Here is a 129903-nt window from a genome sequence, read left to right on the forward strand (position 1 = left end):
GAGCAGGCAAACCATCGACAGCAGCAATTTGCTGAACATAGGCAGATCATCGACGCCAACAACACGCAGACGAAGTCGCGGGCAGAGGCTAGTGAGCCATAATATAAAATCTGATGGGACTGTACAGAGATAGAAAAACATAGCCATTATTTTCCTGAAGCACAACCACAACTGTCAATAGACTGTGTCTTCTGGTCTGTGTTAAAGTCAACAATTTAGGTGAGAACTTAAATTGTCCTCCTAGTTGTCTGAGGGTTCTTCTAATTTATAAAATTGCTTGAACTGGGCAATGGAGACATGAACAACCTCACATACACAAAGGTGTGAAGATAGCAAGTCCCAGCTCCTTTATCATATATCACAAGAAGAGAGAACTTTTATGGACGGGAGCAATGACAGGATGCCATGCGGGTGTTGTTTACCAATCAGGTCAACGTACATAGGGAGTATTCAGTTACCCTAAATAAGGACTCCATTCTTGGGACAATAAAATGGTGGGCTTGTGGGTTGCAGACATTAGAAACTTAGCTGAGGAAGTACTGTAGATAAAAAAGGCTATTTCCATTTGTTAAAGCTTGACCAGCTGGTAACTCCAAGAATCTTCTAGAAGAAATCTACTAGCTATAATGTGAAATAGAAACACATTATAGGGTTAAAATTTAGTGTTAACCATTTATTTTCTCATCTGGTGTTGCCCAGGGCTGTCTTCTGAAAAAACACCACCTGTCAGTGGTGTAACTCCAATGAAGATAGCAGCTGCTATTGGTCAGGGACCGCAGTGGGTCGGCAGCATCCTTATGTCCAACATCTGTATAGCAGGGGTGTAACTTGAGGGGGTGCAGAAGGTGCAGTCCGGGGCCCAGGAGCCTTAGGGGGCCCATAAGTACTGGCATCAGTAATGAGATTGCAGCTTCCATCTGGCCCATAGGCCAAGGAGACTCACAGATTACCCTAACCATACTAAGGAAGATTAAACTCCTTAGCACTCGTAACCATCCCTATCAAGAATTCACTGTAGGGATGAGGTTAGGGGGCCCGGACAAAAGATTGCACTGGGGCTCACAAAAGTTTAGTTATGCCACTGCCGTATAGCATACTTGTCATCATTTGGCTGGCTTCTTCAATGGTCTCTACAGCGATAATATTTAGGTGAAGTCATGTCCCTTTAGGCTGTGACCACATCTCCTTTGCTATAACATGGGCGCTAAATGTTCTGGCCATTCCCCCTTTTCAGACATAGCCTCTACAAAAAGTGTCCAAGTCACCTACAAAACTGACTGCTACTACGGTAGTGCGGGAGATATCTACGTTCGTCTTGGCGGTCACCAATTTTTTTGGGAGCCTTCAGGATAGTGAAAATATCAAAGAAGATCTATTATTAAAATATGGATAACATTTACAAAGACATGCGGTATACCTGTCAATATGATTCTCCTCTTGGCAGCTAAAGGGTTTTGCTCAAGCGAAACCGACAGAAATCTGTGATCATCCAAAATCATCAAGGCTCAGCAGAGAGGTGACCCACCTCTTCTCGGCACCTCTTTCCGAAAGAAAACTTGGTTGCCACGGAAACTCCTGTTCCTGCTTGTTATTGTCATAGAAATCGTCAGCAAATTATTAGAAACACCGAAATCAGATTAATGAGATGTCAGCGCTGGGAACAACGTGATGGGGTGCAAGAGGGAAAGGGGGCTTTAGTTACCTTTATAGTAAAGTTTGGAGGTTTGGCAACAAAGAGAATTCAGGAGTAAAGTTCACTCACTTACGAAACAATGGAAATTCATCACATAGCATAGCGATCAATTTTTCATTTATTTTATGTATAGTTTGTCAAAGAACGATATCCAGGAGACCTCAGTGCAGCCTGTACAAGAACATTGCCTGAGACTACAAGTCTACAAGTATGTCTGTAATCTGCAACACGTGAACAGATCTAAAATGCCACAGACGAAAGTAAAATGAGGAGATATAGGCAGATGTTATATGGTGTAGTAGGAGCTGATATAGGGAGATGGTATATAGAGGAATAGGAGGAGATATAGGGAGAGGGTATATGGAGTAATAGGAGGAGATATAGGGAGAGGTTATATAGAGGAATAGGAGGAGATATAGGGAGATGTTACATGGAGTAATAGGAGGAGATATAGAGAAAGGTTATATGGAGTAATAGGAGCAGATATAGGGAGATGTTATATAGAGGAATAGGAGGAGATATAGGGAGAGGTTATATGGAGTAATAGGGGGAGATATAGGGAGGTTATATGGAGTAATAGGAGGAGATATAGGGAGAGGGTATATGGAGTAATAGGAGGAGATATAGGGAAAGGTTATATGGAGTAATAGGAGGAGATATAGGGAGAGGGTATATGGAGTAATAGGAGGAGATATAGGGAGAGGTTATGTGGAGTAATAGGAGGAGATATAGGGAGAGGTTATGTGGAGTAATAGGAGGAGATATAGGGAGAGGTTATATGGAATAATAGGAGGAGATATAGGGAGAGGTTATATGGAGTAATAGGAGGAGATATAGGGAGAGGTTATATGGAGTAATAGGAGGAGATATAGGGAGAGGGTATATGGAGTAATAGGGGGAGATATAGGGAGGTTATATGGAGTAATAGGAGGAGATATAGGGAAAGGTTATATGGAGTAATAGGAGGAGATATAGGGAGAGGGTATATGGAGTAATAGGAGGAGATATAGGGAAAGGTTATATGGAGTAATAGGAGGAGATATAGGGAGAGGGTATATGGAGTAATAGGAGGAGATATAGGGAGAGGTTATGTGGAGTAATAGGAGGAGATATAGGGAGAGGTTATGTGGAGTAATAGGAGGAGATATAGGGAGAGGTTATATGGAATAATAGGAGGAGATATAGGGAGAGGTTATATGGAGTAATAGGAGGAGATATAGGGAGAGGTTATATGGAGTAATAGGAGGAGATATAGGGAGAGGGTATATGGAGTAATAGGAGGAGATATAGGGAGAGGTTATATGGAGTAATAGGAGGAGATATAGGGAGAGGTTATATGGAGTAATAGGAGGAGATATAGGGAGAGGTTATATGGAGTAATAGGAGGAGATATAGGGAGAGGTTATATGGAGTAATAGGAGGAGATATAGGGAGAGGTTATATGGAATAATAGGAGGCGATATAGGGAGAAGTTATATGGAGTAATAGGAGGAGATATAGGGAGAGGATATATGGAGTAATAGGAGTAGATATAGGGAGAGGTTATGTGGAGTAATAGGAGGAGATATAGGGAGAGGTTATATGGAGTAATAGGGGGAGATATAGGGAGAGATTATATGGAATAATAGGAGGCGATATAGGGAGAAGTTATATGGAGTAATAGGAGGAGATATAGGGAGAGGATATATGGAGTAATAGGAGTAGATATAGGGAGAGGTTATATGGAGTAATAGGAAGAGATATAAGGAGAGGATATATGGAGTAATAGGAGGAGATATAGGGAGGGGTTATATGGAGTAATAGGAGGAGATATAGGGAGAGGTTATATGGAGTAATAGGAGGAGATATAGGGAGAGGTTATATGGAGTAATAGGGGGAGATATAGGGAGAGGTTATATGGAGTAATAGGAGGAGATATAGGGAGGGGTTATATGGAGTAATAGGAGGAGATATAGGGAGAGGTTATATGGATTAATAGGAGGAGATATAGGGAGAGGTTATGTGGAGTAATAGGAGGAGATATAGGGAGAGGTTATATGGAATAATAGGAGGAGATATAGGGAGAGGTTATATGGATTAATAGGAGGAGATATAGGGAGAGGTTATATGGATTAATAGGAGGAGATATAGGGAGAGGTTATGTGGAGTAATAGGAGGAGATATAGGGAGAGGTTATATGGAATAATAGGAGGAGATATAGGGAGAGGTTATATGGAGTAATAGGAGGAGATATAGGGAGAGGTTATATGGAGTAATAGGAGGAGATATAGGGAGAGGTTATATGGAGTAATAGGAGGAGATATAGGGAGAGGTTATATGGAGTAATAGGAGGAGATATAGGGAGAGGTTATATGGAATAATAGGAGGCGATATAGGGAGAAGTTATATGGAGTAATAGGAGGAGATATAGGGAGAGGATATATGGAGTAATAGGAGTAGATATAGGGAGAGGTTATATGGAGTAATAGGAAGAGATATAGGGAGAGGATATATGGAGTAATAGGAGGAGATATAGGGAGAGGTTATATGGAGTAATAGGGGGGTATATAGGGAGAGGTTATATGGAGTAATAGGAGGAGATATAGGGAGAGGTTACAGTCCTATGAAAAAGTTTGGGCACCCCTATTAATCTTAATCATTTTTAGTTCTAAATATTTTAGTGTTTGCAACAGCCATTTCAGTTTGATATATCTAATAACTGATGGACACAGTAATATTTCAGGATTGAAATGAGGTTTATTGTACTAACAGAAAATGTGCAATATGCATTAAACCAAAATTTGACTGGTGCAAAAGTATGGGCACCTCAACAGAAAAGTGACATTAATATTTAGTAGATCCTCCTTTTGCAAAGATAACAGCCTCAAGTCGCCTCCTGTAGCTTTTAATCAGTTCCTGGATGAAGGTATTTTGGACCATTCCTCTTTACAAAACAATTCAAGTTCAGTTCAGTTTGATGGTCGCCGAGCATGGACAGCCCGCTTCAGATCATCCCACAGATGTTCAATGATATTCAGGTCTGGGGACTGGGATGGCCATTCCAGAACATTGTAATTGTTCCTCTGCATGAATGCCTGAGGATTTGGAGCGGTGTTTTGGATCATTGTCTTGCTGAAATATCCATCCCCGGCGTAACTTCAACTTCGTCACTGATTCTTGAACATTATTCTGAAGAATCTGCTGATACTGAGTGGAATCCATGCGACCCTCAACTTTAACAAGATTCCCGATGCCGGCATTGGCCACACAGCCCCAAAGCATGATGGAACCTCCACCAAATTTTACAGTGGGTAGCATGTGTTTTTCTTGTAATGCTGTTTTTTTTGGATGCCATGCATAACGCCTTTTTGTATGACCAAACAACTCAATCTTTGTTTCATCAGTCCACAGGACCTTCTTCCAAAATGAAGCTGGCTTGTCCAAATGTGCTTCTGCATACCTCAGGCGACTCTGTTTGTGGTGTGCTTGCAGAAACGGCTTCTTTCTCATCACTCTCCCATACAGCTTCTATTTGTGCAAAGTGCGCTGTATAGTTGACCGATGCACAGTGACACCATCTGCAGCAAGATGATGCTGCAGCTCTTTGGAGGTGGTCTGTGGATTGTCCTTGACTGTTCCCACCATTCTTCTTCTCTGCCTTTCTGATATTTTTCTTGGCCTGCCACTTCTGGGTTTAACAAGAACTGTCCCTGTGGTCTTCCATTTCCTTACTATGTTCCTCACAGTGGAAACTGACAAGTTAAATCTCTGAGACAACTTTTTGTATCCTTCCCCTGAACAACTATGTTGGACAATCTTTGTTTTCAGATCATTTGAGAGTTGTTTTGAGTAGCCCATGATGCCACTCTTCAGAGGAGATTCAAATAGGAGAACAACTTGCAATTGGCCACCTTAAATACCTTTTCTCATGATTGGATACACCTGGCTATGAAATTCAAAGCTCAGTGAGGTTACAAAACCAATTTTGTGCTTCAGTAAGTCAGTAAAAAGTAGTTAGGAGTATTCAAATCAATAAAATGATAAGGGTGCCCATATTTTTGCACCAGTCAAATTTTGGTTTAATGCATATTGCACATTTTCTGTTAGTACAATAAACCTCATTTCAATCCTGAAATATTACTGTGTCCATCAGTTATTAGATATATCAAACTGAAATGGCTGTTGCAAACACCAAAATATTTAGAACTAAAAATGATTAAGATTAATAGGGGTGCCCAAACTTTTTCATAGGACTGTATATGGAGAAATAGGAGGAGATATAGGGAGAGGTTATATGGAGTAATAGGGGGTATATAGGGAGAGGTTATATGGAGTAATAGGGGGAGATATATGGAGTAACAGGATGAGATATAGGGAGAGGTTATATGGAGTAATAGGAGGAGATATAGGGAGAGGTTATATGGAATAATAGGAGGAGATATAGGGAGAGGTTATATGGAGTAATAGGAGGAGATATAGGGGAGGTTATATGGAGTAATAGGATGAAATATAGGGGAGGTTATATGGAGTAATAGGAGGAGATATAGGGAGAGGGTATATGGAGTAATAGGAGGAGATATAGGGAGAGGTTATATGGAGTAATAGGAGGAGATATAGGGAGAGGTTATATGGAGTAATAGGAGGAGATATAGGGAGAGGTTATATGGAGTAATAGGAGGAGATATAGGGGAGGTTATATGGAGTAATAGGATGAAATATAGGGGAGGTTATATGGAGTAATAGGAGAGCTATAGGGAGAGGTTATATAGAGTAATAGGAGGAGATATAGGGAGAGGTTATATGGAGTAATAGGAGGAGATATAGGGAGAGATTATATGGAGTAATAGGATGAGATATAGGGAGAGGTTATATGGAATAATAGGAGGAGATATAGGGAGAGGTTATATGGAGTAATAGGAGGAGATATAGGGGAGGTTATATGGAGTAATAGGATGAAATATAGGGGAGGTTATATGGAGTAATAGGAGAGCTATAGGGAGAGGTTATATAGAGTAATAGGAGGAGATATAGGGAGAGGTTATATGGAGTAATAGGAGGAGATATAGGGAGAGATTATATGGAGTAATAGGATGAGATATAGGGAGAGGTTATATGGAATAAAAGGAGATATAGGAAGAGATTATATGGAGTAATAGGATGAGATATAGGGAGGTTATATGGAGTAATAGGAGGAGGTATAGGGAGAGGTTATATGGAGTAATAAAAGGAGATATGGGAAGAGGTTATATTATGTAATACAAGGAGATATAGGAAACAGTTATCTGGAGTAATAGGAGGAGATATAGGAATAGGATATATAAATTAACAGGAGGAAATATAGGGGCCAATTATATTGAGTAATAGGAGGCAGGGTCATAACTAGGAATACTAAATAGGCTTATGCTAGGTGCACTCTTATGCTTTCCATTCTTCAGGTCCACTTGGGAACCTGACACACTTAAAAGGTAGGTTATCCATGGAAATCCATAGACCCTATAGACTATAATGGGGTCTGTCCATTTCCCACTCAAAAAATGCAAAGAGAAAAGTCCTGCTTGTAGGACTTCTCTCTGTGAACTTTTTAAGTGGGTTCCGGAACAATAACCCCGAATGTATAGCAAGCACTAGTGTGAGCCTAGCGTAGCTGTATGGAGATCTGTAACGGTGCCCTCACTGTTTGGGGGCCTGTAACAGAAGCCATTACTGTATGGGGGCCTGAAACATGGGCCCTTACTGTCCCTGTTTCAGGCCCCCATGCAATAAGGGCCATGGTAACAGGCCCCCACATCATGCAATGCCCCCATAGACCATTACTTCAACAGGTAACAGGCAATTTTCACTTACCTTTCCCCAGTATCACATTAGACTACCTGCAGCTTTTGTCTATAACATTAGACAACCTACAGCTTTTGAGAAAATCTAAAATGCCATAGATAAAAGTAAAATGAGGAGTAATAGGTATAGGTTAACATGAAATAATAGGGTGTGATATAGGAAGTTATATGGAGTAATAGGAGGAGATATGGGGAGAGGGTATATAGAGTAATAGAAGTAGATACAAGGAGAGGTTATATGGAGTAATAGGAGGAGATATAGGGAGAGGTTATATGGAGTAATAGGAGGAGATATAGGGAGAGGTTATATGGAGTAATAGGAGACATAAATGGAGAGGTTATATGGAGTAATATGAAAAGGTATAGGGAGAGGTTCTATAGAATAATAATAAGGGATAATGAGTATGCACCTAAACCACCACTGCTTCCCCTTGCCAAGGACGAACATCCTTACTTTATAAGCATCATGTCATGTACACTTCCATCATTACCGTTTGAGGTGCTCATTGTAGTTACTGGTAGGGTTGAGCGATCGTGTTCGGAAAAAATCGGATTCTGATCGGCGATTGAGAAAAATTCACGATCGTGATCGGAATCCCGAACACGATCTTTTTAGGTGGGATCAAGATCGGTGATCATTTCCCACAATGCTTTGCTAGCTAGTCTCCCATTCATTCTAATGGGAGACTAGCTAACATCTCTAGTAGCTACTTACCTGAAGAGATGGTTTGTCCGGTGCTCGGCCTTCTCGTTCTTCTTCGCCTCGCTGTCCCCTGCCTCCCAGGTTAGGAGAGTATGGGCGGCCTAGGAGAGTGTGGGTGTGTACTGGGAGGGGAGGCGTCACAACTCCCCGCCCTGTTCCTGCCCACACTCTCCTAAACTACAAGCCCTGCCTTCCTAGCTCTTTAAACACTAACCTGGGAGGCGGGGGCAGCGAGGCAAAGAAGACCGAGAATTAGGATTGCTTTTAAAATCCGATCTCCGATTAGTAAAAAAAATCCCATTGACTTGCATTGGGATCAGAATTGGGATCGAGATCGGGTTCGAATGAAAAATGATCGGAAATTGGATTTCAAAATCGATCCTGAAAAGTCAAGATCGGCTCAACCCTAGTTACTGGTGCTCTGGAGAGCGGCTGGTAAGCTATGTGCAGTACTCACCACTATGTTCCCCATTTTTCTCTAATCTGGGTAACAGGTGCTGACATCACAGCAATCCCTGAGCAGAGAGAAAGCATGGAGCACAGTGGTAAGTAATAAATACTGCTTAGGGGGCATTCACACTAGCATCTGCTGTCCTCCCAGTGGTTTTCTCTCCTAATCCCTGGAGAAACTGGATAGAGGATAGCTTGCTGGCGGTCAATTTAAAACCCATTCATTTGAATGGGTTTTTAAAGCAAACTGCCGGTGTCCATATGCAGCCTCTATGCAGGGAAAACATTTTTGTGGATGGACACAAAGTCCTGCATGTCCAACTTTGTGTCCGTGCAAAAAAACCTAGTTTCCCCGTGGAAAGGCTGCATACGGACACTGGCGGTTTGCTTTAAAAACCCATTCAAATGAATGGGTTTTAAAACTGACCGCCGGCAAGTCGTTCCCTGTCCAGTTTCTCCAGGGATTAGGACAAAAACCCCTGGGCAGATAGCAGACGCTAATGTGAAGAATGCCCTCTTACTACTTACTCCTTAATCACTGAGTGTGGGGGGCCATTCATTATCTTACTTGTGAGAGAACTGTGGGGTCCATCATTTTACATGTGGGGGCGCTATGGTGTGCCCTTATACAGTATTACATGTAAAATAAGGGCACTCCACAGTACTCCCACATGTAAAATAATGATGCCCCAAAGTGCTTCCACATGTGGGGGGGTGCTGTGCGCCATCATTGTATTACATGTGAGGGCACCGTTCTTCTGAGTGTGAGCTTCATTGTACTACATGGGGGGCACTTAAGGGGGCCTTTAAGGCTGGGTTCACACAGGGTTTTTTGGACCAGAATTTGATGCGGAGGCCACCTCAGATTCCGGTCCAAAAAACTGCTATCTGCAACTGGATGCCGGTGCAGTCCCGGCATTTCACTCCGGATTAGGCCTAGTCGGATGGGAGGTGTCGTGAGGCGGATGTCGCAAGGCGAATCCAACGGAAGAAAGAGCATGTTCCCACAAGCGAGTGGGAACAAACCGCTCGCAGAAAAAGAAAATGACCGGCTCCCATTGATTTCAACAGGAGGCGGATTTTCGGTCTGGAATCTGAGGCGGCCTCAGCGTCAAATTCTGGACCAAAAGACCCCATCTGAACCTGGCCTTAGTGTGGGAGCACTTACATTACATAGAGGAGCACAGAGGGGACAATTATGCTACATGTAGGGGCACTGAGGGGGCCTTTGCACAACTGTTGACAGGTTTCAAATGAAGCCTTATTTAGTTAACATTTATAAGTGGTCGACACTGGGGGTACCGTACTTTGTTAGAACATTTTGTGACTATGGGATACTTCACTTGAGAAGATTTAGAAACACTGATGTACAGTAACAGGAGTAGAATATAAGAAACACAAAGTTTTTACAAAATAATTGGTGGGCCCTGATGTTGCTGTAATACTCTCTTATTCACTTTGTGAACAAACCTATCAACCATATCTAATGGGAAATGTTGTACAAAAGTTACAAGACCTAGCGTAATGAGACATGGATGAAGTGTATAGAAAGTGGTTATACTACAGTATTAGAAAGTTGTAGGAAACAAGATTGCATAGAGATGGTGCTGCTCGTGCCATACATGTCAGCTTACTTTAATGCTATTCATCTATTTTTGTTTTGCCAGCAAAACTCTGCAAAGTTTCCTTCTTCCAAGTTCTCCTGGCAGGGCGCGCCTGTGATCCTGCAGCTGCTCACTCCACATATGACCTATATTTCACTAGGTCACCAGCGGCCTAAGATGTGACTGAGCTGAACTCCTTAATTAGGGAGTCTCATGAAACATTAACGAGCCCCTGCACCATAGGACCTCAGCTGGTGTGTGGGGACCCCGCTCTCCTCAGCAAACACAAACTGCAGGGTTAAGATGCCGTTAGATTCAATCAGCCTCTTCTGAAACAGCAGAACCCAGTCTCAGCTAGAGGCAGAATTAGACACTACTGCACAGCCTTGAAAATCCTACTTGACGATAATAGGCTGCAAAATAATATGCCAACTAAACAATATCCATTGCCCTAAACAATGCTTCTCCGTTAAGCTGCAGGTTAACCCTTTCAACCATGTGTCTAGAAACTGTGTCAAACTCTGGTAAATGTACAGTCATCAAAAAAACCTACAAATATCTCGACACACTATACTCAAAGAACACCTCCCTGGAGAATAGAAATACTAAACAAAAACAAAGACACTCAGGAGCAGTACCGCACCTCTAATGAGGCGAGGTGAGGCAGCGGCCTCAAGCGCCACTCGGAGGGGGCGGCAGCCGTGGCAATCAGATTTTTATTTTACTTTTTTCCCCCCTAAAGTAGCACTGGAGAGGGACGCTCTGAAAACAACCCGAGCGGCCCCTCTCCAGTGCTGGTTTAGACCTCCACGTCTGAGCACAGAGGCGTCATCACTCCGCCTACACTGAGACGCAGACGTCTCATTGCTGGGTGAAGAGGAGGCGGTGGCAGCGGGAGCAGCGGCGAGGTCGGTAAGTTAAATACTGTTTTTTTGTTTTATACCCAGCAGGTACTGGCCAATTTACCTACCTGCCCTGGTCCTGTTCACCCCGGCCGCGATCCCACTACCACTATTATTATACTCGGGGGTCCGAGTATAATAATTGGAGCCCCAGGGGAGGTGAGGGTACATAATAAACAGTGTTACTCACCTCTGCGGGATCCGATGTTAATCCTAACAGGCTTCGGGTCTGTATGGTAATTTTCCCAGACGTCACATGGTCTGGGATATTACCATACAGGCCCAAAGCTTGCGCTAGCAGTACCATATAGGCCCGAAACCTCTGCTAGTAGTAACAGCCTGTTACTGTTAGCAGAGGCTTTGGGCCTGTATGGTAACAGCCTGTCACTACTAGCACAGGCTTCGGCTTGTATGGTACTGCTAACGTAGGCCTGAATCCTGCTAGGATTATCATTGGATCTCGGAGAGGTGAGTAAAACTGTTTATTATGTTTCCTCTCCTCCCCTGGGGCTCTGATTATTATACTAGGGGTCTGAAAAGACCCATGACTATAATAATAGTTAATGGGTGTGCAACTGTGGGGCCTAATAGTTACCTCTGTAAGCTCTATTATGCCCCACAGTCTATTGTGCCACTCTGGGGCGTAATATAGGCTGCCGGGGCCACTCTGGAGAAGTGAGGAGTCAAACATGTCTGTGTTGCAAACTGTGAAGTCACAATTGGAAGAAGTGGTTATGGCAGTCCAAAGGGAAGAGACGGGAAATGTGGGAAGACGTCTCCTGTGAGTGTTACTGCACAAAATATCACTGCACTGTATTCACTGTAATGTTACCACTAGCACCCCACCCCCACCCCCCAACTACTTGAGGTGGACGGTCAACAGATGAACATCGCTGCCCCCCCTTTCCCACCGGTATTCAGTCTGAGAGGGGTGGGGGCATCTTTTGATCATCTGCCTCAGGCAGCAGAGAAGTGTATTGATCATTCATATACGTGACGATATAGAATAAACACAAAACAAAACATTGAAAAGGAGTATAAAATACAATCAACCAAAACTACGAGAAAGAAACACGAGACAGGGAAAACCGCAACAAAAACTGGACGAAAATTAGATGCAGACAATATTAGTTATAACATACCTGCATATAGCTAAAATCATGGCATATAAATAAAAAAAAATCGCCATGTACATAACAAAGAATCACTATATATATATATATATATATATATATATATATATATATATATATATATATGCATCTTACTTAGAAATAAATATTAATCAATAATGAATAAATTATGATCCATAAATATGCTATCAATTAATACATAACAATAATAATAATGTAATGCATAAATAAGTACTACAGAAATGAATAAAAGAATCAAAATCCGACAAATTGAAGTGTATAGATTAATATAATACATATAAATAATAATCCAAAAATTAATAATGCAGAAAAATAGATTGTGAACCAGAAGTCCCCCCAAATATATGAGAGCAACCCTACCTACAGACATGGTACCAGTTACACGGTACAAGTTAAGGTAACCCCCTACAATTTGTGTTTTGCCATCTCCAGGCTTCGTCACAAACTTTAATAACCTCTAATGGAATATTATATGAATAATATAAGTATTTTATCATAATTATGAAATTCTCTATAAAATAATATAGCATACAATAATAATAATTTAATCATTCTCTACACCATTTTGGTTTCACTAATTATAATTTCTAATTTACATAATCCGATCTGTCCTATAGTCAGTAGGACTCATAATCTAAATTTTATTCCCCAGGCACAACAGGGCCAATATCATAGTTAGCCAATTTCCTTTTTATTTATTTATAGTGCCAACATATTATACTGTGCGGTACAGAGATGATCATCATTAATATGGGTGTCTGTCCACAGTGGGGCTCATAGAAACACATACACTAGGGCCATTTTCATAAAAATATAGTTTTTGGGGTTTTTTTAAACTCGTTTTATTGAAGAGTGCATAACAGAACAAATAATACAATTGAAGAGAATAGAGTGGAAGCACAAATAAAACATAGAGAAAAATTACAAACGAACAAGAAGAAGCCACATCATCATTTCCTCCCGTCCTTAAACCCCCCCCCCCACACACACACACACACACTACCTGTACAGTTCAGAGCAGAACATTACATATTATTCTGACAAAAGGAAGCATTATCATTACAGAGGGAGCCGTGAACCTAACCGGCACGAGCCACCCCTCACGGAGTGAAGGCATCAATAGCCGAACGCATTGAAGAGGCAGAATATTGGGTCATGGGGGAGTCACAACAAGCTCCCCAAACTTTATAAAACTTCTGGGTACAACCTCTCCCTTTATATATAATCTGATTAAACGGGAGAACCGTGTTAACCAGTTTTCGCCATTGGGGAACAGATGGGGATCTAGGGGCCATCCAACGTAAGGCGATGGCTTTCCTAGCATAAAACAAGCATTCCCGAAGGAAAATGCGGGTGTGATGCTGCCACAACTCCTGCTCCAACACACCAAACAGGCATACTTCGGGAGAAAATTGGACAGGACGGTTCAGGATATCTGTCAGGAGGTCTACCACTCCCCTCCGAAAGGCCTGGATAAACCGGGCAGCCCCACAGCAGGTGCCAAAAGTCCAGCCGGGAGCTTGAACACCGAAGACAATTAGGGCCGGGTAGCCGACCCATCCGGTGTAACCGGACTGGGGTCAAATAACATTGGTGTAAAATGAAAATCTGAATCAATTTGTTATTAGCCGAGGGTGAGACGTAGAGAGGAGATTCTAAAACCTCCTGAAACGTATCCTCAATCAGTTGTGGGATTTTAGTACGCCATCGCATCAATGTCGGGGCTTTGGCTAGAGATACCTTCACATGAATCAAATGATCATAAAGAACTGAAATAAGGCCCCCTGGGATCGTAGCACACCAATAAGCAGATATTCTGATATGGCACAGGGTTGGTGAGGAAATAATGAGGAAAGGGCATGCCGTATCTGAAGGAATCTGAGGAATTGGTGCCTTGGAATCTCATGAGAAGAGGCCAGGGACTCAGACGTGACAAACACCCCTTGTCAGTGTAAGTCCGCCAGGGAAGACACCCCGTATCTGGACCAAGACCTGGCATCGGGTAGCTCAAACAAATCAGATAGCCCAGGATTGTCCCATAAAGGGGTCTCCGGGGGGGGTGTCTGAATATGAAGACACCTTCTGGGCTTGCTTCCAGACCTGTGCCGCCAAGGTGTGGATGGGCAGCAGCCGACTTCTAAACAGCCGAGACTGGTCCAGAAGCAGCCACAATACGCATAAGTCCAAGTGGTGAGCCAGGTGTGCCTCAGGTTCCGAGAGCCGGGTCGGGGAGAGCCAAGGTTTTATAAATCAGAGCTGTCCTGCTAAATAATTGAGAAGCAGGTCGGGGAGTGTCGCACCCTCAAGCTGTTTCGGCCTCTGGAGAGCGGATAATCGTAATTTGGGTCTAGAATGCCCCCATATAAAAGAGGTCCACAAGGAGTCCATCTGTCTAAAAAATCGGGGAGGGACAGGCACAGCCAAGTTACTAAGGGAATATAGGCACTTGGGCAGAATGATCATTTTTATCAGGTTAAGTCTACCGGCTACAGACAATGGCAATGCAGTCCAGGTCTGGAATTTAGAGCGAAAGTGCGAGAGGAGAGGGAAAATATTGAGGTCCAGGTAACTCCTGTAGTCTCTAGGGATAATAATTCCAAGATACTGTATTTAAAAGCTGAGACCACTGGCAATCCACACACTAGTCCTCCCTCCGCTGCTGTCAGAGTATGACCTATGGGCATATAAGAGGACTTGGACCAGTTGGTACGCAGGCCTTAATAATTACCAAAAGTATTTATCATTTCCATGTCTCTGGGCAGGGAGGTAGAGGGGTCAGTCATGAACAGGAGGAGGTCGTCAGCATAAAGCACGGTCCTCTCCTCCCGGGGGCCTATAGATACACCCCCATAGACAGGATCTTGCCGAAGAAGTAAGGCCAAGGGTTCTATAGCTAAAGCAAACAGCAGTGGAGAGAGAGGACAGCCCTGCCGTGTGCCCCTACCTAATGTGAAATATGGAGACAGCGAACCATTAATGGATAGCGCTGCCCTGGGGGAACTATACAAAATGGAAATCCAAGTAATAAAACAATCCCCAAACCCATACCTACGCAGGGACTGCAAAAGGAAAGGCCATTCGTCCGAGTCGAATGCCTTGGCCGCATCTAATGAGGCTACTGCCCAATCCTCCGAGGAGACCAAGCCAATCTGGGTCACCACCTGGACGCGCCTGAGGTTGTCAGATGTGGACTTGCATGGCATGAAACCGGTTTGGTCCAGATGGATCAGATCTAGAACCACAGTATTAAGTCTTCTTGCTAACATTTTAGTCAGTAGTTTGTAATCAGTATTTAACACAGATATAGGCCTATAAGAGCCACAGTCCAGCGGATCCTTATCCGGTTTGAGAAGTACAACAATAGTAGCTTCATAAAAGGATGCCGGAAGACTGCGGCCCTCAAAGGCAGATTCATAACACTTCAGCAACACAGGCAGGAGCACAGCCCCATATTGAGCATACACCTTCATCGGAATACCGTCGGGACCTGGAGATTTCCCCCTCGCCATGTCCGTCAGCGCCTCCGTCAACTCCTCCAGAGTGAAGGGGGAGTCCAAAAAAGCACGCTGGTCATCGGACAGAGCGGGGAAGGGAATGGAACCTAAGTAAGTAGCCAGGTCCCGGTCACTAACTCCGGGTTTGGGACCATATAGGTCGCTGTAGTACTGGTGGAATCTAACCCGGATGTCATTGCCACTAGTGAGGGTTTCACCTGTCCCCGAGCGTATATGGAGAATAACCGGGGAAGCCGTGTTCTGGTGTACCAGATGGGCCAATAAACTGCTAGATTGATTCCCAAGTTCATAGAATTTCTGTTTATTAAAGAATAGAGAACTGCGGGCCTTTTCATGAAGTGCATGCCCCAAGAGGACCGCAGCGGAGGGCCGTGCAGGAGAGGAGGGCTGACGGAGGCTAATACCCGACAGGAGCTGGGACCCGGGGCTCTAGGTAAGCAGGCTGTAAGGCAGGATTAGGGTCGATTCGGCATGGAGCTCCAACTACATGCGGCCATCCGCTTCGAGCACTAGCCACGCCCCCCCCCCCCCCCTCAGAAATACAGTTTATATGTATCAGTATGATTGTGGACCAAGAAAGTGTGGAAAAAAATCCACAGATAGACAAGAACATACAAACTCCATGCAGATGATGCCCTTCAACAATTGAATCCAACATGTCACTGCTGCAAAGCAACAAACTAAGGGCTAGTTCACACATAATTACACGTGTGCATATTCAAGTGCAGTGCACGGCATCCCGTTGCAGCTCTCTGCTCCGGATTAGGCCCAAACGAATGGGCCTAGTCCGGAGGGTGCTGTCGCGAGGCGGACAACCTGAAGAAAAGGCAGCTCTAGTGGTTTACATAGAACACCATTGTGAGGGGGCGGATTATGACGTGGATTCCGTACCAAAATCCGCCCCCTCTTGTCACGTGTGATTGGGGCCAAATACGTTGTATTTTTTATGGGTTTTTTTTTTTTTTTTTTGGGGGGGGGGGGGGTCAGAAGAAACCCACCAAACACATTGAGAACATGCAAACCCTTTGTGGTGTATTTGGATTCTAACCAATGACCTCAGTTTATACAGGAATCTGATTTCTGTGGGAAAGTGTGGTAGCTAAAAGAGATGCCTGATGGACCAAATAGCCACATGATGGACCAGTACTATTATGCAGGAAATTTTGCAGTATGGGGGACCTGGTAAAGATTTTGTTTTGGGACCAAAAATCTTTAAGAATACATAAGAAGCCAGTGTGAACAGGTGGAGGTGGATACCATTCCAATTTTAAGCCCATTAGTAACCTTTTAATGGTATATACCTGGTATATATGGTATATAGTGTCAGATTATGTGGTCCTTGGAGCGAGGGGGCCAATACTGTTGGGTTGCAAAAACTGCATTTTCAGGAAGCAGGTAGCTGATGAGTTTTCCCATGTGTCATGAAAGTGGAGAACAACTCCAGACCATTAAATCCAGGGTGGCAAAGTTAGCACCATAATGGATGGTCCATTTTGATATTTCTTTGTTGATTTCATAATTGACAGCAAACTATATATTTTTTTAAGGCTCTAGATTCTCAGGCAAAGCACTTTTCCCTCATTTGCATACGAATGAATGTAATTTACATGAAAAAGGACCTCCAAAGCCGTATAACAGAGACATAATTGAAAACTGTAGACTCACCTGTTTAAGGTACAGTGGTTAGGATTATAACCAAATTTACTGCTGACAGACTCCCTTTAAGGCATCAAAGCCGACTCTGACTTTCTTTCCATATACAATACATGCATTATTTTAAAATGTATCCAGTAAACTAGCAATGTATTGTCTGAAATCCAGTGACATTACCAAGTCACATAAGCTCTGTATACCCCAGAGACAGCATTATTTCATAGCAATGTCTTAGGATGAACATTCAGCCCTGCATTTATCTGTCTTTGTCTCCTATAGGTGACTCTATAAATAAGTGACTGGTGTAAGGATCATTACAACTAATATAGAGAATGAATTTTTCTTTGCGATACATTTCTGTGTATATCTATAGGGAATTCTCATGGGCATAACTTTTTACTTTTCACCATAATTTTTACTTATCTGTATAGTCGCATGATGCCTGCATTTACATACATAACAGAAATAGAGCACATGTGAAAACTGAATTGCTGTATATTCACAATATATTCAGGACATAAAATATATTCTTAAAGCCGACTGCCGTGGTGTAGTTCAGATTGTGCAGTATGATAGTGCAAGGGAGGAGGTTAAGACTGTAAACTTCTCCTCCGACTATAGATTATGTTGCCACTCAGGGGCGGATCCAGGGCCGGGCGAGCCGGGCAACCACGGCCCAGCCCTGACAAAATGGTCCCGGTCAGCTCGGCAGTCGGGCAAGTGCCGGGGCCCTCAGAGCCTCTGGGGGCCCCCTTGCACTTGCCTGTCACGATTTCAGCTCATCGGCGTCCGTCCGCCGATGAGCTGGAATACATACGCGATCAGTGGCGTAACTACCGCCATAGCAGCAGAGTTAGCTGCCACAGGGCCCGGGACATTAGGGGCCCAGCGACAGCTACCTCTGCTACCCCCGCTCTTATCACAGACAAACTGTTTTAACTGTGCTAAGAGTGGGGGAAAGCTGAAAGGACCTTGTGTGACGTCATCCGTCACATGACTGGGTGGGCGTGTCTATAGCCCGTACAGTCCTGGAAAGAGAAGGAGAGGTGTGCTGCGAGGTAATGAAGGGGAGGGGGAAGGGAGATGCAGGATGGAGAGTGTCTGTCTGTGTGTAAGTGTGTGTGAGTGTGTATGTGTGTGAGTGTGTATGTATGTGTGGTGAGGAGCAACAGTAACCTAGGGGCAGAGATGGAGGAGAGGACATGAAAATGTGGGTAGAGATGAGGGGTGCATGAAACTGGGGGCAGATGGAGGGAGGGTATGAAATGTCATGTGACATCAGTGTGTTATTAAAGATGGCCAACACCACCAAAGACTGCAGCGGAGCCGGAGACAGGTAAGTAACTTTTTTTTTTATGTCTGTATCTCCCCCCAGTCTCCGATTATTATACTCTGGGGTCTGAAAATACCCCAGAGTATAATAATTGTTCGTGGGTGTTCATTATCGGGCATAATCCCGTGTGCAGGGGCCACAATGGGGTGTAATATTGTGTGCAGGGGCCACAATGGGGTATAATACTGTGTGCAGGAGCCACTATGGGACATAATTGAGCGTGCAGGAATGCGGCGTGTGTGTGGGGGGGGGGTAGTCGGTCGAGATCTTCGGTGTCAGTCAGGAAGGGGGGGGGGCCCATGTCAAAAGTTCGCCACGGGGCCCCGCCATTCCTAGTTAAGCCACTGTACGCGATTAAAGCAGGAGCTGTGACCTCAGCTCCTGCTTTAAAGCTCCGGCCCGGCTTGCGTGTATAGGCGCGATGACGTCATCACATCGCACCTACACACGCAAGCTGGGCCGTAGCTAAGCAGGAGCTGAGGTCACAGCTCCTGCTTTAATCGCGTATATGACTGGAGTGGGAGAGAGGAGCATCGGGGGAACGATGGAAGGTGAGTGATAGAAGGTGAGTGTAAGTGTTTGTTTTGTATTAAATATTAAGGTGGAACATAATGAAGGGGGCCCATGAAACTGGGGGGCAAATGAAGGGGAGGGGAGAACGGCATGACACTGGGGAAGATGAAGGGGGTGGGGAGAGAAAGGCATGAAACTGGGGACAAAGATGGAGGGGACCCAATGAAACTGGGGGGCAAATGAAGGGGAGGGGGGAACAGCATGACACTGGGGCAGAGACGGGGGACATTAAACTGTGGGCAGATGAAGGGGGAGAACGTGATGAAACTGGGGACAGAGATGGAGGGGGGGGACATGAAACTGGGGACAGAGGAAGGGTGTATATGAAACTGGGGGAGAGATGGAGGGGGGGCATATAATTTACGGGTGACTGTAGGAGGATTATACTGTGTGGGAGCACATGATAAATGAATGAGAATGGGTGGAATCAACATAAAAGTGGGTGGAGCCAAATTTGCCGTGGCACGCAGAGCACGCCGCACATTTTACCCCTCTTTCTACTCGTTAAAAATTAGGAGGTATGGCGTTGGTGACGCCACACTCCTGCATGACGTCACTCGCTTCATCTGCGACGCACAGTGTCTCGACTCCCCCGCCTCCTTTACAAGGGGGCCCACTGAGGCTCTGTCGCCCAAGGGCCCATAAAAACCTGGAGCCGGCCCTGGGTCAGCATGTCCCGATTTCCGTAGGACGCCGATGAGCTGAATACATAGGCGTTTAAAGCAGGAGGTGTCACAGCTCAGCTCCTGTTTTAACGCTGAGCTCCGGCATTTGTAGTCGCAATGTGATGATGTCACATCGCGCCTACAATATGTGTATGAGGGAGAGAGCTGCGGGGGAACGAGGGAAGGTGAGTGTGTGTGAGAACAGTATGACGCTGGGGCAGATGAATGGAGGGAGAACGGCATGACACTGGGGCAGATAGAGGGGGGGAGAACAGCATGACACTGGGGCAGATGAAGGGGGGAGAACGGCATGACACTGGGGCAGAGACGGGGGGGGACATGAAACTGTGGGCAGATAAAGGGGGAGAATGGCATGAAACTGGGGACAGAGATAGAGGGGGGGGGGACATGAAACTAGGGGTAGATGAAGGGTGTATATGAAAATGGGGAGAGATGGAGGGGGGGACATATAATTTACGGGTGACTGTAGGAGGATTATACTGTGTGGAATCACATGAAAAATGAATGAGAATGGGCGGAGTCAACATAAAAGTGGGCGGTGCCTAATTTGCTGCGGCGCCAAAGTCAATTGCCCAGGGCCCCGCAAACCCTGGATCAGCCACTGTTGCCACTTTTCTACTTTGTACCAAGTTAAGGTCAAACCACACTAAGAACATAAAAATTCAACCTAAGAGCAACCAGTATTCACTCAACCAGTCTATCCCCTTCACTGCCTTTTGTTTAACCCTTAAGTACTATCATGGTGTCTATCATAATGATATGTGTATGATAGTGGTGTATAATAGATACCATGATAGTACTTAAGGGTTAATCCTAAAGATACAAAGCCACTAAACTCAAGCTCCAAGTCATTTACATGCCGTATGTGTCCTAAATTTGCACATTTTAGCTCCAAATGGTACAAGGTAGAGCTGACTAATCCCTCATTAAACCCCGCATGAGGACCCCCCCGAACGGAATACCAAACACAAGTACAAAGCGCTGTGCTGTAAAAGCGCACGGACCCCATAGACTATAATGGGGTCCGTGTGCTTAGAGACAGATGTCCGCAGGGATCATGTGGACAGTAAAGTAGTTCCTAATCTACTTTCTTGTCTGCATGATTTGTGCAGGCAGTGCGCGGCAAGCACACGGACCCCATTATAGTCTATGTGGTCCATGTGCTTTTACAGCATAGCGCTTGCAATTTTGTTTGTATTCCGTTTGGGGGGGTCCCCATGTGGACTCCCTTGGACAAAATACAAAAGCAGATGTGAACCAACCCTAAGCAGATCAGGGCCAATCCATTGGTTGATCAGTGGTTTTATTTTACACAATGGTTAGTGGTTAGAGACCGACTTTTCTGATAGTATACTGCATGTGCCCTGCTTATCTCTCATAGTTAAATTGAAATGCTTCTTACAAGGATACGTTCAGCCTAATAAATCGTGCATCACGTATGAAGGACGTATGTCCTTCAAGATGGCAAAAATTTTAATACCAATGTACTCATAATTTACGTTAATATATTAAACTCATTAGAAATAACATAACAAACTGAAAGAAAAGTTTTGGTAAGGAGACTAAGTACTCCTGCTGATGTGCACCTCCTCATTTCAACCTTTAGGCTAAGGCCCCATGGGACATCCCGCAGCATAAAAGCACTGTGGTAAAGACTGTGGCAAGAACGCATCGCGGTTCTTCCCGCAGCACTTTAGACAGAAAGTTTCCTCTGCAGACTTTCTGTTTCAATTATACCTATGGGGAAACTGCTGTTGTTTCTGAATATATAATTGATAGGCGGCGATTCCAAAACAGCACCGGTTTTGAAATTGTGGTGTGTCTGCACTGGAGCTTTTACCGCAAAGTGGGCACGGGATTCTCTAGCATTCCATCCACTTTGCCCTGACAGTAAAACGCCACAATTTTTCCTGCGGCCTTTCCACTGCTGCCAAATTGCGACGTTTACATTCTGTGGGGCCCCATCCTTAGATTGTTGTGCAAACGTATCGTTTTTTGTTGCAAAATTTTCTGCGTTTTTTTGAGCCAAAGCCAAGAGTGGATTAAGCAGAGGGTAGAAGTATAAGAGCTTGCTATATATTCCCCATATCTTTTGTAGCCAATCTTGGCTTTGGCTTAAAAAAAAAAATCTGCATAAACGCAACATGGGGCTTTAGCCTTTCAGTTTCGTCTTCTTCAACGCGTGTAAATCCAGAGTTGCCACTCAGGAGGTGCATCCTCTGCTGCACATAGTAATCTGGTAGTATCACACATCTGAAAAATGACAATGAAAATCTTTGATTGTTACCAGGTTTCCATTTCTTTTTATTAAATTGTTAACTATTGAACTTTAATTGTTTTATCTATATATTATCACTGATTTTTACTATGCTTAGATTGGGGTGCACTGGAGTTAGCAGGTAAGAGCAGTCATGGTGTGGACAGACAGCTCAGCTCCTCCATCCTAATGCATCAGTGGACAGGACAGTCATGCTTTATACACTATGGCTTATAGATAGTGATGGGAGGGGCACTGTATGACCAGCAGGTATCAGAAAACTAATTAGATACCTAATTCAGAGTGGGGTCCTCAGGATGGCAACATGGCGTAACCACCCGTGACACTGGGGTGATGGATATTTTGATACAGGCTGTATGAAAATCTGCTGAATAAGTAGGAACTAGTTTACCTTCAATGTTTGCTAGAAAGGTAATGTTAATCCGAATTTTTTCATATATACTGCATTAACCATTCTAATAGCTTCCTTCTCTTATGTAGGAGACAAAAAGATATCAACAAGGCAAAGACTTCTTTAATAACGCTTCTACGATGCTTTTAACAATGCAGACATTGCATTGCATAGCAACAGAGAATGTATGTATATAAATTATCTGCGCCAAACTACTACCAGCCATGACGGGTGTCCAGGATCAGAAAAGGTTTATTTTATTCAGAAATAGCTCCACTCTCATACATTGGCTGTGACTGGTATTGCAGTCTCAACTCTTTAGACATCAGAGGGAGTCCTCTGGTTGGATCCTGGTTGGATCCTATTTGGTTGGATCCTATTTGCTTGACCAGATTGGAATAAAAAAGAGTGTCTGGATCTGGAGGACCAGTCTTGTTCTGCTTTACAAAGACAGCCCATTGATTTGAATAGATACTGTGCAATGCTTAAAAGGGTTATCCAGTTACGATAGGATAGGCCATCCTTATTAGATCTGTAAAGGTCTGACCTCCGTAAACTTCAACTGGACAGTGCTGCAGTACCTACAGCAGCAGTTACAAATTGTACGGTGAGCGAACAGTGTGACTTGTAAACATCACCAAGAGCTGTACTGTCTTGGAACAGCTGATCTGCGGAGGTCCTTGGTGTTGGACTCCCGCAGACCTGCTTTGTTAGCAAGGAAGGGGTTTACAAAATTGTGCTAAAGGAAAGAGCATGGGAGGTGAAATCAGGTCGTCTTGGAGGAAATATTCCAGATATTCTTATGGGATAATTTATCTGTCTATCTATCTCTGAATAAAGTCAATAAAGTTCTTCTGCATGTTATAGCATAATAGGCACAGATCCTTTTAGTGAGATAAAACCATTGGAGTTGGGGGAGGGGGTCTGATAAAAGAAAATTCACTGCTGTGAGAAAGGATTTGTTAGACCACTGCTGCACGTATAGATGGATGGGATTAGTTCTGCCACTACACACATCACTCCTGCTTTTCCATATAGGAAAAAGAACAAGTCTATGCCGTTTTAAAGAGAATAATTCTTTATGTGTCAGATGTGAAAAAGGCTTTATCTTCCAGCCAAATCCTTTCCATCTTGCGGCGGCTGTTCTGTTGAGATTTTAGCATTCGCATCGTTATAAGACAGAGGATCTTGGGTGAGTTTTTCAGCCCTAAATCCCAAAACATCTGTTGAGGTTTTTGGCAGTAGTTGTGGATACTCCACTAACTTGCCTAGCAGATATTTACTGGGAATTACATGCTGTGTATAAGAAAGATGCGCCATTCACCCATATGAACAAACACGACTATAGGCATAGATATGTAGAGCAGGTATAGCAGGTGAAGGCTTATATGGAATTGATCATTTTCCCTGCAACACTATCTTACGCCTTGTCAATACGTTTTTTTTTTTTTATTAATTCTTATTATTTGAATACTTATATTAATTGGTTAACTAAATAAGAGCATACATTGTTGGAATTTATAATTGACACGATCTACCCCAGGTATCTCTAATAAAAAGTATTCCTATTGTGGTGCAAGGCATTAAAATCAGTCTCTGTCTGTATTTTTAATGACTGTCTAGATATAGAAGACTTATTACATTGAAAACTTTATGGGACTGATGGATAACCCCTAACCCTTTCTTTATATCCTCAGCCATAATATATTCTTTACATGTCCCGGATGCATTTCATCCTAAAATGTCTATATAGGCGCTGAATTTCCAATAAAGGGAGGGGGAAAAAATCCTGAAATAAGCCTGTCAAGGCTAAATTGGACAAATTCTTCTTTTTAGCTTTTCCTCCCGACAAATCAATGTAAAACATAGAATCGACTTCTGTATGAAATGTGTGTTTGATGCAGATAAAACAAAAAATGTGCCCATTAAATTGCCCAATTTGTGCCTGGATAAACTGTCATAGAGACAAGGGGAGACATATCTGTAGTATCAGACAGGAGGCTAATTATCTGTCGGCAGTCATGTACTATCCTCTGGACTAATTATTAATTGGGGTTTCTGGGTAATAATCTCGGTGTTACAGTAGTTTTATCGCTGTTTGCAAAAATCGCAAGAGCATGTAATTATTTATGAACCATTTGTCTCCAACCCAACCTTTACCGACCATCATTAACCCCTTACAAGTGCCACACAATTACCTTTAAGGTTCAAAGTGGAAATGAGCACAGTCCGTAAAAATAGTACGTTTTATTTTTCATCTTAGTCAAAATGCAAAAAAAGACATTTACTGCAATAGAATTAACATTGACAAAAAAGAAGCATTCCCCATCATGCTTGGTATTCAATAAATATAGTGCAATACACTTTGAAGAAATAGGACTGCAGCCTTGGAAACATGCTTGAAAATGCGTCCACAAAATGAGTAGGAGTACGGAGCGGGATATCGGCATTTCTGAGGTAAGGAATGATATTTTAGGCTGCAGATCATGCAAATTATTAACCCCCCAGAAACAGAGAAGTATACTGGCTGTCTGTAACCCATCAGGTATAAAAATACAAGACAGTTTATTACTCAAGGAGGGCTGCTGCAGTGCAGGGTAAGATTACTGCTGGTAGGGACAGGTAACCATTAGAAAAAGGGTAGCAGCTTTGTCATTTCTTCAATTCACATTCAGTCACGGTTGGGTTCCCATTTGGCACACCCCATGCAGACCCCCAAATTCCATGCAATACTGTCCATCTCAACAGCTTCCATTGGGTCTATGGCATGGATCCCTATAATGTTGAAGGTTTAAGAGTGACCTTCCCAATCAGTAGAGACCCAGAATTACTGCTCCCACGTCTTTTGACGGCCTCCTGTCCTTTACTAAGAAGTTTATCATACTTTCAGACTTGATGAGCAAGTTGCAGCCAAGAAAGAAGATGCCAAATATGACAGTGAGCGATAGGACACACAGAACAGCTATCTGGACCACCCGGGTGATGAACAAGCTTCTCTCATCTGGAGTTAAGACAAGAGACCCCCCATCACTTGTGATGACAGCTCTGGTTCCATTGCAACATCCAATCCAAGATCCCAACCCCTGGGATGAGTTGTTGTAAGCTCCTTGGTCCAGGACAGTCTGGTTGAAGAAAGTCTCATTCATCTTTAGAGTTGTAGACCTTCCTGGAGCTCAGAAAAGTGGAGACACACTACTTCGACACTCTCCTTAGGAAAATGTCCAAGATGTCATCTTCAGTGGGTAAAGTTGTGGTAGACCGGAGAAGATACAGCTATTGCAACCACCTCAGATATTGAATGCATCCATTGCAATGAAGCAGTGCTGAAGTCTCTTATCCACACCAACTCTTCTATTCTGACTAGCTATGCTCTGAGGTGAGATGGAGCTCACTGATCTTATATATTGCTGGAAGAAACCATTAGCCTGGCAGGCAAAGGGGGGTAGTGATGGACTGAAGTTGACACTTCAGTCTTAAAGCAAGCACTTTATGCTTCACAGTCCAGCAGGCTGGATCTGTCCTGTCTCCCTGTGCAGCAGTGTAGGCAATCCGTATGATTACTTTAACTCTTGGAATGCTGGAAAGATGTTAATGTTCCAGAATCTAAGCTCTAGAGAAGTCTCGAGTTTTGTAAATGACAACCTTCTGCGTAGCTACATGTGAAAAAGAAAGAATACAGACAGAGAACTCATCTTTATTGTAACATACAGAATTTAACCAAGATGTGTATTTGTCTTATAGTAAGATGCAGCTACTTTAGCCACTGGACTTGTCCCAATCCAGACATGGGATGATACTAGAAACAGAGGAAATGCGATAGAAGTATAAAGGGTGATTTTTGTTTGTTAGAGGTCAGATCAGGAGGACAAATGGAGACCATGCGTAATATAGACAGCTTGCGGATTTCAGTAGGCACTGTGCAATTCTTTGGTGGCGCTCCTGGGAAATTATACAGTTGCTGCCAGGTTTGTGAATGGCTGACTGCTTGGCATCCATCATTGGGACTCTCTGCAATCAGCTTATCATCGGGAAGACTTTAGAAAGTGGACAATCCCTTTAAATATACATGTTATTTAACAGTTAAAGGGGTTTTATGGGATTTATATATTAATGTCCTATCCTTAGGGTAAGTCATCAATATGTCAATGGTTAGGGTCTGACACCTGAGCAGCTTGGGTTAGCTGTTTGAAGGGGCTGCAGCGCTGACAGGTTCTGCAACTTCTTCCCTTTTTCTGAGCAAGTCCTGTCATTAGTCACATGGTACAGTGACTCATCTCAGCACCATTCAAGTGAATGGGGCTGAGCTTTAATACCAAGCACAGCCCCTACCTTATGTATGGAACTGTATCTGATATTCAGTTAAAAGGCTGCAGCACTCACCCAAATGCTATGGCCTCTTGAACCAGCTGATCTGTGGGGATCCAAAAATAGCTCATCAATATGAAAGTCCCATAAAACCCTTTTAAAACAACAGAATGACTTTCCTGCTTCTGTTGTATAAATTGATTTTTACTACGTCTATGTGATGTGTCGGTATACTGTATTTCGAGGAATCTGACTCACTTGTTGAAAAGATTGAGTGACTCTGTGAGACTCAGTTAGGGATAAACTGACAAAAGAAAACAGTATTCCTGTAGAAATGAATAGGAAAACAGAGCATGCCCGCAGGCCACAAGAAAATGGCCACTTACAAAGTATTGTAAGCGGCAATTTTCTTGTGGCCGGCAGGCATGCACATAATATGTGTGAAGGGGCCACAATACAGAGTGCAGGGGCCACTATGGGGCATAATACTGTGTGTAAGGACCACTATGAGACATAATACTGTGTTCAGGGGCCACTATGGGTCATAACAGTGTGTGCAGGAATGCGGTTTGCGTGCGTGTGTACACGGGGGGGCTCCAAGTCAATTTTGGCCTTGGTGCCCAGCCATTCCTAGTTGCACCACTGATATCCGCGTCGTGTCTGTGGCAAAAATGGACAGCACATTGACAGAAAATGGAATTCCCTTATAGTGAATGAGACCATTCAATCATCTTGTTTTCTCTAACATGGAGAAAAAAGCCATTGCAAGCACTATTTTATTCTTCTTGTCTTGGTCATGCAAGTTTATGGGGCTGTTATAAAATAAAGGACTGCAGAGACGTCATACAGTTCTGTCCATGCTTCATCCATTTTTCACAGATTCATTATTAGGTGATGCTGCACACAAACACACTTGGATGGCACATAGATCAAACATGAACTGGACACAGATCAAAACATGTAAATACAAAATAATGTACAACATCCATTTCTTTATAGCCTACAGAACAGATTGCTCATGTGAAAACAGCTTTAGTCCAGGTCCACTGCAAAGTGGATGTAATTCTGGCTAATCCCATCTACACATTGCAGAAACAAAAAATCCACAGTAAATCGCAGCATGTCAATTATTCCTACAGAAAATCTGTCATTTTCCGAATAAGTATAATAGAAGTAGAAAGTCCGCTTTGGATAACTCTTCTGACTTTCTGTGCAAAGCACTGCGGAAAAAAACACTGAGGCTTTTAGCCTCCTACTAAGGCACAATTACCATGTTGTGAAAATGCAGCGTTGCTGTAAAATATGTAACAGGCCTTATTGCTGTCTGATTTTGTGGCCATGCTTCTGCGGTTCCTATTCATTGAACGAATGGCGCCACGGAACCACAGCCAACCAGTGCATGGGGGGCAAACAGATGATATCTATGAGCCATCTGTGCGCTGGCCATACCGTTCATTCACGGCTGACACTAAGTACATGATCGTGTGCAACCAGGCTATATCCATTAGGGTTTCCATCATTTTAACAGCAAGTACACAGATGTAAATGTAGTCTAAGGCTAGCTTCACACTGTGTTGTTTTAGTCTGTTGTTCTGATTCATTACATCTTTGACTGTATCTTCGACTGTAATGTAAAAAAAGATGGAAGCTTTTGTCCATCCTGTTTATATTTTCAATCAATCCCTGCGTCATCTACATGTCAGATCATTGACCATTCATTGGCTGACAACAATTTTATGTATTTGGCCACATGTAGCTGAATATGCCAAAGGTCTGCAGATCAATATCTTACATCTATGGCTAAATTGAGTGTTTTTAGTCAGCCATTAGTCCACAAGAGATAGGTGTGAATACCTTTGCAAGCTGTCAGGTGAATGCTGGGAGTTGTAGTTATGCAGTTGGGAAGCTGCTGATTTCAGATTAATGATTATTATGCTGTGCAAGAAATTTAGCAAACTCAAACAAGGAAGGTTACTGTGACATACTTTGACCACTAGATGGAGCAGCCTAACTAGTCATTTTCAGACTAGGAGGCTATTGCATGTAACTGTAGATATTAGGATTTTCTAGCTGTGTGTAAATACAGTTTAGTCACTGCTTTGAAAAAAAAAAAATAGTTGCAACTATATAGTATTGCCTTCCTCTGGATCAACACTGTAGGGTTCTAGGTTGGACTTGATGGACTGATGTCTTCATCTAACCTCATCTACTATGTAGGAGGAGGTCTACTATGTAGCTGGTGTCACAAGCTCTGATTGCTGTCAGTGAATAGGAACATAGCTGTTTCAATCAAGACAATCCAGTCAGGGCTGGTTCAAGGTATTTTGGGAAGAGGATTTAAATTTTACTATCATGCCCTATGATCACTTATGTACACAGAATTTACCAAAGGGGGGTTCTAGGGGTTTCTGGATGGCAGTGGGGCATATTGCGTGGGGGCTGAGAAGCATACTCACACCCCCTTGACTGCCCTCACACATGATAGTAACGTCACTACTGATAACTATGCCAACATTCACCTGAATGAGAGGCCAGAGTCACCAAGGGGGTAGTTTTAACCCTTGTGTAAGCCCTGTCTATGATATCTGTGTGCGCTCCTGTTTCTTAATATTGTGTGTTGCTGCATTCAGACCTTGGCTGAATCACAATTGATAATGATATAGTATAGAACGTTTTGTTCTGTTTTAACCAGATATGACTTTCACAAGACTAGTTCTGTATAATGCGTGTGTTTTTTCTTGGCTATGATAGCTTGCCTTCCCCTTTTGTGGTTTGGAGTGTTTTTGATAGATATCCAGTGGCATGGCTCTCATGCTTCTGCACATGGTGATCTTTTCCTTTTATCTTCTGGGAACAAAGCCTAATATGGCCGATAAGTATAGAAGGGCCAATTATATCCACAAGGGAAAAAGAAAGGGGAAAAGTGTATATGAAAACTGTATGACATGGTATAACATGGCTTCTTATGCGGAGTCCACGCTACCATTGTAAATTTCCATTGGTGTTTTCCATTATAGGATGACTACAACGGACATTAAACTATCGCAAAGAACGGTCACAGACTGATTCTGTGTCTCTTCTTATTGACACTAATTTAACAACATGATGGAAGTTTGTTTACCTTGGCAATGGGAGATAGTGCATGCTGGACTTTATCTTCCATTACAGAAGTAAACAAACATGAGAGAAGATGGCTTCCGCCATTTTATTTACATTAGTGTCAGTGGGAACGGACACAGAATCAGTTTATTGTCCGTTGCTGTCATCCTATGATGGAAGACAGCGACAGCCATTTACAACGGTAGTGTGAACTCCCTGTTAGAGCAGTATTCCGGTGTATACAGATGAGAGGACCATTGATAGCTTAGTACCCATTACTTATTGGGTGACAATGGCACCTTTCAAAGGTTGAGGTATATGATGCAATTGACAACTGAGTTCTCGAAGTGAATGTATTGGAAGTAGAAAAATTAGTAAGCATAAAAATCGAAGAGATTTTGAGAAGAGTCTTATTGCCATGGCTACTATAAGCCCAGCCATACACACTAGAGTTCAGATGGCCGATATGCAGCATTACATTTGATGATGGGGTTGTTTGTATAAATGATCCCACCATCAATATTAACCACCAAATTGCTGGATTGAGGGGAAATGTAGTTGTTAAAAAAAGAATTGTAGTGAGTTTGAGTTATTGGCGAGAAGCAATCGATCAAGCCAAACACTAAGATTTTCGGCTGACTAAAGTATGCCGTCGGTCAGCACAAACAACCATATGTGACATCTACATGTCAGATAAGTGGCTTTTTGTAGGACAATCTAATGTATATGGTGCGCTTTATGTTGACACATACTACCTATCTAAACATTGTTGTATAAACCTTTAAGGCGTTCTTTTTCAGGGCACACTGTGCCACACTGCAAAAAAATGTTCAGTACTGGTTTGAGAAACGTGACAAAAAAAATCAAGGTGTTGACATCGGTTGTACCTATATAATCTATTGTGTGAAAACTTAGCCAAAAGACAGAAATACCACACAAAACAACACAGTCAAACAAAGGAGAAGAGTTGGAGAAGGAGACGTACCAGGCGTGGTAAATGTGGTGAGACAATTCTTCTACTTTTTTTGAGTATATTGTTGGCAAAGGTAATTTATTGATATTACCTTCCTGATTCATCACTGGTTCTAAGGGTTTGGTATTATATTCTTCAGCTTATGTTACCTTATATAATAATGGATATTACTATATGGTCTCTTTCATACCTCCCTTTTCACCATGTGGTGTAATATATGTAGCAGCCTTCTTTTCCTGCCGCCATTTTCATTATTGTAACTCCCTCACCTCATGTATATTTCAAATGGATATATTTGTTTGTCCCCCCCATTTACATGTATGTCATTTTTATGAGTATTTTTTTAAATAAATATATTATAATTTTTATTACAGTTTTTTTGCATGGTGTTTGCACCTTTTGGCTAAGCTTTTGCAGTTGTAGTGTTTTCCACATATTTTTCATTATTATTATTCCCCATTCTCTTGTTATATTCTTTTATAATCGATTGTGGACAACCAGTATAAAGCACACTATGAACTAAAGCTGGCCTGGTTCACATCTGTGTTCGGTATTATGTTCAGGGAGACCACTTTGGGACCCCCTGAATGGAATACTGAATGCATTAAAATGCGGTTAGCTAAGAAACCACTCAAACCACGTAGACTATAATGAGGTCCGTGTATTTTCCACTGGGGTCTGCACGAATCATGCAGAAAGAAAAGTGCTGCTTGCAGGACATTTCTCTCGTATGGACACCGCATGGAAAACACACGGACCCCATTATAGTCTATAGGGTCCATTTTCGTCAAAGGGTCCACATATAAGTCTGACAGTGTGGATGGCACTTTCTTCTCCAATGCCAGCCACGAAGCCGAGCTATTGTATCTGATATTGGTGCCATCATACTAAACCTGATGCTGAAACAGACTATCCATAACACATTTAGTGTCTGTATTACTCAAGCACCATCTCTTCAAACTCCAGCCTGGGCATAACACAATGTATCAGCTTTGCCTACTGTGATCCAATTATGGTTTTGCCCACTTAAACAAACAGACTCAGTTGCCTCCAGCTATGTACAAAAATACACTATTATTGCTTCCTCTAGTCTAAAACTCCAAAAATCTGGTTAACTATTAAAAGAAAGCATGAGTCAAAGAACCACTATGTCAAGGTGAAAGGATCATTGTCACCTCTATTACTCAACAGAAACTCTAAACAAAGCCTTATTTTCTTTAGCTGTCAGGTTGCAAGGATTAAATTCCTAAAGCACCCCTCACCCACCTGCATACAAACAGGTAGGAGTACCATAAAACTACACAATGCAGCCTTTTACATCTTCCCTGTACCCAACAATGCACTTATGTGTATTTTTATGATTCCTCATTCTAATTGACTCAATCTAAAGTTTAATGTCACCAGGTCATAGCCTTTGAGCTTGGATGAAAGGACTCTATGGTATTCCACTAATAAACAATCCAATAGGGTAATGTCCTGAGACAAGGGTCACAAAAATGCTTAGACTCTGTGGGCATCGCAAACAATCCTATTAATATTATAAATGTGAAAGTTTGTGAGTTTGGATGTTTGTGGGTTTGTGTGTTCGGATGTTTGTTAGTCAATCACGCAAAACCCGCTCGACCGATTTGGCTGAAATTTTCCACAAACATAGTTAATACACCCGATTGCGCAATAGGCTACTTTTCGTCACAATAGCGCACATACGTTTTACCCAGGACCCCCACAAACCCCAAACTCACATCACCATCTCTGCAATCTCACACACTTTGGACCATAGCAAGCCACAAAATTCATATTGCCCTCTGCAGCCTCGCCCCTAACCCCACATAATCACATATACATATACTTTACCACTTTGCCCCTCACCTTAACGATACTCCAGGAGGCTCTCTTTAACGCTCTGGAGCAGCCATGTTTGCCAACCCCCACCGCTCTGACAATCCGCGACACCGCCCACCCATGTCAATACCCTTAGGCGGTCTAATAAATGCAAAAACAAAAGTTTAAAAAAAGTAAAAAAAATATTACAAACAAAAAAAAGGATTAAAAATTCAAATCACCCCCCTTTCCCTAGAACACATATAAAAGTAGTTAAAAACTCTGAAACACATACATGTTAGGTATCCCCGCATTCAAAATCGCCCGCTCTACAAAGCTATACAAATATTTTTCCTGTTCGGTAAACGCCGTAGCGGTAAAAATGGTCAAAAGTGCCAAACCGCCGTTTTTTCACTGTTTTGATTCTGATAAAAATTTGAATAAAAAGTGATCAAAGCAATAACATTTCCTGAAGATGGTAGAACTACAAAGTACACCCAGTCCCGCAAAAAAAGACGCCATATACATCCCCGTACATGCACGTATAAAAAAGTTACGGCTGTCGGAATATGGCGACTTTTCCAAAAAAAATTTTTTAACAGTTTTGGATTTGTTTTTAAGGGGTCAAAATGTAACTAAAACCATATAAATTTGGTATCCCCGGAATCGTAACGAAACACAGAATACAGGGGACATATCATTTTGGTTGCACAATGAACGCTGTAAAACCAAAGCCCGTAAGAAAGTTGCAGAAATGCATTTTTTCTTGAAATCCACCCCATTCTGAATTTTTTCCCTGCTTCCCAGTACATTATATAGAATAATTAATGGTGGCATCATGAAGAAAAATTTGTCCCGCTAAAATTAAGACCTCATATGGCTCTGGGAGCGGAGAAATAAAAAAGTTATGGGGTTTAGAAGGAGGGGAGTCAAAAATGAAAATCAAAAAATGCCATCGGCGGGAAAGGGTTAACTTCAAATACCTCTGTCCCAAAGTCACTATGTAAAGTTTCTCACAACACCGTATAGCAGCTCAAATACAAATTAACTTCAACACAAAAGTCTCACGTATTCTCAGAATTACAGCAAAAACAAGATACAAACTTACATTTCATATCCCATACCTTATACACAGTACGAAAACCTTACCCGCGCCTGTATATACCCACTGCTACAATCACCGCAGACGAAGTCGCGGGTACCAGCTAGTATTTCTATATTTTAAACACTCAAGCATTGACAGACGTCTAATAAATGGGTATCTCCATGCCATATACATAGGTACAAGGGAGGACAATATCCTATTAATATTATAAATGTGAAAGTTTGTGAGTTTGGATGTTTGCGGGTTTGTGTGTTTGGATGTTTGTTAGTCAATCACGCAAAACCCGTTCGACCGATTTGGCTGAAAGTTTCCACAAACATAGTTAATACACCCGATTGCGCAATAGGCTACTTTTCGTCACAATAGCGCACATACGTTTGTGCCAGGACCCCCACAAAACCCAAACTCACACCACCATCTCTGCAATCTCACACACTTTGGACCATAGCAAGCCACAAAATTCATATTGCCCTCTACAGCCTAGCCCCTAACCCCACACAATCACATATACATATACTTTACCACTTTGCCCCTCACCTTAACGATACTCCAGGAGGCTCTCTTTAACGCTCCGAAGCAGCCATGTTTGCCGACCCCCACCGCTCTGACAATCCGCGACACCGCCCACCCATGTCAATACCCCTAGGAGGTCTAATAAATGCAAAAAAAAAAAGTTTAAAAAAAAGTAAAAAAAAATATAAAACAAATAAAAAGGATTACAAATTCAAATCCCCCCCCTTTCCCTAGAACACATATAAAAGTAGTTAAAAACTGTGAAACATATACATGTTAGGTATCCCTGCGCCTGAAATCGCCTGCTCTACAAAGCTATACAAATATTTTTCCTGTTCAGTAAACGCCGTAGCGGGAAAAATGGTCAAAAGTGCCAAACCGCCGTTTTTTCACTGTTTTGATTCTGATAAAAATTTGAATAAAAAGTGATCAAAGCAATAACATTTCCCGAAAATGGTAGAACTAAAAAGTACACCCGATCCCGCAAAAAAAGACGCCCTATACATCCCCGTACACGGACGTATAAAAAAGTTACGGCTGTCGGAATATGACGACTTTTCAAAAAAAACACAGTTTTGGATTTTTTTAAGGCGTCAAAATGTAAATAAAACCATATAACTTTGGTATCCCCGGAATCGTAACGAAACACAGAATACAGGGGACATGTCATTTTGGTTGCACAGTGAACGCTGTAAAACCAAAGCCCGTAAGAATGTCGCAGAAATGCATTTTTTCGGCAAATCCACCCCATTCACAATTTTTTCCCTGCTTCCCAGTACATTATATAGAATAAATAATGGTGGCATCATGAAGAAAAATTTGTCCCAGGAAAAATTAAGACCTCATATGACTCTGGGAGCAGAGAAATAAAAAAATTATGGGGTTTAGAAGGAGGGGAGTCAAAAACGAAAAACGAAAATCAAAAAATGCCATCGGCGGGAAAGGGTTAACTTCAAATACTTCTGTCCCAAAGTCACTATGTAAAGTTTCTCACAACACCGTATAGCAGCTCTAATACAAATTAACTTCAACACAAAAGTCTCACGTATTCTCTGAATTACAGAAAAAACAAGATACAAACTTACATTTCATATCCCATACCTTATACACACTACGAAAACCTTACCCACGCCTGTATATACCCACTGCTACAATCACCGCAGACGAAGTCGCGGGTACCAGCTAGTACTGTTATATATTCCACACAATGAATCCCATAGAAAACAATAATAATTTCACATTGCCTCCTCCCAAAAAAAGTAATAAAATATGATCAAAAAGCTCCATCAACTGATGTCAAAATATGGTGCCACAAAGCAATATTTTCCAAGGGGGTTTGCCTTGTAAAGTTATAAAATATAAAAATACTAAATCTGATATTAATGTAATGGTAATGTACAGAAACAAAGTGACAATGTCTTGAATTTTCTGGGGGGTTTTCATTATACTTCTCCCGAAATATTTTTTTAAGTCGTTTATAAAAAGAAAAAAATTTCAGTACCCCAAAATGGTGTCATCTAGAAAAATAACTCCTCATGTAGAAAACAAGCTCTCATATACCTATGTCAATGAAGAAAGTTATGAATGAGGAGATGGGAAATGAAAAAATTGAGGCACCCTGAAGTTCAAAATGGGCAACGCACTTAAAAGATCATGAAAATATCAATTTATTACCAATACTTGTATTTATTTGTGTTTTAGCTCATAGTGTGGAGAGTCAGAATGAGGGTGTTGTCCATTAATAGTCTGAGTATTAAAAACTTTTTTGCTTTTGTGCCAGCCTTCTAGATTGAGCCACACTGCCATGTTATGTCTCATGGGGATGAATCATGGAACAGAGAGGGAAAAGTTCACACAAAGCAACACAATATATAATTTCCTCCAGACAAGAGACTCATTCCTTCCACCTCAGACAACACGTCTGGGTTGACTACTAATTCCTTCTTCTCTGGGACTGAACTCTGTCTACCTGACCTCCCTACACTACTAAGCCTTATCATTAGTGTAATCCCACTTCCTCTCACCATGATGTAGTAGACGGAGCGAATTTGCTTATCCCATTGGTAAGACATGGCAGTTTACACTTGTGGTATTACAACATGAACTAAATGGGCAGTCAGCCGAAGTTTCAGCATTTCTATTTGCCCATTAGTACATATGGCAAGCTTCCAATTGTAGTGGCATTACATCTGGCATGAGGAGGAGTAACTGTAGTTAGCAAACTGGTGTACAAGGCATAATAAATCTTGGCCATAGACCCAACTGACTACTGACATGGGAGGCTATGGTGAATACACCATGGAGGGAATTTGTCAAACCCCACACACCAGAATTCTGGTTGCAGAATATTACTTTTTTTTTTTTTTTTTTTGCAATAAATTTTTGGCGGGTGGGAAAGTGCTCATGAATTAATCTATTGAGCTGATGTACTCCAGATCTATCAAGTATTTTTCTTCATTCCTGTAGGGGTGAGGTGTAGAAAATACAGTGGGTGAGGTTTGAAGTAAAGTAGGTGGGGCTTCATATGCAATACCATGCCCCAAAAAGGTGACATATACATTTGCAATTTTTCTTTTTCAGTAACTAAACCAACTAATAAGTGGTGTAAAGCTAGAATAGACAATCTAACGTATCCCTTCCAACTTTCAAAGAATAGAAAGAGGAACAGTATGTGCGACCTGCTAGGCGAGCCACAGCAAGTTTAGCTCCACCCACTTCTACATTGACTCTGCCCTTGTTCATCCATTTTTCCCATCTAACTACTTACACATTATAATGTCCCCCTCGAGTTGCCCCACAGTATGAAGTCCCTATCCTTGTGTCCCAGTTTAAAATAGGGGAAACTAGAGGTGAACATTAAACTGGGCCAACTGGAGTGGGTCATTAAACCTTGGGGGTAGTTGGATGGGGACATTAAACTGTGGTAACTAGAGGGGGACATTAAACCGTGTGGGTAGCTGGATGGCGACATTAAACGGGGAGCAACTAGAGGCAGGAATGCCCCCCTCCAGTTAATTCCACGATTTAATGTCCCCTTCCAAATTTCCCCGAGTGTAATGTTCCCGTCCAGCGACCCCCACTGTTTAATGTCCCCCTCCAGCTGCCCCCAGTTTAATGTCACCCTCCATCTTCCCCCAGCTTAATGTTCCTCTTCACCTCTCCCTAGTTTAAAGCCCCCTTCATCTGTCCCCAGTTTAATGCCCCCTTCATCTACCCCTAATTCAATGCTCCCTCCATCTGCCCCCAGTTTAATGTCCACCTTCATCTGCCACCAGTTTAATGTCCCCTCTTCATTTCTCCCAGTTTAATGCCACCTTCCATCTGCTCCCAGTTAATGCCTCCTTCATCTGTCCCCATTTTAATGTCTTTTCGTCTTCCCTCAGTTTAATGTTCCTCCTTCATCTGCCACCAGTTTAATGTTCCTCCTCCATTTGCTCCCACAGTTTAACATAAAGAAACACTGATACTCACCTCTCCTCGCTCCCCTGCAGCTCTGTAGAAGTCTGTTCTCTCAGACTATTCAGGGAGCTGGTGCTATGTTAGCAGGGGTGAACCATTTGTTTCTGCCGCCTGAAGCAGACGTCAGAAAGCGCCCCCCCCCCAGTAGGGGGCGGGGCCGAGCAGAAGGGGGTGGGGCGGGCCTAGCGGAGGGGGGCGGGGCCTAGCGGAGCGAGCGTCTTAACAGGCAGAGAGCAGGCATGGAGAAGACCTGCTCTCTGCCTGAGCGTGAGGGGCAGCCGCTGGTGCAGCGCTGCTCCAGTGGCCTCCCCAGTCCACCGCTCAGTGATGGTGACCCTAAGCCAGTCCAGACAGCTTGTCCTGGACTGGCTTAGGTCAGCAAAAATGCCGCCCTCCCTGGGGCCCTGGCACAGCGCCGCCCGAAGCGGTCGCTTCAGTTCGCCTCATGGGAGGTGCGGCTCTGTATGTGAGTGATGTCATTACATCTCACCTACAGCTCCTGGAACTGGAGCCCATAGGGATTTGCTTCAAACACAATGGTAAAGCAGGAGATGTCTGTGGATGGCTCCTGCTTCACCATTGTATTTAACTCATCTGTGTTCGGACAAGATACAAATGAGTTGATACTGGGACATAGATCCCGCCGACCGAAACACCGGGACAGGACCCTGAATCCGGGACTTAGGTGCACACTAGTGTTCAGGTATCCATCCTTTGGTTCCATTCGGGAACCCAGGAAATGGAAACCCTATCTGCTTAAGTCCTTGCAGGACTTTTCTTTTTGCTGTTTTTAAGTGGAATTGGTGATGGAGTTTCATATTGAGACTCCAACTCTAGTGTGAACTTAAAATTAAAGAGGATCAGACAGCATTATTGACGTATCTGTCACTTGTATTCTCCATAAAATAACAATTTTGGAGCACATTTTCGTAAAACTCTGCATTGTGTCATCCCGCTGTCACTCCTCCTGAAGATATGTATCAGCATTCCCCAACAACAGAATGAATCCCTACTCATACCGGCACTGTCAGCACTTATTGGACGATGGTTATGTGTTAACACTGTCCATTGACAAGGAAAATGTTAATGCCAAGTAGGTGATTTATATCATACATTTCCAGGAGGAATAACAGAGTTATGAAACAACACAGCGTTCTAAAAAATGGCCCTGTGGTAGAAGTGATTTATAAATGGTTTAACTGGCTCCAAAAGTGCATATCTATTTTAGTTTCTATAGTTTGTTATTTTTTTTAGAGTTTTGGTATGTTTCTAATTCAGAATAGTTAGCTCTTTATGAGATACTTCTAGACTGAAAGATTCTGAGAAGCGCATGGGGAGTATAAAAAAGCATAAATAAGTTATTATTTTATATGTTAATATGTAAAGGAACTGTTCACATTTAGCTTTGCAAGACACAACAAAAAAACAAAGAAAATGACTAGGGCACAAAAAATAATTATCAAAATGCAAAAACTTTATTAGACAAATCGTAACAAACAATATACAAGGGAGGATAGCATACCATCAGACTGAAGGACTGACTCAGGTAAGTACAACAAGTATACACAAAGGTAAGTCTAAAAGGTAAAATTGGGTATAACAACAATAATGTGCAGCTAGAAAGAATATCAAGTATATAAAGCAGTAAGATACAGCCAGGGATAACCAAGAGTGTATGCTATAGGTATCACAGAGGTGAGCAAACTATGTTGCACCGCAAAATATAAATTAGCATGCTATGTTACACCACAAAATACACTAAATAGATGTAAAAGAGGATGTCACTGCAATAATGACAGATATTCATCAATATATCAATAAATCATGTATATGTAAAAATGGTGTATATATAATACCAGTCAATATACATCTAGTAGATAGGCAAAGTGCAAAGAGATATAAAGAGACCAAAATGCATGATTGCAAATATACATGAATATAAATCAAGGAGTAGGGAACAGAAAGTTGCCCACTCACTCATTTAGAACAAAACCATGGTGGCATAATAACCAAGTAAAAGTATTACCAGAGAGAGACAGAACTCCAGGAATCCCTTACGCACGTTTCGGCGCTAGCCTTCTTCCAAATACCATATAGAGTACAGTATTCGGCCAATCAACGCTGGTTCTGCTGGAGGCTTGTCTGTGAGGAGGTGGAGTCTAAGATTGGACCAGAATGGAGACTGCTGTGGACCGATCTTAGACTCTGCCTCCTCCGTCAGAACCAGCGTTGATTGGCCGAATGCTGTACTCTGTATGGCATTCGGCCAATCAACGCTGGTCAATGCTTTCCTATGCCAAGATGTAGCAGTGCTGGCCGTGTGCTCAGCTCGACTACTCCAGAGATGCAGTCGAGCTGAGCGCACAGCCAGCACTGCTACATCGGAGATGATGCAGAGCTGGCTGTGCGCTCGGCTCAGCTACTCAGGAGATACAGCCAAGCGGAGCACACGACCAGCACTGCTACACTGGAGAACCGCTGCTACACCGGAGAACCACTGAACCCTGCAGCACACTCAGCTTTGCTGCATCAGAGATGCGCTGAACCCTGCTGCACACTCAGCTCTGCTGCATCAGAGATGCGCTGAACCCTGCTGCTCACTCAGCACTGGTGCATCAGAGATGTAGCAGAGCTGAGTGTGCGCTGAACCCTGCTGCGCACTCAGCTCTGCTGCATCTCAGCAGAGCTGAGTGTGCAGCATGGTTCAGCATACACTCACCTCTGCTACATCTCTGGTGCAGCAGAGCTGAGTGTGCAGCATGGTTCAGCGGTTCTCTGGTGTAGCAGTGCTGGCCGTGCGCTAAGCTTGGCTGAATCTCTGGAGTAGTCGAGCTGAGCTCACAGCCAGCTCTGCTTCATCTCTGGTGTAGCAGTGCTGGCCGTGTGCTCAGCTCGGCTCATCTCCGGAGTAGCCAAGCTGAGTGCACGGCCAGCACTGCTTCATCTCCGGTGTAGCAGTGCTGCTGTCCACTCAGCTCATCTCCGGAGTAGCTGAGCTGAGCACACGGCCAGCACTGCTACATCTCCAGTGTAACAGTGCTGGCCGTGTGCTCATCTCGGCTCATCTCCGGAGTAGGCGAGCTGAGCGCACAGCTAGCACTGCTACATCTTGGCATATGGGAAGAATATGCAAATCTGTCTCCCAAGATGTAAACAGGGAGACAGTGCCTCTGTTATGCTGCCCTCTATAGCAAGCAACCCTGTCTCCCTGTTTACATCTTGGGAGACAGATTTGCATATTCTTCCCATGTTCCTTTGCAGTGGAGCAACTATGGCTATAAGTCTCCACACACCTGAGAAGGTGGTCTCTTCCTAAGGATAGACGTTATACACACAATCTGGTCTTTCAGCCTCTCACTTAAACCAAATCAGTTCTCTCTAGGCTGCGCTGATGACGTCCAAAGAGACAGAAATGGTGCCGTCCGTAGCTGAGAAACTGATTTGGTTATAACCTCACATCATGCAGCAAAGGCTTCTGGGAAGTCGGGCATGTTGTTCAGGGTTGCTTGCTATAGAGGGCAGCATAACAGAGGCACTGTCTCCCTGTTTACATCTTGGGAGACAGATTTGCATATTCTTCCCATGTTCCTTTGCAGTGGAGCAGCTATGGCTATAAGTCTCCACACACCTGAGAAGGTGGTCTCTCCCTAAGGATAGACGTTATCCCAACATCTTGGCATAGGAATGCATTGACCAGCGTTGATTGGCCAAATGCCATACAGAGTACAGCATTCGGCCAATCAACGCTGGTTCTGCCGGAGGATTCAGAGTCTAAGATCGGTCCACACCAGTCTCCATTCTGGTCCAATATTAGACTCCGCCTCCTCACAGACGAGCCTCCGAATGCTGTACTCTGTATGGCATTCGGGCAATCAACGCTGGTCAATGCATTCCTATGGGAATAAGTCAGCTCGCGCATATCGCAAGCTGACATGGATCCCGACGTAATACAGTGACTTGTGCATGTTAGATGCCCCCAGACATGCTTCCCCCGCTGTCCCAGTTGCATTCCAGGGTGTTGGCATCATTTCCTGGGGTGTCATAGTGGACTTGGTGACCCTCCTGAGTCGAATAGTGGTTTCCGCCTAAACGAGTATTTATTCCCCATAGACTATAATGGGTTTCGATGTTCGATCAAACAGTCGAGTATTGAGCGACTACTCGAATCGAACTTCGAACATTTCACTGTTCGCTCATCTCTAATTATTATATCAATTTCATGGTGCTGGACATTATTATATTAATTCCATGGTTCTGTACATTTGAGGGTTTACATACAATACATAAAATATACAAAATAAATTAAATGCTAACAGTGACCAACTGGCACAGTGGGGTAGAGGGCCCTGCCCACATGATGGAAGAAGAATAAACACAGTGGGTGTGGGTACAGGCTGTTCAGATGGTGGGGTGGTAACAGTAGTGTTATTGGAGGTTGTAGGCCTTCCTGAATAGGTCTTCTTGAAGCTTGGGATTGTGGGGTCAGTCTTATGTGTTGTGGTGGTCAGTGCCAGAGTATGGGAAAAGTCTTGGAGTAGGTCTTGAGAGAATCAAAGATTACATGTGGGATGGTGGCGGGAGATTGGATCAGAAATGTATGGAGGAGGCAGGTTGTGGATGGCTTTGTATGTCAGTGCTAACATTTTGCAGTGTATTTGCTGGGCAATGTCCTGAGTGGAACTGCCGATGAAGAATGGGGAGACAGGTGGATTTAGCAAGCAGCACAATTTAAGGTGGAGTGGAGGGGGCGAGAGCATTTGTTTGGCAGCCATGAAGAAGGTTGTTACAGCAGTCATAGCAGGAGAGAGTGGAACCGGCATTTTTGTAGTTTGAGGGGTTAGAAAGGAGCAGATTCAATGGATGTTCTTTGAGTTGGAGGCATTGTTGGTTTGGATGTGTGGTGTGAAGGATAGGTCAAAGTCAAAGGTTATCCCAAGGCAACGGGCCTATGGAACTAGGCTAAGTGTGGTCCCTTTAACTTTGATAGATGGGTCAGGTAGGGGGTTCATCCAAAGTGGGGCAAAGATGATATTGAGTTTGAGAAAGTGGGTGGATAATCTACAGCTGCTAAACACTGGAACTCTGGACAACACAGTGGTAATGTCTGGTCCAGAGAGATGTATTTGAATGTTGTCCCGTAGCAAACTTATTGAAAACCATGCGATTTTATGAGCTTTCCAAGACTGAGGATATAGATGGAGAACAGGAAGGGCCTTGAGGAACACCCACACAAAAAAAAAATAAAAAACATGTGAGGAGGCGGTGTGGGAGTTGGAGACACTGACTGTGTGGTTGGTGAGGTATTAGGAGATCCAGGAAAGATCTGTGATGTCAAGGGATGAGAGAGTTTGTAACAAGAGGGAGTGATCGACTGTCGAAGGCAGAGGAAAGGTCAAGGAGGAGGAGAACAGACTAGTGACGCTTGGCTTTGGCCGTTTGTGACACTTTGGTTATTGCAGTTTCTGGATGATGATAATGAAAAAGATACACTAATAGCAACTCCAGCTAAACTCTGCTATACAGTGAGTGAGGGATCTCTTCTGATCTACCACTGCACAGAATGAGGTAATAAATCAATTTGCAGCCTCTGCCTCCCCCTCCCCTCTCCATAAAGTTCTGGATATGATACAGATATGGTCTCTATAATAACAAACTGAGTGAAGATAAGGTGGAATAGAGCAGGTTAATAAGTGGAGATGGAAAGATAATTCCTTAATAAGATATATTACAAAGTTTCTTATATTCACAAGTACTATTTATTTATGAAAAGTCGCCTTTATAATTGGAGGTACACTGTATATATTTGGACAACCTTTTTAAACTATGGTTTCCACTTCCAGGACACATCCTGCGTGCATAAACATGATATCCCATATTCCAATGTAATTTGTAAATTAATCTTCCCTCCTTTTTGTTGAATCACATGAAAGGGAATCTGTCACCAGAAAATTCAATATCAAACTAGTCACAGTGCATTGTAGGGACATTATGCTGAGAACCATCAAACCTTAGGGTCCATTCACATGGAGTAAAAGCATTTTGGCAAAATACACGTGTAAAGAATGCACGTGTAAAAATAAGACTCCCATTGACTTCAATGACATTTTTTTACACGTGTAGAAAACACGTCAGAAAAAGCTAACGGCGGCGCGGAGAAGACAACGAAAGGTAGGAGAAGAATAGCCTTTCTTAAGGATATTCTGAAGTGTTACTCAGAAAAAAAAAGTGTTTGTATGATAGGATCCCTTTAAGCTTTTTGTATGCTATCAGTCCTTCTCAAAACTTCCTCCACACCATGTTCATGTCACATTGTGGCCACTGCAAGAAGTGTTTTTTTGACTACCGCCATACTGATTACTTGATAATCTCTCAATGCAGAATATATTTTGGTACTTCCGTTTTTTGGTTCCTAATAAAAGAGCAAAGTTTTATCTGAGACTTACATACTGTATACCTTATGCAATTGTTCAATGGGGAAGATTTTTTTTTAAAATTAATAAAAATTGATGCAGTTCTCTGCGTACATAGAAGGGCCCTCAGCCCATAGAAAGTAAGTACTGAATTGGCCCACATAGTGGTGTTGGGTTTGTATCCCAAACCTTCCCATGATCTTTAGACTGAAGACACAAGTTGGAGGATTTTGATAATGTGCACAGGTCTATACTGAGAGCACTGTTGGCAGTTGTACAAGAATTATACAGTTTCTTAATATTTCTGTTGCACCATAGACGGTCCCAGGCACCAGAAATGGAACGACTAGAGTAAATTCCATGTGTAACTCACACTACCCTAATCCCCACCTTATTCCACCAATTTATGAGGTATAAGGGGTGACACAAGTGTTTGAAGTGCTTATACATCGGACCGGCCATTTATATTATTAAATATTTTTTATTTTTTTTTAAACGTCCCTTAGTGCTATTACGCAAATACCTTTAACAGTGTTTTGAGTGATTTCTGGGTTCCTCTCACTCTTCACCCCTCCCTGTCTCCCTAGCTATCCCTTCCACTACTATCTCTTTCCAACGAATAGCCTGCCCTTCTACCCGATTATACTTACCTGTCTTCTTCCTGTCTAGGCTTCATTCTGCAAGGAACGGCTCCTCCTCTTTTGTGACTCTGCCAACGTGCAGCAAACCCGGCACTGTACTGTAGCCCTCACTCTATCTCTATTGCGCAGGCGTTGGCAGCAACTTCAGGCTCCCACGTTTGCACAATAGAGATGGAGTATTGGCTTTACTGCAAAGTCGGGACTCAGGCTCTTTTGCACACAGGCGGACAGACGTCATTGAAGGAGATGGAGCCATTCCCTGTATAAGGAAGCCTGGACAGGAAGAAGATAGGTAAGTATGATGGTGACGATGGGGCGGGGGTAGTAGAGACAAATTTGTTTCCAGAATCAGGGAAACAGATCATCACCGGATAATCAGAAAATGTCCCTGTGACCGCCCCAGGGGTTTGGGTAAATATTAGAGATGAGTGAGTACTATTCAAAACTCCTGTTTCGAATAGCACGCACCCATAGGAATGAATGGAAGCGGCCGGCACGTAGACTTTACCGGCGGCCGGCCGCTTAACCCTCTGCGTGCTGGCTTCTTCCATTCATTCCTATGGGTGCGTGCTATTCGAAACAGGAGTTTTGAATAGTACTCACTCATCTCTAATATTTACCCATACCCCTGGGGCAGCCATTTCAAATAGTACTCGCTCATCTCTAGTAAATATATATATTTGCTTAATTATATCATTAGGAGGAGGGAGGGTGTTTAATTTTATCCTGAATAACTCTTTTAAAGGGATTCTATCATTTAGAAACCCTTTCTACAATAATTACATGTAGGAATAACCTTAAGAAAGGCTATTCTTCTCTTACCTTTATTATTTTGATCCGTGCTGCCATTCCTGAGGAATTTCTTCTTTCTTCCTTATGCAAATGAGTTATCTTGCAGCACTGGGGGTGTTCCCAGTGCTGCTTGAAAACTCTACAGGGACAACCTTTGTCTTCCTCACCGCCTTCTCTCGCACTCCTTCTCTGGGTCCAAAAGCGCTGACTGTGCATGTCTGTCGGCCATTCTCCTGTGGGTCGAACGAGAGAGGCCACAGCAAAACGGGGCCCGTGTAGGACCTTAGCCAAACAGACTCAATGTATTTTGTTGCGGTCTTTTGCTACAATGTTTTTTTTAGCTGTGTTTCAATAAATGGGGCTTTACCTTAAGAATAGAACACTTGATTTTAGAAATTTCATTAAAAATATGTACAAGAGCAATAACTGAATGTAATGCCACAATGCAGTGCATACTGGCATATTCAATATTAAATCACAGTATGAGTAGTTAATGCAACCCATGTACACCATTCACACTAGATGGTATGAATTAACTAATGGTGGTGTGCTGTAGAATTGAACATGCCAGTATACACTGCATTGCAGCATTACATTCTACACAAGCTATTTTATTGAAAGGTCCTCCACCTCAGTCACTGACTTGTTTCATCACCTGCTGAACTTCCTTTTCTTTCTTCCATGGTATTTACTCGCTTAGTACAATATATATGAAAGAGGTCCTGACTCCTCACATCAATCAGTAAAAAGCTATTTTGCAGAAAAACACATAAAGTTGTATTCATGATATCTGTTAATTTATAAGACTTCTTTTTCATATGTAATAAAGGAGTAAATGAACTTATTATATGCACTTAATGGGTTAGCCAGAGGGAGGCGGCATTGAGCAAATGAAGTCTTTAAGGGGTCTATTAAGAATGAGTAAAAGAGTTGCAGGGTGTGAACATGGGATGGGGAGGAGTTGCGATGACTATACTTGGTACTTACACTCCAGAGCACAGCTGATTGTCAGTATACCAGCTAGTGGGGGTAAATGAGACAAGACACAGCTGTCTCTCCCCCTAAATTCTGAGTGGCAATGATGTCCCTTATATACAGAGGTTTGGTTCTTGTGTTATGGATCTCTTCTGTAAGCTGCGGTAAGTGGAAAGAGAATTTCTATGAGATCTATAGATTAATTTGCATTTATATTCATAATGATGTATGAATACCCACGTGTTAATGCATATATGTAGACTGTAAGTTCTTAAGGTTAGTAGTATGTGTGTTTATTGTGTTACCTGTCTATTAATGATGTGAAGTCTGCGGTTCTCCAGATTTTGAGATACTACAGTTCTGGCATATTAGAAACCACTGGGAGTTGTAGTTCCACAATCTTTTATGGTGTTGGAGTATACTGTGATGTGTGGATCCACATTAGATATCACACAACTTGTTGCATCAAAACAGCTGGCTATGGAAAGGAATGCTGAGAGCAGTAGTTCTACTATCACTAAAGATTAGTAAGAGCAACATGGAATGTCTGTATATGCAGTTTAATTTTAGAGATGAGTTGAGGAAAAGACATGATACATGGCCCCGTTAAAGATTTTGGGGTCAGGAGCTTTATGTTCTTGTAATTTGTTTGGATGGTTAGATAGATAGATAGATAGATAGATAGATAGATGATAGATAGATAGATAGATAGATAGATAGATAGATAGATAGATAGATAGATAGGAGATAGATTTAGATGGATAGATAGATAGATAGATAGATAGATAGATAGATAGATAGATAGATAGATAGATAGATGATAGATAGATAGATAGATAGATAGGAGATAGATTTAGATGGATAGATAGATAGATAGATAGATAGATAGATAGATAGATAGATAGATAGATTTTTAAGGAAATGGACTGCTACTGTAGATATGAGATTTTTCTGGGTTCTATGTTGGAGACCTGTATAGAGTTAAGGATATATATATATATATATATATATATATATATATATATATATATATATATATATATATATATATATAGGCAGGAACAGCCTTTTCTCATGTCCTCAGGCACGTTTCTATACTGTGTATGTCATTGTTTGGCCAGGCTCCATGTCTGCATGGGAATTTACAGAAGTGATGTCAAGCCTAAAGAACATATACACCCTGTTCTACAATATATTCCACATGTTCTGCATTAAAGTTAGTGAGATGTATGGGTTGAACCCCTAAAAAATGGTCAGATGTTATGACAAGATAAGAAAAAAAAATCCACAAAATTCATGCCCGCCCCGAACTCAGCCCTGCTCCACCCACAGCCACATGTGGCCAGGATGTGGCGCACAACTGGCACAAGAAATGAACTAGAGCCAAATGTGTGCCACATTATCACCTATATACTCCAGAAAACTGGCAGAGCTGGGTTAATAAATTTACCCAATCAATCTAGTGTCTAGTGTCATTTGTTAATTATTTAGAGCATGTGTCACATTAGACATCAGAATTTATCATAGCAGATACTGATTTATTGTATGAGATAAGATCACCAACATTCCTGGTGCGCTTACATAAAAGTTGTATCTCAGAAATGTTGTAATTCAGCCTTTGAAAGTGAGACATATACCAAATACTATACATTTGCTTTATTATACATAGACGAAACGGACTACATTATACATATAATATACTCACATACCATGAAAAAAACATACTATACACATGTATATTATTATACGTAAACTACATTACACATATATTATACACATATATCTTAATTATACTATATTACAAATATACAGTTTTATGGCTATACATACATACTATGCGCTATACACACACTTGATACATTTTTAACTGTATACACATACTATGCTACACTTATACTATACACTATAAACAATACTACACACATAATACATAAATTCTATACTAAGGCTATGTGCACTGGGTGTCCTTTTGCCACAGATCCGTTAGACATTTGCCAAATGGAAATGTTCTGCAAACCTGACTTTTTCATTCAGCAAATTCATTTTAAAAAAATGGACACCTGATATACACCCGCCAGACACTATTACAGTTAGTGGGGTCCTTTAGGATCTGTTTGTGTCTGTCTTCATTTCTGACATCAGAAGGGCCATTTTTCCATTCTTCTCTGACGAACCAGAAGAATGGACTTACTGGTGCAGACATGAATTTAGCGTAAAGGTATTCTAAACTGGATTATGACACTTTATATTGTGTTATTGGGTAACAACAGAATTTATTTGGCAAAGTCAGTAAAAGTCAAAGGCAAAACGTCAGTAAAAGTTGTCAGTAATCTTTAGAGGGATGTATTCCCCCCCCCCCCCCCCCACTTTGGGAGACACTTTCAGATAAGACAAGATAATCCTTTAATAGTTCCACAGTGGGGAAATTTCAGCACTTTGTGCATATGACAGACAGCTGAGACAGATAAGTAGTTGGTACCAGAATGCACACTTCACAGTAGAAGAACCACATTGTCAGGGTATTAATTTCACTTAGATATGGCATATTAAAACCGCCTGACTCCACAACCAGCCTGTCCCTATAAGCCAGGACGATTTCCTTCACTCGCTGTACGCCTTCAGGGGCTGATTATAGCTCCCTCCATATATACATTGTGTAATGTCTGAAGGCTTATTATAATTACTTGTCGCGTTAGAGAAAATTCCCACATATATAATGGCAATGACCTCGCCCATATCTAACCCACTGTGTCATTTTAATGAAAGTTTGGGGATTTTTGTGGCAGAAATTTTCTGTAGTTTTTGTGCTAATGTTGGTAAAGCACTGCTGAACATCCCTTACAGGAACAATGCTAGCAAACCCAATCTTATTTCTTAACCCTAGTGCAAAACCTGAGGGGGTGGAACATGACACAGACATTCCATTTTCAGTGTTCAATGTTGAGAAGTCAAGTAGATGATCTCAAAGGTGACTGACAGACTCCCCTCTATGAAGTGCACACAGAGATAGCTGTCAATCATTGGTAGGACCGCCTTCTTGAAGTCTCAAAGTAGAAAGAGCAGAGATTTCAGTAGATGAATAACAATGTATATTGAATCTTTACCCATACATTATATATCAATCTGCTCAGCTCATCCTGCTCTATAAAATGTTCCCTATAGATTGCATTGCATTTTCCATGTGACAAGTTCCTTTAAGCTCTGACTTGGCTGACTTGGACATAACAGAGTTCTTCCTGAGCAATATTAAAGGGATTCTAGGCTATTCTTCTCCTACCTTTATTATTCTGATCTGCACCGCCATTCCTGAGAAATTTCTTATTTCTTCCTTATGCAAATGAGTCTTCAGAAAGCACAGGGGGTGTCCCCTGTGCTCCTCAAAGACTCTCCAGCGACACCTGTCTTGTTCCATCATCACACGTATCATCAGCTGGCAGAGCCATTTTCCTGTGGCCGAACGGTTGCTTGTATAAGAAGCCACAAGAAAATGGCTAAATGGACATGCACATTCGGCACTGCCAGCTGATGACGCGTGTGATGACGTGGAGGAGAGGCGTTGGCGGATCAAGATAGAGGCGTTGCTGGAGAGTCTTTGGGGAGCACAGGAAAAGCCCCCTGTGCTTTCTGAAGACTCATTTGCATAAGGAAGAAATAAGAAATTTCTCAGGACTGGCGGTGCGGATCAGAATAACAAAGGTAGGAGAAGAATAGCCTTTCTAAAGGCTATTCTGACGTGGTCTTTGTAATAAAAAAAATAAAAAAAATAATCCCTTTAAACACTTTGATACCTGTCAAGATACTGACTGTCTGATACAAGACACCTCATTGTAACTAATGCCTTGTGCTCAGACAGATACATGCATTCATAACTGAAATTGTCCGGGTAACAACATTTGATTGGGTCAGATGAATTGGCTGAAAATAAAGATTTTTCTTTGACCAGGTGTTTGATAAAAATATAGTATTTAAAATAGGCGTAACAGTAAGAAAAGAGAGGTCCTTGGAGAACAGGGGGACAAGGAGAGGGGCTACAGGAAGAGGTGGCCATATGAAATGTGGCTTAGCAAACTAGAAGAGCTTGTTATGTGGCTTTCACCGCTAATAACTTTTGTTTGCTTTGAGCGGTGGTTGTGCAAGGTCTTGTGTGCAGCATTTCTGGAATATTGGCTGAATGTTTACTCCTAAACTACATTTCAAGAAAATAAGGATTAAAAGGATGATTTCCATCAGAACAACACAGATACATGTAGTGCTAAAGTGTAACTAAACTTATGGACAACTCTTGTGTCATTAATCATTTTGTGATATACTTTATCAATAAATGTTGGCCGCTTTCTGTGAAATCCTGCCATTAATCTGGGAATGCCCTGCTTTGGATCTTCCTTCTATGAGTTGAAGTCTACCATTTATGAATGTCTGTCATTCTGCAATATATTTTATGCTGAAAATCACTCGATACCTAGGACTTTTCCTAGCAAAATCAGCTGTTTGCTGGGGCCTCAGAAGCCTGGCTCATGGTGATCAGCGGTTCCCATAGGAAAGAAATAGGATGTGACTAGAGATGAGCAAGTACTGTTCGGATCAGCCGATCCGAACAGCACGCTCGCATAGAAATGAATGGACGTAGCCGGCACGCGGGGGGTTAAGCGGCCGGCCGCCATCAAAGCGGAAGTACCAGGTGCATCGATTCATTTCTATGGAGCGTGCTGTTCGGATCGGCTGATCCGAACAGTACTCGCTCATCTCTAGATGTGACAACTCCTTTTATAATATATGGGAATTTAATGGCTTTATGTCTTAGATTAATCTAACACCATGTTATAAGTTATTGTTTAACTAATGATTACCTAATATAGGTATATTTTCAGACTTGCTTGCTTTAGTCACAGAGTATTCTACTATTGCAGGACTGGAGGGAATGTCAGATTGTCCGCTATTTGTTATCAGGCTGCTGTTTATGGAAGTCTGTCAAATGACATTCTGTAATAAAACAGTCAGATTCTAACACCAACGTTGTAGCATCTGCAGCTTTCCATAACATTTTTAAATAGTTCCCTCTACTCCATGCAAGATCGCCATGTCTTTACTACATCTATATACATGTTTGTTATAAGTAACATGTAACATATGTATATTTCAGCCTCTATCTGCTCTTCACGAGGTGTGAGTTCCTGCCAGCAGTGCATAGCTGTCAGTCCAGTATGTGCTTGGTGTTCACAAGAGGTAAGGTTCTGTAGATTTGTAGCTTATTGGGCACAAATATGTATGTAAAGTGTTAATTTGCAGAAGGTAGGAATGTGTACCTCTTCATCGACCTTACTATGATTCAGTTGATGCACTATAGAATATTGCACTATTGTCGTAGCATTATGTGTAGTTTTTGGCTTCTTGTAGCTGTCTGTTTGGTTGAATATGCACAGCTCTCCCTCCCTTATTCCGTCAGTGGTCTGCAGATCCTTCCCGCTTTCCTTCAGCCTCCTAATAAGGCAATGTTTCCCTGGTCTCATACTACACGTGGGGCTGCGTCTCCCAGACAGATGTAACAGTGAAAAGTCTGACATTGTGCCAGATCCCCACCCTCAGCTCCTCCAGAACATCTCACATCTGGGAATCCTTGTACTTGTAGCTAAGCTTCTACTGAACAAGCTTTGGTTTATATGTTTAAGTCATTCTTTAGATATTCGGCGACCTCTTGGGGATAGCAGAACCAGCTGGACAGAATGGATTTCCTACGTCTCCTATTTCACCTTCCAAAAACTTCAACCAAACATCCTTAATTCATACACTTTGCTAACAGTGGGGGGACACCAAGTCAGTAACCCTCTTTTGTTAATGTTAGGCGTAGGTACCATGTCCAGTCCATGACAGGTGGGCCAAGCATATTTCAATGGGTATTGTATATTGTAGGGTTGCTCAATCCGCACCTCCCCTTCTGTCATAAAACTACAATTCCATGCATGCTGGGATAACTACTACAAGCAAATGCTACAATGATGTAATATATATATTTTTCTAAACAACATAATTCCTTCATTTTGACATGGTGATACTCATGCTGTAGATATCCCAAAACAGCAAGAAATGGCAAAGCCCTCTTATAGCTCACCAAATAGTGGGGGATGACTGGGGGGGTGACAATCAAGGGAGTACTTTGTGATCAACTTGTCATCAAGAGACACTTTATCAAGTAGGCATTATCTAAAATGGAGAATCCTTTCATGGTAATTCCAAGAATAATGGACCTACTGCTGTATCCATTTTGTCTAACATGTATAAGAGTCCATCATACCCCAATGTGCCTTGTGATTTGCACCTCAATACATAGTCAGTTGTGTATTATATTGTGTATTAATTGCTACAATTATTCAAAAATGTAAAACCACAAACCACAAGTTCCAATACTGTTGTATATTTTTAGCACAGACTTCCCTCTATATTTCTCATTCAGTTGGATGCACACGGAATGTTTGTGTCACATCATTTTGTAATAAGATTTTCACATGAATCACTTGATGTGTGGTCATAACAACCAAGCAAGGACTTTAATTTAGGATTTGATGGCCCACAAAGCTTAATGCAGACAAGTCATGTACAGACCCTAGGTGAATCAGTTGTTTGTCTTGAGGATCAGTTACAGCTGGGATCACATATGGACATGCCTGCATAGAAAATTCCTTTATTTATTTTAAAGAGACAGGAAATTAAAAACTGCCTATAATTGTTTCATAATGATAACCACTAGAAGCAATGAGTGAAAACAATAATAAGCAAAGAAATAGTCAAATAAATACTAGGAATAGATCATACCATACTTGCGCAGGCTCTCCAAAGTACACAGTGTGCTACCCCTGTGTGTGAGCTGGAATTCATGAGATGACTCTGCTTATCTTGGCCTAGTCTGCACAGCAAAGTTGATAAGTGATCTAACAAAATAAGAAGTTTCAGCCTATTAGGATTGCTTTAATGACAAATATTTAAAGATTTATAGTCACATAAAAATCTTAAAAAGATTTAAAAATGTTTATAATAAAATTTAAAGTGAACCTGTCAAGTGGGAGCAGCTTTAACCTATTCACACTGTTCACTTGATAATCAGGCTGTCTGGTTGTGATAGACATCTCTCTTATAGTCCCCTCATTCCGGTCGCAAGAGAGGTATCAAACGCCCTGAAGAGGTGTGATTAGCAAAGGGTTAACCTGCAGCTGCTCCGCCCACAGTGACTACTTAGGGTTATTTGTATATGACCTTTTATTCTGTCAAACATCACTTTGCTGCAACAGAACGATTACAGAGGGGCAGCTATGGAAAAGGAGTTACTTGATCCTGTACATGATGGGGCCGGGTTCCCTTTAAAACAGTGTATTCCTATTATTTTTATGATATAATCCTTTTTAATCTAAGGGGTTTTCTGTCACTATATAATATAACAAAGCAGATGTTTGAGATGTGCGAATGCAAAAAAAGAGAGAGGTCCTATCAAAACATAATAAAACTTTTATTAAGATCTAAGTAATGTTAAATACTATACATAGACTCTTAAAGCCAAAAAGTTGTACATAAACTTCCAAATAGGTATCTAAAAGTGGAAATTTAGATGTGCAAATGCGTGTCCATCACATGACCATGCAACATGTATCATATGACAATGGACTGGGTTTTTATACACTGGAAGTAAGCAGAATAAACAAAAGCAAGCAGAGATCTAGAAAACCATGAGGGATTGATACAGAAAGTATATTGGAATATTGTACAACTTTTTATTATTTAGACAATAACATTTGTCTCTGAATATTGGTTTTAAAGTGGACAATCCCTTTAAAGAATCTACCGAGCTACATGGTCTATAATGTCAAATGTTTATTCTATGGACCCAGGTTCATTTATACATTTCTATCCAATGGGAACCTGTCCAAAGTGAGCAAATGGATATATATATATATATATATATATATATATATATCTTGCTAAATATAAACTTGTCCCAATAGGTGATCTGGGGCATATAGTTATCATTATTATTATTAGTAATAATAATAATAATAATAATACATTTTATTTATATAGCACTAACATATTCATGTACACTTTAAAAATTGTAGGGTTCAAGTAAATCTATATACAGATATACACTGCCCCTGAAGAGTTTAAATTCACTAAATTGTAGGTACGCTCTGAAAAGAACATATTCCACATGAGTACCACCAAAAATAAGTCCAAGGCATAAGCTGACGAAAATAAAGGAAAAAAATCCCTGGGTCTGAGTGCTATCCGTGAAAAGCACATGTTGCTCTGCGTTTCAGCTGTAACCTAATGGGCGTCAAATTGAAAATATCTAGTTTACTGACATAATGAAAATGTGCTACTCATCTGATATGCATAGAAAATGTGCTACTTATTACTACAATTAAAAAAGCATGCATTTAATAAATAAAAAAGCTCCATGTGAACCCACTGGGGCCCAGGAGCTTCAAGTTACCCCTATGGGTCATTGTATGGTTAAATACAAGAATAGTTCTACCATATACTATACTTGTACTAATAATTTGCCCATTGTCTATGGTAAGAAAATTATCAGGTTGTCAAAATTGGGTGTATTATTGGGAAACAAATAGAGATATTGTTCATTTGTCGGATAAGTATAAAACGTGGTTATGGGCTTATTACCAGCAGAGGAGATGAGAACACATATACACTACATACAGTATGGTACATATGAACAATAAATGAAGCATATATTTAGCTGCTCCTTTAGTGACAAAAGTCCTTAAAGTAACAAATATCAGATTGCTGGTTGGATAGTTACTTCATTTAACAATCAAAGAGAAATTCCAATGTTGTCTATAGGCCTCTCCCAACATCTTGACTCCTTCCTGCCGTCTCACCTATATACTTGTAGCCGCAGGTTATCTAGTTTACAAGCCTGTAACTGCACACACATGGCTGATAGTGCGTGGGTTCCAGCTGGCTGCAGAGGATATGTGTCAATCAGGTAAAACATTCACATATAGTTACTTGTGTGTGAAGAGTAACAAAGTTGAATGTAGATGTTAGAATGAGGCATCACGACAAGGAGTAATAGACTAGTAGGACATTAGCTCAGAGGGTGAATGACGCTATGTATTACTTGGCCTGTAAAGGAGGAACTTCCTGTCTCATAATACAGACAAGTACTGTATAAATACACGCACTGATTCACAGACGTACAGGCATGAGTACTCCATAATGTATGAAATGTATACAGGCACACAGATCACCCACCGCGCAGAAGACTGTCCAAAAACAGAAGGCCTGGAACTTGCCTGTGTGTTTGATGGGGTCATATTTTATGTTACTCTTTGTGTCACCTTATTCAGTTTACGCTTATATGTCCTGACTAGGACTCTAGAAATATAGGCACTATGATATACATGACACAAATGACAAAAAAAATAGGATGTCCACTTTGGATACACTGTTTTTGTTACAAGGGTTGCCAAATACTAGGATGATCAAAGGGTGTCCCACTGCTGAGAACCTCAGCTTTCATCTTTAATATGTGTGAGAACATGGCAGCAAGTGTTCAGATCTCCTGCAGTGCTAACACAGAGGAAGTGAACAGATGAACAGATGTTCTGGGTAACCCAGAGAGAGGTACTCTGTCTCATATGTGAGGGAGATCCTCTCCATGTTACTCATCCCTTAGCCAGACTAGAGAGTGTAGGATCGTCTCTTAATCTGAAGGACCTGACCTGTATTACACAGACAAGACATTGATTCCCCCTGCAGGTCCTATTAGACACCTTGATAATCAGACCAAATATTGGGAACATATTCCAAGGAACACTCATTCCCAATAACTGCCCTATCCAATCGGTTGTTTATTGGCTGACTGCATCTCCTATGCAGCAAAGGGTGCTGCCACACAATGTAGCCCCGGCTGCGAGCACCCAGTGAAACTTTTATTGCCTGTTCCATGTTACTAGCTGCCTGGCTTTGTGGGTTATCATGTTGCCAGTAACAAAGAGCAGGCAATAACCAATAAATGTTACATGTGTTTATCAAGTGTTTTTATATACCAATTCCTGGACCCCTTACTGATCAGCTGATCTAGCCATGTCTGGTGCCAGTAGCTACTGCATAGGAAGGGGTTGAAAACAGCTCTGCACCTATTCAAGTACTTTAATAGGAGAAAAACAGCTTCGGACACATCAAGAATACAACTGGATCAGCTGAATGACCTATCCTGTATACAAAAAAACACCTAGGCTTGTGGGGTAAACCCTTTTAGATGGGGCTCCACGTTGCAATTCATGCTAATCCCATTCACACTTTGCAAGTAAAAATCTTGCAACGGAAATGCTGCAATTTCAAAAACCCAGGTAATTTTGCAAATATCAGCATATTAATTTTACCTATGGAAATGCTGGTGTTTTCCATATAGGTATAATAGAAGTAGAAAGTACACAGAGGAAAACTCAGACTTTATGTGAAAAATGCAGCAGAAAAAACACATGGGCCCTTAGCCTTAAAGATGTAACGTTATTGTCAGCGCATTGCTATGTTTAAACTGATAATCCATCCAGTTGAATTGGAAAGAAACAATTGTGGCAACATGCGGAGAAACACTTAATAATATTGGATAGATGTTTTTTTAATCAGCTTGGTCTTTTATTCAAAGGGGTAATCACAAAATTTTCCATATATGTTGGATAAATACAGGTCTCACCACTGAGCCCTGCACCTATGACGTGAGAGGGGGGTCCACTAAACACATCACACCTGGTGAGGCAGCTACTGCATCCAGATGGAGAATAAGTAGAGACTAGAGATGAGCGAACACTGTTCGGATCAGCCGATCCAAACAGCACGCACCCATAGAAATGAATGGAAGCACCTGGCACGTACACTTTGCCGGCGGCCGGTCGCCGTGCCAGGTGCTTCCATTCATTTCTATGGGTGCGTGCTGTTCGGATCGGCTGATCCGAACAGTGTTCGCTCATCTCTAGTAGAGACATGACTAATTCTAGAATATGCAAAGAAACAACTGAGCACTCTTGCTACTTCTTCCTACTATAATTGACATGTCTTATATATCTACTGCTGTTTTTCAGGATTTTGGAATAGGAGCTTCCCGCTGTGATACAAAGTCAGCCCTGGAAAGTAATGGTTGTCTTCGAGAGTACATTGAATACCCGGTCAGTGAAATCGACTATTCAGTTAACCAGCCACTGAGTGACAAGGGTTCAGGTGGGGAGACAGAAAAAATCACCCAGATGTCACCACAGAAGATAGAACTGCATCTAAGACCAGGTAAAGTAACATTAAGACATCTGTTATCATTTTGTGACCCATCAAGTTGATTTTGAAAATTCAGTTCCAATTTGTAAATTAAAATTCACTTTTTCTTACCAGAGTTGAGAATGGTCACAAATAATGTCTATCACTCTGGACGACCTGAAATATTCATGCATTACATTGACAGTTTCTTGAATTTAATAAGAACTATGTGACATTTGCTATTTGGTGGTGGTGGTCCACAAATGTCAGCTGAATATTAGACAGCCTCTTCATTGCTTTATGATATTCCTCCATGATATTGCAGGAATGGCATGCTAAAGTAGGAAACACTGCTTATTTGGGGAACATTACATGCCCTTCTATTACTATATCCTATATTGTAAACAATAGAAGTTTCCAATCTTTAAAAAAAATAAAAATAATAATAATAATGATAGACAGCAATAGCTTTTGTGATAATATACATTGTTTTGCAGATGATTCTAAGGTCTTCACAGTACAAGTTCGGCAGGTGGAGGACTACCCTGTTGACATCTACTACCTTATGGACTTGTCTTATTCTATGAAGGATGATTTGGCAAATATTCAGACACTTGGCACTAAACTAGCTGAAAGAATGCATAAAGTGACCAGCAATCTACGAATTGGTTTTGGAGCTTTTGTTGATAAGCCCATGTCACCTTACATGTATGTCTCTCCTCCAGAGGTTATCGCCAACCCATGCAAAGAGTGAGTGCTAAGAACTTCTTCACCTATTTTAGATTCAAAGCAAATGTAGTGTGATAATATGATATGTTAAAGGGGTTGTCTGGGATAAATTAAAACTTTACCACTAAGCTAAACCCCTCCCCCTGCCTAACTTCTAATTTACTTCCTTTAAAAAAAAAAAAAGTATATTTAGCCATATTCCTAGGTAACTACTCACCAACGCTCACTTCCTCTTCTTCTGCGCAATAGATTGCCGGCAGATGTAAAAAGAAGCAGTGTTCTATTGCTCATGTGTAGCTTCTGCCGGCATTCTGTTGCGCAGGCACCAGTTCAGGTTCCCAGGTGCGGGCAGGGGAGGGGACAGCGGCACCTCAATGTCTTCTCCAAGACGAGAAGACAGGTAAGTATGATGGGGGGGGGGGGGGGAGGAGGTTGGGGGATTGAGTTAGATAGCTAGCTAGGTAGGTAAGGCTAGTAGTCTGCGGGCTAGCTAGGGAAACAGCGAGGGGGGTGGGGTTGTGAGGGGGGAGATCTGAGTGAACTGCAATGCATTATGGTAGTTGTAGGCTAAGACAGCAGGAAGCTACCCATGCAAAAAAATGCAAAGGACACCAGGAGTTCCCAGAGAAAGCCAGAAATCACTCTAAACTCTGCTAAAGGTATTTGGGTGCACTTATTAACCCATTGATAGCACTAACAAATGTTTTGTTAAAAAATTTTTTTGCCTGGAAAACCCTTTTAAAGGAAAACGTTCCATATAAGAATCAGCAGTCTCCAATTATTATTACAGTATGGTTTCTATACTTTAAGGGAGCGTTCACACTACCGTCGGTGTCCGACATGTAGTGTCTGCTCCTAGTGTCCGCTCAAAATCTGTCACGGACACTAGGAGCGGACACTAGATGTGTCCGTGACACCTGTCATTCACTTGAATGGGCATCGGGTGCGTTCTTTTGCACTCCGTGCCCGTCCTTCCCTGTCCGCAAGAGAAGATGTCCGACTTCTCAAACGGACAGAGGAACCCTGCATGCAATATTGACAATATTGGTGACAATATTAGTTATAACTTACAGTGCTCACGCTGGGCTTAGGAGTCCATTGGGTTGTCCTACTCAATGATTGACAGCAGTGGTGTAACTAGGAATGGTGGGACCCAAAGGCGAACATTTGACATGGTGCCCCCCAGCCCCCTGACTTTTCCCCGGCACAAACTGCATTCCTGCACACATTATTATGCCCATTGTGGCCCCTGCACACATTATTATGCCCCATAGTGGCCACTGCACATATTATTATTCCCCACAGTGGCCCCTGCATACACTATTATGCCCCATAGTGTACCCTTCACACAATATTATGCCCCATTGTGAACCACCCATGAACAATTTATTATATTATTATTGGTATAATGATCAGAGACCCAGGGGAGGTTCCAAAAAAAAAAAAAAATGTTACTTACCTCTCCCTGGCTCCGGCACACTCCCCCTACTTTCGGCCATCCTCAAACAGGTGTCACCAAACAGGCCCGAAGCCTTCTGGAGCACAGGAGAGATAAGTAACACTGTTTGTTATGTTCCCTCACCTTCCCTGGGCCTCCGTTCGTTATACTCTGGGGTCTGAAAAGACCCCAAGTTAAATGATAGCAGTGTTTGTGGGGGTTCACGGGCCCATGGCCTCACTTACCAGTCCTCACTCCTGAACAGGCGACCGTGAGCAAGAGCGAGGATCAGTAAGTAAAAAGGCCCGATACCTGCTGGGGTTACTCCAGCAGGTAACGGCCTATTAAAAAAAGTCAAAAACAAAAAACATCAGGGGCCCACCAGACCCCCTAATGTTCCAGGCCCTGTGGCAGCCGCTACCACTGCTATCCTGATAGTTATGCCCCTATCTCTGTAAACCTCTTGCACAGGAGAGGCAGTAAGTCATGAATAGGAATCACATTTGACAACCAAGCTCAGAATGAGATGTATATGAATAAATCAGAAGTTTTACTGAATATTTTGCACTGGATTTTAATGGTGGAAGGTTTATTTCAAGAGAATGTGGTTATTGATATGGATTATGATTTAGTAAATTGGTAGTGCATACAGGGGCATATACAAGGGGGAGGGGTTACATAGTTAGTACTGTCCCCCTGCCCCTTCAATGCAAGATGACCACTACTGTAGCTTTCCTGCTCTGCTACGAACATGATGATTCATCAATATTATTAAAGTCCTGGTGGTCAGCAGCTTCACACCTGGAGAGGGATGGTGGAGATCAGGGAGTTGTGCAGTCCAGTGCTTCCAACTTCCAGTGAACCAGGAAAGGGTTACTGCCATGCCTGGTAGTTCGAATAAGGGGGTGAGAAATAGTAGTAGTAACCCACTTCTGAGTCTCCAGCACTACATTAGCATTCATTGCCTGGATGGAACATCACCAAATGGTTGCAGTGGAGGATGAGTGCACACTAAGGCTCCGTTCCCACGGAGTAACATACCGCGCATTCATATATGCGTATACACGTGTCAGAGTGAGCGCTCAAAACAGATCCCATTCACTTCAATTGAAATCAATGGGTTAAAAAGCCTCCCATTGATTTCAATGGGGATCGGGTGTATGCCAGCACCCATTCAAGTCAATGGGATCTGTTTTTTAAGCCGCTCACTCTGAACGAGTTTACGTTCAGAATAAGCGGAGCGTAAATTCCGTGTGAAGGCTCCCTAAGCGTGTAGTACATTGCAAGGGGGACAATATTGCAATCGAACCTTCCCCTCATAAGAAAATCCTACATACGCCACTGATTACACAAGACAGGACTTCTTGTCTTGAACACACTGGAGCACTGATAGATCAGACATAAACCCAGGAACTTTAATATACAGTATTTGTGCCAGTGATGTCCAAGTTCCAACATGTTGTTTCTCAGAAAACTTGCAGCAAGCACTGACAGTCAAGGAAAGTTGTAGTTTTGTGACAGTCAGAGACATGAAATGACCCGGTGACAGATATCTTTTTACATAAAAGACCCCACTATATACTCCTTTTTGACCTTGAAATTGGAACCTAATAGAGCGATCAGCGGAAAGCTTGTAAGAAGGGAACAGGATTTACAAGGGAAACCTCTCTAAAATACTGTATTTATAAACATTCCAGAGATCCGGAACTCCATCACTTATAAGTAGTCCAATAAGTAGCATTATTGCCTGCCAAGACATTTATTGCTTGCCCTACATAGTAGAGCCCTTACCCTCCCCCTCATTCTTCCTAATTTCTCCTGTTTATTTGTGTTAACACATTCCCAAGCAAATCTCCTCTGAATATTTTCAGATTCTAAAAAGTAGGGAGGTATTGTAAATATTTTAAGACGTGGCCCGCTGCCCATAAATCCCCTAAGACATGCAGGCTGAGAACATAGTGACTGCACAGAGTGGATAACATAGAAGATAATTATACAGACTTGTTAAGACTTCCATGTATAGGTGAGACCATGCATAGTATGTGCCCACGATGTGGGCATGCATCCCCGTTCTTGTGATCAGCGGGAGCTACAGCATTAAGACCCCAGCAATCAGATGCCCAATCCTGTGGATAATACTGTTATTGGATTACTTTGTATGGAGCTGTTATTTGATAATAACTGTATATTGGCATTATCAGCACCATATAGCAGTTTTTACTTTGCCATTATGTGGCACTGCTACTTAGGCACAGTACGGTATGTCAATGGCAGCACTGTATAAATAATGATTAACACAATTGTTTGGAAATATTATTTAGCTTTATGATTTGGGCACCGTACAATCTGACACATAGGCATACCTCCCAACTTTTGAACAACAGAAAGAGGGACAAAATGTGCGGCAAGCATGGCGCGCCACAGCAAATCTAGCTCTGCCCACTTTTATGTTGACTCCTTCCATTCTCATTCATTTTTCATGTCCCCCAACACAGTATAATCCTCCCTCAGTCACCCACACATTATATGTCTCCACATTGTAATGTCTCCCTTCCAACTGCCCAACAGTATTAAGTCCCTCTCCTGGTGCCCCAGTTTAAACATGAAACTGGATCAGCTGGAGCGGGACATTAGCAATGGGGGTAGGTGGAGTGGGCAATAAATAAATGGCAGATGAAGTGGGACATTAAACGGTGGGCAACAGAAGCAGACATTAAACCGTAGGGGTAGCTGGAGGATGACATTAAACTGGGGGAAACTAGAGGCAGACAGGTCTCCCTCCCCCTCCTCGGTTTAATGACCTCTCCAGTTGTCCCCCAGTTTAAGTGCCCCCTTTATCTGCTCCATTTCATGTCCCCTCCTCCATCTCTGCCCCCGGTTTTATCTCCCCCCTCCATTTCTCCCTCAGTTTCATATCCCTTTTCATCTGCCCCCAGTTTCATGTCCCCCCTCCATCTCTGCCCCCAGTATAATGACAAACACACACAGACAGACAGACACACTCTCTCTCTCTCTCTCTCTCTCTCTCCATCCTGCATCTCAGATCCCCCTCCCTTCTCAGTACCTTACACGGATCTCTTCTCTCTTCACTACACGGGACACTGACACGCCCACCTAGTCACATGACCGTGTGATGTCACACAAGGTCCTTGAACCATAGTAAAGCATTCCTCCGATCACCACAGCCTCTTATCTGTTATAAGAGCAGGCGGTGATCGGAGGAAAGATTGATCAGTAAATCATTAAAGGAACTTAGCGGGACATGTAGGGAGCTGCGCGGGACAGCGGGACAGGGGCAGGAAAGCGTGAGTGTCCCGCGGAAATCGGGACGGTTGGGCGGTATGAACATAGGTACTAGAGACCTAGTGCCTCTGCAACCACATTGCCCCTATAAAGATTTCAGTGCTTAAAGGTTTTTGTACTATAAAATCATGGGTTTTCTAGCTGTATATTCCAGAAACTCTGCCTTTTTTTTAGGTTTGGATAAATTTTGCCAAATAGGAATAAAGTTGTATAGATTGTGACAACTAATCCAGGCCTCTGCAGCATGACTCATGTTTCCAAGTTTATATAGATTTCTTCTGAACATATGTGCGTTTACAGCAGAACACGTCTCATTTTACACACTTGAAAAACCTTTCGGAAAGTACAGAAAATAGTGCTAAATTCTGAAATTAGTCCAGTCACATGTAGAAGACCATACAAAGAACTTACTCATCATGGAGTCCTATATTTCCCTGACTGTATTCATGTCGCCTAGTGCAGTATCAAAGGGAAAAAGTAAACTTTAATTAAAATGACACATCCCCAGGGTGGTACATTGTCATCCATGGAAACATATGCTTGCAGTTTGCATGATGAAACAGATTGTTACATGACATAAACTCCTGCTAGTGTGTACCATGTTGGGGCTTTTGGATGCCATGGAGTCACCTACACATAGGTCCATATTAACCATTGTGGTGGATTTGGTAGATCTGTGGATTGTATTGTATGGTTGCCCGTTCTTTGTAATGCTGATTGCTAGGTGTCTTACTAGGGCTGGCTGATCGGCCAGATGTTTTTTTTTTCAGAAGGGGACATCTTGTTGAGACAACTTATTTAATTCTGTTTTAGTTATTTTTTAATTATGTGGTCCTAAATCTACCATCCCAGTGAAAAGAGACGTAATTTAAGGCCCCAGGATATAATCTGTAACAAGGCCTCTCCCTGTACAACACCTTTCTAGAATACTCAGGTCTTGCTATGTGGCTTTCAAACCACCAGGGCCTAGACCTGCTCTCTTTGTAGCCTCTATAGCAGGGGTCCTCAAACTTTTTAAACAGTGGGCCAGTTCACTGTCCCTCGGACCATTGGAGGGCCGAAATATAGTTTAAAGGGATTCTACCATTAAAATCACATTTTTTCTCGATAACACGTAGGAATAGCCTTAAGAAAGGCTATTCTTCTCCTACTTTTAGATGTCTTTCTTAAAGGGGTATTCCCATCTACATAATTATTTTTTAATTTGTAGATGGTTAAAAGTTAAACATTTTTGCAAATTTAAGTAATTAAAAATTCTGCAGAGTTTTAAAGATTTTCTCTAACTTTCTTAGTGGTGACAGTCTGTTCTCTTGATCGGTTGCCATGGATACGACCACCAATGCAGAAACTTTCTAAGGTCAGAAAATCAGCCATGATTTCTTTATTGTGGCCGGGATATCTTCTGATACATGTAGTGTCCCTGCCTGATAACCCAGCTACAATAAGAAAATCATAGCTCAGTCCTGACAAGTCCTAGACCATAGAAAGTTTCTGCATTAGTGGTCGTATCCATGGCAACCGATCAAGATAAACAGACTGTCACCACTAAGAAAGTTAGAGAAAATATTTAAAACTTTGCAGAATTTTTAATTACTTATATTTACAAAAATGTTTAACTTTTAATTCTCTACAAATATAGATATGATTATGTTCATGGGAATACCCCTTTAAGGCTATTCCTATGTGTTATTGAGAAAAAATGGAGATGAATGCAACCGTGGGGTGGAGGGGGACACTCAATTTTCAACCTCAGGAGGCATTCACACTCGTGCTCGGTGTCTGGTGTCTGCATTCTGTTGGGTTTCCATCTTCAGTCCCAGCGAAACTGGACAGGGGATGGAAACCCGGCAGTCACCTTTAAAACCCATTGAATTGAATGGGTTTGTAAAGGTGACCACAAGTGTCCGCCTGTGGCCTCTCCACGGGGAAACCGTTTTTATTAGCCGGACACAAAGCCAGACATGCAGGACTTTGTGTCTGGCTAAAAAATAAAACGGTTTCCCCACAGACAGGCCACAGGCGGACACTGGTGGTCACGTTTTCAAACCTATTCAATTAAATGGGGTTTAAAGGTGACTGCCGTGTTTCCGCCCCCTGTCCAGTTTCGCTGGGACTGAAGATGGAAACCCGACGGAATGCAGACACCAGACACCGAGCACAAGTGTGAACGCCCCCTGAGGTGTTATTTATCCTACAGTAAGATATTATACTGCTTACTTCAGGGGGCACAGGTAGGGTCCGTCCAGGAAGGCAGCAGGCACTAAACCTGACCAGTGTGACCACTGCTGAGCAGCACAGCAAACTGTAGTACAGTAGTGGCTTTGCTTACTGTAATTTGGGCTGTGTCAGGTCAGGTCACGTTGCTAGGGTGACCTGACTGACGAAGTGACGGAGGAGCACAGTCGACTATATTAGGCCAGGCCATGGAGACAGCGCGCTTCACTTTACCTATTGAAGGGCACCGCTCCTGATGTCTGTGCGACCTGCGCTGCCTCCGGTGTCCGCCTGTGTCCTCCTGCCATATCACTTTTATGCAATGTAAGGAGGATACAGGAGGCACTGCTCCTTATGTCTGCGTGGCCTGATCTGCCTCCGGTATCCTCCTTACATTGCATACAAGCGATATGGCAGGGGGACACAGGCGGGCACCGGAGGCAGAGCAGGTCGCACAGACATCAGGAGCGGTGCCCTCCAATAGGTAAAGTGAAGTGCGCTCCATAGCCTGGCCCGAGCTCCCCAGCAGCTTCATTATATATGCACACCTGCCGGCGTTGTCGGCGGGCCGGACAGAAGTGCTGGGCCGCAGTTTTAGGACCCCTGCTCTATAGTAAAGCATCTTGGTTGAAAATTACATTTATAGGTAAGTGAATATGGGGTTTTGCATTCTGACTGACCAGAACTTTCTTATTATCGTACAGCATTTTCACTACCTGTCTGCCCACCTTTGGCTATAAACACGTCTTAGCTCTCACAGATGAGGTGGAACGATTTAACCAAGAGGTTGGAAAACAGCTTGTATCCCGGAACCGTGATGCTCCTGAGGGTGGATTTGACGCTGTTATGCAAGCTGCAGTGTGTGACGTGAGTATGGTTATCTGACAGGGAACAGGGGAGTGGGGGGTTGTTACAGAAAGGTCAGAACTTAAGTTTTATCCTTTTTATAATTGACAGGAAAGAATTGGCTGGAGAAATGAGTCTTCCCACCTACTGGTTTTTACCACAGATGCCAGGACACACATAGCTTTAGATGGAAGACTTGCTGGCATTGTGCAACCAAATGATGGACACTGTCATTTAGGTGAAGACAACCATTACACACTGTCTACCACTCTGGTAAGGAGGAACAGACGGATGAATGCAAATTTCATTCCAATATTCCTAAAGATAACTCTATCCAATTTTTGACAAACAATTTGGTCATATATTTCATTCTCTCACCTAGGATTACCCATCTATTGGTCTCATGACAGAAAAACTCTCACAGAAAAACATTAATCTTGTTTTTGCAGTCACAAGCAATGTCCTAGACCTCTACAGGGTAAGTGAATCCATTCTTCCAAAAACAAGGACACACTTGCCCTTCAGTTGTGTGAACTACCGCACTCCAGCTCAGTTTACTGCAATGGAATCGCAGTATCAAATACAACCTATGGTCAGGTGTGGCGCTATTTCTAGAAGAAAGCAACCATGTTTGCCCACTTCTTGTATAACCTTTTGTTGCTTAGTTGTGACAAAGCATTATAAAAACCTGTTTGTATTAGGGTGGTTGGATTCCAATCACCAGCTCTGGAGGCGCATAAATAAATAAAACTTCCAGAATGCACCCTTCAATCCCAAATATTCAGCAAAATAGCTGATGGGGGGGCCAATCATCCACCTAACAGCTGTCGGACCCCATCTATCCAGTACCATTCTGACATCATCTAACCAACAATTGAAATTCATAAATTGTGACCTCGCTTATCTAGTGCTCAAGCCAACTATCATCTCCTCATGCCAGCCCTTTAAGCAACTTTTTTCAACATTGCATGCATCATACTAAAGTGATATCTTTGTCCTACGTGCACTCCCTTTGAAGCATATCTTCCTTCATGTCTCATAGAAATACAGTGAACTGATTCCAGGGGCCACAGTAGGGACACTGTCTGGAGATTCCAGCAATGTTATCCAGCTCATTGTGGATTCCTATGAGGTAAGACAAACCTTCCAAGTTTCCAGAACATTTACATTAGTGGTCTCCAATTAAGTTGTACAAGTCACAGGTTGGGGGCTACTTATTCTCTTGACAATAGATGAATATTAATGGTGAGAATGCTAACAGTAAAATTTATTTGATCCCCATTACATCATGAGTACAGAAGATTCGCTCCAAAGTAGAACTAGAAGTCCGTGATCTTCCTGAGGAGCTGTCCCTCTCATTCAATGCCACCTGTACCAACAATGAAGTCACACCCGGCCTAAAGTCCTGTTCAGGTCTGAAGATTGGGGACACTGTGAGTATATTCATTTATTTTACTATATTTTCCACAGTGCTTTACAGAAATTGTCAACCTCTGTCTTAAGTAAGGCACGCAATTAAATTCACCATCAGTATGTCTTTAGCGTTTGGAAGGAAGCCCATACAAACGCAGAAAATACACCTCCATGCAGATGTTGTCCTTGGCTGTATTCTAATCCAGGACTCCAGCACTGCAAGACAAGTTATGGTTTATCCAACAATCATACCATGTCTTTGCCAGTTTAAGGCTAGGTTCACACCTCTGCTGGGTCTCCTGTGCTTTTTCTCTCCGCATTTTCTGCCCTTTTCAGGCAGAAACCTGGCAGACCCCATTATAGTCTATAGGGTCCATGGGTTTCTGAAGGTAACTGCTTTTTTTTAAGTAAATAGGGTTTCCATTCGGGGGGTCTCCAAGTGGACCCCCGAACAGAAACCGAACAAAGGTGTAAACCTAGCGTTAGACTCAGCTAATTCAAACTTTTAATTTAACCTTGTTATTTCTATGTATTACCAGACCACAAAGGGGCTAGAGGTGCCAGTTCAGCCTAGGCCTCAGGGAGCCCAAAGGTCCTTCTGGTATATAATAGATATTGGTATTAATAATATATGGTAATTGGGTAATCCTGATGCAGATTTTGCAGTAGAGCACGGGAGCTTCAACTTATGACTGTTGCGTGCCACTACGAGGAGAATGTAGTATTTTATGGCAGCCATACAGATAATTAGATAAATGTTGTTCCATATATTATGTGGAGGACCAAACTAAGCTTGCAAGTAGCTCTCTACTGTAGCTGATACTTGATGGCTACATCCTCTAATACATCTAATACAACTAAGCTGCTAGCTCTATACGTCACTCATATACCTTGTATATTGACATCAAAGTTCAGTTTTTCATGTTTATTTTCAATACCAGATTTCTGTGTGATTCTGCATTCCTACATATGCCTCTTATTGTGCTGTGTAGTAGTTTCCACATGACTGCAGTAAACACTTGTGTACACATGTTTCTTGTTAACTACATCCTCCCGATGAGAGGCCAACCACATCTCCGTATAGAAACAAGAGCGCGGTGTCAGATTTGATTCATCTCTAGAGATAACAAGAATCAAATGTTCTGCCCGAAGCCGTAGAATTCTGCATATTCACTCTGCTCTGTTAGGACGAGGTCACACACTGGAGACTGGCACCCAATTATTATATGTCACTTCAATGAATCCAGCTTCAGAATAATTGCACATTTTTGTGCAATTGCAAAAACATGACTGCAAGAAACCACATATACTGGAAGCAAGGTATTTTTATACCCCATTTACTTATAGTTACATAGTGTAAATTTAGCCCCTGCTGGACTACTTTAATGGACTAGTAAAACTTAAGATGTCTTATATGGTGACTACAACACTTTTCTGATTCTCTTTAGATATTTGTATGGTTTTTTTGGGGGAGAGCAACACTGAATTGCCCATGTTTGGAGTTTTCACAACATAGTCAACTTTGTATAATGTGAATTGTGTCTGGCAACAAGTAGTGCTGGTTCTTTCTATAAGTTATTTCGCTTTAGACTGGCAGTCTGAAAATGGCGGTCTAGTGTGAGTTTATACTGCCTATTAGTTGGCTTACTTTGGACCGAAAGTTTAAGAAATATAAGTACTTCCTATGTATTTCCCATTCCTTTTGTAGCCATTCTTGGCTTTAGCTCAGAAACTGCAGCAAAATCTGCAACAAAAAAAGCTGCATTTCACCAACATGGGCCCTTGGTCTAAATGTTTTGGTGCAATCTGGTACATTTTGTTGCGTTGAAGCCACACCCCTACTACCACAAAACCATGTCCATTTTTTAAGCAAGTTATCAAACTTTAACTGAAATTAGATCTGGCAAGTTGCGCTAAAATGTGGTAAATTTTAGGCCAGAGTTGAGTTTTAACCACAATAGTAAGTCTGATCCTATGTATGCTACTATAAGTAATGACTGAGAGGACTACTAAGAGGCTGGCTTTGTGGCCTGTACTATGTGGGTCACACTTTGCACTATTCTTAGTAGTGTCTATATTAAGAATATATCCAGGAATAGTTTACATATTATCATCGGGATATTGTTTCGACAGCTTTTGTTTTTCTATGGTAATTTAAAATGAGGTTGAAAGAAAGAATAAAAGAACAGACGTGAATAATAATATATAGTAATATAGTCCTGATGCATTATTAATATAGCTTTGTGATTGGGCACATGTTTTATCCTGCATTCCTGGTAACCCTGGAATGCCGGGTCGTGTGTTTTTAATATGATGATGTCTATTGTAGTTATAGTTCTGCATTTTCTTACTATTACATAGTGCTGCCTTATCCCGCAGCATAATCCTTATAGACTTGGTTACACATTGAGATTACTATCTAGATTTTATGCCACAGACACACCATGGGGCCAGTTTCTTTATGTCTACAACTGACCTATGTTTCCTTTTATTGTGGGGGAGGAAATTATCTGCCCACATGCACAGTGCACAGTCATAGCACAATGCTCGCCATAATGGTTCCATTATCTCATCTATTCTTAAGCAAGCGGGGAGGTTTAATTAGACCATGCAAATTAATCGCCAGCCATGTACCTGGACAGACTGGGTCTGTCAGAGCGGAGACTTCTCTTATTAGGAAGCTCTCCACCGTGACTTATATGGAAGGGACTGTAAGCAGTGGTGACACCTACTTGATGACTCAAATGCCTATGTGTATCTATGTTAGCAAATATACATTGGAAATTCCAGTCAATTGGATATTGTAGTGTTGTAGTTCATAGACATCCCTGTGTGATTATAGTGATTGGCCTCAATTGTACTTGTCTTGAAGGGGATCTGAGTTTTTCTCAGAAGCTGAAATATCTGTAGGGTCTTGCTGGATAAGCTGTATAAGCTTTCATACATGGTGTCCTATTATTCTATCTGTTGCTAATAGACCGATTATGGCAGCCACACATTTTGTATTTCTCTCTAAGGCAGGGAGCCATGTACAAAACAGTGGAGGCTGCCCCCAACCCATTACAACTACTATTGGTTTTATTACTGGTAATTCTGCCAGGAGTAAGTGTACAATAGCAAACAAATAGCTGAGGGAAGCCCACTTGCACATATAATATATGAGATCTAGGGACAATGGAGATTATGATGCAGCTAAAAGATCCCTGACAGAGAAAAAAGATTGATCAGAGCACGATAAAGAAAACTGCTTGCTGTCTATGACTAACATCCTTTCACTAATAACACAAGTAGCTAGTCAGAAGTAGAAAGACCTTCCTTACTATGAGCTGTGAGAAGCTGCAGACTCCTCTCTGAGCAGCCTATAGGCAGGGAGTGCAGAGCAGAAAATCTGTGTACAAACATGCTGAGCCTCTGAAAAGAGTCCCTTCCCTCTGTACTTTCTGTGTCCTGTCTTTAGATTGTTGGTTTCTAAAGACGCACATTCCCTTGTAACAGGGAGTGAACAAATTAGGAAGGAGGGAGTTACTTGGTGGCAGGAACTGTAGAAAAGTTTTTAATTCAGCATCATTATTTTTAAAATAAAGTACATTACATTTTGGTCCAGAATCACATTCTCTATTAAACTAGACTAAATTGTCTGAAAAGTTAGTGACCATTTAAATGTCTGTTTCATAGGTGAGTTTCTCCATCGAAGCCAAAGTACGAGGCTGTCCTGCGGAGAAGGTGAAGACATTCACTATCAAACCTGTTGGGTTTAAGGACACTCTTACTGTGACTGTACACTTTCATTGTGACTGCAAATGTCAAGAGAATGATGAACCTGATAGCCTTTCCTGTAACAATGGCAATGGCACCCTAAGTTGTGGAGTCTGCCAGTGTCATGCTGGATGGCTGGGACCCCATTGTGAGTGCTCAGAAGAAGAATATGATCCTACCCAACAGGACCGCTGTATCCAAAGTGAAAAGGGTAGCATATGCTCCCGGAGAGGGGAATGTGTTTGTGGCCAGTGTGTGTGTTACAACAACGACTTTGGAAAAGTATGGGGGAAATACTGTGAATGTGATGACTTTTCCTGCCTACGGTTCAAGGGCGAGATGTGCTCAGGTAAGAAATGCAGATTTACTCAACTATGTTTCACAACTGAATATGAGTAACCAAAAGATATGTTATGTAGGAGGAAAGAGGCAAGAAGAACTGTCTACAATGACTGAAGCAACTTTGAACTGTCAAGTACATTAAGTGATTTGTTCAAGGCTTGATCCTTGATATTGATATTAGGGTCATTAGTATCAGTTCAGAGTGACCCGACTAGATTACGGTAAGTAAGAAGAAAGAAAGGAATAGCAGGGGTTTTGGCCAACACTGTATGCTGCTCTAGAGAGGGTTAGTGGCATAGTGTCAAAGTGTGGTCTTGTTGCCGAGAAACTATTTTAGGTTAAGACCCCAAGTAGCGGGCCGCAGTCAAAAAGTGCTGCTGGATAAACCATACAGAAATGCATTGCAGTTTTTCCAGCATTGCTTTTCATAGAAAGTCCAGAGTTTTGCTCTGTGGACTGTCTGCTTCAGTTATTCCTATAGGAATAGATATATGTGACATGCTGTGATTTCCAAAAACGGTTTTGAATATTGCAGCAAGTCCACTGAGGATATTTTTCTGCAATGCATGGATGGGATTAGCCAAAATCCCATCCATTTTGCAGGTGATGTAAAATCGCGATGTCTATCCTATGTGGGTTCCTAGCCTAAAAGTGGTTTTGGTGGCGGACTCCCGTTAAGAACTATGTGAATGAAAGTCCCTTCTTATACACTTTGTTTTATCAATGAATGAGAAGACCCTTGTTATATTCAGTGCTAGTAAACTTGTATAGCCTAGTCCTGCTAGCAGCTAAGAAGTGGATACAGTTGTATTGACTTTAGGCAATACTCTGAACAAAATGCAGCAGCTGGTAGGTTACAGTGTAGCAGTCTGGAAATCAGTCTGGTTAGTCTCAGTTTGTCGAATGAGCTGTAAAGGGAGTAGTAACCTCTTGCTTCTTATCAACGTAATTCGGAAGTGGTGACGTAGTCATATTGTGTAACTCTGTTATGACTCTGTAAATATTAGTAAACATCATACTCATATTGTCTAGGACGTAGGATTTGTTCTAATCTTTATCACATAACACAGTGAGTCTACTCCTGATTCACCACCTCTACCTTTACTATTACCACCCACATTTCCGTAATCGCGGTGTTGTTATAGGTATTTACTGCTGCAGGGATTGAATTCCTGCCACTTGGTTCACTGCTCACCTTCCCGCAACTGCTGATCTATTGTCAGTAGATGACAGATTAACAGCTGACCATGGCTAATCCTCACCTACTAATTTCAGTACATGAGTGATATAGTCAGGAAGTGGATGAGTCGTCTGTGTGTCTATGATTAACTCTGGATGATGAGAAGACTTATTAAGGAGGAAGTACCTGCCTAAAAGTCAAGAAGTCACATTCAAAAAGGTTTCTGTACATATAATCACATAGATGAGGGCCGCTCAGTAAGATTACTTACATGGCTTGTGTGTGTGACAACCTGGGGGTTAAACAGCTTACAGGATCACCAGCTGTGGCTAAGGCCCCATGTGGTGAGCTGCAGTGAAAAAGCGCTGTGGAAAAACCATGGCGGAAACGCATTGCATTTTTTCCCATAGAGCTGTTCACAGTGCACTTTCTGTTTCAATTATACCTTTATGGAAACCTTCTGATGGTTTTGAAAATCGCATTTCTGCTATGGGTATTGTTCTGCAGTGTCACACACAAGCCATGTAAATAATCTTATGTAGCGGCCCTCATCTATGTGATTATATGTACCTTTTTGAATGTGACTTCTTGACTTTTAGGCAGGTACTTCCTCCCTGATAACTCTTCTCATCATCCAGAGTTAATCATAGACACACAGACTACTCCTCCACTTCCTATATATATCATTCATATACTGAAATTAGTAGGTGATCTGTTAGAATCCCATTAACTTTGCAGGGACTATAAAACCATGCTTTTTGCCGCAGCATTTACGCCATGTGGGGCCCCAGCCTTAAGATGTTTAGCACATCCAAGAACTTTAGCTCCACACAAGCAGTTCAGGTGCATTTATCCAAAAATTCACCATGTGAGAAACAAAATTTCAGTGGGTAAAAATGCAAGTCCTGAAAGGTAAAAGCTATAGTCAGAATTTTTACATGTGGTACAGAATTGTAGTCCTTCAGAGATATTCCTAGGACTACTGATTCCAGCTAAAAACATCTTTATTTCTATGAACTTTTGCTGTGTTTTTTGCAGCTAGCTTTCATATGGGGTTGCACGTAATACTGCCTGTTGCCAGAATTATAAACCAATCTGTGATAATATCAGAGATTCTGAAGTGAATACTCATTTCAGCTAGGTGTGTCCGCAGCCCATCTATAACATATATCCCCTGGCTATTTCAAGAATTTGAGGCTTGCACGGACTTGTGTGCATACTGATAGTGATACACAATGTCACAGAATTTCTACGTTAACCTTTCATCCTATAATTCTGCAACATTTAACAAAAGAAATAAAAGGTTTATTTTATAGCCAGTTCATCTATCTGTTTCCCTCACAAGCACTCACAAAAGCATTACAAAGATAGGGGCTTAGCCACACTACACAACATTTGCATTTAGGAGTGTTTTATTAAGTGAGTTAGCAATCCAACATCATCAAATGTAACATTTTCGTCAAAAATATGGACCTTTATTGGACACAGATTGCACCAACTGGTCCACTCCATGTCTGGTAAAGATCTATATTTTGGACCAAAACGTTACATTAGGTGATTTTGATTTGTAATTCTGAATAGTAAATTCCCCCTATGACTGCTATAAAAGTCAAATTGATATGTGCTGCAGAATTTTACAGATTCCATTCATTTCAATGCAGAGCCGCAGATAAGAACCTGATTCATAGTCAGTCTCTATTTAGAAATATAGTATTGAAATGGTTAACTCACCATGCGGCTTTGGAATACTTCGGAGTGTGAGACCCTGGCTTTGGGACTTTGCAAAGCTCAATGAATCATGAAGAAAGAGAAAAGTAGGTATCTTCTACATCCGATTTTCCATAAGACTTAACTTTTATTCCATTTGTCGATTAAAAATTATAAGTTACAGTGTAGAAAAGACAGAAAATACATCGTGGGATAGTCAATAAAAACCGCAGCTCAAAACTGACGCGTTTCGGGTTGCATATGAACCCTTAATCATAGCATGGCTACAAGAAAATATGCTTTTTTTCTTGTAGCCATGCTATGTTTAAGGGTTCATATGCAACCCGAAACGCGTCAGTTTTGAGCTGCGGTTTTTATTGACTATCCCACGATGTATTTTCTGTCTTTTCTACACTGTAACTTATAATTTTTAATCGACAAATGGAATAAAAGTTAAGTCTTATGGAAAATCGGATGTAGAAGATACCTACTTTTCTCTTTCTTCATGATCTATTTAGAAATGCTGAGGACTGATATCATGTGTAACATTGTTGGCACCTCTTCTAATGTGGCTTATGGTGTTTGTGAAATAACGGAAAAGGCTATTTTCTAGTGGAATTTCCTTAGTAAGTGATTATAGGAAAGTGTACAAGGCAAACAAAGCAAGAGGTGGTGTTTTACAGGAATGACCAGACTGAACCCTTTCTAGCAATTCACCAAGTCATGGAAAGCGGCCCTCACTCTTCTCTGTCATCACTGAAGAAAATAAGTCATTCCATGATGCAATATAAAATTTCCTGTTACCCATTGCTTACAATAACTGGTTAACAAATACTTTACTTAGGCCTGGTTCACACCTGTGTTCGGGTTTCCATTCGGGGAGTCAACTTGGAGACCCCCTGAACAGAAACCTATACGCATAAAAAAGCGGTTACCTTAGGAAACCTGTGGACCCTATAGACTATAATGGGGTCCGTGTGGGTTCCTCATGAAAAATGCAGAGAGAAAAGTGCTGCTTGCTGCGCTTTTCAATTCAGATTTTTCATGTGGAGAGGGGAATGGAATCCCCAAACGCAGATGAGAACCGAGCATCACACGACAAAATTACAGGCGCAAAATTACGCGCGGTATATGATCGTAACCCCCATTGAAATCAATGGGATCTTTTTTGAGCGCACAAACTTTGACACACGTATATGTGCCAGATTGCGTGCCAGTTTACGCCGTGTGAATTCAGCCTAATGGTGGTGCCATGTTCCTTACGATGTACTCTGTGGATATTGTTTACTATTTTTCACTGGCCTTCTTTGTGAAAGTAGTATATTATTATATTCAATGACTAATATTAATTGTAGGCCGGAAATAACTAACTTTTACCCTAATTGTGATGTCCTGGGAATTACTGAGAAAGGATATATCATACCAGGAACTGGACAGCTTGAGACAAAAGTCTAGCTTCTATCTAGAACATGAAATCAGACGCTAGTATATGTCATATATACATAAAGCATAGTAAATAGTAATAAAATGAGTTACCAATCAGAAGTGGAATGTATTCACCCCTTTATACTCATCTGTCTGATGCTAAGCACAAGGTAATATCAGAAAGGGGCAGTAAATCCCCAGAAAAATCTGTATGCAAACTTAATACATGTGAAGGTGTGTTAAACATTAGCAAACATAAACCCATGTTTCTTAATAAGACAGAAGGTGCTTTACGTTGTTGTCATAGATTCACATGTAAATAAATAACTGCCTGCCACTTCCAGCCAATACATTAGCACAGCCTCAGTATAACCAGCCACTTGCCATAAAAATGTGCCAAATGCTATACAGTATAAGGAATGTTTATAGATGGTGGAGCAGAGCAAACCTCCTGATAACACGGAGGGTAAAGTTCAGTTTTATCTTCATTATTTCATGTTTTAGCAGAACTGTTATTAAATAGTGGAGTCGTGCCAGCTGTTTCTGAACAGGTCTACACTGTATCCTGTGAGCGTACGTAGTGAAATAGTGGCAGGGAGTGACACTAAATGGAATACTAAGTATAGTTATAGGGAGAGGTTATATGGAGGAATAGGAGGAGATATAGAGGTTATATGGAGTAATAGGAGGAGATATAGGGAGAGGGTATATGGAGTAATAGGAGGAGATATAGAGGTTATATGGAGTAATAGGAGGAGATATAGGGAGAGGGTATATGGAGTAATAGGAGGAGATATAGGGAGAGGTTATATGGAGTAATAGGAGGAGATATAGAGGTTATATGGAATAATAGGAAGAGATATAGGGAGAGGTTATATGGAGGAAAAGGAGGCGATATAGGGAGAGGTTATATGGAGTAATAGGAGGAGATGTAGGGAGAGGTTATATGGAGTAATAGGAGGAGATATAGAGAGAGGTTATATGGAGTAATAGGAGGAGATATAGGGAGAGGTTATATGGAGGAAAAGGAGGAGATATAGGGAGAGGTTATATGGAGTAATAGGAGGAGATATAGGGAGAGGTTATATGGAGTAATAGGAGATATAGGTAGAGGTTATATGGAGTAATAGGAGGAGATATAGGGAGAGGGTATATGGAGTAATAGGAGGAGATATAGGGAGAGGTTATATGGAGTAATAGGAGGAGATATAGGGAGAGGTCATATGGAGTAATAGGAGGAGGTATAGGGAGATGTTATATGGAGTAATAGGAGGAGATATAGGGAGAGGATATATGGAGTAATAGGAGGAGATATAGGGAGAGGTTATATGGAGTAATAGGGGGAGGTACAGGGAGAGGTTATATGGAGTAATAGGAGGAGGTATAGGGAGAGGTTATGTGGAGTAATAGGAGGAGATATAGTAAGAGGGTATATGGAGTAATAGGAGGTTATATAGGGAGAGGTTATATGGAGTAATAGGAGATATAGGGAGAGGTTATATGGAGTAATAGGAGATATAGGGGAGGTTATATGGAGTAATAGGAAGAGATATAGGGAGAGGTTATATGGTGTAATAGGAGGAGATATAGGGAAAGGTTATATGGAGTAATAGGAGGAGATATAGGGAGAGGTTATATGGAGTAATAGGGGGAGATATAGGGAGAGGTTATATGGAGTAATAGGAGGAGATATAGGGAAAGGTTATATGGAGTAATAGGAGGAGATATAGGGAGAGGGTATATAGAGTAATAGGAGGAGATATAGGGAGAGGTTATATGGAGTAATAGGAGGAGATATAGGGAGATGTTATATGGTGTAACGGGGAGATATAGGGAGAGGTTATATGGAGTAATAGGGGGAGATATAGGGAGAGGTTATATGGAGTAATAGGATGAGATATAGGGAGAGATTATATGGAGTAATAGGAGGAGATATAGAGAGAAGTTACATGGAGTAATAGGGGGGAGATAAAGGGAGAGGTTATATGGAGTAATAGGAGGAGATATAGGGAGAGGTTATATGGAGTAATAGGAGGAGATATAGGGAGAGGTTATATGGAGTAATAGGAGATATAGGGAGAGGTTATATGGAGTAATAGGAGGAGATATACGGAGAGGTTATATGGAGTAATAGGAGGAGATATAGGGAAAGGTTATATGGAATAATAGGAAGAGATATAGGGAGAGGTTATATGGAGTAATAGGATGAGATATAGGGAGAGGTTATATGGAGTAATAGGGGGAGATATAGGGAGAGGTTATATGGAATAATAGGAAGAGATATAGGGAGAGGTTATATGGAGTAATAGGATGAGATATAGGGAGAGGTTATATGGAGTAATAGGAGGAGATATAGAGAGATGTTATATGGAGTAATAGGAGGAGATATAGGGAGAGGATATATGGAGTAATAGGAGGAGATATAGGGAGAGGTTATATGGAGTAATAGGGGGAGGTACAGGGAGAGGTTATATGGAGTAATAGGAGGAGGTATAGGGAGAGGTTATGTGGAGTAATAGGAGGAGATATAGTAAGAGGGTATATGGAGTAATAGGAGGTTATATAGGGAGAGGTTATATGGAGTAATAGGAGATATAGGGAGAGGTTATATGGAGTAATAGGAGATATAGGGGAGGTTATATGGAGTAATAGGAAGAGATATAGGGAGAGGTTATATGGTGTAATAGGAGGAGATATAGGGAAAGGTTATATGGAGTAATAGGAGGAGATATAGGGAGAGGTTATATGGAGTAATAGGGGGAGATATAGGGAGAGGTTATATGGAGTAATAGGAGGAGATATAGGGAAAGGTTATATGGAGTAATAGGAGGAGATATAGGGAGAGGGTATATAGAGTAATAGGAGGAGATATAGGGAGAGGTTATATGGAGTAATAGGAGGAGATATAGGGAGATGTTATATGGTGTAACGGGGAGATATAGGGAGAGGTTATATGGAGTAATAGGGGGAGATATAGGGAGAGGTTATATGGAGTAATAGGATGAGATATAGGGAGAGATTATATGGAGTAATAGGAGGAGATATAGAGAGAAGTTACATGGAGTAATAGGGGGAGATAAAGGGAGAGGTTATATGGAGTAATAGGAGGAGATATAGGGAGAGGTTATATGGAGTAATAGGAGGAGATATAGGGAGAGGTTATATGGAGTAATAGGAGATATAGGGAGAGGTTATATGGAGTAATAGGAGGAGATATACGGAGAGGTTATATGGAGTAATAGGAGGAGATATAGGGAAAGGTTATATGGAATAATAGGAAGAGATATAGGGAGAGGTTATATGGAGTAATAGGGGGAGATATAGGGAGAGGTTATATGGAATAATAGGAAGAGATATAGGGAGAGGTTATATGGAGTAATAGGATGAGATATAGGGAGAGGTTATATGGAGTAATAGGAGGAGATATAGAGAGATGTTATATGGAGTAATAGGAGGAGATATAGGGAGAGGATATATGGAGTAATAGGAGGAGATATAGGGAGAGGTTATATGGAGTAATAGGGGGAGGTACAGGGAGAGGTTATATGGAGTAATAGGAGGAGATATAGGGAGAGGTTATATGGAGTAATAGGAGGAGATATAGGGAGAGGTTATATGGAGTAATAGGAGGAGATATAGGGAGAGGTTATATGGAGTAATAGGAGGAGGTATAGGGAGAGGTTATGTGGAGTAATAGGAGGAGATATAGTAAGAGGGTATATGGAGTAATAGGAGGTTATATAGGGAGAGGTTATATGGAGTAATAGGAGGTTATATAGGGAGAGGTTATATGGAGTAATAGGAGATATAGGGGAGGTTATATGGAGTAATAGGAAGAGATATAGGGAGAGGTTATATGGTGTAATAGGAGGAGATATAGGGAAAGGTTATATGGAGTAATAGGAGGAGATATAGGGAGAGGTTATATGGAGTAATAGGGGGAGATATAGGGAGAGGTTATATGGAGTAATAGGAGGAGATATAGGGAAAGGTTATATGGAGTAATAGGAGGAGATATAGGGAGAGGGTATATAGAGTAATAGGAGGAGATATAGGGAGAGGTTATATGGAGTAATAGGAGGAGATATAGGGAGATGTTATATGGTGTAACAGGGGGAGATATAGGGAGAGGTTATATGGAGTAATAGGGGGAGATATAGGGAGAGGTTATATGGAGTAATAGGATGAGATATAGGGAGAGATTATATGGAGTAATAGGAGGAGATATAGAGAGAAGTTACATGGAGTAATAGGGGGAGATAAAGGGAGAGGTTATATGGAGTAATAGGAGGAGATATAGGGAGAGATTATATGGAATAATAGGAGGAGATATAGGGAGAGGTTATATGGAGTAATAGGAGGAGATATAGAGAGATGTTATATGGAGTAATAGGAGGAGAAATAGGGAAAGGTTATATGGAATAATAGGAAGAGATATAGGGAGAGGTTATATGGAGTAATAGGGGGAGATATAGGGAGAGGTTATATGGAGTAATAGGGGGAGATATAGGGAGAGGTTATATGCAGTAATAGGATGAGATATAGGGAGAGGTTATATGGAGTAATAGGAGGAGATATAGGGAGAGGTTATATGGAGTAATAGGAGGAGATATAGGGAGAGGTTATATGGAGTAATAGGAGGAGATATAGGGAGAGGTTATATGGAGTAATAGGAGGAGATATAGAGAGATGTTATATGGAGTAATAGGAGGAGAAATAGGGAAAGGTTATATGGAATAATAGGAAGAGATATAGGGAGAGGTTATATGGAGTAATAGGGGGGTATATAGGGAGAGGTTATATGGAGTAATAGGAGGGGATATAGGGAGAGGTTATATGGAGTAATAGGAGGAGATATAGGGAGAGATTATATGGAGTAATAGGAGGAGATATAGGGAGAGGTTATATGGAGTAATAGGAGGAGGTATAGGGAGAGGTTATATGGAGTAATAGGAGGAGATATAGGGAGAGGTTATATGGAGTAAAGGGGGAGTTATAGGGAGAGGTTATATGGAGTAAAAAAAAAAAGTTGGTATCACGGGGGAGTCTACCGTAAGTCCCTCCCTAATTTTAGATGTTATAACATTATCCTCAACAGCTCGGTTCAAAATTACATCAAGTTGATTCTTAAAAAGAGACAAAGGATTCTCAGTTAGTTTCCGATAACAAGTTGTATTATTCAACTGCCGAAATGCCTCTTTTTCATACAACTGTGTCGGCCAGACCACAACATTCCCCCCCTTATCTGCTGGTTTAATAACCACGTCTCTAAGAGTTTTTAATTCCCGAAGAGCTTGTCTTTGTTTATAATTCAAATTCGAATTCTCTGTTTTAGTGGATAAAGATGCAAAATCCTTACTGACCAATCGGAAAAATATATCCACCTGTGGACATAATGAAAAAGGGGGGAAATGTTGTGATCGGCGACACAGATGATGAGGCAATCCTGATCTCTCTGATCCTGTTTGTTCTTCTAATAAATCCATCAGATCTTGTAAAGCCTGTCTCTCTCTAATGTCTCCCAGATTTTCTATGCAGTCATCCTTAGAGAAATATTTCTTAAACATAATTCTGCGGAGAAAAAGAGCCAAATCTTTAACTGCCTCAAAATAATTGAAACCAGCTGTTGGTGAAAATGACAATCCCTTGCTCAACACCTCAATTTGATGTTTGGTTAGAACATATGAGGATAAATTATTACCTTTAAGTCCTTTTGAAGCGTTTTCCTCTCTGGACTGTCCCTCTGGTTTTCCTTTTTGTTGATAATGGGGTAAGAGGGGGGTCTACCCTTCCTGAGGTACCTGGTTTGTCTAAAAAACCGGAACATGTTCCGTCCAAAGATGTCAAGGAGGCCAAGGAGGAGGATCTAGAACGAGAATCCCTTTTATCTTGTTTTTGATGCCACCGGTACACACGACCGGATTCAAAATCCTTGAAATCTCTTTGAAACTTTTTGGCTTTAAAATCTTGAATATTTTTCTCCCACTTTGCTAAATCCTCATCCAATGTTTTGTCAAACGCCTCTACCTCCTCCTGAGACAAAGATTGTTGAATTTTTTCTCTCAAAGTGTCAATTTCTTTCTCAAGAGAGTCAAGTTGTTTTCTATCTGCTCCAATGAGTAACTCTATCAATGTTCGAGAACACTTAGTAAGTGTATCTTCCCACCTACTAGAGAAGGACACGTCTTCACTGTCAAAAGTAGGGAAGATTTGGACACGCAGACCCCTGGGTATAATATTCTTAGATAAGTAATTTTCCAGGGCCGCTTTATTCCACCAAATTTTAATACGTTTTCTTAAAAGATCACGTATCTTCAGCTTAAGGTCCTTAATATTACTGGGTTCGGTATCAACCACTGCAGTCCCCCCAAAAACAGTACCAATACGGGAGATCCAACCCTTGTCCCGTTTTTTATAATCCATAAATGCTGGGGGTACTTCTGAAAATACAGATATAACAAAAATATTAATCAAACACCAAAAGAATTTTGTACCCAAAATTTTTCTTTGCTAAACAGTCCTGAGAACCAATTTCAAATGTACAAACAAAAAAACACAGAACCAAATAAAGTAACATAAAAGTTCAAAAATTTTTATTAAATACTCCAAAAAATAAATAAAAGAAACATATAAGACACTGGAGGACAACAGAGGAGGATCCACCTAGATGTTTATAGGTGGACAAATACCGCAACCCTCCCACAAATGACTAGCTGGGAGTAACCCCAAAAAAATGACACAATATATATAGAAACCCCAACACTTATAAGTAATAATGGAGAAATGTCCATACATACACTGTCTTAGAGAAATAACATTCAGATGGTATCCTACATCCACAATATAATATGGTGACTAGTCTGAATAACAAATAATGTTTGCCACGGCATTATATATATGCCGAAAGGATCAGACAAAGATAACACTGATAAGAAAAAAGGGAATATAGGGAGAGGTTATATGGAGTAAAGGGGGAGTTATAGGGAGAGGTTATATGGAGTAAAGGGGGAGATATAGGGAGAGGTTATATGGAGTAATAGGAGGAGATATCGGGAGAGGTTATATGGAGTAATAGTAGGAGATATAGGGAGAGGATATATGGGGTAATAGGATGAGATATAGGGAGAGGTTATATGGAATAATAGGAGGAGATATAGGGAGAGGTTATATGGAGTAATAGGGGGAGATATAGGGAGAGGTTATATGGAGTAATAGGGGGAGATATAGGGAGAGGTTATATGGAGTAATAGGAGGAGATATAGGGAGAGGTTATATGGAGTAATAGGGGGAGATATAGGGAGAGGTTATATGGAGTAATAGGAGGAGATATAGGGAGAGGGTATATGGAGTAATAGTAGGAGATATAGGGAGAGGATATATGGGGTAATAGGAGGAGATATAGGGAGAGGTTATATGGAGTAATAGGAGGAGATATAGAGAGATGTTATATGGAGTAATAGGAGGAGATATAGGGAAAGGTTATATGGAATAATAGGAAGAGATATAGGGAGAGGTTATATGGAGTAATAGGGGGAGATATAGGGAGAGGTTATATGGAGTAATAGGGGGAGATATAGGGAGAAGTTATATGGAGTAATAGGGGGAGATATAGGGAGAGGTTATATGGAGTAATAGGAGGAGATATAGGGAGAGGGTATATGGAGTAATAGTAGGAGATATAGGGAGAGGATATATGGGGTAATAGGAGGAGATATAGGGAGAGGTTATATGGAGTAATAGGAGGAGATATAGAGAGATGTTATATGGAGTAATAGGAGGAGATATAGGGAAAGGTTATATGGAATAATAGGAAGAGATATAGGGAGAGGTTATATGGAGTAATAGGAGGAGATATAGGGGAGATTACATGGAGTAATAGGAGGAGATCTAGGGAGATATATGGAGTAATAAGAGAAGAAATAGGGTGAGGTTTTATGGATTACTAGGTGGAGGTTATAGAACAAACAATGGACAATTGAGATGTTAGGGGAATTTACAAACTAGGAATAATAGAATGAGTACAGGACAAGAGTATAATTTTGGTTTCTCAACAGGATACATTAGGCAGACTGTGTGGGATAAGTGGGCATGCTAAACCACTGAAATGGTAGTTTTGCAGTTTTATAAACATTACATATCTGCTCCTATTGCCAGAATTCATGTGACAGCGTTTGCTGTACAGATTATTGTGCCCCGGTCAAAACATCTCTGTTCGCTTGTATATAGTTTTCAGTGTTTTTACATTGGTATACCAAAATGATGCAATATGTACATTGCTATAACTTCTGTGATCTCAATTTCTATTTCACACAATGCAGAATGTCATGTTTGGGTGGAGGAATGATCTGCCTGGTATCGGTCATCAAAAATACCTATCAAAAGAAGTAAACACGTAAAATGTGATAACACCACCTCTGTCCTACCCTAATAATTCTAGATCTGACATATGTCGTAATTCTGCATATGTAGTAATGAAGTTGTTATAGAAAGGGTTTTTCTGACTCATATTTTTGTTATTTAAAGGGGTTGTCCAGGCTAACTTGTTTTCTGATATGAGGCCAGGGAAGGTGAAAAAACAAACAAAAAAACCCCCAATACTTATCTGTCCCCAGTACTCCGTTGTTTCCCACTGTGGTTCGTTGCTGCTCTGGTGTCTTGTTTTGGCAGAAGTCCCTGCTGCACGTGACCACTGAGACCTAAGTAAAGGACCTGGGACGTAACTCACATACATCACCTGTGAAGTCCCAGTTCCTTTAGGGTTCATTCACACGGAGGAAAATGGTGAGGAATTTGGTGTGGAATTTAGCGCTGAAATTCCACACCAAATTCCTCACCATTTTTCTCCATGTGAATGGACCCTTAGGGTCAGTGCACACAGACTTGTTTGGCGCTGATTTTGATGGCTGAATCCACCTCAAAATCAGTATATGATAGTATGTTTTGTTTTACCTTCCCCTTCATCTTATCAAAAAACAGGTTATCTTGGACAACTCATGGACCATACACATAGCAAACCACTATTCACCTCTCTCTGGCCCTTCATTTCCAGAGGCAGCAGTTCCATTCATCTTTATATAGGTTCCCTTGTTGTTTGTGCCAGGTGACTGACCAATGGTGTCAACAGTTACCTCCTCACATTCAGCAAGTCACAACAGTCTTGTTCCATTTGTGAAGAGGCCACCGTTGCAGGCTATAATTGGCTGCAGCAATCACCTTGCACAATTGGGATATCACTGGGATATCACAATACAGACCAAACGTTTAGACACACCTTCTCATTCAAAGAGTTTACTGTATTTTCATGACTATGAAAATTGTAGATTCACACTGAAGGCATCAAAACTATGATTTAACACATGTGGAATTATATACTTAACAAAAAAGTGTGAAACAACTGAAAATGAGTCTTATATTCTAGGTTCTTCAAAGTAGCCAACTTTTGCTTTGATTCCTGCTTTGCACACTCTTGGCATTCTCTTGATGAGCTTCAAGAGGTAGTCACCAGAAATGGTTTTCACGTCACAGGTGTGCCCTGTCAGGTTTAATAAGTGGGATTTCTTGCCTTATAAATAGGGTTGGGACCATCAGTTGTGTTGTGGAGAAGTCAGGTGGATACACAGCTGATAGTCCTAGTGAATAGACTATTAGAATTTGTATTATGGCAAGAAAAAAGCAGCTAAGTAAAGAAAAACGAGTGGCCATCATTACTTTAAGAAAAGAAGGTCAGTCAGTCCAAAAAATTGGGAAAACTTTGAAAGTGTCCCCAAGTGCAGTTCCAAAAACCATCAAGTGCTATAAAGAAACTGGCTCACATAAGGACCGCCCCAGGAAATGAAGACCAAGAGTCACCTCTGCTGCGGAGGATAAGTTCATCAGAGTCACCAGCCTCAGAAATCAATGGTTAACAGCAGCTCAGATTAGAGACCAGGTCAATGCCACATAGAGTTCTAGCAACAGACACATCTCTACAACAACTGTTAAGAGGAGACTTTGTGCAGCAGGCCTTCATGGTAAAATAGCTGCTAGAAAACCACTGCTAAGGACAGGCAACAAGCAGAAGAGACTTGTTTGGGCTAAAGAACACAAGGAAAGGACATTAGACCAGTGGAAATCTGTGCTTTGGTCTGATGAGTCCAAATTTGAGACCTTTGGTTCTAACCACCGTGTCTTTGTGCGATGCAGAAAAGGTGAACAGATGGACTCTACATGCCTGGTTCCCACCGTGACGCATGGAGGAGGAGGTGTGATGGTGTGAGGGTGCTTTGCTGGTGACACTGTTGGCAAAATTGAAGGCATACTGAACCTGCATGGCTACCACAGCATCTTGCAACGGCATGCTATTCCATCCGGTTTGCGTTTAGTTGGACCATCATTTATTTTTCAACAGGACAATGACCCCAAACACACCTCCAGGCTGTGTAAGGCCTATATGACCAAGAAGGAGAGTGATGGGGTGCTACGCCAGATGACCTGGCCTTCACAGTCACCAGACCTGAATCCAATCGAGATGGTTTGGGGGTGAGCTGGACCACAGAGTGAAGGCAAAAGGGCCAACAAGTGCTAAGTATCTCTGGGAACTCCTTCAAGACTGTTGGAAGACCATTTCCGGTGACTACCTCTTGAAGCTCATCAAGAGAATGCCAAGAGTGTGCAAAGCAGTAATCAAAGCAAAAAGTGGCTACTTTGAAGAACCTAGAATATAAGACACATTTTCAGTTGTTTCACACTTTTTTTGTTAAGTATATAATTCCACATGTGTCAATTCCTAGTTTTGATGCCTTCAGTGTGAATCCACAATTTTCATAGTCATGAAAATACAGAAAACTCTTTGAATGAGAATGTGTGTCCAAACTTTCCGTCTGTACTGTAAGCTGCAGACCTGTATATAGACGAAAGGAGCTGCTGTTGCTGGAATTGGGGCGCCTGGGTGAGTACTGGATTGTTATGTTTATGGCCTCACTAGCAGCGCTATTAATAATAAAAATGAGTTGGACAAAACCTTTAAGCAAATGCATGTGCCATCCACTTATCCTTAAAGGTGATACTTTTCACACACATGCAAGCCACCCAAAAAATGTCAAATGGCATGTACATTTGGAAGTCATTTTATTGCAGTGGTTATGTGATGTCTGTCATGTCTCACCCTTTGTTTAAGTACTGTACAGTCTTCATTCCATAAACTGGTATCTGATATAGGCTTGTGTATCTTCTTATCCATTTTCTAGGACACGGACAGTGTAACTGTGGGGATTGCATCTGCGAATCTGACTGGACAGGAGACTATTGTAACTGCACAACCCGCACAGACATGTGTATGTCCAGCAGTGGACTCCTATGCAGTGGAAGAGGACAGTGTGTTTGTGGGAAGTGTGACTGCACCCAGCCTGGTTCATATGGAGACACATGTGAAAAATGTCCAACTTGTCCAGATGCCTGTACCTTTAAAAAGTGATTGTAATTCCATGCACAGTCTTTGTTTGCAATGTATATAACTCCCTATAGTAACATTCTTCTCCTTATCAATGTACAATCTCACTCATATACACATATAAATCACAAATGAGCTCCTCCAGGAGAGAAACAGAAAAAAATAGTGTTCATGGCAAATATCACACTTAGGACTAGTACACTTTTATGTATTAGTTATATTTTATATTGTGGTTACAAGGTTCAACCTTGAACCCATTTTGTTTGTTTGTTTTTTCTAAAAAAGATAAGTATTTTATGTTGATTCATTTCAGAATATTTGTATAGAATGATTAGGTCTCTGTTTTTCTGATATAAATCTTTAAATCTCACGTATATTGATAGAATTAGAGAGTAAACATAATAAACTTTTGTCCACCTACATCCACCATAGTGTCTACAATAAGACTCATAGGTGCCTCTAGTGGTGGGTGCAGGCAAGCCAATTTTTATCAATTGTCTTGTATACTCCTATACACTATTGTAAGCATATGGTTGGGTAAATGTTTGCTACCAAAGTAGTTAGCATAGGCAAACTTTGTTCTGTGTGACATGCTATGTATTATATTTATTATATGTCTTTGATTTCTGTCTTTGTGAATCAGGAGTTGTGTGGAGTGCAGGAAGTTTGAGCGTGGTCCCTGGTTTGAGGATGAAACTTTATGCAAGAGAATTTGTCGTGACGAGATTGTATCTGTGACAGAGTTAGGTAAGTATGGAGCTGACCTGCAATACCAGGCAATGGTATTGGAAAATATTGACTCGCTTCCATGAAAGAGGCTTTCCTTTATTCATAGTCTTCACACCCCCTTTAAGTCAGGTGTACCTACATTTAGTTTGTACTGTTTCCTATCAGATTTAAAGAGGTTGTCCCACAATAATAGCTTATAGACTGTGGATAGATAAGTGCCTGAACTCCAGCGTACCACTGCTAGGACCTTTATCTCTGTTATTTATTTATGGGACTGATGCAGATAACCGACTGATGGCGACAGTACTTAGCGATCTTCATCAGTGCCATAGATTTTATATTTCACTCCATTCAAATGGGGAACACAGGACCAATGTTCTTGTAGTCAGTGAAGGTCCTAGCTGTGGGATTCCCAGCAACTAGATACTTATCCCCTGGGGGGCATTCACACGATGTAACGCAGCACTGATTCTTGCACGATAAGAATCAGCGCTGCAAAACAGAATCCCATTGACTTCGATGGGTTCCATTTAACGCGCGTAACACAATGAAATCAATGGGAGGCTTTTTATCCCATTGATTTCAATGTGTTACGCACGTTAAACGGAATCCATTGAAGTCAATGGGATTCTGTTTTGCAGCGCTGATTCTTACACGAGTTATCATGTCAGAATCAACGCCGTGTTACATCGTGTGAATGCCCCCTTACCCTAATAGGCCCTTGAGCTGCTTAAGGTGGGTTCACACTCGTGTTGATTAATCTGTTCTATTATAGGAAAGAAGAACAGATTAAACAATAGATAGATTTGTCTAATGTTGGATATCAACAGATCTTGAGGCACGCTACTGACTATAATGGGGTCTGTCAGGTATTCGTTGTTTTCTTTTGTGAGTTTGTTTCACGAAAAAGTTGTACTTGCAGGACTTTTTCGTCTGAGACTTTAAACGGACTCTGCAACAGAGGACCTGAACAGACCTCCAATGTAGATATAAAGTTACCCACAATCCTAAGTTGGACATCCATCTCACATGCCTTCTCTTTTCATGTTTCATTTTCAGTTGACAATGGGAAGGATGCAGTGAATTGCACCTATAAGGATGAGAATGACTGTGTGGTCAGATTCCAATACCATGAAGACTCAAGTGGGAAGTCTGTATTATATGTCATTAATGAAGCAGGTAAGCGTGTGACAGCTACATGACATTTCTTCAAGTCTCCTTCAGATCATGACATTCCTTGACCGTGACCATTGTAAAAACAACAGTACCAAAAAAAAAAAAAAACGGCATAACGATGAAAAGTACGGTATTTAACTTGCTGTTTTTATTTGGTATATCCATCTTTAGATAACCCCTTGTCACGTAATAATTTGCTGACAAAATAGCTGGATGGAATCAACAGCCCCGGCCTGTTTTTGTCCTGCTTTCCAGCTAGCAAAACAAGTCATGACGTTTATTTTGGCCAGACTTTGGATGGTGATCACAGGCATGTGATAGGAGACAGCTGCTCTAAGAAAAAGCTACAATAACTTGTCTAGGGATGTAGTTTGTTGATAAAAAAAAAAAATCTGTACTTGTAAGGTACAGATATAATGAAAGCAGAAAGTCCGCAGAGGTTTCCTATAAGTAAAAAGCGCTGTGGGAAAAACCGAGATGCTTATCTGCTGTGGTTTTTTTTTTCTTCAGCACTTTTTTTATGCAGCCAGCTACATGGGGCCTTATTAGACTAATGCTTGGTTCACACATCAGTATTATTATATGACATTTATTATATGACATAAGGACATATGAGATAAGGACATTTATTATATGTCCTTATCTCTACTCTGTTTACAATTGCTACTTTTAATCCCCTTATCTGTCCTCTAGGCTAAGGACAGCATTTGCTATCAGCATAAAATGGTGTCGTATACAATCAGTATGTGCATCAGTCCATTTTTAGTCTCAAACTGAATTCAAACGGACGGATGGCATACTGATGTGTGAACCAAGCCTTACGCTAGGTTCACACCTGTGTTCGGCACTCCGTTCTGTGGTTTCCGTCTTCTGCATGCAAAAAGACGGAAACCACAGACCGGGTCCGGCCGTAAGCGGCGGTGAGCGTTTTATGCTCTCCGCCGCGAAACTGTTTTTTTTTAAATCCGGACACAGAATACTGCATGTCCGACTCTGTGTCCGGATTTAAAAAAACGGTTTCGCGGCGGAGAGCATAAAACGCTCACCGCCGGACAGCTTTCTTACCCATTCAAATGAATGGGTGAGAAAGACTCCTGCAGGTTTCCGTCTCCTGCCTCTGTTTTGTGCAGGAAACGGAAACCTGCAGAACGGAGACCGGGCGCAGATGTGAACGAGCCCTTAGCCGCATTCAAGTGAACTAGACTGAGCTGCAATACTAGATATAGCCTATAGACTAGGGTGGCTCTTTTTCTAAAAGAAAAGCAGCTGGTTTTCTAATCCAGTACATCCCCGTGAACATATAGTTCTCAAAATGTATGCAGATTTTCTATTTAAGAATGTAGGAAAGGTGTATGTGGCAACTCAACATGCCAGAACAAGCACTGAACCCAGAACTATATTCTTATGGTACCTTAAAATGACCTGTCTGATTTCTTGTCGTGTCTTTTTTAGTAAATACTAGTGTTGAGCGAGTAGTATTCGATCGAATACCTTGCCGGCATAGGAGTGTGTGTAATCGGCCGAACACCAAGGGGGTTAAACACTTCGTATATTCGATGCATTTAACCCCTTGGTGTTTGGCTGATTACATGCATTCCTATGCCGGCGAGGTATTCAATCGAATGCTAATCGCTCAACACTAACTACTTCAATAATAACTTTGTCAATGGGCCTTTTCTGACATAGGTCATTCATTACAGTATCAGACTATGTTGGGACACACCCTATTGACATGGAAAATGGTGATACCCAATGGTAAATTGTCAATTTATTGCTGCATTTTGAGGAGGAATAACAAATGTACAATGCAGAGTTCTAAAATAAGTGTATCCTCAATTATTTCGTTTTATGGTGTTTTTTAGTAAAGTGCGTAATGTAGACTGCATTCTCAGAAAAGTGGCATTTCCTCTGTCTATAGATAAGCAGTGCTGATTTCCTATCACATCTTTAGACAATCAGTGCTAATAATGGCCCTTATCCCATGTTTTCAATTGAACTACTGCCAAGGAACACGGACTGCCTGTGACATTTGATATCCAGCTTGTAGGTGATTCTGGCAATGCTAGAAAAGATTTTCTGCCTAGAAATAATTCAGCAAATGAATACAAATATCCACCCACCGCCATATTCTGAACAAGTCCCAGATACCAGGAGGGAGGTGCGTGAGAAAAACATAAACTTTACAGGAATTTTTTCAGCCCCTTCTAATGAGCTGTAATGTATTACGACTACAAAAAATGCAGATGCAGAGATCTTAACTCTTCGGCAGCTGGTACCGATCTCTTCTGAAGTGAGATCTGTTCTGGTTGATATATAAAAATTAGCATGGCTGAGGCTGTACCATAGCAGGACAACTGCGGACAAGTTTTCATCCTTCCTTTCCTTTCCAACTACAGTGAATAACATGCTGGGTGGTACTAAGAACGGTATAATTTAGTATACTTGAAGGGATTCTTTAGAATATTAACACTGATAATCCTTTCTTATGAATTGGTGGAGTTCAAGCCTCAGACTCCCGCTGATCAGTACAGTTAAGGGGACCTTCTATAATGTTATGACCTATGCCTCTCCGTATTCTTAAAGAGACTGGATTTCCATACCTTAGCAAGTAATATAGGGAATTTGGGGAGATTTGAGGGTGCATTCTCACGGAGGAAAATGGCCCTGAATTTGGAGTGGAATTCGCGTCAGATTCAGCGCTGAAAAAAAACCCTCCCATTGACTTCAATGGGTTCCTATGAATGCACCCTGAGACAAGCGAGTAGCAGAATTATGAACACAGCTCTGGAGCAGAAATCAGACTGTAGAAGCCATGTTTTAGATTCATTCTATGTATAATCTGAAAATAAAAAATATTATATAAGAAATATTTCTTATTGAAGTTGTTGGGTTTGTGTAGCAAAGGTGGTCCTGGAAAGAGCTTGCTAGCATGTTTTATATCTTGCATTCCCGCTCATCACCTTTACAGTTAATATCCATTTTATTCTCCACAGAATGTCCTCAGGGCCCTGACATCCTTGTGGTCTTAATGTCTGTCATGGGAGCCATTTTGCTTGTGGGTCTGGTGGCACTGCTTATATGGAAGTTGCTCATTACCATCCATGATCGTCGTGAATTTGCTAAATTTGAAGAAGAGAGGGCAAATGCTAAGTGGGACACGGTAAGAAAGAGAGTGTTACTGATAATATCAGCTATGAATGATGGCTAAAAACTGTAACTTGTGGCTCTCCAGCTGTTACAGAACTGCAAATTCCAGCATGGCAGCTGAAATCATTTCATAAAACCGGCTACTTTGTAACACTAGGTCTGTGCAAAACTTTGTTTGCTAAGTAATGTATGATGTGATTTACTTCTGGAATGCCCTTGGGGTGGCAAATATGCGTTTCGTGATTACAGAACTTCCATTATAGAGTAAAGCATAAGCTCAGGACATAGCCATTGGGGTATTCAGACTTTCTGGCTTTCCTACATTGTTCTTTGTAATCCCATTGCACTGCTTGTTTGGGATCATTTAGCCTATATGCTTTGGAAAAGTTCTCTGGAAAGTAAGGCAGATAATATTACCTCCACATTCAAAGCTGAGTTTCAGGAATTGAATATTTCACACACATTTCTTTATAGTTATCAGAGCTGTTATATCTGGTACCTGTACTTAGAAGGGTAATTGAATCGCCAGCTTATTCCTGGAGGTGCCATATCATCACAATGAGTATTGCTGTATTACAATATTAACAGAGTTCCTGCTTTAGAAAAGACATTTTAAAATACCTTTTAGTAGGAAATTGAGTTAATGTGCAACTGTGAACATTTTTGTAATATACTTTATGAACCGATTTTGCTCCCCTTTAGTAGAAAACAACGCTTAGTCTAAGGGTGTCTTCACATGGAGTTACGCTCCGTGCTTTTTGTCCATTTCAGGGTGCATTCACACTACTGATATGCTGCCTGATTCTGAACGTTAAAACACGTTCAGAATCAGCGCGTATAAAGCAGATCCCATTCATTTCAATAGGAGCCGGCATACGAGCGCTCCCCATTGAAATGAATGGGCTGCTTTTTTCACTGCGAGCGCTCCCATTGAAGTGAATGGGAAGTGCTTGCGTGTACGGCTCGGAATGAGCTGAGCTAGCCGTACACACGAGCACTTCCCATTCACTTCAATGGGAGCACTCGCAGTGAAAAAAGCAGCCCATTCATTTCAATGGGGAGCACGCGTATGCCGGCTCCCATTGAAATGAATGGGATCTGCTTTATACGCGCTGATTCTGAACGTGTTTTAACGTTCAGAATCAGGCAGCGTATCAGTAGTGTGAATGCACCCTTACACGTTTAAAAATACACGTGTAAAATGTAGTTAGCCATTGACTTCAATGGCTTTTTTTTTTAACGCGCGCCTTTTTGCACCCGCAAAAAGTTGCGCGTTATACGAAAAAACCCATTGAACTCAATGGCTTACTATATTTTATACGTGTATTTTTACATGTGTAAAATGTAGCAAAAAGCACAGAGCGTAACTCCATGTGAAGGCACCCTTAGGCCCCACGTAGTGGGTTGTAGCAAAAAAGTGCTACAGGAAAAACTGCGACGGCAGTTCTCTGCAAACTTCCATTTTACCTATAGGGAAACTGCTGGCATTTCTGCAATGGTTTTGGAAATCACAGCATGTTCACTGCACCACACACCCCATCCCCCTTGCTCTGACTGTAAATTGCAGTGTTTTTTTCTCTGTTTTTTCTGCCACGGACAAACTGCAGCATTTACGCCATGTGGGGTCATGGCCTTAAAGTTCTCCCTAGCAAATCTTTAACTAAGCAGAGAAATCTATCCCCTGTTCAGTGTGTATTGCCAGCATGTACAGATTTCACAGTTGCCAAAGGGGAAGCGGGTCACATCAAATAGCTGAATCTCCAGAATTTATGGTGTTATAAGACCTACAAACAGGGCCGTATCTTAAGACTTATGGACCGTGGTGCAAAACTTCAGCTTGGCCCTTTGCAACTTCACCTCACAACTGTCAGCCGCATCCTATCTGTAGCTGTACATTTACTTTTTCTTCTCTATCTGGGTCTAGACCGCCATGACGACTTGTTCACAATATGTCTATGCACACAAGCTTCCTATAATCCCCTGTTAGTGCTCCCCACATAGTAGTAACTTTTGTACCATTCAATCCCTCATTGACTATAGGCTGCTGACGAACTACTATTTTTAACTCTAAAGAGGACCTTGTACAACTTCCATCAAATCAAGTTCTTAGCATCTTAGTATTAATAAGCACAGCTCCACTGATTTCAGTGCAATTGGAATATTTTCTTTACCTCCCACTGTTCCTGAGTAAAAAGTGCACTTAGTTTTGGTGCCCTGATGTGCTATTTAGCTCTGTGATATCAGAAGGGGAGTGTCAGGAATCGCGTGTGATTCAGATCTCCAATCAGTCAGCCAATTCCAGAACTCAGAATCACACTCCTTCCCTATTCTTGCCTAACATCGCCGACCTGACAGTACAGAGTCTAAATAGTATAGGAAGTATTAAAACTAACTGCACTGATAGCTCAGGAAGGGTGGGGGCTAGAGAAAAAAATCAAGGGAGCAGCAACTATTAAATGATATAAAGGGCTGGACTTGGTGGTGGAAGGTCCTCTTTAAAAGATTATTTTTCTCCTTTCTGAGAGTGCAAGGCTGTAGATCATAAATCTTCTTTCTCCAGACAGTCTTAGGGCAGGGTCATACATTTACGACACAAAGACTGACAGCCATCAAAGAAAATCAGAAAGGAGATCAAAGAAGTTCATCCAGACCTAGAGTGTTGAAGGTGACCTGTGGGGTCCGCTGGCTTCTGGGCCCTGTCATAGCTGCAGCTTCTATAGTTACACCAATGCCTACAAAAGTGCTTTTCATATCAAATGAAAGCACTAGCTATAATAAAAATGGAAAAATCACAAGGTAAAAGCACAGTCAGGGTTGTGAGTTTTTAGATAGTATAAACCAAAGATGCAGCTATGTGAAGTAACCACCAGCCCCCCACCCGCTTTGACAATTGTTATATCTTTATATACTTCCAGTGAATACAGGATAGATCTCAATGCCTATCTTATAGTTAGAGAATTGCTAGGAATAAAGTACATTACAAAAAAGGTTCACCCAGGTGTATAACTACTAGGGTAGCAGTTGCCACAGAGCCCGGGCCATTTGGAAGCTGAGGTGGCCGTGAGAAGGAGCAGGGATCAGTAAGTGAGGTTGCGGGCCCGCGAACCCCACAAATACTGCTATCATTATACTCTAGGGTCTTTTCAGACCCCAGAGTATAACAATTGGAGGCCCAGGGGAGGTGAGACAACATAAAAAATAGTGTTACTTACCTCTCCTGCGCTCCAGCAGGCTTCAGGCCTGTTTTGTGATGTCACAGACATCATGTGGTCCAGGCCAGCGTCATTATGTGTTGCGATGCCAGGCTGGGTCAGGTGACGTCTGGACCAACATTGAAGCGATCTTCAGGGAGTCCGTCGGAGCCAGGGAGAGGTAAGTAACAGTGTTTTTTATGTTTGTATCCTCCACTGGGTCTCCGATCATTATACTCTGGGGTCTGAAAAGGGCCACTATTGCACATAATAGTGTGCGTGTAGGGGCCACTATGGGGCATAATAGTGTGTGCAGGAATGAGGTTTGTGCAGGGTGGGGAGTCGGGGGTCAAATGTTCGCCTTGGGGCCCCACATTCCTAGTTACACCACTGGATTGAAGCGGGTGCCCCCAACTCAGGACCCTTAATACAGGATTGGCACAATGCAGAGCTATAAGAAATGTTGCTCCAGAATTGATATTTGATGGGTATTACGAGTATTTAATAAAGCAGATTTGTTAAAGGGCTTATCCCATTCTTTTTTATTAATAACCTATCCTCATCAATAAAAAAATAAGTGGTAGTCCAACACATGGGGCCCTGCTTATAAACTATTTGAAGGGGACATGGAGCTCATGCACGCTCCATGGACTGTTCACTGTCTACATTGCACACCGTTTGTTTCATAGATGCTGTGCAATGTACACTCACCGGCCACTTTATTAGGTACACCATGCTAGTAACGGGTTGGACCCCCTTTTGCCTTCAGAACTGCCTCAATTCTTCGTGGCATAGATTCAACAAGGTGCTGGAAGCATTCCTCAGAGATTTTGGTCCATATTGACATGATGGCATCACACAGTTGCCGCAGATTTGTCGGCTGCACATCCATGATGCGAATCTCCCGTTCCACCACATCCCAAAGATGCTCTATTGGATTGAGATCTGGTGACTGTGGAGGCCATTGGAGTACAGTGAACTCATTGTCATGTTCAAGAAACCAGTCTGAGATGATTCCAGCTTTATGACATGGCGCATTATCCTGCTGAAAGTAGCCATCAGATGTTGGGTACATTGTGGTCATAAAGGGATGGACATGGTCAGCAACAATACTCAGGTAGGCTTTGGCGTTGCAACGATGCTCAATTGGTACCAAGGGACCCAAAGAGTGCCAAGAAAATATTCCCCACACCATGACACCACCACCACCAGCCTGAACCGTTGATACAAGGCAGGATGGATCCATGCTTTCATGTTGTTGACGCCAAATTCTGACCCTACCATCCGAATGTCGCAGCAGAAATCGAGACTCATCAGACCAGGCAACGTTTTTCCAATCTTCAATTGTCCAATTTCGATGAGCTTGTGCAAATTGTAGCCTCAGTTTCCTGTTCTTAGCTGAAAGGAGTGGCACCCGGTGTGGTCTTCTGCTGCTGTAGCCCATCTGCCTCAAAGTTCGACGTACTGTGCGTTCAGAGATGCTCTTCTGGCTACCTTGGTTGTAACGGGTGGCCATTTGAGTCACTGTTGCCTTTCTATCAGCTCGAACCAGTCTGGCCATTCTCCTCTGACCTCTGGCATCAACAACGCATTTCCGCCCACAGAACTGCCGCTCACTGGATGTTTTTTCTTTTTCGGACCATTCTCTGTAAACCCTAGAGATGGTTGTGCGTGAAAATCCCAGTAGATCAGCAGTTTCTGAAATACTCAGACCAGCCCTTCTGGCACCAACAACCATGCCACGTTCAAAGGCACTCAAATCACCTTTCTTCCCCATACTGATGCTCGGTTTGAACTGCAGGAGATTGTCTTGACCATGTCTACATGCCTAAATGCACTGAGTTGCCGCCATGTGATTGGCTGATTAGAAATTAAGTGTTAACGAGCAGTTGGACAGGTGTACCTAATAAAGTGTAATTACTGCCTCATCCCATAGAAGTGAATGGTTCGGGGTTGTAATTATATAGCACGGCTTCTAAAAAACAAAGGGTGTGATGTAAACAGTGAAGTGGCCACAGTACTCCCATTAGCACCCCAGCCCCTTCAGGTCATAAATAAAAAATAACTGGACAACCCATTTAAGACAGCTGACAGATCCACTTTGTGTCTTGTGTAATCTGTGTGGAAATTTATAAAAAGAATTTTGGCTTTTTTATGTATTGATTATAGAATACAATTTACATTTATCATCCTCATCCTCAAAGCTCTCCATGGTGCTGCACCATCCTCCATTACCTACTTCAACTCTATCACCCAACTCCATTTGGCCAATGACCTAACACTAAGGCCTCATTCACATCTGCGTTGGTATTCCGTCCGGGGGAGTCTGCATGAGGAACCCTCGAATGGAATACCGAATGCAACTGCAAGCAGTGTGCCAGTGAAGGCACATGGATAACCATAGACTATAATGGGGTCCGTGTGCTTGCCGCCAGATCTCTACAGGGATCATGCGGACAGGAAAGTAGTTCACAATCTACTTTCTTGCCCGCATGATTCGTGCGGGCAGCATTCGGCAAGCACACGGACCCCATTATAGTCTATGGGGTCCATGTGTTTTCACTGCACCCCGCTTACATGCAGTCCCCATGTGGACTCCCCGAACGGAATACCGAACGCAGATATGAATGAAGGGTAACATTCTCTATTATCAGAACCACACCCTCCCATATCCATGACTCCTCTCAAGTTGCACCACTTCTCTGGAATGTTCTACAGGTTCAAGCACATCCTAAAGACATATCTCTTCAGACAGGCCTATCACAATTCCTAATCTAAATCCTTCTGCAGTTAGACTGCAGTAAAACTAACCCTCCTCTGTTCATACTCCCCCCATTATCACACAGGACATGATGCCTTGTAACTTTGTATGTCCAGGTCCTTTGTATCTGCACATAGAAGGACTCTGGCTTGTGACAGCTCCAACTGCTTTATTTAGATGTGTAATGAAAATAACCTTTATCAAAAAAATGACTGATCCACTTTATAAGCAAATGTAATTAATGGCACAAATACTGTTATTATGGTACTTGTATAGCTAGTTCTGTTGACTTGTTTTAACTCCTTTCTTTTCTTGTTTCAGGCTCACAACCCATTATACAAAGGCGCCACTTCAACCTTCACCAACATAACATATCGTGGGAACCCAGAGTGAGTTAAGTCACTGAAAAAAGAATGAAATATTCTGAGAGAAAGGACAAACGCTACTGCTGTGAAGCCTCATACGTGCCCCTGGTGATTTGGAGCAAGTGACACTGCCAAGTGCTTTTCGGCACCTTTTCTAAAAAAATGTATTTGATGAGGGGCTTTGGAGCTTTGCTGGAAATGTTACACCCCTGACTATGATTGTGTCCATAGGTCAGAGGCCTTGACTTGCTGACACATCACAGCTCTAAACACTGAAAGCTTGATAGACAATTATTTGCTCCAACTTGATCAGAAGATTAAAAAAAAATAAATAAAAATCTACAGAAATCCTACAGGTATCTCAGGAATGCCAACCCCGCAGCAAACAACAGACCCCCCTCCCCAAACAGGACAGGACTTGTTTACTCTGCACCATAGGATGCATCAATACCTGAGAAGATTGGAAAGTTGTGTCTATCATATCTTAGCTTAAACAATTAGCAAGATGCATTTTGATGACATATAGAATGTGTTATTGTAAAATTTGGATTTATAGGATATATATGGATCCTCCCATATTGTTTCAGGTGGTTTCCGCCAAGTTGGACCTTCTAAACATATTTCCTATTTTAGAAGGGTAGGGAGCAATAGAGACCAAACAAGCACTGACTAGAGGGAGAATTCTGCCTACTTATAGACCCGGGATGCCAGATTTTCTAAGGTCTATAGTTCTGACTTGCCATATTTACAATTGTAACATATATAGTGAAGAGATGTAGAGTATACCCTTAAATGAAAAGTGGCATCAGCTTGACTCCATATCCAGAATATGTGATTAGAACCACTTCTTGTATGTCACGGTGACAAAAAGCAAACTGCAAGTGTGAACTTAGCCTTAGTGATCGTCATCTAATGGTAATTGATACTCTGATTGATTAGCCCCGCTTGGATTGCAAAAAGTTTGTTTTCACCGTTCCATTTTATTTCCATGTATACTAATAGTTCTAGAAAAATGCTAATCTATTTTCTGTGAAACGTTGCTCAGGTTCTTTCATGCATATCAAGATTGTGTATTTTGCTGTCATACCTCCTAATGATTTCTGAAGGGTGTTGGTGAACAGGAAGCTCCACTAGGGAGTATATTTTCTGTCTTTGATAATGCTGCCATCCAGTGGACAATATATAGAACTGCAGATATATGAAAGATTTGTTGCACATGGAGTCGTTGCCACAGTTCTGTACTGAAGGTAAATTATATGCTTTTTTAGGATTTACGTCCTTGAGGTGTATATAGAGCTGAAGCCCATATCAATATGTTTAGTGTGCAATGGAATGGACAAGGCTATAACGTTACAGGCAGTTTATTGAAGTGTTAACATTCATAACGCTATAAAATGGGCACCTATAAGGACGTCCTTCTAAAAATATCAGTGGTTATAGCTGAAGCCTCACTGTAGGATGGATACAAATAGATAGTGGCCAGGACAGTCATACACATGCTTTGAAGCTCAGTTTACAATGCACATTGCAACATTTGTATTTGATCAACTGTCACCAATTTTTTTGCACTGTTTACATATGTAACATACATGGTACAAAGGGGTCCCATTAAAGATTTTGCAAAGGCAGCCAGGACCTCCAAGTTACACCTCTGATTGACAGTACTGCTATCCACATGCACCAGGGCCTAGGTGTGACTGCAGTCTCTGCACCTCCTTATAGCAACACCTACAGTACATTTACCATTGTACTTGCAAACTGTAATAAAACCACTTCACAAATGCAGAACACAGACTCATGTAGCGATAAGGTAAAAGTTATTGATTTTTAGTGGTCATTGGTACGTGTCATTATACAGTTTAACTAGTAGATAGTAATAAGGAATGAGAGAAAGTGTAATTTGGTGTGACATAAAGAGTTGTCAGGTGCACATTTACTTCAGGGCTACACTTCCTTCCTTGATCTAATCTAATCTGGTAGTCGGATCTCACATACTTGTCCTAATCCACTGCATGTGCTGCTAGATATTCAGGCTCACGTGGTAGAGCCTCTGCGTGGGGGCCCAGCAATTCACATGCTGTGTAATTCTCATTTTCATCTGTTCTGATAACAATAGTCATAACAGTATGCTAATATTGATAGACAAACACTTCATGTGAGAAGTATTATTCCATCTTGCATAAAAAGTTCTTATAAAGACTCTTTTCAGACTCTAGGATGAAAACACATACTGTAGTATGAAGAGTTAGGACCTAACAGCACATGTCTTATAAAATTAAAGGAGTATTCTGGATCAATTTAAATCCAATTTATTCATTGTATGATCAAAAGTTCTGCAACTTTCTAATATACTAGGCGTTTAAATTTCTCACCATTTTCAACATCTCTGCTTGCAGTCAGTGAATGCGGTGACTGGATGTATATGTTGGGTAATACCTATGAGTATGTTTGGTATATGCAATAAAAGTAGCGTGACTGTGGCCTAAAGGTGGCTGATCTTGGCTATGGATCACCTCATTATCTAATATGCATGGGGTTTTTTGACTCTCAACATTGACATAGGTTGAAGGTAACAAAGTTGGTCCATGTTGAATTTCAACATGCCCAGTCCTTTGAACAGAAGATAACACTAAGGGTAAGTTCACAAGGGTTTTTTGGTCAGGATTTTGAGGCTGTATCCGCCTCAAAATCCTGACCAAAAAGACGGCTCCCATTGAAATCAATGGGAGCCGGTCAGTTCTTTTTTCCAGGAGCCGTTTGTTCATGCTCATTCTTTCAGGCGGATTCGCCTCGCGACATCCGCCTGAAGACACTCCCTCCCGACTAGACTAATTCATTTGGGCCTAATCCGGAGCAGAGAGCGCGAATGGATGCCGCAGGTGCACTGCACTGGCATCCAGTCACAGCCACCCATATTTTGGTCTGGAACCTGAGGCAGCCTCCGCCTCAGGTTCCAGACCAAAAAACCCTGTGTGAACTTACCCTAAGGCAGAGACTGTGGATTATTTCCATCCCCCTAGCAGAGGTGTCAGCTGACAGATATATAATCTATACTGCCATCTTTACTGTAACTGTGCCACCTATGCCGTATCTGTGTCACCTTTAGGCCTCTACCAGATTTTCTACATAGAATAGAAATGGCAGTGCTTCCATTTACTGACAACAAGCAGAGATCTTCAAAATGAAGCAACCAAACATCTTTGAAGAACGGAACACAAAATGAAGCTTTGCTGTGATTGGTTATTTTGGCAACAAAGAGTTAATCTTTTAGGCACTTTTACAGAATTGAAGTATATTAGAAGGTTGCACGGCTCTTTAGTTTGCAAAATCGGAATAGCTCTATGTATTTATTTCTGCAGTGAGACAGATCTGTACATGAGGAATTCAATGTGTCATTACTATAACGTCATCGTGACGCTGTACTATCCGCGGTATAGTCTATGGGCACCTCGGGATACAGAGATAGAAGTGACTGTAACCTCTGTGCCCTTCTTCAGCTATTCCACTAGCTCTGAATTCCTCACCTGTACTATATGATGCTGTGCAGAATTAGAATGTGGGGATGACTAAAGATATTCAAAGATGGAGCCAAAGTCTTAAAAATCTACCACAGGGATAGTACCATGGAGAAGCAACAGTACAATAGTCAACAGGTAGATACTGTCATTAGAAGGAAGAGACAACAGCAGAAAGTAAACACCTTGCCACCATAATGACAAGTAACTGATGCATTGTTTTACAGGTATTGAGGGGCGGAGCATGGCACAAGGATTCTACCCTGTCATGCTCCGCCTCCTTACGTCCTTCACTACACACGACATAGTACATCCGTTCTGCCAGGAAAGGTCCAATAAATGGATACTCTGAGGAGAGCATAAAAAGCTGATATAACATGTATTGTATCTACCACATCGATTGCGGAATGTTCTATATGCTTTGTGCTGGAAGAATTAGATGAATCCCATCCACACTACGAAAAAGTAAGAGCGGCGGACATGGTGTGATTTCCGAAAATATTGCTGTTCTGTAATTCACAGCATGTCAATTATACCTATGTAAATGCTGACAGTTTCTGTATAGGTATAACGAAAGCCCTAAAGGTTTCCTCTATGGACTTTCTGTAAAAAGCTCTGCAACAAAAATTGTGATGTGTTGGCGCTGCAGTTTTTTACGCAGTGCTTTTTTTTGCTGCGGCCTGTTACGTGGGGGCTTAACCTTGAAAGGGTTTTCTGGGCTAAAAGAATTGATAACATATCCTAAAGAGAACTAATATCAAATCTATGGAGGTCTGAAACTCGCCGCCCCAATGATTAGCTATTTTCAGCGGGTGATTCACAGAGAATGTAGCAGGAAGCAGAGTGGTCTGTTCTCTGTATAGTAGCACAACCAAGTCACTGTAGCCTAGCTCAATGTATAAAAGAAGAGGGGCAGTAGGCGCGCAGGTCTAAATGTAAAATCCTTTATTAACACAACACATTTCGGGAACAGGTCACTTTCTCACGTGTGTACACATTTGAAAAAGGGACCTGTTCCTACATTGGATGTTCCTGACGCTTAAATGCCATTTATTTTGTTCCTGAGACAAGCTGCTGCTACTGGGGTCCAACTACTCACGGTGGTCCCTCATCCATCCTCAGAGGTCCCTCTGTTATATACCTACATAGTGGCTGTGAACTAACTGTCACAACCCAAAATCGTGAGCCTCCTATCATTTGTATGCTGTATTAATCTACTACTTACAGTATTACGCTATTAGAGCTTGCAACTGTTTTTTCTTTTCTCAGTTGAAGGAACTCTATCAGCAAAATTATGCTGTATGAACCCCATATATGCGTGAATAGCCTTTAAAAAGGCTATTCAGGCACCGCTAGTCTCATTTTAAACCCCCCATCGTTTTAAAATGAAACTATAAAAACATAGATGTAAATCATACCTTTGCGTGCACGCTGGGCAGTGATTCATGATCCGACGTCATCTTCTGGCACGCCTTCCTCTTCTTTCTTCTTCTTTCGATGACGCCCTCCGGTCCCGGCTTCATCATTTTCTTCCGGCGGTTCAAATCCAATTGGTTGAAATCTGGCGTGTGCGCAGTAGCACTCCCTCCAGAGCTACTGCGCACTCTCCGGTGCCATTTTTCTTAATGGCAGTGCAAACGCGCCGGATTTCAACTAATTGGATTTGAACCGCCGGAAGAAGATGATGATGAAGCCGGGATCGGAGGGCGTCGCCGAAAGAAGAAGAAAGAAGAGGAAGGCGGGACCAAAGATGACGTCGGATTGTGCATGACCTCCCAGCATGCATGCTAAGTTATAATTTACATATATGGTTTTATGGTTTTATTTTAAAACAATGGGGAGGTTTAAAATAAGACTAACGGTGCCTGAATAGGCTTTTTAAAGGCTATTCACGCATATGTGGGGCTCATACAGCATAATTTTGCTGACAGAGCACCTTTAACTGCAGCCGAGCTGTCTTTCAGATGAGTGGGAGCTGAAAACAACTAATCGATGGGGTAGTGCATGTCACACACCCATAGATCTGATATTAGTGGCTTTCTATAGGATAGGTCCTTCATATTTTTAGCCCAGAAAATCCTTTTAAGATAAGTTCACACGGTGGAAACCTTTTCTGCTGTGTGACTCTTCCGCATGGCTAGCCGCAACGGGATGCCAATGCACTGCATTCTGCTTCTGATGACTCTCGAATGAATGGGCCTAAGCAGGAGGGTGTCTCCAGACGTGGCTGACTCAGCCGTGGAATCTGCAGGAAAATAGGGCATATCGATTCTTTTTCCCACTAGCTGAAAAAAAATCGCTAGCGGAAGAAAAAAGCGAGTGACTCACATTGAAATGAACGGGAGACGATTTTGCAGGTGGATTTTGAGGTGGATTCTGCATGTGAACATACTCTAATTCTCTTGGAGTCTTGGTATACAAACCAATCATATAAAGTCTTTAGAACTGGATAATGGGTCTGTTCACAATTTCTATAAAATAAGTCCTACTAGATCACTGATTTTCACTGCAACATCTAGTATTGAGCCCTACGGAAGTGTCTGTTGGATGGTTGTGATGTTACAGTCTGTAAAAAGCTTTTTTTTCCCCACACAATGGCACTGTTACAAATAAAACAATTCACATAGAAAAACCATTGTCTTTGTCTTATTTTTAGAACTATACATCTGTATGGGAGTGAGATATTGGGCAGTGTAAGCCAATAACTGGTCAGGTAATGGAGGGGGTGTAATAATAATAATAATAATAAATTTTATTTATACATCTCACCCAGACTACTAAGGTGGGTGAGATGAGAAAACTCCAGAAAGAACGTTTCTCAGCAGATAACTATTGTCTGCTGAGTGTTATTTCAGAGTTCCGGTTACTGGGCTGGATTTTTAGGAATGGCAGGTAGGTTGGTAGTGGGACCTGTCATTCCACCCCCCTCCAGTCCACACTCTGGGGATGTTCCGGCAGCGACTCAGCTGCAGAGAGTCTCCTCGTCTAGGAAGCTTAAGAAGCCAGCTCCAGCAGCAGACTGGGGGCAGAGCTTGGCTGGAGAGCTGACAGAGAGGTCATATTTTTGGAGCTGTGTCCTGAATGATTCTACTGGCTATTGATTTCTGTTATCCTAGGTGAGGTAACCTATTCTATGTTTAGTTAGAGCCTAGCCGGGCAGGTATTTATTTTTGTATTGTTTCCTTTTGTTGCTGCACTGTATTTTTGAGTGAAAATAAAACTCTACCTTTGTTTTGGACTAAAGAAACTGGACTTGTGTGTCTATGCCACCCAACCTAACAACCCCAGACCCTCAGTGTTTGCATGGAATAAATTAATCTATAGAAATAAATAATAATAATATACACTGAAAAGCTAAGTGCTTATTCACATGACAGGGCTGTGTGTTTGGTCATGAAAAAGTATGGTATTCAGATGTTCATTCAGGTAAATGACCTGAGAAATAACGTGTTCTATTACCCCTCGTTCACATCTGCGTTTGGTAATCTGTTCGGGGAGTTTGTCCCTTTGAGGACCTCCAGAATCGACTACCAAATGCACTGGCAAGTGGTGTGCAGTGAAAGGACACGGACCCCATAGACTATAATCGGGTCCGTGTGCTTTCCGTGTGCTGCCTGCACGAATCATGCGGACATGAAAGTAGATCACAAAGTACTTTTCTGAATGCGTGTTCCATGCGGACACCACGCGGAGAGCACATGCACCACATTATAGTCTATGGGGTCCGTGTGCTTTCACTGCTCACCACTTGCCAGTGTGTTTGGTATTCTGTTCGGGGGGGAGGGGGATTACCAAACGCCAATGTGAACGAGGGGTAAATGCATTGATCATTTAGGCCCATTTCACATCTGCATTCCCTTCACATTCTGTTCCCCTCTCCACATGAAAAATGCAGAGAGAAAAGTCCTGCAGGCAGCACTTTTCTTTCCGCATTTTTCGTACGGAAACCGACCAAAAACCACACAGACCCTATTATAGTCTATGAGTTCCAAGGATTTCTTTAGGTAATCGCTTTTTTATGTGGATTAAGTTTCTGTTTGGGTGTCCCCAAGTGAACTCCCTGAACGGAAGTCGATGTGCAGATGTGAACCTGGGCCTTAGATTGTTATGAAACAGTTGTGTGAATAAGTACATTATTTTCTATGGGACCATGAGCTGTCTGTTAAAAAAAAAAAACATGGCTAGCATATGACAGTAAAGCTCTCTTGTGTGAATAAGCACTTATGGAAAGATTTCAGTTTATTGGGTTTCTGGAAGTTAATTTTTGGAGGCTTTTATTTCATATTTTCCTGCCTTCCAAATTTCATAACATTTTAATTTTTCTGTCGACATAGTTAAGTGAGGGCTTATTCTTTGTGTGATGAGTTGCACTTTTATTTGGCACCATTCTAGGGTAAATGTAATGTTTTGACTAACATTTATTAATGTTTTGGGGGTCCATGTGAAAAAAAACCCCCTAAATTTTAGCATTTTTTTAAAAAAATTTGTTCCTACAATATTCACTCTGCATTAAAAATGACATGGTAACTTTGCACAGCATTACCATATTTATATTAGTTGTATTATGTTTAACCACGTTTACTAATAACGTAATTTTTCGAATATGATTTTCCTGGGTCAGCGTATTCTGACATCTACAACTTTTTAGTTGGTGGAAATATGTAAAGGGTCTTTAGTTGTCGGACAACTTGTAGTTTTTATTGATACCAATTTTTGGTATATCTGACTTTTTGATCACTTTTTATTGATATTTTTTTTGGGAAGCTATGGAATATCTTGGCATTATATAAAACATATTACTATTATCTATAACACATTTCCATTCATGAAGAGGCAGTGGGGGTTCCTGGACAAAATATTGCTGGGGACTCCATCGCACCTATGAGACAAAGTCTCCACTTAAAGAGGACCTTTCATCACTTGGGGAACATGCGGTGTTCCTCCTCGCTCTCACAGTACAGCGCTATAGGCGCTACTGTGAGGAAGGGCGTTCCTGACTGACTGTGCCCCAAGTGATGAAAAGTCCTATTTAACATCCTACTGGAACCACATAATGTATTTATCTAATCTACTCTAGTCTAATCTACCTGGAAATCAACAATACTCTACAGCCCAGCAAAATATGTAAGCATGTGAGATGTGATATATATCAGCTGAAATTTGCTGAGCCTAAAGATCTATGTACCCCTTTTTCTGCCTACCTTTTCTTTTCTCCATGTCTGCAGGAGATTTTAAGTAAATCTATTAATGCCGAAAGCGCAGGGTTCCATGGAGACGCTTAATTCTGTAAATAACTTGTGTGTGGGCGACATATGTGTCATGGTTGGTATCGCTCAGAGACTGTGTCAGTGTTTAACGTGTATTTCTGTTATATCAACAACTACATGTGTCATATTTGTATATGTGCATAATACTTTGTACAAGGGCCCCTATGGGGCATAATACTGTGTGCAGGGACCACTATGGGACATTACACTGTGTGCAGGGGCCGGAATGGAAAATTATACTATGTGGAGGCGCCACTATGAAACATTATACTGTCTGGAGGCCACTTTGGGACATTATAGCTTGTGTAAATGGAGCGTTATACTTTGTCGGGGCCAGAAAAGGCGGCGCTATGACATGGAGGGAGCCCCAAGCCAAATGTTTGCTGGGGGGCCCAGTCTTTGCTAGTTACACCCCTGAGTATAACTGTTATTTTTCATCACCTTACCTGGCCTCTACTTATTAGATTCTGGAGTCTAAAGAAACCCCAGAGTACAATGATAACACTGAAACAAACGAATGGAAGACCTCGCAAGTATTAGTTGAAACGAGGGGGTCACCTAAAGTGGCTCAAGGCTTTTCGAAAGATATAATTTACTGGTGGTGGAGATCTAGGGAGCATATTATATTTGTGTGTGGAGCATTATATTGGGAGGACAGTGCATTCCTTTGTGGAAATCCAAATGACTGAGGTGCAAAACAGCTGTGAAAAATGTCCATTTTTCAAGGCCATCTTGTACCCAAGAGGCACTCGTTCTCACAGATCCTCCATATATTACAGACGTAAATAGGACATGACCTATATTTTGGAAACAGACCAACAAAATAATGGTCATGTGAATAGCCCCCAATCGGTGATATTGAATACAATGCTGCCTTATGACCTCCATTAAAATACAGATGTCACATGGCCATTACTGTCCGCAGTCATGTGAATGGATCTTTAGGCTGAGAGACTTAGTGGGCCCCCACAGATACATATACAAATACTGTATATACACAGACAGGGTATAATAAATATATACAGGGACATAACTAGAAAAGACTTGGCCCCATAGCATACTTTTAACTTGGGTCCCCCCATAGCATAGAGCCCCCATTCTTGGCTACCACACACTATAATGCCACATTTAAACACACTATAATGCTCCACAGTGGCCCTTTCAAACAGAATAATGTCCCACAGAGACCCCTGCAGATGATATAAAGTCCCATAGCGGCCCCTCTACACGGCATAAAGTCCCATAGTGGCCCCTTCACACAGCATAAAGTCCCATAGTGGCCCCTGCACTCGGCATAAAGTCCCATAGTGGCCCCTGCACTCGGCATAAAGTCCCATAGTGGCCCCTGCACACAGCATAAAGTCCCATAGTGGCCCCTGCACACAGCATAAAGTGCCATAGTGGTCCCTGCACACAGCATAAAGTGCCATAGTGGCCCCTGCACACAGCATAAAGTCCCATAGTGGCCCCTGCACACAGCATAAAGTGCCATAGTAGCCCCTGCACTCGGCATAAAGTCCTATAATGTCCCCTGCACTCAGAATAAAGTCCCATAGTGGCCTGAACCAAACCACCTGGCCAGAGGTGCAGCTAGGGGTTTAGCACAGGGGGTTGAACATGTCCACATGGACCTCCAATTTAGGTATACCGATATAATCACTATACGGTGATCGTACAGTGGTAGATATCGGCTCTACACAGGGCTCTGCAAACAATTAAGGTGAATACAATACAGTGCAGTTACATTTAGTGACTTACAAGTGCCGTCTCTGACTAATCGTTCACATTCTCCGTCTCTTTCATCCGGACCGCCATGACCACGTCTTCCATTTTCTGTAAAGTTTGCAGCACAGACATTTTAGGCTCCTCACTTTTCCAGGCACCTGACCCACATTGTCCTTATCCGAACACCCATCCTAATGCTACCCCCAATTCTAAAATATATAATATAACCCCCCTAAGGAATTATACCCCCAAGCGCATCTTTAAATTAATAACTTCCCTGTGTACCCCCTGTGTGACCCTTATTAATAATTCCCCAAGTGTTTCCGAATTAAAAAGTAAACAAAAGGTAAAAAAAAACAAAAAACTGGAGTTCCAATACCCGAGACCCCCACTGATCAGCTGTTTGAATGAACCTGTTTATATAATATCATACATTTCATAGCAGCAATGCCATGTAACTAGTCTCATCCTATACACGTCTATGTGACAAGAATGTAATTATATCACACGGTCACAATAAGGGCTCGTTCACACGGGGACCGGTGGGACGGATTTTGGCACCGAGAGTGACGCAACTGTTCTGTAAATCACAGGATGTTAATTTGGGGGCGGATTTTGGCGCAGAATCCATGTGATAATCCGCCCCCTTACAATGGTGGTCTATGTAGACTGCTAGATGAGCTGCCCTTTCTTCAGGCGGCTTCTGCGGCTGAATCAGCCATGGTGTCTGCCTCGCGAAAGCACCCTCCGGACTAGGCCCATTCATTTGCACACGCGTAATCACGTGTGAACTAGCTCTTATCCCTATGAAAACACTGACGGTTTCCCTATAGGTATAATGGAAGCAGAAAGTCTGCAGATCTTCCGTGAAGAACGCTGAAGAAAAAAAACACAATGCATTATTACCGCAGATTTTCCTGCAGCGCTATTTTGTTGCAGCCCGCTACGTGGGGCCTTAGTCTTAATTAAGACCAAGTGTCACCTTAATTAAATTGGCCCTTCATATTATGCCCAATTCCCCCTGATATAAATGCCGATAGCGGAAAAAAGAACACTAGCGGTCTCCATAGACCACCATTGTATGGAGGCGAATTTTGAGGCAAAACCTGCTGTCAAAATCCGCCTCCTTGCCCCCGTGTGAACTAGCCCTAAACAGACAGCGTATGATATAAACTGGACCTATAACCCCTTCATACAGCAGGTCAGTGGGGAGTCACTGATGTCTTATTGATGATTTATTCTGAGGATAGATCATCAATAAAACCTAAGGCTCCATGTTGTGTCTAACAGCAAAAAAGCGCTGCGGGAAAAACCGCCCCGGTGACGCATTGCGTTTCTTCCTGCAACCCTTTGCACAGAAAGTTTGCAGAGGTTTCCTTTGTGTACTTTCTGCTTCAATTATATCTAAACCACTGGCATTTCTGTAGGTATGCTGCGATTTCCAAAACCGCCACTGTTTTGGAAATCACAGGATGTTAATTAGGGGGCGGATTTTGGCACAGAATCCACGTGATAATCCGCCCCCTCACAATGGTGGTCCATGTAGACCGCTAGACGAGCTGCCCTTTCTTCAGGCGGATTCTACGGCTGAATCAGCCGCGGTGTCCACCTCGCAAAAGCACCCTCCGGACTAGGCCCATTCATTTGTACACACGTAATCACGTGTGAACTATCTCTTATACCCAGGAAAACACTGACGGTTTCCCTATAGGTATAATGGAAGCAGAAAGTCTGCAGAGGAAACCTCTGCAAACCTTCTGTGAAAAACGCTGCGGAAAAAAAAACACAATGCGTTATTGCAGCGAATTTTCCTGCAGCGCTATTTTGTTGCAGCCCGCTACATGGGGACTTAGTCTTAATTAAGCCCAAGTATCACCTTAATTAAATTGGCCCTTCATATTATGCCCGATTCCCCTGACATAAATACGGCGCCTCTAATGTCCCCTTATATAAACTACCACCTCCTTATGTTCATAACGCCTCCTAATATAAATGATGCCCCCTAATATAACTTCCCCCTTGTATTCATAATACCCCCTAATAACCCTCATATAAATTACCCCCCTCCCCCCTGTATATTCATAAACCCCCCTCCTAAAACTCCTTATACTATTAAAATACTCATAACTAAGCAGAAAAAAAAAAGTTATACTCACCTACCTGCAATGCTGATGAATGGAGCTGCCGCCTCGTCGGTGTCCACACGGTATACATGTACACCATATAAAAAGTTACACAATGTCCATATAGGTGACATAATTAACTATATACAGTACATGTACACTATATAAAATGGTTATACAATATCAAATCAAATCAAAAAAGCTTTATTGGCACGTCCGAATAGATATTTGGCATTGCCAAAAGCTAGGAGAGTGTGTGGGGGGGGGGAGTTGGACTCGGGTGGGTGAGTGGTGGGGGTGGTGGTTTGGGGTTTAACAGTCCATGGAGTCTCATCTTCCTCTTCGTCGGTGACCGTTATATGGGGAGGTGGGGTGGGGCGGTTGGTTTGGGGTATAACAGTCCATGGAGTTTCATCTTCCTCTTCGTTGGTGACTGCTATATGGGGAGGTGGGGGTGGGTGGGGCGGGTGTTTTGGGATAAATATAACAGTCCGTGGAGTCTCATCTTCCTCTTGTTTGGTGACAGCTGGACACGTATTGGGCAGCGATCTCCACAGTGGCCTCTTCTTCTCCCAGTAGGATGTAGAGTTTCCTCTTCTCGTCTGCAGATATGAAGTCTGGGATGTGGGCAGAGAGTCTTTGGTAGTAGACGGCCCTCACAGCTGAGTATTTGGTGCAGTGTAGCAGGAAGTGGGTCTCGTCTTCTAGGACCCCCTGGTCACAGTGCTGGCACTGTGACCAGGGGGTCACCCTATATCCATAAAGGTGATAGAATGCAATATATATGTATGCCATATGAAAGCAATATAATGTCCATATAGCTGACAGAAACAACTATATGTATATATATATAGTCACACCATGTCCATATAAATAACTACATATAGTCAGGATCATGTGTCCTACAGCACAGCACCAGAAATAATGTCATACAGCAACCAAATAAATAATATTATACAGCACCCTATGAATAGTGCCATATACCAGCGATATATAAATTGGCCCATATAATGTCGTATGACTTATATCATACAATGGCTATATATGACTTATGGTGTCAGACATGTCCATATACACTGCCCATATACACAGTATTATACAGAACCCATGGGAATACTGCCATACAGTAACCATCAGTGACTGATGAGCATACAGCACATAACACATGGCAGTATCAGCACAGTATACAGTATATACCACCAGTGCTGTAGGCCCCGCCCCTTTGTATTCAGTCACAAGGAGAATGTGATGTCACAGCTCGAGCTGTAAGGAATGTTTACCAACGGAAAGTGCAGGTGCTGACAGTCTGGACACTGAAGAAGTGGGAACTGCCAAAAGGAGAACGCCCAAGAGAAGGAGGAGCCACATTCAGGAGGAGAGTGCCCAAAAGAAGGAGGAGCCACATTCAGGAGGAGAGTACCCACAGGAGAAGGAGCTGCACCCAGGAGGAGATCGCCTGCCGCTGATAGGAGAATCCAGCCAGGAGGAGGAGCTGCTATTCCAGGTATGGAGAGAGTAAAGTTAGGCACATGCTCCATCTAGTGGCCGCTGTATAGTATGACAGTTTTGTGAATCAGTTACCAAAGTAATGTAAGGCTGGAGGAACGGAGTGTTATAAACTGTTAGCCCGGATGTCATATAGGGGCGATGTAACCATGTCATTGCCGACATTTTTGCTACAATGTGACAGTATCCCCCTCCCCCACCTGCGGCAGACAGTCTGGGAAAACTATTCTAAAACTATTATTTGCAGTTTAGTCATAAATTTCTTAATTATTTCTTGCTATGTTTTGTAAATCCTGCATGCTGACTGTCTTCTTTAAGTACAGATAGATCCACAGTAACCAGGAAACCAATAAAACACACCAAAGAAATGGTTCTATCTCATTTATTATTTAACCTGAGTTCACACCTGTGTTATAGGAACAGAAAAATGGAAAATAAGCAGGAGATGGATCTATTATTTGGGGCACCCCTATATACCCCATTATACTTGTATAGCAGAGGCGTAGTTAGGGGTTCAGCCCAGGGGGGTGAATACGTCCAAGTGGGCCCCCAAATCAGGTATACCAACACTATCACTATACGGTCAGGGCCAAACCTCTAATGAGGAGAGGCTTTTTCTTCTAAACTAGCCCAGGACAAGCTGCTCTGAAAACAAAGTGAACGGCCCTGTCCTGGGCTGGTTTCGACCTCTGCATCTGATTGCAGGCGACGTCATCACGCCTCCTGTGCTGAGACACAGACGTCTTACTGCCAGGCGAAGAGGAGGCGGCGGCAGCAAGGGATCGAAAAGGTAGGTGAGTGAGGATACTGTTTTTTGTTTAATAGGTCGCTACCTGCTGGAGTATCCCCAGCAGGTAGCAGCCTATTTACCTACCTCCCCAGGCCTGATCATGGCTGCCCACCACTTCCCCTTCTGCTATAGGATGCGTGGGGCAGCCGTGAGCAGGCCCGGGCCAAGACCACAAACCCCAACTACCGCTATTATTATACTCTGTGGTTTTTTCACACCCCCTAGTATAATAATAGGAACCCCAGGGGAGGTGAGAGAACATAATAAACACTGTTACTCACCTCGCCTCTATACAGTGTTATGCCTAGCAGGCTTCGGACCTGTATGGTAATGTCCCAGACCACATGACGTCTAGGACATTACCTTAAAGTCCCAAAGCTTGTGCTAGGAGTAACATCGGATCCCGGAGAAGTGAGTAACGGTGTTTATTATGTTCCCTCACCTCTGCTGGGTCTCTGATTATTGTACTCCAGAGTCTGAAAAGACCCCAGAGTATAATAATAGTTCATGGGTGGGCCACTATGGGGCTTAATAGTTGGGTGGGCAACTGTGAGGCATAATAGAGGTTGCAAGGTCCACTGTGGCCCCTGCAACCTCTATTATACCCCACAGCAGCCCCTTCATTCTCTATCATGCCCTACAGTGGCCCCTGCAACCTCTGTTATGCCCCACAGTGGCCCTTTGCAACCTCTATTATGCCCCACAGTGGCCCTCTGAAATCCTTATTATGCCCCACAGCGGACCCCTGCAACCTCCACTATGCCCCACAGTCTATTGTGCCACTGTGAGGCATAATAGATGCTGCAGGGGCTGCTATGGGGCAAAATAGAGGCTGCAGGGGCTTCTGTGAGGCATAATAGAGGCTGCATTTATAAAAGCGTTCATTAGGGGACATTATGAATAGAAGGGACATTTTATATATATAGGGGGGTCAGTTGCATGGAGAAGTGAGGAGGCAAAGATGTCTGTGTTGCAAACATTATGGATTCAAGTCACAGCTGGAAGAAGTGGTCATGGCAGTCCAAAGGGAAGAGACAGGAAATGTGGGAAGAAGTCTCCTGTAAGTAACAAAATATTACTGTACTGTATTCACTGTAATGTTACCACTAGCACCCCCCTCCCTCTCTGCTGCCTGAGGTAGACAATCATAAGATGACAACCCCCCCTTCCCATCAAGTATTCAGTCGGGGGGGGGGGGTGCTGGGGTTGTCTTTTGATTGTCTACCTCAGGCAGCGGAGAGGCTAGGGTCACCACTGTATACGGGGAGCATATGCTGGTAGATAGTGGCTTTGCACAGGACTTTGAAGACCAGTTAGGTAAATATGGTACAGGAACAGTGTTATAACTTACAGGAGGCGTCTCTGACTGTTTGCATTGATCGTCTCTTCCATCTGGACCGCCATGATCACTTCTTCCAGTCTCTGTAAAGTTTGTAACACATACATCTTTGGCTCCTCACTTTTCCAGGGACCCAACCATGTTGTCCTCAACTACATAAAATCTTCATCCTGCTGCTGCCCCGAATTACTGTATAACTGCATGTACTGCATTCATGTTGTTAAATTCATTTATAAGTGGGAAGTGTTGGGGAAGGAATGAATACAGTCCACTTACTTGAACTAGTTTAAATGAACGAACAATGTTAGTTGAATGACCAGGTGTTCCGGGACGGAGGTTGCACGTGAAAACGACCCATCGGCTGTGGGGAATGTCCATAGAAAAGTGAAAAAGAATCCGGCTCCACTCCTTGAGTCCCTTTTGTTAAAACGTAACGTTTATTTTACATTTGTTTAAGAAAATCCAGAATATGTTACAGGCATGGTTGCTCTCAAATAATCTCCATGTCCCCCCCCCCCCCCCCAAAAAAAAAGCCAAGGACAGGCACGTCCCCTTAATCGTAGCCTAACTTCATTCTCCCTTGAGTTGCTATAAATACCCTCCCCATGATTACGGACACATGAAGTGTCTCGGAAATACAAACAAATGGGAAAGGAAATTAACCTGTATCAATAAACATATGTCAAGGATAGCAACATTTAAAAGAAAACAAAACAATAAAACAATGAGAACAATAAACAAGGTATGTATAAGTACAAAATTACAAAATAGCAAATAAATCACATGTTGACCATAGCAATTATATGTGCACAATACAATGCCCCTTCAGACAGAAACTGTGTGCGGATAGAACCCCCCTATACTTTATTATAAGATCCCCTGAAGGAAATCCTTAGATTCACCCCCTACGGGCACAAAATCCAAACTACCTTCAACATAAATGAACACATACATGTGTTCAAATACAGCAACTTCATCCCTAGGTTTCCTAATCAAAGATAAATATAAAGTACATAACTCACAGGCATCAAACTCAAGCTCACTCCATGACAAGCAAACATATAAACATAAACCAATGCCCTGATCACTACCTACCTAGATATTGTTTTTGTTGTCATTGTTGGGATGTCTCGATCTTGCCAACTGGAATGCTATGCCCATGTGCGGACAGAAATATATCCCTGCGTATGAATTCCACAATAGTAAAGGAACGGAAGCCGACAGTGGACAATCCAAATTCCATGATCTTTATTTCTGCACATACGTTCTAAGATGAAATACCACTATATAATTTCTCCCTATCAAAACTTGACAGGGTCAAATATACTCATGTATGTATCCAAGGAGCCACAGTTAAAATATTTCTCTGCCTAAGGCTTCTCCTCCACTAATGTAAGGTGAGTATATATACTGTTGCTAATGAAATGTCACACATATCCCCCAATAAGAGGTGCATAGTTACGGATCCCAAATGGCATGATATATGAAATACTAAGATGGTTTGAATATTACCCAAGACATTAATCTAATCTCATCACCTACAGTGGGTGATACGTCCCTGGACCTAAACTCCTTCAATAATCACTCAATAATGCCAATGAAATACCAAATGCCAGTGCAACTAGCAATACATACTTCAATATTGTGTGCACTGTATTCAGATGCTAATCAATATAATAAATGTAGCCAAGAAATAACTCCTGATTCTTTATGTGTAATTACACTTGCTTCCTGGTGTTACATACATGTGCATACAGATGATATATCCATCCCCTTGAGGGAGCAAAAAATATTAAACAAAGAAAAAAATGTTTGATGGCAATATCCACTTTAATATATATACGCAAGATCATTTCTGCGATTTAATCCAGTTGGATGTTGAGCACCCAAATTCAATATCCAAAAGGCCTCTCTTATTTTGATCTTATGGTCCCAATTACCCCCTCTCAGGGGTCTCTCCACCTTCTCTATGATTTTAAAATTAAAGGAGGACAAATCCTCCCTGTGTTCTATGAGAAAATGTTTTGAAACTCCTGTGGTTTTGGATAAATTTGGATTCCGAATGCTTTGCAGATGTTCTGAAATTCTGATTTTGACTTGTCTAATTGTGCACCCAATATAATTAAGCTTACAGACAGGGCCGCCATCAGGAATTTTGGGGCCCCATACAGCCTAAGTGTCTGGGCTCCCCCCCCCCGCTGCCGCCATTTTAAAACTACTTTATTTTGCGACATACCAATTCTGTATTACATTTACCTTTATTTAGCAGCTTTACAAGGCTTAATCAGGCCCCAGTTCCCTCTCCGCAGTGCCGCACACCCGATGCCCCAACAATCCCCCTTCCCCCCCCCCCCCGTCCACCTTCTAACATCTTTCCACTGCCCCCTGTACCCATACCTCCCAACTTTTGAAGAACCAAAAGAGGGACAAAATGTGCGGCGCGCTTTGCGCGCCACGGCAAATTTAGCCCCACCCACCGTTATGTTGACTCCACCCATTCTCATTAATTTTTCATGTGCCCGCACACAGTATAATCCTCCTACAGTCACCCGTACATTATATGTCCCCCCTCTATCTCTCCCCCAGCTTCATATACACCCTTCATCTGCACCCAGTTTCATGTCTCCCACCCAATCTCTGCTCCCAGATTCATGTCCGCCCATCCATTTCTGCCCCCAGTTTCATGTTCCGCCCCTCCATCTCTGCCCCCAGATTCATGCCCTCCATCTCTGCCCCCAGATTCATGTCCCCTCCATCTCTGCCCCCAGTTTCATGTCCCCTCCATCTCTGCCCCCAGTTTCATGTCCCCTCCATCTCTGCCCCCAAATTCATGTCCCTCCATCTCTGCCCCCATTGTCATGCCGTCCTCTCCATCTCTGCCCCCATATTCATGTCCCCTCCATCTCTGCCCCCATATTCATGTCCCTCCATCTCTGCCCCCATTGTCATGTCGTCCTCTCCATCTCTGCCCCCATATTCATGTCCCCTCCATCTCTGCCCCCAGTGTCATGCCGTCCTCTCTCTGCCCCCAGTTTCACGTTCCACATTACACTGACTGACTTACCTTCTCCTTCGTTCCCTCGCAGCTCTCTGCGCGCCTCTCTCTCACTGGCGCACAGTTATAGACGCGATGTGACGTCATCACATCGCGTCTACAAGCCAGTAGCGGAGGCGGAGAAGCGTGGAGCTGACACAGGTCAGCTCCTCGCTTCAGCCGCATATGTGACAGCGAGAGAGGCGCGCAGCGGCGAAGCAAGGAGCTGACCTGTGTTCCCTCTCCGCAGTGCCGCACACCCGATGCCCCAACAATCCCCCTTCCCCCCCCCCCCGTCCACCTTCTAACATCTTTCCACTGCCCCCTGTACCCATACCTCCCAACTTTTGAAGAACCAAAAGAGGGACAAAATGTGCGGCGCGCTTTGCGCGCCACGGCAAATTTAGCCCCACCCACCGTTATGTTGACTCCACCCATTCTCATTAATTTTTCATGTGCCCGCACACAGTATAATCCTCCTACAGTCACCCGTACATTATATGTCCCCCCTCTATCTCTCCCCCAGCTTCATATACACCCTTCATCTGCACCCAGTTTCATGTCTCCCACCCAATCTCTGCCCCCAGATTCATGTCCGCCCATCCATTTCTGCCCCCAGTTTCATGTTCCGCCCCTCCATCTCTGCCCCCAGATTCATGCCCTCCATCTCTGCCCCCAGATTCATGTCCCCTCCATCTCTGCCCCCAGTTTCATGTCCCCTCCATCTCTGCCCCCAGTTTCATGTCCCCTCCATCTCTGCCCCCAAATTCATGTCCCTCCATCTCTGCCTCCATTGTCATGCCGTCCTCTCCATCTCTGCCCCCATATTCATGTCCCTCCATCTCTGCCCCCATTGTCATGTCGTCCTCTCCATCTCTGCCCCCATATTCATGTCCCCTCCATCTCTGCCCCCAGTGTCATGCCGTCCTCTCTCTGCCCCCAGTTTCACGTTCCACATTACACTGACTGACTTACCTTCTCCTTCGTTCCCTCGCAGCTCTCTGCGCGCCTCTCTCTCACTGGCGCACAGTTATAGACTTGATGTGACGTCATCACATCGCGTCTACAAGCCAGTAGCGGAGGCGGAGAAGCGTGGAGCTGACACAGGTCAGCTCCTCGCTTCAGCCGCATATGTGACAGCGAGAGAGGCGCGCAGCGGCGAAGCAAGGAGCTGACCTGTGTCAGCTCCTCGCTTCGCCGCCGGCTACTGGCTTGTAGACGCGATGGCTGAAGCGAGGAGCTGACCTGTGTCAGCTCCTCGCTTCGCTGCTGCCACCGGCTACTGGCTTTTAGACGCGATGTGATCACATCGCGTCTACAAGCCAGTAGCAGCGGCGGCGACGAAGCGAGGAGCTGACACAGGTCAGCTCCTCGCTTCAGCCGCATGTGTGTCAGCGAGAGAGGCACGCAGCGGCGAAGCGAGGAGCTGACCTGAGTCAGCTCCTTGCTTCAGCCGCGTATGTCTTCAACTCAGATCTGCGTCCTCTAGATGCAGATCTGAGTTGAAATAGGACATACACAATGACTGCTACGGGCGCCAGGGGGCCGGCACACGGTGGCGGGCCAAAACCGGGCCCCCCCCATTTTTCAATTTGGCCGGGCCCCTGACGCCAGTACCAGTAGTACTGCCCTATCGGCGGCCCTGCTTACAGATGTCACAACTGATCATATAAATTGCATGATCGGTTGAGCAATTGTAAAAACTTTTTATGTTATACCTCTGTGTTCCCTCCGCATTCATGAAAAAAGTGCTCTTTCTAGCAAATTTGCAAACTTGACACCTGTTCAGACCACACCTGAAAAATCCATTCAAGTGTAGCCAGGTATCACTCTTCCCTCTATCTGTAGCCACATACATACTGGGTGACAGATAATTTCCCAGAGTTTGTCCACGCCTGGCTACAAAATTGCAGCCCTCTGACATTATGGAATGTAACCTGTCATCCTGACTTAAAAGTGGTAAGTTGTTACGTATTATTTTAACTATTTCATGGTAATTATCGCTATATTTGGTCGTAAAGAAAACACCCTTCCTGTTAGCTGGTTGTCTTTTCTCATATAATAAAGTTCTTCTATCCTTGTTGGCTAATAGGTTTCTTCCTCTATCGATCATCTAAGAGGGGTAGCCTCGTTGGTTTAATCTCTTATACACCTCCCTAGCTTGTCCTTCATATACACTGCTCTCCGAACAGGCCCTTTTTATTCTAGTGAATTCACCCACTGGTAAAGATTTCACAGTATGTCTGGGGTGAGAGCTGTTTGCATGTAGCAAGGTGTTACCTGACATCTCTTTCCGATAAGCACTGACTGACACCCTGCCCTGTACATCATTTCCCGTGAGTGTTATATCGAGAAAGTTTATACTTTTCAGCTCCACTGGATGTGTAAATCTTAAATTAAATGGGTTATCATTAAGATATTTAATGAACTCAGGTACCCTATTCTGACTGCCCGACCATACTATCAAGGTGTCGTCAATAAAACGACCGTACCACTCAATGTAGTCTTTATAAGGATTGCTGCTGGTGTATATAAATTGCTCCTCCCACCAGGCAACCACCAGGTTAGCCAAAGATGGGGAGAATTTGGCCCCCATAGGGGCCCCACATATCTGAAGATAATACCTGTTATTAAATAAGAAATAGTTATAGTTAATCAATAACATTTATGATATACTGACAATGATTAGGTGGAAGATTTGAATACTTGGTTAGATGGTACGAAACAGCCTGAATGGCAATACTATGGGGTATAGATGAGTATAGAGCAATGATGTCACACAAGAGCCAGGTGTGCTCCCTCCTCCACCCAAAGGTGTCAAATATTTTCAAGACTTCCTTAGTGTCTTTCAGATATCCAGGGTTCCTGATGACCAATGGCTGCAGAATTTGATCTACCCATTGGCACATCTTTTCATTCAAAGAATTAATTCCCGATATTATAGGCCTGAGTGGAGGAGGGAACACACCTTTGTGGACTTTGGGTAGCCCATGAAAGATGGGCACCACCCGAGAATGGTTTTTCAAAAAATCAACATCCTTTTCCGAAAAAACACCCATCAAAACCCCCTCAGCCAATAACCTGTCAAGTACATATGAGAAATCAGTAGTCGGATCATGGGACAGTTAAAGAAGCTAAAGAAGAACGCACCTCCAAAAAATTGATTTTTTTTTTTAACAGGAAAAAGAGAAATTGTGTAGCTATATGCTACGAGAAGAATGCACCTTAAAGGATTGGACTTTTTTTAACAGGGAGAAGAGAGACAGTGTAGCTATACACTACCAGAAGAACGAAACTCCGAGGAATGGACTCTTTTCTTTTACAGGAAGAAGCGAAATAGTGTAGCTATACGCTACAAGAAAAAAGAACCACCAAGGAATGGACTTTCTTTTCTTAAACAAGGGGAAGAGAAACAGTGTAGCTATATGCTATCAGAAGAAAGAACTCAAAGGAAGGGACTCTTTTCTTTACAGGAAGAAGCCAAATAGAATATTGACCCTATTGTGGTGAGTCAAAACGGCAAAATTCTATTTTGAGATTCCATACAGTGTTGATTTCAAGCTTCTTGCGCTCACTGTGGAGTTTTTATTTACAGGGAGAAGAGAAACAGTGTAGCTATAAGCTAACAGAAGAACGCAACTCCAATAAATGGACCCTTTTTTTAACAGGGAGAAGAGAAATAGTGTAGCTATACGCTACGAGAAGAGTGCACCTTAAAGAAATGGACTTTGTTTTTTATAGGGAGAAGAGAAGCAGTGTAGTTATATGCTACAGGAAGAACAAACCATCAAGGAGTGGGCTTTTTGTTACAGGGAGAAGAGAAATAGTGTAGCTATATGCTACCAGAAAAATGCATCTCCAATGGATAAAAATAGAATCGTGGTGCGCTACCCACCAGTTGAACTCTGCAGCGATATACGTAGAATTCGGTGTACCTCACATCTGTTCATGCAAGATGCTTTATAAGTAAACTAGTTCATGCAAGATCAACACTTACAAAGGTGAGTTCCTTTTCTCTCACGTGTAACCTTAATTGTTCAATTGTTCTATGCCGTTGTCCATCATAGGGGAGGACATTTGTTCACTTATGCAGAACTGAACCTGGTATGTCTGCTTTTAGAGTCTGATGCCTTTTCTCTGGCATTTTCTCCTTAGGCCAGAAAATAAAGACACATGATGCTTCTTCATTTCTTGGCCAAAGGATGACCTTATGCCACAGGAAAACTGCATTGCATTTTTTGCGTTTTAGTTTGTCAAACTTTCTGGACCATCAGATTCTTTGCTATTATTTATTTGTAGTAGATGATAGGAAATATTGTGTGCAACTGCGGAAATTCTGGAGATGGATAGGGCAGCTGACAGGGGAGGAGGAGGCTGCGTAATTAACACCATGGGTGCAGGCCCTGAGACCTGCATTTATGTTGTCAAATTGTATTCACTGTGTCTGATGGTTCAGAATTTTGACCCTTTTGTTGTGCGTCAAAATGGCAAAATTCTTTGTTGAGAATCAATACAGCATTGATTTCCAGCTTCTTGCGCTCACTGTGGACTTTTTTTTTTGTTTATTACAGGGAGAAGAGAAATAGTGTAGCTATACGCTACGAGAAGAACGAACCACCAAGAAATGGACTTTTTTGTTACAGGGAGAAGAGAAATAGTGTAGCTATATGCTACCAGAAGAACGAACCATCAAGGAATGGATGTTTGGTTTTTTTTAACAGGGAGAAGAGAAACAGTGTAGCTATACGCTACAAGAAGTACGAACCACCAAGCAATAGACTTTTTTTCTTTTTTAACAGGGAGAAGAGAAATACTGTAGCTATACGCTACAAAAGAACGAACCATCAAGGAATGGACTTTTTTTTCTTTTTTTTTTTTAACAGGGAGAAGAGAAATAGTGTAGCTATACGCTACGAGAAGAACAGAACTGCAAGAAATGGACCCTTTTTTTTCGAGAAGAAGCAAAATAGTGTAGCTATACGCTACGAGAAGAACAAACCACCAAGGATTGGACTTTTTTGTTACAGGGAGAATAGAAATAGTGTAGCTATATGCTACCAGAAGAATGCTTCTCCAATGGACAAATTGTGTGCTACACACCAGTTGCACCCTGCACGACATACATAGAATTCAGTGTACCTCACATTTGTTCATGCAAGATGCTTTATAAGTAAACTACTTCATGCAAGATCAACACTTTCAAAGGTGGGTCACGTGTAACCTTAATTGTTCAATTATTCTATGCCGTTGTCCATCATAAGGGAGGACATTTTTTTAACTTATGCAGAACTAAACCCGGTATTTCTGCTTTTAGAGTCTGATGCCTTTTCTCTGGCATTTTCTCCTTAGGCCAGAATTTAAGACGCATGATGCTTCTTCATTTATTGGCCCAAAAGGATGCGTTTTAGTTTATCATACTTTCTGGACCATTAGATTCTTTGCTATTATTTATTTGTAGTAGATGATAGGAAATATAGTGTGCAACTGCGGCAATTCTGGAGATGGATAGGGCAGCTGACAGGGGAGGAGGAGGCTGCGTATTTAACACCATGGGTGCAGGCCCTGTGACCTGCATTTATGTTGTCAAATTGTATTCACTGTGTCTGATGGTTCAGAATATTGACCCTTTTGTTGTGCGTCAAAGCAGCAAAATTCTTTTTTGAGAATCAATACAGCGTTGATTTCCAGCTTCTTGCGCTCACTGTGGACTTTTTTTTTTTACAGGGAGAAGAGAAATAGTGTAGCTATACGCTACAGAAGAATGAACCACCAAGGAATGGACTTCTTTTTTTTAACAGGGAGAAGAGAAACAGAGTAGCTATATGCTACCAGAAGAAAGAACTCAAAGGAAGGGACTCTTTTCTTTACAGGAAGAAGCCAAATAGAATATTGACCCTTTGTGGTGAGTCAAAACGGCAAAATTCTTTTTTGAGAATTAATACAGCATTAATTTCCAGCTTCTTGCGCTCACTGTGGACTTTTTTTTTTTTTACAGGGAGAAGAGAAATAGTGTAGCTATACGCTACAGAAGAACGAACCACCAAAGAATGGACTTTCTTTTTTTAAACAGGGAGAAGAGAAACAGTGTAGCTATATGCTACCAGAAGAAAGAACTCAAAGGAAGGGACTCTTTTCTTTACAGGAAGAAGCCAAATAGAATATTGACCCTTTGTGGTGAGTCAAAACGGCAAAATTCTTTTTTGAGAATTAATACAGCATTAATTTCCAGCTTCTTGCGCTCACTGTGGACTTTTTTTTTTTTTACAGGGAGAAGAGAAATAGTGTAGCTATACGCTACAGAAGAACGAACCACCAAAGAATGGACTTTCTTTTTTTAAACAGGGAGAAGAGAAACAGTGTAGCTATATGCTACCAGAAGAAAGAACTCAAAGGAAGGGACTCTTTTCTTTACAGGAAGAAGCCAAATAGAATATTGACCCTTTTGTTGTGAGTCAAAACTGCAAAATTCTTTATTGAGAATCAATACAGCATTGATTTCCAGCTTCTTGCGCTCACTGTGGACTTTTTTTTTTTTTTACAGGGAGAAGAGAAATAGTGTAGCTATACGCTACAGAAGAACGAACCACCAAAGAATGGACTTTCTTTTTTTAAACAGGGAGAAGAGAAACAGTGTAGCTATATGCTACCAGAAGAAAGAACTCAAAGGAAGGGACTCTTTTCTTTACAGGAAGAAGCCAAATAGAATATTGACCCTTTTGTTGTGAGTCAAAACTGCAAAATTCTTTATTGAGAATCAATACAGCATTGATTTCCAGCTTCTTGCGCTCACTGTGGACTTTTTTTTTTTTTTTTTACAGGGAGAAGAGAAATAGTGTAGCTATACGCTACAGAAGAACAAACCACCAAAGAATGGACTTTCTTTTTTTAAACAGGGAGAAGAGAAACAGTGTAGCTATATGCTACCAGAAGTAAGAACTCAAAGGAAGGGACTCTTTTCTTTACAGAAAGAAGCAAAATAGAATATTGACCCTTTTGTGGTGAGTCAAAACGGCAAAATTCTATTTTGAGATTCCATACAGTGTTGATTTCCAGCTTCTTGCGCTCACTGTGGACTTTTTATTTACAGGGAGAAGAGAAACAGTGTAGCTATAAGCTAACAGAAGAACGCAACTCCAATAAATGGACCCTTTTTTTAACAGGGAGAAGAGAAATAGTGTAGCTATATGCTACGAGAAGAGTGCACTTTAAAGAAATGGACTTTTTTTTACAGGGAGAAGAGAAGCAGTGTAGTTATATGCTACAAGAAGAACGAACCATCAAGGAGTGGACTTTTTGTTACAGGGAGAAGAGAAATAGTGCAGCTATATGCTACCAGAAGAATGCATCTCCAATGGATAAAAATAGAATCGTGGTGCACTACACACCAGTTGAACTCTACAGCGATATACGTAGAATTCGGTGTACCTCACATCTGTTCATGCAAGATGCTTTATAAGTAAACTAGTTCATCTAAGATCAACACCTACAAAGGTGAGTTCCTTTTCTCTCATGTGTAACCTTAATTGTTCAATTGTTCTATGCCGTTGTCCATCATAGGGGAGGACATTTGTTCACTTATGCAGAACTGAACCTGGTATGTCTGCTTTTAGAGTCTGATGCCTTTTCTCTGGCATTTTCTCCTTAGGCCAGAAAATAAAGACATGATGCTTCTTCATTTCTTGGCCAAAGGATGACCTTATGCCACAGAAAAACTGCATTGCATTTTTTGCGTTTTAGTTTGTCAAACTTTCTGGACCATCAGATTCTTTGCTATTATTTATTTGTAGTAGATGATAGGAAATATTGTGTGCAACTGCGGAAATTCTGGAGATGGAGGCTGCGTAATTAACACCATGGGTGCAGGCCCTGAGACCTGCATTTATGTTGTCAAATTGTATTCACTGTGTCTGATGATTCAGAATTTTGACCCTTTTGTTGTGCGTCAAAGTGGCAAAATTCTTTGTTGAGAATCAATACAGCGTTGATTTCCAGCTTCTTGCGCTCACTGTGGACTTTTTTTTGTTTTTTTTTACAGGGAGAAGAGAAATAGTGTAGCTATACGCTACGAGAAGAACGAACCACCAAGGAATGGCTTTTTTTGTTACAGGGAGAAGAGAAATAGTGTAGCTATATGCTACCAGAAGAACGAACCATCAAGGAATGGACGTATTTTTTTTTACAGGGAGAAGAGAAACAGTGTAGCTATACGTTACCAGAAGTACGAACCACCAAGCAATAGACTTTTTTTCTTTTTTAACAGGGAAAAGAGAAATAGTGTAGCTATACGCTACGAGACGAACGAACCACCAAGGAATGGACTTTTTTGTTACAGGGAGAAGATAATTAGTGTAGCTATACGCTACAGTAAGAACGAACCATCAAGAAATGGACTTTTTTTTCGTTTTTCTTTTTTTTGACAGGGAGAAGAGAAATAGTGTAGCTATACGCTAACAGAAAAAATCAACTCTAAGGAATGGACTTTTTTTTTGTCAGGCAGAAGCAAAATAGTGTAGCTATATGCTACGAGAAGAACAGAACTACAAGAAATGGACCCTTTTTTTTTCGAGAAGAAGCAAAATAGTGTAGCTATACGCTACGAGAAGAACGAACCACCAGGGATTGGACTTTTTTGTTACAGGGAGAAGAGAAACAGTGTAGCTATATGCTACCAGAAGAAAGAACTCAAAGGAAGGGACTCTTTTCTTTACAGGAAGAAGCAAAATAGAATATTGACCCTTTTGTGGTGAGTCAAAATGGCAAAATTCTTTTTTGAGAATCAATACAGCATTAATTTCCAGCTTCTTACGCTCACTGTGGACTTTTTTTTTTTTTTACAGGGAGAAGAGAAATAGTGTAGCTATACGCTACAGAAGAACGAACCACCAAAGAATGGACTTTCTTTTTTTAAACAGGGAGAAGAGAAACAGTGTAGCTATATGCTACCAGAAGAAAGAACTCAAAGGAAGGGACTCTTTTCTTTACAGGAAGAAGCAAAATAGAATATTGACCCTTTTGTGATGAGTCAAAATGGCAAAATTCTATACAGTGTTGATTTCCAGCTTCTTGCGCTCACTGTGGACTTTTTATTTACAGGGAGAAGAGAAACAGTGTAGCTATAAGCTAACAGAAGAATGCAACTCCAATAAATGGACCCTTTTTTTAACAGGGAGAAGTGAAATAGTGTAGCTATACGCTACGAGAAGAGTGCACCTTAAAGAAATTGACTTTTTTTTTACAGGGAGAAGAGAAGCAGTGTAGTTATATGCTACAAGAAGAACGAACCATCAATGAGTGGACTTTTTGTTACAGGGAGAAGAGAAATAGTGTAGCTATATGCTACCAGAAGAATGCATCTCCAATGGATAAAAATAGAATCGTGGTGCGCTACCCACCAGTTGAACTCTGCAGCGATATACGTAGAATTCGGTGTACCTCACATCTGTTCATGCAAGATGCTTTATAATTAAACTAGTTCATTTAAGATCAACACTTACAAAGGTGAGTTCCTTTTCTTTCACGTGTAACCTTAATTGTTCAATTGTTCTATGCCGTTGTCCATCATAGGGGAGGACATTTGTTCACTTATGCAGAACTGAACCTGGTATGTCTGCTTTTAGAGTCTGATGCCTTTTCTATGGCATTTTCTCCTTAGGCCAGAAAATAAAGACACATGATGCTTCTTCATTTCTTGGCCAAAGGATGACCTTATGCCACAGGAAAACTGCATTGCATTTTTTGCGTTTTAGTTTGTCAAACTTTCTGGACCATCAGATTCTTTGCTATTATTTATTTGTAGTAGATGATAGGAAATATTGTGTGCAACTGCGGAAATTCTGGAGATGGAGGCTGCGTAATTAACACCATGGGTGCAGGCCCTGAGACCTGAATTTATGTTGTCAAATTGTATTCACTGTGTCTGATGGTTCAGAATTTTGACCCTTTTGTTGTGCGTCAAAGTGGCAAAATTCTTTGTTGAGAATCAATACAGCGTTGATTTCCAGCTTCTTGCGCTTACTGTGGACTTTTTTTTGTTTTTTTTTACAGGGAGAAGAGAAATAGTGTAGCTATACTCTACGAGAAGAACAAACCACCAAGAAATGGCTTTTTTTGTTACAGGGAGAAGAGAAATAGTGTAGCTATATGCTACCAGAAGAACGAACCATCAAGGAATGGACGTTTTTTTTTTTACAGGGAGAAGAGAAATAGTGTAGCTATACGCTACAGAAGAATGAACCACCAAGGAATGGACTTCTTTTTTTTAACAGGGAGAAGAGAAACAGAGTAGCTATATGCTACCAGAAGAAAGAACTCAAAGGAAGGGACTCTTTTCTTTACAGGAAGAAGCCAAATAGAATATTGACCCTTTGTGGTGAGTCAAAACGGCAAAATTCTTTTTTGAGAATTAATACAGCATTAATTTCCAGCTTCTTGCGCTCACTGTGGACTTTTTTTTTTTTTACAGGGAGAAGAGAAATAGTGTAGCTATACGCTACAGAAGAACGAACCACCAAAGAATGGACTTTCTTTTTTTAAACAGGGAGAAGAGAAACAGTGTAGCTATATGCTACCAGAAGAAAGAACTCAAAGGAAGGGACTCTTTTCTTTACAGGAAGAAGCCAAATAGAATATTGACCCTTTTGTTGTGAGTCAAAACTGCAAAATTCTTTATTGAGAATCAATACAGCATTGATTTCCAGCTTCTTGCGCTCACTGTGGACTTTTTTTTTTTTTTACAGGGAGAAGAGAAATAGTGTAGCTATACGCTACAGAAGAACGAACCACCAAAGAATGGACTTTCTTTTTTTAAACAGGGAGAAGAGAAACAGTGTAGCTATATGCTACCAGAAGAAAGAACTCAAAGGAAGGGACTCTTTTCTTTACAGGAAGAAGCCAAATAGAATATTGACCCTTTTGTTGTGAGTCAAAACTGCAAAATTCTTTATTGAGAATCAATACAGCATTGATTTCCAGCTTCTTGCGCTCACTGTGGACTTTTTTTTTTTTTTTTTACAGGGAGAAGAGAAATAGTGTAGCTATACGCTACAGAAGAACGAACCACCAAAGAATGGACTTTCTTTTTTTAAACAGGGAGAAGAGAAACAGTGTAGCTATATGCTACCAGAAGTAAGAACTCAAAGGAAGGGACTCTTTTCTTTACAGAAAGAAGCAAAATAGAATATTGACCCTTTTGTGGTGAGTCAAAACGGCAAAATTCTATTTTGAGATTCCATACAGTGTTGATTTCCAGCTTCTTGCGCTCACTGTGGACTTTTTATTTACAGGGAGAAGAGAAACAGTGTAGCTATAAGCTAACAGAAGAACGCAACTCCAATAAATGGACCCTTTTTTTAACAGGG

The 129903-nt window shown here is 41.9% G+C and overlaps 2 protein-coding genes across 2 annotated transcripts; one reads left to right on the forward strand and one right to left on the reverse strand.

Annotated features, from left to right (window-relative positions):
• Positions 1 to 24980: 24980 nt before the first annotated feature.
• Positions 24981 to 26103, reverse strand: RPRML (reprimo like). Its single transcript, XM_075277116.1, has one exon. The coding sequence runs from the start codon at positions 25892 to 25894 to the stop codon at positions 25559 to 25561; it is 336 nt and encodes a 111-aa protein (XP_075133217.1). The 5' UTR covers positions 25895 to 26103; the 3' UTR covers positions 24981 to 25558.
• A 20778-nt stretch (positions 26104 to 46881) lies between these two features.
• Positions 46882 to 102192, forward strand: ITGB3 (integrin subunit beta 3). Its single transcript, XM_075277139.1, has 15 exons — positions 46882 to 47005; positions 51982 to 52064; positions 57932 to 58130; positions 58595 to 58847; positions 66486 to 66648; positions 66739 to 66900; positions 67010 to 67105; positions 67670 to 67759; positions 67926 to 68060; positions 71716 to 72145; positions 87676 to 87898; positions 88522 to 88625; positions 89667 to 89786; positions 92777 to 92943; positions 99204 to 102192. The coding sequence occupies exons 1-15, from the start codon at positions 46945 to 46947 to the stop codon at positions 99273 to 99275; spliced, it is 2358 nt and encodes a 785-aa protein (XP_075133240.1). The 5' UTR covers positions 46882 to 46944; the 3' UTR covers positions 99276 to 102192.
• Positions 102193 to 129903: the final 27711 nt, after the last annotated feature.

Source organism: Leptodactylus fuscus, chromosome 6 (assembly GCF_031893055.1).
Source record: "Leptodactylus fuscus isolate aLepFus1 chromosome 6, aLepFus1.hap2, whole genome shotgun sequence".
Classification (NCBI taxonomy): Eukaryota; Metazoa; Chordata; class Amphibia; order Anura; family Leptodactylidae; genus Leptodactylus; species Leptodactylus fuscus.

What these genes read in the sequence shown, in the direction of transcription:
- RPRML (XM_075277116.1), bottom strand. Translation starts at nt 25,894, where the DNA reads ATGAATGAGACTTTCTTCAACCAGACTGTCCTGGACCAAGGAGCTTAC.
- ITGB3 (XM_075277139.1), top strand. Translation starts at nt 46,945, where the DNA reads ATGATGTCCCTTATATACAGAGGTTTGGTTCTTGTGTTATGGATCTCT. An exon ending in GTGCTTGGTGTTCACAAGAG is followed by an intron (nt 52,065 to 57,931) that starts GTAAGGTTCTGT and finishes GCTGTTTTTCAG; the next exon opens with GATTTTGGAATAGGAGCTTC. An exon ending in CAAGGGCGAGATGTGCTCAG is followed by an intron (nt 72,146 to 87,675) that starts GTAAGAAATGCA and finishes TCCATTTTCTAG; the next exon opens with GACACGGACAGTGTAACTGT.